General features: G+C 34.9%; 2 protein-coding genes across 4 annotated transcripts in view; one reads left to right on the plus strand and one right to left on the minus strand.

The window, feature by feature from the left end:
• The first annotated feature begins 23,560 nt into the window (after nucleotides 1-23,560).
• LOC138713411 (kelch-like protein 12) lies at nucleotides 23,561-77,096 on the plus strand. 3 transcript variants are annotated; one of them, XM_069845495.1, is made up of 12 exons: nucleotides 23,561-23,893; nucleotides 24,620-24,742; nucleotides 27,216-27,517; nucleotides 31,920-32,091; nucleotides 33,905-34,102; nucleotides 42,918-43,030; nucleotides 43,274-43,428; nucleotides 49,476-49,652; nucleotides 52,580-52,726; nucleotides 52,824-52,931; nucleotides 56,254-56,414; nucleotides 76,915-77,096. In XM_069845495.1, exons 1-12 carry the CDS (start codon nucleotides 23,708-23,710, stop codon nucleotides 76,948-76,950), a joined length of 1,878 nt encoding a protein of 625 aa, XP_069701596.1. In that variant the 5' UTR covers nucleotides 23,561-23,707; the 3' UTR covers nucleotides 76,951-77,096. The 3 variants fall into 3 exon arrangements, with proteins under 3 accessions (XP_069701596.1, XP_069701595.1, XP_069701597.1); XM_069845494.1 differs by lacking the exon at nucleotides 76,915-77,096 and adding an exon at nucleotides 65,637-65,837; XM_069845496.1 differs by lacking the exon at nucleotides 76,915-77,096 and having other exon boundaries at nucleotides 56,254-56,581.
• A 27,073-nt stretch (nucleotides 77,097-104,169) lies between these two features.
• LOC138713410 (U3 small nucleolar RNA-associated protein 6 homolog) overlaps nucleotides 104,170-144,179 on the minus strand; it is a 51,636-nt gene continuing 11,626 nt past the window's right edge. The window contains exons 3-11 of the mRNA XM_069845492.1: nucleotides 142,337-142,474; nucleotides 132,272-132,454; nucleotides 125,946-126,125; nucleotides 123,762-123,898; nucleotides 120,014-120,184; nucleotides 115,829-116,024; nucleotides 112,143-112,485; nucleotides 110,214-110,384; nucleotides 104,170-104,547 (exon numbers count right to left, since the gene is read on the minus strand). Coding sequence (XP_069701593.1) covers nucleotides 104,378-104,547; nucleotides 110,214-110,384; nucleotides 112,143-112,485; nucleotides 115,829-116,024; nucleotides 120,014-120,184; nucleotides 123,762-123,898; nucleotides 125,946-126,125; nucleotides 132,272-132,454; nucleotides 142,337-142,474 — 1,689 coding nt within the window. The 3' untranslated portion in view covers nucleotides 104,170-104,377. The remainder of the gene's footprint in view (nucleotides 104,548-110,213; nucleotides 110,385-112,142; nucleotides 112,486-115,828; nucleotides 116,025-120,013; nucleotides 120,185-123,761; nucleotides 123,899-125,945; nucleotides 126,126-132,271; nucleotides 132,455-142,336; nucleotides 142,475-144,179) is intronic.

The raw sequence follows: 144,179 nt of genomic DNA on the forward strand, positions 1-144,179 counted from the left end.
TACGGACATCATGATTTTCCCAGCCGATTGGACAGTTTTTGCTTTTAGACAAATCAAACGAAACAATATGTCGCCGTGCTAAACGCTGTGGATTCCGCAAGAAAGAGGTCCTCACAGTTTCAATGTGCTCTGGTATACGGATATCTTATGCGGGATATCTTATGCGAAGTTTTATCGTTAGATGGCAGGAGCATTCCATGCGGCATAGGGCTCTATTATGTCATATGCTATAGTTCATTACGTTCTACCGCTTGTTGGTTTTCTGTGCGTGTCAAAATTATATTTATAATTATTTTATATAACCTAGTGTAATTTAATATAATTCAGTATTTTCTTACCTCATAATCTAATTTAATTTACAATAAATAATAGCGTAAACTTGTATAATACTGTGCTATTCCCCTTAAGAGATGAATGTCGAAATCTTCAGTATGCAGATTATAGATACGAGTAAATTCATGAACCTAAATGGGAAGTTGGAGAACGAGGTGCATGAATAAAAAAGAAAGATCTTTGTCGAAGTTGAATATTGCCTCTTTAACCATCCTAAGTATTGTAAGTAGGTACCGTACGCGATAAACGGGATATGCAGCCACCAATGTTTTTTTTTATGCTCGACCATGCCGAAATGTAGTAATTATACACCTGGTAGTAGCCCTTTAATGCACCTCATTAAAGTACACCTATTCATTATAGTTCAGTTGTTCAGCCAATGAGAAATCACCATTGTAGCATTATAAAAGCGCAAGTACCGATTATTCTCGGATATGCAATCGAAAGACAACTAGCGAAATGTCACGGAGGCTGGAAATCCAATACTGTCGCAGAAGGTTATGTTCTGTTAGTATAATAATTAGCGTTAATTGTAAACAATATTCAAATAAATTCAATTTGCCATCTCGTTTTTCAATTCTAAATCAATTTCCAGGTTATATCAAGATCAATGTTCATGTTATTCTCTAGATTATATCAAGGTCAATGACATTCGTTCCTCGGAAAAAAATCAATACTTTCGCGTCTGCGCACATCTCACAATTTAGAAGATCACTTCCGCTCCTCATTTACGTAACCATAACATGAATACTTATGAATAATTTCAAGTTAGAAATATGATCGAGCATAAAAAGTCGTATGAAACATTATGCAACGAGCCTATAATGGTAGTAATTAAGACGCTCGTATGAAAATCATGAAACCCGCTTGCGCTCGTTTCATAAACAAACATACTCGCGTCTTAATTACTGCCATTATAGGCTGATTGCATAATGTACTATTATAGGGAAGGGACTATGAGGCTTGAATTCCTCGTACATTTTTTCTGTAATTGCAGAAAGAACACACGCAATTTTTAATAGGATGATACAATATGATCATAGTAGTATCACTATTATGCGTGCGTTTTGTAGGTTAAGAAAATGCAGTTTTGAATACTATGTAGCCTATGATGATTTTGAAAATTTGAAGTTAAAACATGGTTTCAATAAGTTACATAGTCTATTATTTATAGGCCTATATATTTTTTTTCGCTACGGATCGTTCTAGATAATAAACATCCCAGTTCATCGAGAGTTTACTGTAGGCCAAGTATCTTCCATTGTAAAATGCAGTTGTAAACTTCGGGGACTCCTAGAAGTACCTCATACAATCTAAGCTAACATAGCTTACTGTCGAGGTTGCATACATATGTTATTATTTTTTCCCCCTCTTCCAAAATGAAACTGTAGCCAGCAATTCCTTACGTGAAGTAGTTATTTTTGTTTAATGGGCGTAATTTAATTAGTTATACTTTTTAAGGTTGAAAGAATATATTCAGAATCATTCGGGACCTGATTGAAGGCAAAAAGCTTTCCCTGGTTTTTACATATAGGAACACAACAAAAATTTGGCATTTTGAGTTGTTTTTAAGAGTATTTAATATACTAATAGACTACGTAAATCCTCAATGTTTATATATGGGAAAACAAATGCACACGCAAAGCGTATCCCTCAAAGTACACGCGCGCTATCTGTTGGTGCTAGTTCAGGATATCTCTATTCGGACAGTTTTCTTAGTCTTAGATGCTGCTTGCTCAGTGCTGAACCTGTTGTTTCGCATTTCTCAACCCAAGTGCGTATAGCGTGTGTATGACGACGTAATAAATTGAAACTTACGCCGAAACTTTCGTCTTGAGCTTCTGCACAATCATTGTTTTGGTAAAATTATTTTACTGGCTAACCATTGAACTCTAGCGGCAGGGGCTGAAGCAGACAAGGAAGGAAATACTTTAGCATCGTCGTCTTTGTCTGTAGCATGTCGTCCTATGGAGTTTGTCTGTGTTGTCTTGTACGAACTTAAATTTACATTCTTCGACTTATATTTTCCGCTAAATGAAGCTCAACTACTTAAAATTGAAAAATGGTGACTTCGTGCATAGAATTTTGTTGCAACAACAATTCCACATGCAAGTATACACTTGTAACTAAAACTTATTTTTTTACTAATGGCGGGTACTTGACTGTTCGTCATTCACTCAGTAACTAAACTCATTGACGAGTTCATTCTGATACTCAACATCTATCGGCCTTCACATTATTTGTAACATCAAATTCAATATTTCAGAACTTTGTTGTGACGTTATGTGTAAAATGAATCACTAATTGCATAGCAAAATATACACAACCTTATTTTGATTCCGGAAAATATTTATTAGGCTAGTACTACTGCATAGCATTTTTATTGGATATTTTAAGTGACTATAAGTTTATATTATATATTATCAAATATCAACGAAGCCATGGGCATAGCTTAGGCGGTGACGTGTTTGCCTGCTGATCCAGAATTGAGTCAGTCGACATATACTTTTCGAAATGAATGCAAGTAATAAGAAAATTATAACTTCTACTCACCACTGGAAGAGGAAATGTCATGGATGAGCTGTATTGAACCATTGTGCTGAATATTATGTGTAACATTAATGCAAAAATATAGAATGTATAGCAAATTATATCATCGTTGAGAAATTCTTCTTAGCATTCAGAAGTAGATGTTTTAGTATTCCGCCATATGCTGGAACTTAACATTTCCGTTTCAAACTACATACAGGTTCCTTCAACAAAACGGCCCAGGTTCGATCTCCGACTAGGTCATGATGGAATTTGTGGTGGATAAAGCAGACGTTGTAGAGAATTTTCTCAAGGTACTCCCGTTTCCCCACTACCAACAACTTCACCTTCTCCCTCATTTCATCGATTATCCGCAATAGTAAAAATAGGCTGGGGTGAAGACTTGGGGGTAACACGGGTTTCTGATACTGATATAGGAAGGGCTTGGGGCTCTGGGCCCCTGGGGCTAATCAGGCTACTTATCCCCGAAGCGAGACCTGCCTCTATCAGGGGCTGAGACAGGATGGACCATCTGTCAGCGTCGGATTCACAAATGCCACCCGGGTCACCTGTCGAACTTGAACATTCGTCGTATGTAATAGCGCACAAATGGCCAAACCGTGCTGAAGAGTGCGAACCAGTCCAGTCCTCATAAAGCCAAGTCCCTGGACATCGGACATCTACCTGTGGAATCGTCTGAATTCATTAGTGTACACTGCAGTACATTGATGGTATGATAAGTATCCACTCACTTTAGGGACACTACTACTGTATTATCACAGTCTTATACATACAGTCGCGCAACTTCAACACTTTTTTTGCCAACATTCGCGACACTAGCGCCCAAGCGGCAGGCAAGGCACTGGTCATAGGGTTGATACAGCCAGCACGTGCTTTAAAGGGATGCGAGATGTTATAATAACGTTTTGATCATGCGTCGGAATAAAGGCAATGTGTGCAATGGCGAAAATTGCAGTAACAACAAGTTTAAATCTCCGAATTTGTCGTTCTTCAGATTCCCTAAAGACCAAGAGAAAATCATAACTCAGTCATAACCAATAATCCACGTTGTAGATAGCCTACGTATTGTGTTCTATAAAACATTTATTAGTTATCGGTTACCTATTTGTATGTCAGGAAGGACAGTTTAAATAAAAACAAAGTAAATACCTGTTACAGTATATTATTTTTTTGCAGAGATCATATGTGTAAATGTGTAACCATTCCGATTTTGGATAATATATCTACAGTTTTTAATGCAAGTAATTCCATAATTTTTGTATTCGTGTTTTTTTTCTTTATATTTTTAAAAAGTTGAATGTTATATAGCATTCAAGTGGGTATCATGGTGTTAATTTTGCAAGAATTCATGGAGTATAGTAATCCTTTTGCAAAATATTCACTTCTTGAATAAATCCAGACTGTGTCGATAAATTTCTGATGTGCTGGTGTAGATTCATGTGGCAGACGTATTAAGTTCTCAAGAAATAAAAGAGCCTTTTTAAATTTAATATAAAAAGCAATCTTTTCTGTAATAATTTGCATGACTGTTATTGGTGTTGATTTTACATTCCCAGTGATTATTTGAGCCGTTCAGTGCAGAAGTGGTGTAAGTCAAAAGCAGGTAATGAGGTTTAAAGTAAGAATTCTGTAAAATACAGCGCAAAGTAGCAATTAATATATCCTTCGTTCTATTCATCGACTATTAATAGTTTAAATACATTCAATATTAACTGCCACTTTGAGCTGTATTTTACAGAATGTTTACTTTAACCCCACATTACCCATTTTTGACTTACATCACTTCTGCTCTGAAAATAAAATTAGGCCTACATTTTCTGAGTTAATTGAAGTTACAATTTTTTTTAACAAAATTGTGTGTTCATTTATTTGTTCTCACCTACGTCATATTAACAGTAAGTGCATGTAAATTACGTATTATATAGGTAGGATAAGTTAAACTTAGGCATTATGTGTGAAAACTGGAAATGTAATGTAAAATGCGGTAAACTTGCCATAAAAATTTAAACCATAACATCAGCACTATTTGTGACTCAAAATAATAAAGGAAATACAGGTTCTTAAGAAATGGAAAAATAATGAACTTCATATTAATGTTTAAATCCTCCCCTTTTCTTTATTTTCAAGTTTACCTCAGCGGCCGAGTTTACCCCAATTTGTGGTATGCAAAATCGTTAATTTCTCAGGAAATAGGGAGAGGAGTTCACCACGCGATGTACCCTACGAGATATGCCCTACAATTCTGAAGCTACTAATTTTTACTCTTCTCACAGGAAATACAAAGTTCCAATGATTCATAAATATATTTAGGAATGAATGAATTAACCGACAACGCACGAACAATTATATTATTTGAAACCATGATACGTGATCAGAGCCATGATTCAGTTGTAAGGAGCAGAAAGAATTACGTTTATTCCCAGCTTCTGAAACTTGTAGATTAGCTGCGTGTGAAATTCTTCCAGGATTCTGAAGTAGAATTAATAAGAACCATATACACTTATTGTATAGCATAAAAATATAAAATAAGCTACGCAAAACCCGTTTTCTAATGTGTTATCATAAGTCGTGTGCACACTTTTAACTTGCCTGCCGCTAGAGGGCTACTGTCGCGCCAGCTGTCAAATGTTGACATATTTTATACGTATGAGTTGCGTGACTGTATCTATTAGACTGTGGTATTATGATTATGTTTAATGCTAAGAGTGATATTATTAATATTGCAAGTTAATAAGTGTGTCTCATCCTCATATTTTGTACAAGACAGCAAACTAGCCTACCGTGGCAGGTTGAATCATGAGTGTGTGTGAGTGTGTGTGAGTGTGTGTGTGTGTGTTGATAGGCCCTAATAGAAGCAATTCTTAAGGATTATCGGTCAGAGTGCTAAGCCAGTCAATATGCTTGGCGTGGCTTCCAGCAGCTATCATGAGCGTCTTTCTTTAGTTATATTCCAAAGATCACGATGGCATCGGACGCTGCAATGAGCATTACTCCTTAGATTCCAAAGGTTACGATAGCATCGCTTGTGCAAGGACATAAAATGGCGCTGTGACTAACGAGAAAAAGACACTACCATTAGTTCAGGTTCCACGACTAGTTGACCTCGTGGTTAAGATTCATCTTCATCTCATCACTGTGTATCATCAACTTGTAACTTCAGATAGATTAATGTCTGACAACCCTTGGTTGTTTAAAGGACTTAGGTATTTTACTTACTCACCTACAACGCACTATAAGAGAAGTTACTCCAACAAACTTCAACACAATGTATAAACAAAATTCTACCTACTATAACTCCTCCCCAGTGTACCCTTCCATAATAAGCAGTAAACAATAGTAATATACGTTACAAGAGCGATATGTTGACGTTTTCATGGTCGAGGAAAAGATTGAAAAAGCGAAACGTAGTTGAGCTTTTTTAATTTCCGAGAACATGAAAACAAACATACCGCTCGTGTATCGTACATTATTTTGTGCGAAGATCGTTTATTACATACCTGAAAGACGAATTTCTAATTAGTTGCAATGAAATCTCCATGTTGGTTTCTGTTTAATGACGGCAACTTCGGAAAACCAAAATATCTTTCTTCAACATTGTTGCTATAAAATGTTTTCTGTGTTTACTATACTCCAGCAGGCCGTGATATACGTCTGTCTTTTTTTCCCCCAGTCTATAAATGCGAACTTAAAACAAACTGTAAGGTTATGTAATTATTTATTTTTCATTTTAATATTTTAACAATATTAGTTATATAACATATTGCAGTAATAACATCGGCATCTGGAATCTCGTTGATTTTTTCACGGCTTCCTTAATGTTACTTGTATCAGGAATGCAATAAGTTTCGTGGAGTAGTAGACTTTACTTAATTTTCGCAAATATTTAAAAACAATAATTAACAGTGCAATTTAGGTGAAATTGCAGTGGTAAGTTCCCAATTTATAATTATTACTATGTTAAACGTCTCTAAAAATAATATGTTACAAGCCAACAAGTTGCTGCTGCTTCATATGCCATATACTGTAGAGGAATTTATGTCTTTAGACCTTGCATGAAAGTACTAATGTGTAATTGTGAAGGCATATAGGTCGTTATTGCTATTAAGAACATTATTATTATTATTATTATTATTATTATTATTATTATTATTATTATTATAGTACTAGGCCTATCTTAGTACAATCCTTCTTAAATCGTGTCAGCAGACGTCCTGCAATATAAGTATCCTACAAGCAAAACTCAGCTCTGACTCCTCGCGGCACGCATGCTATACCCCCTCTAACCCCTCTGCAGTAGGAGTGAGAGCATGTTAGAAACGGAAGCATACGTCATCTGCGCGAAACAGTCACGCCCGCTGGTTTTTGCGCACTGAGTTTTCCTTGTCGGATGCCTATAACAATGTTACAAATTCATAAATATGTCTAGAGTATAATCAAAAAATAAATTAAGACGTAGAAATAAGATTGACGTAGCCATGATTTGTAAAAGTCTTTATGGTGAATAAACTACTGCTAGTGGCAGTTGCAATCTGTGTTTACATCAATGCACTTGAGTATACGACGAGACGATAAATGTCACCCTCCGCTCTCTTATACCTGCCTACGCGTTATCGGTGAAGATGTTTGACTGCAAAAGCGATGCTGGCCTGCGTTGTAAGCCTAAAAATTCACCTCATGTTGGGTCCATCTTGATCTAGGCCTACATAATAGTTTATAGTTTATGCATGTCTAGCTGTTGATAGATCCTACTTTATACTTTCGACAGATTTCATAATTATTATTCCGGCTTGTGTTATCCAAGCAAACGTTATGTCCAAAGCTCGGAACTTGGGGACTTGTGTCGTGTGCATGAGTAAGGTTACAGGTACAGCGTACACAAAGCTCACGCTGCAAGTGCTCAGGGACAGTCGTGTGTACTAAGAAAGTGGCCACAACTAATGACAGGAAGACGGACGAAGAAACAGTTATGTCGAAGCCAATGACATTCAGAGAATTAAAGGTAAACGGTCTGATTGAGGAAATAGAAATTACGTGTTATTTCGAATGGGTATTAAAGAAGTTTGAAAATACATTTTGTTTTAAATTTAAGATACAGGATTTCGTGGAGAATTCGGAGGAGATACATTATTTTTTTCGAATGGAGAGTTCATATTGTGTAAGTTGTGCCACACACAAACTAGAGGCTGGAAACGAAATTCATTGAAAGGCATTGCAGTCCCTCAAATTGTAGAAAAGTCTGTCCATAGCCATGGATCGAAACGTAGAGGGGCTTGTCCTAGTAGTGAGACACAAATTGAAAACTATTTTCGAGAAAAATTTAGGATATACTTATCTTTCTCAGATACGAGATCAGCTAGCAACTGCTGAAAATCGAACAGAAAACAGTAACAGTGAAAACATTCAGTATTTTAAGTCTGCTACCGAAAAATCTTCGAATATAGATAGTCACACACTGTAATAAACTGTACACAGCAGAACAGTAAATTTGATATATTTCTCATGTTTATTTTTATTATATATATGCTATGAAATTACGTGTTTCAACCTACCATAATATTATCAATATGTTGTTGCAGCCAGAAACCACTTTTGTAGCAGACCTGACAGTACCTCCGTGCTGGAAGCGGGAGTTTGTTGACATTGAGGTCCGGTCGCTTAGTCACGTGCAAAGACACAAGTCCCCAAGTTCCGAGCTTTGGTTATGCCCATACGAGTATGTTGTATTGCAGAATCATCGCATGTAAGTCAATGTACCGGTACTTGCAGTAACGGTTAATTTTTGGTAATATTTATACTAAGCTTGGCTTGTTCGATATTCTAGCTGTAAAGCGACTTATGAATATCGTGGAATGCAAATACATATCCCCAAATATAGCTAAAGACACATTACTGTAGTTGTTATTTTACAAGAAGTTTGAATTACATTTATGTTGATAAAAATACTGTATACCTAAGTAATGGGGAGAGTAGTAAGAAAAGGTATTAATCCTGTAGACGAGTGGTGGTGGTGGTGGTGGTGGTGGTGGTGGTACAGTATTATTTTTTGGTCTTGCAGACTAATGTACAGTTACCCTGAAAAAGAATGAGACGATTCTTGGTCGTCTGAAGTTAAAGTTCTACAGCGCGGTTCACTCGATATCGACGTAACGATACATAACATGACAAATAGTACAAGAATTGTTACAAGGACCACAACAAGGACAAGGACCAGAATAAGGATCACGAAGAAGACTGCCATTTAAGGCCAGGATTTCACAACATAGCTCGAGTCACAAAATATCATTGCTTCACTGTACCGAATGGCAAATGCCTGCTAAGGGATTTACATTCTGGACTGCTGCTGTCACTGTCTTGTCTCGTTAGCTCATATAGTAGCATGTCGGTTCCACTATATAACCGAAACGTCTCGTGTTCGATCCCGGGTAAAACTTTTTTTTATTGAGGTGTAATTAATTTGTTCAGAATTCCTCGACTGTCTAATTTATCGAAAAATATGGAATAATTTATGCCCAATTTCTGGGTCTTACAAGTGGGCTGAACTTCGTCAAAAAAAAAATAAATCTTACTTGGAAGTTAAAAGTATTCTTCCTCAAACAAAAATCATAAAAAACTAAAAGAGACATGTTAACTTAAAATCTTGTCCACATGCCATCAGCTTCTATTACAGCTCTAAGTCGATCCGGCATGGATGTCACGAGAGTGTGGAATAAGTTCTGATCCCCGGCGAGATCTTCCCAGGTGTCAACAACTTGATCCCACAATTCGTCTCGATTTCGAGGGCGTCGGTGGGCATAGGTGGCTATCCTTCTCTTTTGCAATTCCGGCCATAAATTTTCGATGACATTCAAATCAGGTGACTTCGGAGGCCAATTAATGATTTCGATCTCGGGTCTCCTTTGAAACCTACTTTGAATGCTTGCAGCATAGTGCACGGGATGGTTATCCTGCTGGAACAGCAATGTTCCTTCGGGAAAACGTTCTCGGGCGGAGGGAAGGAATATATTTTCCAGAGTGTGCTCGTAAGTTCCCGCATTAAACCGGCCACCGATGCGTTCTATAACGCCAGGTCCATCGTAAGACATCCACCCCTAACACGATGTGCTAAAGCGCCCCGATCTTTCACGCGGTGCACATAGCGCTGGTCATGTCGGAGACCATCCTCACGATAGACACGGACAGGACCTTCGTAATCACTCGAGATGGTTGTTTCGTCGGAGAAAATTACATTTCTCCAATCGAAATCCACTCGATTGATAGCGAAGGCAAGATGGTCGACAGCTTGTGCTTCCCCCAATATTTCCATTTGCGCAGCCCTCCGGCTCCTAATACCGCGGTTCCTCAACCTACTGATCACAGTCTGTGAAGAGCCGGGAAAGTTAGATGCTGCTCTTATTTCGTTAGCAGTCAGAAAGGGGTCCTGTCGAACTGTCTCGAATAAGAGAGCATCCTCTTACAATGAAGAAATCCGCGAACGCCCAGGAATAGAACGATTTTCGACTTCCACTAAATTTTGGTCACGATGAACCCACCTCGCGGCTGTACTTCCAGGAACACCGACCAAACGGCCAGCAGATCTAGCCCCATATCCAGCCTCAACTAGAGCTATAACTCGCTGTCTCATGTCACGTCGGTTCGCCATTACGATGAGAAATGAGGAATGACGATAATACTTTAGTGTAGACAATGACTATTTAACGTGATATAGAATTATTGAAATAAGAGGCATCTTGCATAATAAGAGTTAATAAATCAACCCTAAATTAAATAACTAAATAATAGGAAGTCCAATTGTTGCGAAAATAATCAAATTAAATCTAATTACATTAAGTAAACAAACCCCAAATTATGACACCACATTGCTACAGCTAAATTGTAGGTTATTAACATAAGCATTGAATAGGTCCGTGGTTGTGCGTTGGACGACAAAACCATCACCGGAAGTTCGAATCTTGCGGAGGAATGTAACTTCTTGCTTTTTATAATGCAAATCAGACTTCTAACTACAATCATTCATATTTCTTAGATTATTTATTAATATTTATAGCCAACATTGAATTTGTAAAGAAAAGACTTTAGAAATCTCATATGGAATTTGTGATCTGTAGTGACATAAACATAGATTATCTCTCGGAACTTTTCCGTAAAAGTAAATTAAATTCACTCCTTGAAACTGGAAACCTTAGTCGTAGACTCATTTTCCCACAGCATACAAGCTGAAGTAGCACAGTCATTGATAAATGTTTTGTACACAGAATTAGACTGAATTCCTATTCGACAGAACCTATAATCAATGGTTTGTCTGAACATGATAAACAAATCCTAAGTGTTTCCAATGTTACTGAACAATTTCAAAATATTAATTTAAAAACTAAGAAAGGATCGTAAACGCTGTATCTAGTGATTATTTACATTTATGTCTACAAAATGAATCTTGGAAAAACATCTATGATATTGGTACTACTGATATTAAGAGTAAATGTATTGCATTTTTCACTTAATTTCATAATCACTTCAATGGATGTTCTCCACTCAAAGTTGTGAAAAAATTCAAAAGTAAAAACATGTAGATAACGCAGGGACTTCAAAATCTCATGTATTAAAAAGAAGAATCTATATGTAATGAGTTGCAATGTAATGATCCTCATGTTCTTAAATACTGCAAGAAGTACAGTGTAATTTATCAAAAATTATGAAAGAGGGAAATAGAATATATTTGAATAGAAAAGTACAAAATTCAGATAATACAATTAAACCTATTCGGAATATTATTACATTTAAACTTGTATATATCCTAAGAAAGAAAATATTTTTTCATTAAAACCAATGATTATAAAATAGAGGATCCCAAATCTATTGCAAATTCTTTTAACGCATTATAGTATATGGTATAGAAATATTATTGACAACTTAAGCATTAAAGATTTTGCAAAAGATACTGCAATTGGTTACTTAACAGATGCATTTAATAATTAGTATTAATATATGTAATTAGTCAATAACTGCAACAGTGCTTTTTCATTCAATCATAACATGAATAAAATTGAATGCACATTAAATTAAACACTACTGCAAACACGTAGATAAAATAGTTAAAATTAACTGAAGGGGTGAGAATGAAATAATCCAAAGCCATACTTTTAACAAAAATTGTTTTGTGCGAGTGCATTTCTTACACATATGGGAAAGCTATTAATAAAATATTGTAATAATTACTCAACAAATGACTTAGCCTAAGGACTCTAAACCTTTGTAAAAGTTTGTCTATTATTACATATATTTTTTAATTTCATTTTAATTGTTACTTTTTAATATATATGCATTTACATTGTATATGTGTGTATAAATGCATTCATTAGATTAAAGTTTATAATATTATAACTTGTAATTTTGTACTGTTTGCGATCATTAACACTTAATCTCAGGACTTTGTAAATCTCTATTTCAACGTTACTTAGCTATTTCAACGTTATTTAGACAAAAAAATCGTTGTGTAGACTAAGAATCGAACTCGCACTCTTCTACACAACACGCACAAGTCTTAAGGCTGGTTCATAATAAACCGGGAATGGAAACGACAACAAGAACGAGAACGAAAATATTGTTAAAATAAATGCATTTAAATGTGAGCATTCACAATAGTTAATTGTGAATGCTCACATTTAAATACATTTATTTTAACAATATTTACGTTCTCGTTCTCGTTGTCGTTTCCGTTCCCGGTTTATTGTGAACCAGCCTTTACCGTCTGAGCTATTGAAACGACATGAAAGCGTTCCTTTCTGTGCGGAGTGTCGATCTAGTCATGAAGGTCCATTGTTGATTTAACTACAGGATTTATGTATATATTTATCTTTTATTTACGTAATATTATAATTTTTTTTGCAGTTTTTGAAGTGAATTTCGGAACGATGCTAGTAACAAACCAAATAGCCTGAATTTAAGTAACTCAATATTCGTTATCTTGTGTATCGGTGCTCTGGTCTCCGATCATGCGCAGTGTCTTACATCTGAGACTTAGGAATATTCAATCGTCTCATCCTTTTCCAGAGAAACTGTACATCAATATAGGACAAGTCAACTTATTTTATAGTGTACGTAACATAATATTAATACATATGAACAAATGATACAAGAATAATAAATATAAATCTATAAGTTTGTGTCCCTAGAAACCATAATAGTCGCCCTGGGTGGCAGAGTTGATATAGCTCTGGCCTTCTGTGCCTGAGGTTGAGGGTTCGATCCCGGCCCAGGTCGATGGCATTTAAGTGTGCTTAAATGCGACAGGCTCATGTCATTAGATTTAATGGCATGTAAAAGAACTCCTGTGGGCAAAATTCCGGCACACCGGCGATGCTGATATAATCTCTGCAGTTGCGAGCGTCGTTAAATAAACCATAATTTAAAAACTATAAAAATAATAATATATCAGAAATACAGTAGTATTTACCACATTATAAAAAAAAATACATTCATAATATTGTATTGCAATAAGAAATAGGCCTACACATTTTGTGCTCACTTATAAAAATAAAAATCGTCATCCATTAATTCTTTTATTAAATAGTATCCATCTATTATCAGAGGGATTTTAGTATTAAAGATTTTGTTTTGTGTAAGTTTATCCGTCTGAAATTTTGTTAAATAATTTACTTCCTGCCAAAAATTGTTTGGAATTGTAAAGTGCAAGATTTGATGTTTACTGTGAAAGTCACGTCTTATTCTGGAATGTGTGTATGAATTTCTTAATTAGAGATATTATTAGTATTATGTATCTTAATACACTTGATCATTTCTATTATATACAAGGAATGTAAATTCCGTTGCCTATCTTTAAGGGCAGACTCCACTGAAAATCATGAACATTTTCAAAACAAAAAAATATGTATTGACTATTTCACGTTTATAGAATGTATATTTTCATATTCCAAATTAATTTAGTTCAATTCTGATTACAAATATATTTTTAAATATTTTTAAGTTAAGGCTGTAAGGAGGCGTGGCATTTAAACAGCTGTCAAATTATTTTTTTCATCAAAGAATTATTTTTTACAAATTTCGGATTACAAATCTAGTAACTTTTTGTTCTGAAGTTGGCTCTGATACAGTAACATTCTAAAGGTACGGTCAAAGACGTTTTAGTTAAAATTGTAGGCTACATCAAAGATTGTTGTAATATAGGTCATGTCAGAAGAGTAACTTAGTATCAGTAACATTTTAGGTTAAAAGTGTACAGCAAAGGCTTTGTTTATTCTTTTGTAATACACAACACAGCCCCGTCCCAGATGCGGGAGTAGTCTTACATCGTACATCACAGGCGCCACTATCCTTAGTCAAGTCATTTGTTTCATTGCACAATTCCGTTGCCTATCTTACCGGTTACCGGTTACTCAACTTCAAAGAGAAGTGGCTGATGCGAGCCTTGTCCAGCAACCTGTAATATTCATGTGAAGAGATTCCGATCTCTAGCACTAACCAAGTTTATAAGGGAGGCACTGTAACAGGCATCCATCCATCTATGAAAAATAGGAATGGATGTGCAAGTTAAAGAAGGAAATGGTGAACAATATGCCATATTTAAACCAACAAATAATAAAAGAATTTGCTGCAGCAAAAGATAATTAAGCCGGAATTAATATATAATTATAAGAAATTAAGAACCAGCTAGGCTAAGTATTTTTTAACGACATTGTTAAAATTTCAATGTTGTATGTCCATCCCTTTTAATTGATTAGTTAACCTTATAGGGCTATTTCATTATTTTAGCCTATGCTACAGAAGTGGCTACACAAGCCATGTCTACACAAACTAAGACTGAAATCAGATCTCCGTTGTATGCAGCACTCAAACAAAGATAGATTAGTTTTTAGTTGGTTATTTAACGACGCTATATCAACTACTAGGTTATTTAGCGTCGATGAGATTGGTGATATCGAGATAGTATTTGGCGAGATGAGGCCGAGGATTCGCCATAGATTACCTGGCATTCACTTTACGGTTGGGAAAGATCTCGGGAAAAACCCAATCAGGTAATTAGCCCAAGCGGTGATCGAACTCGCGCCCGAGCGCAACTTCAGACCGGCAGGCAAGCGCCTTAATCTACTGAGTCACGCTGACAGTTAATTAGTTGTGGAATTAAATAGTGTAATAAAAAACCCTGTTAGCATTGCACTGATGCTTGAAACCGTCATTTTCTACTGGTAGTAATATAACTGTTTTCAACGCAGACTTTAAAAATAAGCAGTATTTTGTGAATACATCACTAAAATTTGCGAAAAATGTGAAATAACTGAGATGCTGATAGGTGTGCTTAGACGAGTAAATTACCTGATAAACCTCAGGGCCTGGCGCACCAAGCCCTTCATCAGTATCAGGAACCCGTAGGCCCTACTACCACCCAGACCATTCCAGTCTATTTATAATTACTGCAGATTATAGTTAAAATGAGGAGAAGGTTGAGTGTGTTGATTGAGTGACAGAGCGAAAAACCCTCTGCAACATCTGCTTTTCCCACCACAAATTTCATCACGCTCTGGTTGGATAAATAACTCAGGTAACACTAAATCCACTTTAAATATTAAGTACCGGTGATGAATGTTTGGCAACGCTGTCGTCGAAATGTAGACGAGTGGATATTTCATTACCTAAGTGAACAATATAGTATGATATTTAATAGTAACACCATTACTGTGCATAAATAATGTAAGTACTCACTTATTGTAGTCTAGAAGACCCAAGTTGTGAATTTTCTGGATCGTTTTAATGCAGTGTCTTCTTTTGGTTTGAATTCCGTTTTCCCGTAATCTGGATACGTGTCAGATAATAAGTCGTTTAGAAAATGTGGACATCATGTCCATTAAGTAATCAGAACATATTATATGCTAAAGTTAGGCTTTTGTGTAATACTCTGAAACTCTGTGTTATTATAATGGAGCGTTCGGATCTACAATTTTCACAACATAAACAAACCGGAAAACTCTTATTTGCGGTTTTAGTTAGCCACTTCACTGTTTCAACGCTTCCACACTCTACACAGTTTTGTTTCTGTCTTCTGAACAATATATTAAATAAGAAAGCAAAACTCCGATACGTTAGTAACGTTTTCGCTAAGTCAAACAGGTTACATTCCATCTCACCGACTGCGTGCTGTATTGAAGTATACATCATTAGACCTACTAGCACAGTCTAGTATATACAGTCATGAAGCTCAATATATAGGGAATATGCATCTATAGATAGTTGCTAACCACTAGGATCGCTACTATCTCCTCATCACACACAATGTGAAACAGTAGCGGCACAGTCTACTGTTCCTAGTATCCTCATCAACTCAAGCTTCGTGACTGTATATACTAGACTGTGCTACTAGGTTGAAACATTGCTGCCGCCACCTATTGCATAATTTTGATACTTAAATAACATATTCTAGCGGCATCTATTAACGACACGGCGGTATAGTGGCTAGAACGCTGAATTATAATCCTGTGGACCCGGGTTCGCTCCCCGGTGTGTCACCGATTTATAACGTGTTGGGCAAGCCCGTGGTCCAGATAACATAGGAGTTTTTTTCGGGAGCTCCGATTCCCCAGGTGGCGTAGATCCTATGGCTCACCCTAGGCGATGATTCTTTCTGGAAATTGGAATACAGAACTGGCTTCATATGGGTGAAGGACGGACAGTCAAGCACCCGCCATTAGTAAAAAAAAAAAAATAAACTAAATAACATGGTAATTCTTACATCCCTTCGCTTTCCAACCTGATCCGATAGCTCAGATAACAAAAGTATGTGCACAAGCATCAATGGAATTCGGATCGAATCCACCTAAAGATACAGGTAAGTAGACTAAATTTAAAATGAAAATATAGTATTAGAAAATGTAGAATAGAAAATAAAAAGATAGAAATAAAAGGAACAGAAGCTTTTAATTTTATTTCGTCATTCGTTACGCCTTCCGCCCCACCAAAAATTGACGTCAGAGAGACTGTCTAGTGAATTACGAATAGTTCAAATGAGGAGAAGGTGTTAGTAGAATAAAGGGGATATTCCGAGAAAACTTCTGCAATGTCTGCTTTGTCCACCACAAATTCCATCACGATCTGGCTGGATAAATCCACGTGAAATATTAAGTAATGATCAATAGATGTTACCAAAATGTACGCGTGCCTGAGTATGGCGGGACGTAAAGCGCTTTGGAGAGTGGAGCCTCATGCAGACAGAGCTTCTTTACATCTTTTCCTATCACTGCTGCGAAGAAGAGGTGTTCCCGTGCGTTGGCAAGTGCTACTCAACTTTCTGCGATGTTTCAATTATTTCTAAACACAAAATCGATTTCCCACTGTATACAATGTAAATCAAGAGAAATAGCACGCGTAAATAATTTAGTGGGTGGTAGTATGTAGGCCTACTATTTTGAGTAAAATATTTCATACAGGGTGTTTCAAAAGTGTTGGTCAATAATTTACAGATGAAAAGTACAAACTAACACAAGTAAAAAAGCTCCAATACACATTGGTCAGCAAATTAACCGTTGACGAGAAAATAAACATTTTCTGTTAAGATTCATCGCTAATTAAGAGCAGACGTGCAAGCATCCCTAACTGAATTCTACAGAGAAGGTGTTCAGAATGCTGTCCATGCATCTGAACACAACATTGTGTTCTCTGTAATGAGCTGTGAATCCTCTCGGGCAGTTCTGGATCATTCCTTATTTGCTGAAAGGCACGTTCAATCCAAAACTGCAATTCCTGAAGTGTGTGGACCTCAAAAGTGTAAATCAGGCTTTTTAAATGATCCCAAACACAGAAATATAACGAATTTAAATCCGGTGATCTAGGAGGTCACGATACAGGCTCTCTTCTGTCTAACAGTTAATTTGCAGACCAATGTTTATTGGAGCTTTTTTGCTTGTTTCAGCTTGTACTTTTCATCTGTAAACGTTTTAAACACCCTGTATAAACACGTGTCCAAATTTCATTGGGTGTGGAGATACAAATGTTTGAATGCTATGCATAACAAGCCTTACAAGTGGTATGAAGGAACGACAAATGACTACCTACAGTACTACTGACTACATACAAAGAAATAGTATGTGTCGCTCTTTTGAAATCATTTGAGGGTAGCACTGTTCATAATGCTCGTAAAGAAACAGTTTGGTGGCAAGGATGGACATGTTCTTCCAGCATGGCGGAGCACCTGTATATGCGACACATCATCTAAATTTCACACTCGGCTGTGGTGTCACATGCATTGAACACCAAGGATCTCAGAGTTTACTCCTGTCGATTTCTATGACACTGATGAAAGGCGAAGTGTATAAAAACAAAGTAAACACAAGGTATGAATTGGTCACTTGTATCGTGAATAAAAGAACAAGACAACCTCAAAAGAGAAACACTTACTATTGTCAACAGAGCGAAAAGGGGGCAGGACTGGATACATGAGTTATCGAGATGTATATTATGTAGGATTACTTACACTGATGTAATATTCAACTGCTATATACTTAGCTTTAAATCTTTATTCATTTTTACTTTTTGTCACTTATGTTCATGTCACATTAAGGTTACCAGATTTTTTCACAATTTTCGGCGACAGATATATGAAAAAACTGCTTTTAACATTTCTGTTAATTTGTCATTCACTTACATTGTTTTTACATAGTACCTTAAAGAATTAAAATACGAGTTTTATTTACACATTAAAAATATTAATTCTGCTTAACTGCTGGTATTTTTCACAAGCGTGAATTTTTTTAAGCAGATCTTCTCTGGATCCCCAAATTTTGCAATTTTTAGGATTTCCACATCATGCTCACTGAAGAAAAAATTCTCTTCACTGAAGCATTACCTTCCAGGAAGAAACGCAGATATTTCAATCAACTTCTGGAACTGTGCATAGATTATCATTTTCTCAAGACAATTTAAAAATTTCGCTCCATATTGAGTAAAGATCAGCATTTTCTTCATTCCACTTTGTTATTTTCTCTAGAGTCACATATTTCTTCAAGCAAGAAATTTCATAAATTAAATTATTTTATCCAGCTCAAGTCCATCTACTTTGGAAGAAAGATAATGGGCTGTCTTCAAATTTTTCTCTTTCTAGGAGACATCTTAGCAATATACATCTCACAAATTACTTATGTTGTGAATGAATACCTCAGGCACTGAGATATTCGACAGAATTTTCATAAAATTATTATAATAATTGAATCAATCATTTAAGAAAGAGCTCAATGACAAAAAAGTAAAATTTTCAATAGAGTGAAAAAACATTTTTTTCTCTTATAACGTATTACTTTCAATTAATTTTTTTAGTCTAAATTGTTGTACTAGAAGGGTTTGATATTTCTGATGCTAACCTTTTGTTGTCGTTAATTAAATACCGGAAGTTTTAAGGTGGAAGTCATGGAGTTGACCCCTTTCAAAACTGACTGTACTGAAATTTAACATGATGGATATGGTTAAGTTTATTACAGAATTTTTTGTAGCTGTTGCAATGTTATTAAATAAAAAGATATCAAAATCAATTCAAAATATTCAACAAATAATTTGTATCATTGAATTAACACTTCCGAAGTAGACACATTTAAATGAGTTCACACATGAACATCTGCACTGCATATAGACCAAGCTAAAATTTCTTCATAGAAGCCTTTGTGCTCTTCTGGAATATAACACATGTCTCTTTAAATCTGCAATCTTTTCAAAATATATAGTCACTTTGCTGTCATAAGCCTTTACGTGTTGGAATTTGAACCACTCTTGATGAAGCTGGCAACCTTAGATCAAATGTATACTGTTCAAGACCAGCAATGTATCTTGAAGCAATTACCTGTCCAGGGTGTTCAGAAGAATATTCAAACTGATTGAACAAAGTAGGCTGAAACATGATTCTTTGATCACGTTGTTGTTTTTTGTTTCAGTTGCCTGCAGTCTTTCTGTAAAATTTAGTCCACCAACATCCAAAAGATCATCACTTTTCATCAAGGTCACTACAAACTTATTATTTTTAGCAGCTGCTACTATAAGTGAAACTTATTCTTTAACGGATTATATCCTATCTTCCCTACGAAATGATCTTTTAATCAAACCAAAGTCCCCATCACAAGCATTAAATGAGTGTTCTCTAAGGGGGAAAAAATGAGTTATTTTGTTAAACTTTTGAGTTTTAACAAATGCAGCACACGTTCTAACCATAGCAAGGTTCTTATTTTGGCCAACACATCTGTCCAAGTACAAATTAAGTTCAGTAACACTTCTCAGCACGTGATTTTTAATATAGTCCAAAATAAATGAACACACATCATTTTCTCCTTTCTTCGCTAAACCTTCATGATAAACATACATGACACAGTGACCAGTTGCAATATTGTGAATGTTGAATACATTAACACAAAGTTGTCTAAGGTAAAATACATCTTGCACAGGGATGCGTGGAAGAGTCAAATTTTGTATGAAATCAAAGCACAGTGATAAGACACTGTTACTTTACAAGCACCTTTCTTTTCTCTGTTTCATGCATGTGAAGAACTTGTGGGCTCTACGTTTATGAATCATGAGCTCTGCTAATGCCATGGTCATTTAAAGAAGGGCTTATAATTTTAACGAGAAGCTCTTCACAAGTTATACAAGTGTCAATTTATGGCCTGCTAAAAGCCAGGTTCAAATTGCCATCAAAATAATTTAGATAGTACTTGTATTTAACAATAGTATCGGGATATTTCTCCTTATACATCTCATACATTTTCCTGAGATTGAGTTGAGGGTCGTTTTTTGCCTGAAGAAACACACACTTCTCTAACTGAATCCATTTTGCATTGCATTGCATTGCTTGAACATAATCTCTATTTATTACATACATTACTGTCAGATAAAATAAGTTCCTGAATGCTGCCACAAACTGTTAGATGAATTCAGTTTAGAAAGGAATTGAGCCATTTCTAAAATGAACAATATACGAGACAGCTTGATTCTCCAGTACTATATTGCGGAATTGAGACCATATCATACTGAATAGGAGGGTGGACCCAAAAGTAACCGGAACTGAACTGTTGTACGTGCATGCTTTGTAGTTACGAGTTGTGCTGTTAGGTAGTGTTAGTTTGGGGTCTCCCACGACCGTTAGTGAGCTGGCGTCAGTCTGAGTTAAGTGGTTTGTTTGTGGTGCTGTGTTGTTTGCGTTCCTGTTTCAACCGTTTGGCGATTAGTGAGATGGCCGACCACAAAGAACAAAGAGTGTGTGTGAAATTTTGTTTTCTGTTAGGGAAAACTGCAGCCAAGACCGTTAATGATGATGCTTTGGGGAAATCACAGATCTACGAGTGGTTTTCCCATTTCAAATCTGGCAACATGTTAACTGAAGACATGCCACGTCCCGGGCATCCTTTGACAGGAAGGAATGACGAAAACATTGCCAAAATCAAACGTGCAATTGATGAAGATGGTTGAAAGACCATTGACGAAGTTTCTGAGCAAACGAACCTGTTATGGAGCATGGTCCAGCGAATTTTAACTGAAGATATGCACATGAGACGGGTGTCTGCAAAATTTATTCCTCAGTTGCTCACAGATGACCAAAGAGAAAACTGTGTGAGAGTTTGCCACGACTTGAAGAGTGAAGTGCAGAACGACCCTAATTTTCTTAAAAGAATTGTGACTGGGGATGAGTCTTGGTGCTATGGGTACGATCCAGAATCAAAGCAAGCATCAAGCCAGTGGAAAACTCCAAATTCACCACGACCCAAGAAAGCACATCAAGTGCAATCCAATATGAAAACAATGTTGATTTGTTTTTTTTATGTGAATGGCATTGTCCACAAAGAGTTTGTTCCGCCAGGACAAACAGTGAACCAACACTTCTATTTGGATGTGTTACAAAGATTATAAGAGAGTGTGCGATGAAAACGGCCTGAAATGTGGAGAAATGGGAACTGATTGCTTCACCACGACAATGCTCCAGCCTACACAGCTCTGACGTTCCAACAGTTTTTGACAGACAACAACATGGTGCTTGTGCCTCATCCACCCTACTCACCCAATCTGGCTCCATCGGACCTTTTTTTGTTTCCACGGATGAAGAAATGTCTGAAAGGAAAGTGATTCAGTGATGTAGATGACGTCAAAGAAAACAGCTAACGGCTTTGATATTATCCTGCCTCAAGAGTTCCAGCACTGTTTTCAGCAGTGGCAAAAGCGTTGGGACAAGTGCATTAATGCACATGGACAATACATTGAAGGGGACTAAAGTACTGTGAATGTAGAGTTCAATAAAAATGCAAAAAAAAAAAATCCACTTTTTTTGGGTCCTCCCTCGTAGATGGGCCTACCACCTAGGAACATATAGACGTAGAAAGCTCAAATGTGGAAAACATGGAACTGAGCCCTTTCTTAAATGACTGATTCAATTAACACTTAAAATCTGGGAATATCTGGGAACAAATTATTAACTTCGGGGACATTCGGGGGGGAGGGGCGAATTTTGTTCGGGGACAAAAGCAAAATTCGGAGACTGTCCCTGGGAAATAGGATGTTTGGTAACCTTATATTACATTCGAAGTCGATTGCTGCCGAGCAACGTAACTATAATAAGAAATTATATTTCTGCTATAACTGATTAACTGTTACAGTTAAGTACGTTTGGACAATATTTAAAAAAATATCGCCGGGATGATAGGACTTCTTTGCCCCAGTATTCAAACGAGCGCAGGGGAAACAACCCCTGCTCCCCCCTCCCCAGGAATCGACGCAGAACGGTAAGTTTTTAATATCTTAATGGCGGAATTATATATTTTATATTCCGAAGTGATATATATATAGTGTTAAAAGTTGTGTAATCAAGATAGATATATAGTCCACACCTGTGGAGTAACGGTCAGCGCGTCTGGCCGCGAAACCAGGTGGCCTGGGTTCGAATCCTGGTCGGGGCAAGTTACCTGGTGGAGGTTTTTTCCGGGGTTTTCCCTCAACCCAATACGAGCAAATGCTGGGTAATTTTCGGTGCTGGACCCCGGACTCATTTCACCGGCATTATCACCTTCATTTCATTCAGACGCTAAATAACCTAGATGTTGATACAGCGTCGTAAAATAACCCAATAAAAAAAAAGATAGCTATATAACCTTAAGGGCATATCGGAGGGGAAAGGAACTGGCCACCCTATTCCATTATCTTCTGGCTTAGTTGCCTCATGAGTAATGCCTTATTGGTGTCACTTATGAGGTTAAAAACCTGTCATTGGGCAGTTGACTAAACAACAATGGCATATCGTTTGTTGGATGAATAAGTTACAAAACGATAATTTCGTACGACTTGATATGATATCAAACGGAAAGAACAAGCGGCTTCATCTATTAAAAGTAGAAGTTGGAGGATATTAATTTAAAAACGGAACCTAATTAATGGAATAATATCAAAATGTAATACGGCAATAGGAGCATATTTATCTATTAAACCACGGCCGTGATTATCGTTAATGTTTTCAGTATTGAACGTAGATGGCACTGTCATGTTGCTTGCTAGTGCTGCCATCTCATCCGAACGTAATCAAATAGCGGTTTCTATAACTACTACTTTTAATTGTAATTTACCGTTTTTAAAGATATGTAAATTGAATATTAGCTTATATTTTATTTACATATAGATATGGGCAAGTGTGTAGAGGAACATGATCTCTACCTAACATCGGTGCAACCACCCATACAAGAACTGGGTCGGGTTTAACCTTGTACTGACATAATGTGGGAAGACAAGAAATAGAGAATAGTTTTGGCATAACAGCCTAATTCCATACATATGAAGTAACATACGCTTTTACCGAATAATAATAATGTTATTAGCACCTATAGGTCAGTCAATTTTAGGAGGTGATAATAGTGTACCAACAAACCGGTTGCCATACAACAGTAGGCAACGCAAACCAAGTATTGACAGTGATTCAAGTTCAGCGGCTGACAGTCCTGATGGACCTGCTGCTGATGAGTATAAGTTTGTTGAAACATCGCATTCTCAAGAGGTAGACTAGCTATATACACATATCATGACTAGTAGTTATAAGTCGCATGTAAAAAATATTGTCACAATCTAATGTGAAAATAAAATATCTTTTAATACAATACAAAAAAACATTAGAAAAACGTATTAGGCTAAACTAGCGCTGAGGTGGTTCCCTTCGTACTCCGCTTATACACCTTGCATATATGATCAACTGCATCACCACAAAAAAAATCACTTATAAATTCAACGATTTTCACTTCCGAAATCACCTGAACTACCTCAACGATAGTATCATTGTGTCAAAATATGACATGATAATTAAGGAGTCCCCCAATTTATGAGTGTGTGACACAACAATTTCATTGCCGGTAGGAGTAACTCTTAAGTCAAATGGCCCAATCCTCAAAAGTCAGATACCGGTAATAGATGTATGATGAATTACAATTAGTTTAAACCAGTGGTGATATTCAAGAAGTTTAACAACCAGTTCTCTCATGTGTACCTACTTTAAACATATACGGTATATGTACATGGTAATTGCAAATATTACCCGTGATGGGAATATATTCCCACCACGATATTACCTAGAAATAATTTAACAACTGGTGCGAACTGGCCGAATATCACCACTGGTTTATATCATTATAATCTTACAGGAATTAAATAATCTAGATAGCTAAGTAGGTCAACAGCTTATTAGTTAATTTTTATGTAGGTAAATAATCTATGTTTTAATTGTTCACAGGTATTGTTGGGTTTAAATGAATTAAGAAAGGAAGGTCATTTCTGTGATGTGACATTATCTGTAGATGGAGTAAAATTTCCTGCACATAGAAATGTTTTAGCGTCGTTTAGTCCATATTTTAAGGTAAGAATTTTATGTGTATTCTTATACTACATTAATATCTAGGCTTGAATGTGGAATTTTGCATTCCTAGAAAAATAATGTAGCCTAATTATTATGATACACAGGTACTATTAAAATCGGGATCTAATAAGGAACAATGGTTTCATATCAGTTGCCTCGAGCAGTGCAGGTAATTTTGTCTCATTCTTTACCCTCTGCAGTCGAATCCAATACCGTAGTTAGCAAATGTAGAATAAAAAAAGGAGGAAATTTTCGGTTAAGGTAGGGATTCCAGATTTTAAATCCCAAAAAGCGGGACACTTCAAAAAAAAAATTAAATCAATTATGGGATAGGCGGCCTACTGACCCTTTAAATGACATTTCCAGCTGTACCACTGCTAGAAGACAAGAATGCTGCCTCTCCTGGATCCTGCGAACTATATTTTTCAGATCCATATGTCTGAGTCAAAACCATACGATTTTTCGAAAGGGAAGTCAAAAAAAATCCCCACACTTATAGTCACTGAAATGATGTTTTTCTGTAATTACAGCTTGAAACACCCGAAAAAAATACACTTTTCTCTTCGGTGACATCTCACTATCTCTAAAGAAAGAACCTAACGGCAAGTATTTACTTGCCTTCCTTCAATCATATACTGTTTAACAGTTAAAATTTTATTTGAGAAGTGCAGGTAGCTGGTGATATGACAGTCACGTGATCAAGAGGCAGACTCATTGTTGTGAATAAGTAGTAGTTTAAAAACAAAGTAGGAAATTTATTTAAATATAATATATTTTTATAGCTATGTACTGTAGCTTATATTACAAGTATATAAATATAATATTCAAATATTTTGTACGAACACCTATTTGATTTCCATTGTTTTTACATATTTTATTAAGTTCCCTGCCTACTTCCTGTTCGTGGACACATCGTTAAACTGATGTGATATAATGCAACAATAATTAAAAAAAGGCTACAAAAATGACCTGGGATTCAAGTCAGTTCATGAAATCATAAAGCAAAATGAGATATAGAAAAGCAATATCAAAAAGCAGTGCAAATATAGGTCCCATGAGACATCTAGGCGGGACATGGTACAAAGATTTCAAAATCAGGATGTCTGTGATCCCTAGGTTAAAGTGTTGAATCCGTGACAGTAACATGTGCCATTCTTATAGTTCCAAATCGTATTGTGTACAGTATGAATTCACTTACACAACACAATACTCGCTATTGGTCACGGACACATAATATATTCGTCACTGTACTTATCGCACACACAATGTTACTGGTACAGATCATTTGTAAAGTTGAATAGGAATAATTAGTTCGCAAGGCTGACAAGATTCTTGTGCATGTGCCAACTAAGGAAAAAAGAGGTAGTGGTACCATGGTTCCAAAAGAGAGCCTATCTAATAAACTACGTTTTGTTTTGTAGCATAATTTTCAACAATATATTACCCCTGGATTGATCCTGTAGGCCTACAATTGGCAAAACTCCGTTGTAGGAGATTACTAAATCTTACTGCTGTGCTGGAGGTGGAGTCTGGAGTTCCCTTCCATTAATCTGAACCATTGTCACTACAGATTGACAAGTCATCTGACGCATCACTGTTATCAGTATGCGCTACTATTGGCTGAGTTAGGAAAGAGGAGGTGAATAATATATTGTGTCACTCTTTAAGATTGACGCATGCGCAGACCAACGGAGTTTTGTAAGTTGTTCCCCTATAATAATATTGTACTGTATTAGATGTGTTATACTCATTTGTCTCTTTAGTGTAATCCTAATTTCATAAGTTGGCACATTCTAACATTTCTTGATATTTCAGATGTAAAGAATGAGGTGTCTGTTTTGTCGAAGGGTCATAACATAATAATGTAAAAAAAAAATACGAAAAGGATAGATGGTATGTGAGGCAGCTTAATGAGGCAATGTGTACAACAATATGAAACTATTACATTTATAATAAGAGCCGACATTATACAACAATATGAAATATTATTAAATTTATAATAATAGCGGTATACTGTATGTCACTGTCACAGATTCAACACTTTTACCACAAAACAATAATAATAAAAAAGGACTTTTCATCCCTCCTCTGGCAAACTAGCGAAACTGACAAATAAGTGACCCTGCACATAAGGTCTATATTGTGCTATTAAATAGTACAATGTAGACCTTAAGTGCAGGGTCGCTAATTTGTCACTTTCGCTAGTTTGCCAGAGGAGGGACGATACATAAATTACAGAAAGAACATAATCAAAATTATGTTTGTAGGAAAAATTACAATGTTTAGTAATTGTAAGAGGAAAGGTCATTATACATAGTTACATTTTAAAATACTGTTATCATGTTCCAACTTGAATTTTGTGAATCATTTTTGGGAATAAAGTAAGTGTAGAAAAAAGCTCAAATAAAATTTCATTATGATGTAATCTCTTTACTAATGAAAATATGGTATATAGGTATTTATTGTTTTACAGGCTATGTTTACAAACAAGCTTGCAGAGTCTCGGCAGACAGTTGTAGCGGTGAATGGTGTGGAAGCAACTATGATGGCATTGTTGCTAGAATATGCATATACTAGCACAGTAGTGATCACTAGAAACAATGTCCAGTCGCTCCTGTCAGCTGCCAACCTCTTGCAGGTGTTGCCTGTCAGGGATGCAGCATGTCTGTTCTTGGAGCGACACATGGACACAAGCAACTGTGTTGGTATCCACTGCTTTGCTGAGACACATGCCTGTACTGATCTCCAGATTAAAGCAAGACATTTCACACTCAAGTACGTGACACTAACTTTAGTCAAATTTAAAATGACAGAATCTCTTATGATAAATCAGTTGATTTATTGCAAAAAAAAACTTATAAAACATACACAGGAAACTTGAATTGCACAGAGTTGCACAGATTTTCGGGAAATAGATAAATCCAAAGGATAGATATCAAAATTGTTTAATCTCATTGTAACCTGGCTTTTTCAGCACTCACTATATCAGTGGTGGTAACTTTTACTCCTTACACTGTCCCACGATATAAAAATAATGTCTGACTCGGAATTATCAACAATCACAAGTTATTAAAACTTAATACCTCTAATATAGAACAACAGATTACCGCTTATTCTGTAAAGGGTGGTCTTAAGACATTGAAAGCTACCTAATTGTGTTTACGAGGAAATCTCCAAATCCTGCGAACAGTTAATAGTGCATTATGCAACGAGCTATAATGGTAGTAATTAAGACGCGAGTATGTTTATGAAACAAGCGCAAGCGAGTTTCATAATTTTCATACGAGCGTCTTAATTACCATTATAGGCAAGTTTCATACGACTTTTTATGCTCGACCATATTTCTAACTTGAAATTATTTATAAGTATTCATGTTATTCTTATCTGACTGGGGAGCAGAACTGACCTTGTGCAATATCTCGTAAATTGTGAGATGTGCGCAGACGCGAAAGTATTTATTTTTTCCGAGAAACAAATGTCATTGACCTTGATATAATCTAGAGAGTAAAATAAACATTAATCTTGATATAACCTTGAAATTGATTTAGACATTGAAAAACGAGATGACAAATTGAATTTATTTGAATATTATTTACAATTAACGCTAATTATTATAGTAACAGAACATAACCTTCTGCGACAGTATTCGATTTCCAGCCTCTGTGACATTTTGCTAGTTGTCTTTCGATTGCATATCCGAGAATAATCGATACTTGCGCTTTCATATTGCTACAGTGGTGTTTTCTGATTGGTGGAACACCTGAACTTTAATGAATAGGTGTACTTTAATGAGGTCCATTAAAGGGCTGCTACCAGGTGTATAATTACTACATTTCGGCATGGTCGAGCATAAAAATTTAAATTCCATAGGTTGCAGGACACCTGCCTGGTTAATAATTTGTAACAGTAATAATATTAATTCTTTTCATTAAGTACAATAAATATCCTCTGATTGAGATTCTGGCTGATATGTACTAGTACATCTATTATCAGGCAGTACATCTCACTTTACAATATGTGTCAGAGGAAGAACAATTGTTTGTATGCATCTAAAGTGTGACTAATGCAATGTGTAGCTAGTCGGCAATGTATGCAATGGAGGGGGAAAGGAACTGGCCACTCTACCCCATTATCTCCTGGCCTAGTTGCCTCATAAGTTGTGTCTTCTTGATATTACTTGTGAGGTTCAGACCTGTCTTCAGACAGTTGATTAAACAACAACAAGTATAATAATAATAATAATAATAATAATCGTAATCGTAATATGTATTCTTTGCAATGTAATTTTATCTGAATTTCGTAATATGGACGGGTATTATAATTTGTAATGGTTTCAAACACTTCCATTAAAGATTAATTTTGTGGATATTGCATATTATCATATGTATAACGAGAATGATATCTGTTGAGCCAGAAATATTTGAAACAAAAACCTTTTAAGTTTATTTTATTTTTCTAAGATACTGAAATTCTTTCTTAAATTTATTACACATGTGGCATCCAATTCTTGAGATATACCGGTGTGTAACAGTTATAATGTGATTTATTTATTTGTAATATTTATATATACAGTAGTGTGTAAATTAATCCGAGCAACGTAATTACTTATGCAAAAACACTCAAACGGGATAAAAAAAAAAAGGATCTAAGACATACCTCAGTTATCTATGTGGCCTCCCTTGTTCCTAATAACAGCTCTGAGACGATTTGGCATGGATTCCACTAATTTCCCACAAATATTCTTCATTTCTTCATCGCAAAACCATACACCAATGAGGGCAGAAATCATCTTCTCCTTTGTAGAACAATCCATTTTTTGCATTCTTCTTTTGCAAATTGACCACAAGTTCTCAATGGGGTTGATGTCGGGTGAGTTGCCTGGCCAGGGGAGTACCTGAATATTCTTCTTGTTGAAGAATTCTGTAGTTTTTCGAGACGTATGGCATGGTGCCAGGTCTTGTTGGAACACACCTCTGCCATCCGGAAATGATTTTTGCAGCTGGGGTACGATTCTGGTTTCCAATAAGTGAATATATTTGTCAGAATTCATCATTCCCTTGATAGGTATTAATGCTCCAGGCCCTTCGTGTGTAAAACAACCCCAAAACATTACTTTAGGGGGGTATTTGGGTGCTTGTTGGAGATGAGCTGCTGTTACTTTTTCGGATCCTTTCCGTACGTAAGAAACACGGTGGCCATGGACCTCGAAATGAGACTCATCGGAAAAAAGTACATTCTTCCAGTCATTCACTGTCCAGTGTTGATGTAATTTTGCCCACATTAAGCGTTTTTTGCACATAATAGGGGTTAGCAGTTGCTTCTTAATAGGCTTACGAGCCCTTCATCCAGCTTCCAAAAGCCTACGCCGCACTGTTGTGACGTGAATATTCGTCCCATTGGTAGCCATTAACTCGCGGGTTAAGTCGACAGCAGTTAGTCTAGGATTTAATTTACTTTTCCTGACAATTAAACGATCATCTGCAGGTGAAGTCTTCCTTTTCTGGCCACAGTTTCCTTTTTTCTGGGGTGTGATGGATCCAGTCTCCCTGTATCGTTTTATGATCGAATTAACAGTAGCCAAACCGATGTGACATTCTGCAGCAATTTGCCTCTGTGTCATAGAATAATGCTCTGCTAATATTATTATTTTAGACCGTTTTCGTGGAGTTGTATCCATTTGTGAAGACGACAGAATGTACACAGGATTGCAGTATAAAGTCTTCAACACAACTGAAATGCTTATAAGTACAAAACGACAGGCAAAATGTCACATATTATAAAAAAAATAGTAACGACAGACCTTCAAAATGGAATTACATGTACTACAGATGTCAATTAAAGCGGTATGAGCAGCTGTGAGGCCAACAATGACAGAAAATGTAAAAATATGTCATATTCGGATTAATTTGCACGCTTGTCTACTGTCAAATAGAAACAGCTTAGTTACAAATATCATGCATATGTTCATTTCGAGGAAGAAATAAAAAAGAAATATGTACGAATAGCTTAGTTATAAATGTCATGAATATGTTCATTTCGAGGAAGAAATGAAAAAGAAATATGTACGAATACAAGAGTTAACACTGTTAAAAATAGGTTAGATGCAAACTTTCTGTCTCTTAATATTAATAAAACAGCCGTTATATATTGAAAATAATTTCAAAATAAGGTGATTAGCCTATGTAGTAAGCAACGGCCAGGACGCCATCTCCCCCGCAACAGAGTTCCAGGGTAATACTTTACCATTAGAGTTTAAACAGGCTGACAGTAATCATATCAGTCATAAAAAAAAGTTGAAAATTTAATTAAAATATATGTATACATTTCGATACTTGCCCCCACAACTAGAGACATGAGTCTAGATGAAGTAATTTGGTAATGTATGCACCCTTAACCTCTCTTATGGGAAGATGATCTGGCCGATGCTTACTACATAATTACCCAAAATAACTTTACATATGGATATTGTTCAAATAATAATCCTTGCTTATGTCCGACAAATTCTTACATGTGAACAGGTAAAATATTTAGGCATTATAATGGCCTTATCTGTGGTGAGAAAAACATATAGATTATCTTTGCTTTAAATTAAAAAAACATATATAAATTTTACCAGCTACATTTCCTTCTATAGTAGTGTAATGCGGTCTGTTTATTAGCTTTAATCCAGTTGGTACTTCAGTAGGGAGCATTTTGATTGTTCAATATATTACCACACAATCAAGTACTTGTTACATTATCATGCTTATTCTACAAAACATGCTATTTCTCTTCCACTGATTGAACCTAAATATAGTACCGAATCTAGTCTAAGGGCATAGCTTTATTTTGGCCTAAGATTATACAAATGTTATTAATAATTATCCATACCTAATATTAATAAATAATTTTGATGTAGTCGTAAGAATATTGCCTTCATTTATATTATAATAAAATCTTATTTCATTTTGTACCGTGTTTATATTTTTATATTATCTTAATGTATATTTCTACTTTTGCCTTTTCAAGAACACTCTAGAGCATAAGCTTTGGCTTTATCAGGAGTGAGCTAATTATAAATTGTATTATTTTAAATGTTTGTAAGTTAAAACAGCTTAATAATAATAAAATAAATGTTATGATGACAATTGCCTATCTCTTATTCATATACTGTGTTTTGTAATGAACTCATATGCAGGAATTTCTGGGATGTTGGTCACGGAGAGGAGTTCCTAAGCTTAACACCGACAAAATTAGTGGAATTCATAAGCAGTGACGACCTGCAAGTAGAACGTGAGGAGACTGTATTTCAGGCAGTTATTCGATGGTTCAATCACAACCCAGAGCAGCGTCGAGCAGACTTTCATAAGGTTTGTAGATCACATGGATGTCTTAAACAGCACAAAGTAATAAAATTAAAGCATAAAATCAGAAGTTTAGTTAAGTATACGTCTTCATTAAGTTCGTTCTTATATTTAACGTCTTCCCTTACTATTTATTTTACGAGTTTTGTGAAAAAAAGTGTCATATTTTTTTATTTTCGTAAAGAGGTCATTTAATATTGCAGAATCACTGTACATCACTAATTTTCTTACATACTTAAAAAATCACTATGACGTAGACAATGGGACTCAAACGAGTTAACTTGGGTTAATAAATTTTGACACATGTTAGCAACCCGAGTTAACTCGGGATAATAAGGGAAGTGGTTAATTAAATTTTAAAGAATTAACATATTCAGTACAGCCACACTCGGTGATCTAGTGGCTACTATTGTTGGTTACTCAGGAGAAGACAAGTGGAAGGAATGTAGCCTTCATGACTATGGGTGCTGACTGTAACAACCACTCAAATATGAATTCCAGCAGCCAGGGTATTATTCATGCCGAAAACATTAGTTACAATAAGCATATGAAAATTAATGGATACTAATTATTTTAATGAAATAAGTATTAATAATTCCTTAATCTAGTATGAATTATAATAAAATAGTTCTCTTCCTAAGCACAAGAGCAATGATCAGCAACTGATAAAGTTGCCATATTTGTTAATGAATAGATTGCTATTTCATCACATAATGTAAGCATTCATATCACTAACTTACTTTCACCTGCCATTTCATCTGTACTCTTCATCTCCTGAGTAACAGACTATATCGTCGTTGTTCTTGCAATAACTCCTATGTGCAAAATATAACATTTTTCAGTAGGAAGAAAAAACATTTGTTCCTTCTATGGCAGTAGTGCATAGAAGATTGTGAATTCTTACATTTTCGAAAGAAAGAAATATAATTACATATAATAATAATAATCCGTGGCGCTACAGCCCGTGAAGGGCCTAGACCGACCAGCTGGCTGCTGGCCTCACGCCCACATGCCGAAGCAGAGGTGGACGATCATCCAACCTGAATGAGGTATCGTGTGGTTAGCACGATGATCCCCCCAGCCATTATAGCTGGCATTCGCAACCGGATTTTGCTACCTATCATAGCTCACCAAGTGCATCATGATGCTGGGTGGGCACCGGTCCGAAATTTCATGAGAAAATTTCTTCCCCCATGAGGTCTCGCACCAGTACACATTCAGTAACACAAGTCCTAGGCAGGATACCTTAGACCACAACGCCGGGATAATTACAAATAGGAGATTTTATTATTTGTTGTATCACTATTTAAGTTATTTAATAGAGCAAAAAACTTAAAATCGATAAATATGTCACGTAGGAATTATTGCAGGAACAACGATGATATGCTTCATGCTTGCCTCTGGACTCAAGGTACTGATATGTAGTTAAATCTCAACAGAGGACAATGGACTTCTAACAGAAAAAAATCTTAAGTGCAACTTTCATCATCTAAGATATATTCTGGCATTTATTTCTCTTTATCTGGACAACTTCTAGCCCCATTTGGTCAATGGGGCTTTACTACACTTTTACTCGTTTGCATATACTGTACTCTAGAAAAAGCAGAACATTTTTATGCATGCCACTCAATGAGTCAAGTGCTTGGTAACTGAAAATTGTATTTATGTAAATTAATATTGTTTTTTAAACTGTTACATGCATCACTTAGCATGATGCATGTTCATATTCATAAAAGAAAGTTGTAAAAAGTGCGATTACATATAACTGAGCATAGTGTATTGCTTTTATTAGTAGACACTTAATGTAATATGCTTTCAGGTTCTTGAACATGTTCGTTTGCCACTTCTGAGTCCCTACTTCCTGCATGATTGTGTAGAAAGTCAAGCTGTAATACGCCAATCTCCCGAATGCAGACATCTGGTAGAAGAAGCCAAAATGTTCCACCTGCTTCCTGACAGGCGTGCAGAACTGCAGACTCCACGCACTAAGCATCGAAATAGTGCTGGTACTATACAGGTGATTGTCTTACACAGTAAAATAAAGGTAGATTTCTCTGAAAGTAAGTATAAGCAAGGGTTCATTATGTATGTCCATACATTTATGAAAGATTGAAAATAATAGTGAATGAAATATAAGCTGATAGTAGTGAACTAGAACTACATCAACTGTGATTTTCTCCAAAATTAAGAATCACGTTTGTTTATTTTTTGACGAGTATGGGGGGGTCTCTAGTTTGTGAGTAGAAAACAACCTAAGACTAATAACAAGAGGTAAAGTTTTGGAACGTACGTAATTTCTAATGTGATATGTGTACACAAAGAGCCAATCTGGATAATATCAAACTGCCACAATCACTGGCTGAATGAGGAAATGCTGCCACAATGAATTGGGCAGAAGGTGATGTCATGCCGTGAGGAGAAATACAGTGTGACATTTGGAAAATGGGACTGGTGTTACGAGGCATGAACTGGTGCTGCTGTGAGAAGTAAATATGAATCCAAAGAGAATTGTTTCTAGAGTGCTACACAAGATCACCATACATGGAGGGGCCACCCTGCCAGTAGTATGAAGTCTCTAAATATCAAAGATTGTTTGTAGTCTTCTTATGAAGGAGTTCATCCTGTTTGCTTTGCCTGTGAAGCTTCTTCCTCTGAAGATGTGCGTCCACTCTCCGTCCATTTTTAGGATGCCTTCCTTTCTTCCCATCTAAGGGTATAGGCACCGTGCATGGGTCTCAAAATCGTACTGGTGGCGCCGCGCAGTGTCTCAATTCCTAATTAACTACAGGCTCGCAGTCATTCACTAGTCATGTGTGATATAGAAATTAAATGCGGCTTTCTACCGATAAAAAGTTGTAATATCAGTAAGAATGGGTTCATTGATTCATAGTGTTCTGCCCAAGGGCGATCTTTCACTGCAAACCCAGCATTCTCCAGTCTTTAATTATTTTATAGACTCAGTGGAAAGTTCAGTACTGCTAGAGGAGTGTAAAAATGTAACTACAAAGTTCCTGAAATATCAGTGAAGTTGTTTGGCATTTAAATCAGATTTCAGACCATTGAATGAGGGTGAACAGTCATATTACGGCACATTGATATACTTACATTTGATGTCATGACGTGTGTAATATTTATATGTGTATAGTGTCTCTATAAATTACATATTTTAATGTGATTTAATTCTAAAAGTAGTCTTAATTACACTTCCTGAATAATGGGCGATTGCAAATTCTCTAAAACACAACACATAACGAACAATATCAACATACCATCTCTGATTGAGGTTCTGGTTGAGATGTACATCTGTTATCAGGCTGTACATCTCACTTGACGATATGTGTCAGAGGAAGAGCAATATTGTTTGTATGCATATGAAGTCTGACTAGTGTAATTTGTAGCTAGTCGGCGATATATGCAATGGAAGGGAAAAGGAACTGACCACTCTACCCCATGATATTCTGGCCTAGTTGCCTCATAAATGGTGTCTTGTTGGTATCACTTATGAGGTTCAGACTTCTCTTTGGACAGTTGAATAAACAACAAGATCAACATGTGGAAGCAGTTCAATTGATATAGTAGTGTGTAAAATGTTATACTGTATATTTTAATTCGCTGAATGCACCTTTCAACATGAATTCGAACACTGGCAACGCTGTAAGTAGTTTCGACTTCTTCAGCTGTTAATTTATCATCATGCAGATACGGTGGAGTAACAACAATGATCCCTTTATCGGAGAGGTTTGTTATTATTCCGGGAAAACCTGACTTCATCACTATCTTCTAATAAAGTCAATAATCCGCAATCAGTTGTTATGAATGTGTCACTCGATCTGCCTCGGTAGCATTTAGATTTGAAGGCCACCATCTGATCCACATTGGGTGGCTGTTCCACTTCTTAACAATTAATTATTGTCACTCTACATTTTTCAATATTGCAGACATTGTTTCCTGAATACTTTCTCTGCTAGGCCAAAACCCAAAATTACAGTAACCATTGTGGATATCAACAACATTAAAGTGGCGGTAAAAATAAATTATAATTATAATTGTACGATTAACTCCGAACATCACCCTCATAGGAGACTACGACAATCCAGTTTTCATTTTAATTGGAAAATATGAGTAGACGATTTTCTTTACTAATCTTACTCTTGCACAGAATTTTTCGAAAGCTTTCGATGTGAAATTCACTAATAAAAATGGCAAAAATAATAGGCTTAGTATGGTCTACATCTTGTGGCGTTTCGATTATCTATGATAGCTATTTTTGGGTTAAATGATAGAATTGGAAATATTTCTTATTATGATTCTACGATTATGATTGTTTCAATTGGCAGCAATTTTAACAATATATTCGAAACCACAAATGTCACTCCCTTTAAGTCTGGTAGTTCTGTCTCATATTTTATTGTAGAATAATTTCGGAAACCTTGCATTTCATTAAACATATCATCTGTTCCTGAACGCTTGTCAAAAAATTTCATATGTGACTTCAGTTCGGCATGTAATGGAATAGACACTTGAGTAGACAATTCACACAATTCAATTGTGAAAGAAAAAACAAAATCACTAAGAATGGTTTCATTTACTTCTGCCTGTATGGCTACTTCATTTTCCGAAATAACAGTCAGATTGCGTGTACTTGTGCTTACAGGAATAATCGTAATATTGAAGGTAATCAAGATCATCAGTGTACGTCTTGTGCATTCTTACAATTGGAATTGTGTAAAGTTTCCGCTGAATTGAAGACTGCGTGGGAAATTATACGGATTCTCCAAGAAAATGCAAACCAAATAGCTACCAACCAAGCCCACACAATGGCGCCTAGGCATAATGTTTCCACTGTTGAAACTTGGTCTCAACCTGATCGAAAAAGAGGTAGAAATATTCGCACCAGCCTTGTGGAAAATATACCTACAAGTAATAGATTTACTCCTCTACAATACGAAGAACGGCATCAGATGAGTGAAGAAGGGAAAAAAGTTGATGGAGAAGGAAGTAGGCCAATAGCAGCGAAAGCAGTGAAGCAAACCAGTTCCAGTAGGCCTAATTTTAGCACACGTAAAAAACATAAAATACTGGTAATAGGTGATAGTCATGCCAGAGGGTGTGCATCTGAGCTAAGGTTACATGTGAATGAATATACGGAAGTGAGTGCTTTAGTAAAGCCTGGTATGTGCCTGGACGTTATAACAACTTCTGCAAAAGAAGAGATGAAGAAAATGACCAAAAAAGACACGGTAGTGATCTGGGGAGGTTCCAATGATATAGCCAGGAACAACACAGACAATGGACTACGTCATCTACAACAATTTGTGGAAAGAAATGACCAAACCAATATCATAGTAATGAACGCTCTACATAGACATGACCTTCCTACAACATCATGTGTCAACAGTGAGGTTGTAAATTTCAAACAGGAAACTGAAAAAGAGACTAAAAGTGTACAATCATGTAAAGGTAAATGAAATAGACTTAAATAGAGACAATTTCACTAGACATGGCTTACATTTGAATGGTAAAGGAAAGGAGGCAGCAGTGAGAAAAATAGCAGCGATATTACATAGCAAGTTAATACTCCCGAGTACCCCCATTGCTCTTCAGTGGAATGACGATCAGTCCCAGGGATTGGATCGGCCAAATGATGAGACCTGCACGAGAGCTTCTTCGCGATCTAGTAAAGCACCTGCTCATCTTCAGGATTCTTTATGTCCAAGTTTATCCCGGAAGAAGAGACAAAGGAGTCTGTCAGAGGAGAAGCTGTCGTCACCTGGACTGGATTTGAATTTGGGGGAATTGGAACTACCTCTTCAATGGAAGTCCGACTCGATGGTAGATAATGAAGAAAATCGATGCCTCCAAGAAAGTCTTCAGAGCCCGGAAGCGGCAACTAGATCCTCGGCTCGACTTGTGAAGACGCCTGCCCATCTACGTGATTTTTTATACCAGGGCCACTCACGGAGATTGGAACCACAGACCTAAATAGTGCATGTAAACTTAGCTCTTTCTCATTTGCTGATAAAAAGACTTCTTATAATGCTAACAAAATGGCCTCTGTCACATTAATGCATCAAAATTTTCAGTGCATTAGAAATAAGCTGTATCAATTAGAAATAATCATAAACCATGATTTAAAGAAGTTAGATATCTTATGCTGTACAGAGCACTGGCTAAACACAAAGGAAATAACATACTGTCATATTCCAGATTTCAACCTTTCAAGTTACTTCTGTCGAGACACTTACAAAAATGGAGGAACAGCTATTTTTGTGAGACAACATTTATCACATATAGAAAAAAAGAATACGTATTATCTAAACCAAGACAAAGTATTCGAACATGCTGTGACTGAAATTAGCGGTCAGGATTATAATTTAACTGTAGTGTGTGTCTATAGGTCCCCAGATGGCTGTATAAAAACCTTTTTAGAAAAGTTGGAACTTCTTTTAAATCACCTAAAAAGCAAAAAGAAACAATTAATTTTGTGCGGTGACTTCAACATAGATTTTTTAAATAGTGATGCTACCATAACAGAATTCAGATCGCTAATTCGATCATATAATCTGATAGAAACAATAGACACTCCAACTAGAATAGCCTCTAATTCTAAAACATGCCTAGACCAAATAATTATTGACCATGATTCTTATCCATTCTCAGTAGGAAATATTGATATGGGTATCGCAGACCACAATGCTATATTCTTAAATATTTATGCATTTGAAAACCCTAAACCAAATAGCATTAAGCCAATTAGGTATAAAAGATCTTTTAATGATGAAAACGTTGAATATTTTAAACGTTTGCTAAGCAAAGAAAATTGGATTGAAGTAACCAACTTAACAGATGTGGATGCGAAAACAAACGAATTTATAAACTCAATAACTCATTATTTTGATGTTGCTTTTCCACTAAAAAAATGTACACTTACAAATAAGCAGTTCAACAATTCAAAAAATTGGATAACGAAGGGGATTGTAACTTCTTGTAGGAGGAAAAAGGAGTTATATAAATTGTGCCAAATTACAAATAGCCTAGATCTTAAATTACATTATAAACGATATACCAGCATATTAAAGAAAGTTATACATGCAGCTAAACTGAAATTCAATGGAGAATTCATTATGAAAGCACAGAACAGAGGTAAAGCTATATGGGAAGTTGTAAAGAAAGAAACTTGTAAAAATACCAAAGTCTCAAATCAAGACTTTTCAATAATACATAATGGTCAAACAATTCAAAATTCCTTCGAAATAGCTGAAATTTTTAATAAATTTTTTGCAAATGTAGCAGACAATCCTAATAACCAGGTAACAGGTAGTCAGGAAACAACCTTACATGGAACAGGAAATGTAAACACCATATTTCTATCTCCCGTGACTGCAGATGAAATTCTCGATATAATAAAAAAACTAAAAAATAATCTTTCCTGTGGACCTGATGACATTCCGGATGGTATTGTAAAGAAATGTGCTGTACTACTAGTAGCTCCACTAGTAAACATCTGCAATTCATCTTTAATTAGTGGTAAATTTCCCGAACAATTCAAACTCGCAAAAGTATGTCCTATATTTAAGAAGGGAGATAAACAAAATATTAACAACTATAGGCCGATATCTCTATTATCTACATTCTCCAAAATCCTTGAAAAAGTTATGTATAATAGATTAGTTCGGTTTTTAGATTGTAATGGTGCACTATCAAATGCTCAATTTGGATTTCAAAAAGGCAAAGGAATTAATAACGCCATATTCACTTTCACGGAATTTATTCTAAATTCAAAAGACAACAAGAATCAAACAGTTGGGCTATTCCTGGACCTGAGCAAAGCATTTGACACAGTTGACCACATGATACTGATCCAGAAACTACAATGGTTTGGCATAAAGGGGTTAGCTAAAAGTTGGTTTGTTTCTTACCTAAGTGCAAGGCAACAATTTGTTGAAATAGGCTCAATGAAATCATATCCCACTATCATGAAAAGCGGGGTGCCCCAGGGTTCCATACTTGGCCCAATTCTATTTCTCCTGTATATAAACGACCTTCCCTCAAGGATAACACAAGCTAAAACCGTTCTCTTTGCAGATGACACCAATATTGTTTTCAATGCTCTTGATAAAAATAATTTACAGGAGAAAATAAATGAAACCTCAAGACAACTAGAACAGTGGTTAGCTAGCAATAGACTAAAACTTAATGTCAGTAAAACCGTTTGTATGTATTTCAGTCAGAAACAACTACATGACTCCATTGAAATACTACTTAATAATACTGGAATAAAGGACGTCGATTGTACAAAATTTTTAGGGATATGGATTGATTCCAACCTCACGTGGGAAAGTCATATTCAATTCTTAACTGATAAACTAAGTCGTTTGTGTTATGCTTTCCGTGTCCTAACCAATATAACTCCCAAGGAACTACTTAGAGCGGTTTACTTTGGCTATGTTCACTCTGTATTATCATATGGGATAATTATCTGGGGGTCGTCATCAAAACTTGCACAAGTGTTTAGACTGCAAAAGAGAATATTGAAAATTATAAAGAAAGTACCTATTCGCTCGGATAGTAAAAAAATATTCAAAGAGTTTGATATTTTGCCCCTACCTTGTATTTACTTTCTTGAAACAGTCTGTTTCATCCACCAAAATTATGATAGTTTTAAAATAAACTCTGATTATCACAGCTACAGCACAAGAACATGCACTAATTTACATTTTAATCATCATAGGTTATCCAAGAGTCTCAATAGCTTATCACATACAGGGATAAGACTTTACAACAAACTCCCTGTTGAAACTAAAGCCCTTAGCTATGCTAGATTTAAAAAGTCAGTGAAACATATTTTACTTTTCCACATGCCTTTTACTGTCAATGAGTATCTTAGTTTAGCACTCCAAATTTAGCTTACAGTAGTTAGTATCTCCTTTTGTGTTTACTGCTCTTCTTTTCTATCTGATTCATGTCTGGGGTGAGACTGCCCATGAAGATAAGGAAACCAAGAACCTTGTACAAGTAATGGTCTGAAGAAAACTGTGGAGAATTGACTTCATTACTGAATGTGTTGATTGTATATTATTTGTATATTATTGTAGACATCTTGTATGTCGGAATAACATGTATGTAACCGCATATTTATTATGTATTCACTCTGACGATGCCATGAAATCATTGTATTTCCTAAGGCTAATAAATATCTATCTATCTATTGTTGAGCATTCGCCTTCCATAGAACTTAAATTTTCATCTTTTCTTCTTCTTTATGCGTCTCTTTCGTATCTTTGCGGAGCTAGTTGAGATGAGGCAGTCTTTTTCTTGTAATCTCTTAGAAAAATACTGGGAACGGTATGCTAGCTTTGGGGGTGTTCTGATCTCATTCCCAATAAAATGAATGCCGCAAATTCTTGTTGCGGGTGTTGGTTTCCAAGGTGAACCATCAGCACTTGAAATCAAGAATTAAATATCGATATGAATACATTTAAAAATAAGTATATTATTATTTATTGTTACTAATATTATACATAATGTATATGTAAAGAACTCAGTAATTACGTACCTTTTCAAATTTAAATTATAAATTCCTGTCGTTGATAACTTAATGGTTATTTATAAACATAATACTATATACATTCTATTTTTATATTAGGCCTAGTATATAATAATACTATGATTACAAGCAATGTAGCCTTATTTACTTTCGTCTGCGTACTGGATGGATCCACAATTAGCATCGTTGCGCTTCAGTTTTCTGTTTTGGGAATGAATAAAAACAATATCGGTTGGTGTGTTCCTATAAGCATTACTACACTCAAGAACACAGCAATTTGCATTACCTTTCCGCTTTTTAGGATCATCCACATTTCTAATCATTTAACCTGAGATGTTAAGTATATTCATACGCTCCAAGCACAACTCTATCGCTGCTCTCCCGCAGTTAGTAACAACAGTCGCCACCAGAGGAGCCTGCACGGTGCCTATAGTATCTTCCTTGATTCTTCTCACCTGAACTGCCACCATTCTACTATCTACAATGCATACATTTTATCTTTCCACACTTTCAACATGTAGTGTTTGAAAAGGCAAGCATTGTTTGATACTGTTACAATTTAAAATTGTAAAAAAAAAAAAAAAAAAAAAAAACTGTCCAGTCTACTGTTTATCTCAGTGCTTTTGTCTCATAACTAGGGCCAGGATTCGTATACAAATGCGTATTTTTAGTGGTCAGTTGAAAGTCGTGCAAAAGCATTTTTATAGACTTTTGAACGTGTTTGATGACGAATATGCAAAGTTAATCATGCATATTTTGCACATTTCAGGCATTCCTGCATATACACTATTTACCAAAAAGTAATTGGGCACCCAGGATTTTACGTGCTAGATGCCATGTTTCGGCGGCTACTATGCAGTGGTATGTAGACAATAATGTTCACCGGTTGGACTGGCCTGCACAGAGTCCTGATCTCAATCACACTGAGCATCTTTGAGACGAATTGGACCGGCGATTGAGGTTTCGGGAAATTCGGCCAACTTCCATTGTCCAACTGAGTACCATATTGCAAGAGGAATGGCGACGCATTCCAGTGGATATTCTACACAAACTAGTGGAGAACATGTCTGACAGGGTGGCTGCTGTTATAGCAACAAGAGGTGATATCACGAGGTTCTAAAGGGGCAAAAACAGTGCCCAATTACTTTTTGGTAGATAGTGTACATCACATATTCATTTATATGAGGTCTCGCCACCCTATTGTGCATATAATGTAACATTTTTTCACGATTTTGTTGCATAAATCTAAATTTAAAAATAAAAAAATGTGCTTTATATTTAACAGGTCATTGTTGCAGTAGGAGGAGAAGACGACAAGGTGGTGCTAAGATCTGTTGAATGTTATGATCCTGTATCGCATCAATGGCATACACTCGCTTGTCTGCCATTTGCTGTCAGGTGCTGCTACTGAGTTATTTATAAATTATTTTTAAAAAATCTGCAATTATATACAGTGCACTAAACAATATCATTTAGCAAATTGATATTAAATACAAGAGATATTTTAAGCTATAGGCCTAATCAAAATAAACACAAATCACTTAAATTATAAATATTTTAAGTTATATTTACGTATTCCAGTCTTTCAAACTAAGTAATAACTTATACATTCAATAAACTGAGTATATTTCTCTTATTCAGCAAACATGGATTGGTAGCCTCTGGGAAGAACACACTGTACCTAGCAGGTGGTGAATTCCCAGATGGCAGTGCTTCTCGTTCTATGTGGCGGTATGATCCAGTATTGGATGTATGGCAGGAGATGGCACCAATGTTGGTACCACGCTCTGAATTAGGTATGTATAATGAAAAGCCTTCTTTTTAAGGGTTTAATTAATGGTTAAACACTATTTAACCACTTTTAATTACAAACGTAATTCAGAATTGGTGAGATGTTAATATTGTAATGAAGGAGTAATTTTTATTTAAGAAACTGAAGTACTGAAAAACCTGCATTACAATTACAAATGTCGCAGTGTCTGCTGAGGAATAAACCCCAAATTACTAACTTAATAACATTTGTATACATTTCAACTCCCCCTCCCTAAAATACTCTTAAGGTTAAAGTAATGTAGAATGAGTCTAAACTACCTAAAATACTGTAGTCATTGGTAGTGTCCCCTAATAATAGAATCAATGTGTATGTTTCTACATCTGTGATAGTCACCGGTGTAGTTCGCTCTGCAAAAGATTGGATTCTTTGTAAGGCGAATGTCAGATAATGCAGGGGAATTCTTGGACTCATCTTATCAAATATCATCTCACTGTCACCAATTTCATTGATACTAGGTATCGTATTTTCTTGCGTAATTTCCTCCCTTCTCTCTCTCAAAATATTTGGAGGCGAATTTGAGTAGTTATGGGTTTTCTTTGTGCTGCCGTGTGTCATTTCTAATCTTGATAGCGTAACTTTAACTAACCTCAGATTGTTGTTGTTGTTCAGTCAACTGTCTGACAGATCTGAACCTTACAAGGCCAGGAGATAATGCTAGTTTCTTTCTTCCTCCATTGCATATATCACCGATTAGCTACATGTTACACTAATCAGGCTTCAGATGCATACAAACTATAATTGTTCTTCCACTGACACATATCGTCAAGTGAGATGTACTGCCTGATAATAGATGTACCTATACATATCAGCCAGAACCTCAACCAGAGGCAAACCTCAGATTATGGTATTAAATTTCGCACATAAAACATATGCATCAAAATTAACTTCTTTACTACATTAAGAAAATAAGTTATAAGTTAATTTTGTGATAATCACCAGTGTAGTCATTAACTTATTTACTACATTAAGAAAAGTTTAAAAGAGAGGGGCTATGATTGGGAAAAAATTCAGGAGGAGGAATTGTGGCAAGACAGAACTTTGTGGAGGAGGCTATGTTCTGAGACTACTCACAACTGAGTGGAAACGTCCATTGATGACTAGATTAAGAAAACATGTATTTTACTCTCTACTACCTTTATCTGACAAAAAATGCAGATCATCATCTGTATTGTGAAAGGAGTCCTCTGTTTTCCAGTATAAGTACCCATGTACAAGGGTGATTCCAGAAGTAATGCACAAACTTACTTCGTTGGCATGCATTTTATTTTTTCAACCCACTTACATCAATATCATTCAAAATAGTCCCCTTGAAGTGTTATGACTGCTTTCCAACATTGTGGCAGCTTTTGGATGCCGCTTAATTCTCCTTTGAAGTTTAGGTCTCGGATGCATTGGCTCACAGCTGTATTTAGATCATTTAACATTGCTAAATGTTGACCCCGAAGTGGATTTTTCTTTTTTGGGAAAAGATCGTAGTCAGGTGGATTCATGTCCAAACTGTAGGCTAGCTGAGAGAGTGTTTTCCACTTGTAATTGGTCATACAGAATTCACTGACTCGGCAATTTGCGGTCTTGCATTATCATAGAGAAGCAGCACACCAGACTCCAATAACTGTAGCGGGTTCTGGCGAATTTTTGGACGCAGTTTCCTATGGGCTATGTCTGCATATGTCATCCGTCTATCTACTTCCAAAACATTGGCAACAATTACCTCCATAGTGATGTTCGATGGTGATTCCAATCTTCCAGTGCATTGGTTGTCTTCTGTAGCAATATGACCTTTGCAGAAACATAGAGACCATCGGGAAATGGTACTACCGTTGCTTACGAGATTATACAAGCTGGCGCATAGAGCTTGAAAAACGAGTCTGAAGTGGTTCCCTCGTAATGCCAATTCCGCCGCTCGGAGCGCTGTTCTGCCCTATATATTCATAGCAGAACACTTAAAAGACATTGACATTTGGGACATTTAAAGGACTCATCATTGCTTATTAAATGCTTCGTACAATATTTAATGGACAATAGACGTAATTTGCAAACTTCTACTCCTCAATTATATTACAATAAAAGGCTGTCATTCTTGATATTAAAACATATTACATATAAACTGAGGGACTGTCTGCTCTGTACTTCAGTTCATACACCAAACATTTCCGGAAATAAATTAACTTGACATCTTACATATACGCACTATAGCCTACCCTTTTCACCTAATATTATTAATATTGTTATTGAATAAGATATTGCAACTAATTAAGGTACTGCATTATCTTTAATTTCCTTGAATTCATAATTACGCATTTGCAAGAAGGCCTAACTTTTCCCTCTCTTTTTAAAAAAATACGGACGTCACAATAACTGAGAAGTATAATTATTGCGCGATTTTTTCTTGCAGTGGTGAAAACATTTCTATAGGCCTACTGATTAATCTATTGAGCATAGTAATAATAAACGCTGTAGTATTTTAGTGAGTGTACGCCTACTTAGCTCTTGTAAAACGAAATTTTCACTTTCACTTTCAACGGAACACTCACTTATATTCAGTTCTTGTATCTTGCAGTATTATTATCCATTTGTGATCATCTTTCCAATATAACCTCCCATTGAAACGACCACTTAAAATCATGAGCTAGAATTTATTATTTTAAAAACATTTCCACGTACATACTGTTATAATTGTTATGAACCACAATACAAAAGACAACACTGTGAAATTGAATTAATTTACCAAGATCAACATCAATACCGGTAGTATAAAATCACATATAGGCCTAGGCTATATTATTTCATTACTTTATGGTATTAATTAGAAGAATTAATTTTGAAGAATTTACAAATATGCTGAAATAATTTATGACACCTCTTATAGAAATGTAAAAATATTATGTACATTTTGAAACAATGGGTATAGCACCACTTGAAAATGTTGAGCATTTTAACAGTAACTTGTAAATTGTTCCATCACGTTGTCTATAGTGTTCATTTATTGTAGCACTTTTAGAACGAACGTGGTTCACATACATAAGAAGAAATGACGATGGAATGAGTCGAACACATACAGTTTTCTTTAATTTTTAGCAAATGATGAAGTTGAATATATACTGTTACTTCATATCCTAACATAAGTAGAGTTGCCACCATAGATGTAACACCTGAAATGAATATAAAATAAATTAATGTATTGGTAATGATACAATAAAAAGAAATTAGGCTAGACATAACCTCACAAAATTACAAACACATGCTAAAACAAAACAAAAAAAAACTTTACGTATCCGTATATAATAAAACTAGATATTCCAGATATAATTTATTTCACACGATAACCACCTCAGCCTATTTCGGCAGCAGCCATTATTAGTTACAGTTTGAGGTGCATTACCTAATCTCATACTAACCTTGTTAAGTTCTCTAACCTAATTCACTGATAATTACGTAACAATACACAGGTCTAAAATACAGACAAATACACATTAATTACCTAATAAGTACAGCATGAAGATATTTCATTACTTTTGTCGGTATTTTCTAAAAGAGAAAGGGAAAACAGTAACAACATTATCTTCAATGTTTACATCACGTCGTTCACATTTTCATTAGGCCTATATCAGTAATGCTTGGTAAGTGAAACAATGCATGAAATTATTTTACATTTCGGGTCACATCATTCGAGAGTCGGAAAATGCAATTCGCCACTTTTAACATAGCATTGCTTGTTATATGAGAGAACTTTGAGATTTACCTTAACCTATAAAGATAAGACCTGTTGGTACCGAGTTCTTCACAAAGCAAAACACAGACAATTTTCGAATATAACTTAGCTGAACAAACTTCAAATAACACTGTAATATGCTTGGCATATTTATAATATTCGTACTCAATCAGTAATGCACAATTAATCGAACTATTTTCACGATGCACAATGCTTTGTAATGGTACTATTCATCATTTCATAGGGCAGAGAGGCGAACCTAGCGGCAGAAATTGTCATGACTCACAGAGACCTACTCTCGATCGTGCTATGCGCCAGCTTGTATAATCCCGTAAGCAACGGGTACTACAGTCTACTATAGTCAATTCAATCGCTTATAGACAAAAAAAAGTTTTTAAGCAATTTAATTGAACTTGCACAGAATCGTTTGAAGTAACTCTCACTGTTAACGCAATAAATAACAACCACACATATCCATGGATGGCCCTCATATATATTCACCATATAGGCCTACCTAGGTTTAAGTTCTTATTTATTATTGTGACTTAATCTGTGTTCAGCTGTCCATCAACACATATACCTGAATTCATAGACAGTAATAAATAATCTAATTCAATCTGATAACTACCACCAGTGGCGTAGCCAGCGGGTGAGCCAGGTGGGCCCAGGCCTACCCAAAAAATATGCGAATTTTTGGGTTTTTTATGGAAAATACTCAATATTAAAACTAAACCATGGATCCAGAGCAATAGCTACAGTCGATAGCATTAAGGTAAGAAGCCAAAATGCGTTCATTTCTTCAAGAGCCAATTTAACTGTGTTGGATTTGGCCTAAAAAATTGTCTGGCAGCAATAAAAAGAAGCCGTGGAGGCTACTGAATTGTTACATCAGCTAGAAAAATTTGACACCTTATTTTATTTATATGTTTAGATGATATTCTTGCTCTTGCAAATTCATTATTGGAAGCACCTCAGTCTCCAAAAATGGATATTAGTAAATGTTCGTCCTTCATTAAGGCAATGATATAAAACCTTTCAAAGCTCTGAAACGAAGAAAAATTCGACAATCATGTCAAGCACAGGGCTTTGTAATCTAGCAATTCTATCCATTGAGAGGAAGAAAAGTTGGAATTTGTTGAAGGACCCATCATCAGAGATCAACAGATTCGTTGCTAGGAAATCTCGACAGCTCCATTTCACCTTATGAAGCGTTTGTATAGGTATGCCTTGCATGATTGTTTATCATACTTTTGCATGTTATTAAATAAGACTTCCGAGAATGAGTTTCAAGAGAGTTGATGGCAGTGGCATTGTCAGGAGATGGGTCAGATACTTTCTAAACCCTTGCATATCTGGTCCACCCAAAATAATTAGTCTGGTTACGCCACTGACTACCACTGATGCAATGTAACAGTAGTGATAAAAAATGTTGTTGTTGTTTTCTAATGCCAGGCGTTTGACAATAAAGTCATTTGACCTCTTGCACTCCAATATTTTTCAAAGATATTATCATGCCCAGCCACTAAAGCACAGAATGAGGTATTAAATGGCAAGTTGTAGCCGATTTAAGTGAACATCATATTTTAACATCTTGGTGGCTACTTCATTCACACACAACCCCCAGAATGTCTGGAGGACCACACCTGCTGTTGGTCGACGGGTCCATTGGACCTAGCTGGGAGATCTTGTTGATCACCAGCTTTCCCTCCTTAAGCCACTGGAGGACGATTTTAGTGCCATAGCAGGTCAGCACTAGGAACAGAAAAATAGAAAAAGGAGGAAGGAAAGGGAAATGAACCCCTAGGCCTCGAATGCTCTAATGCCGTCGGGGTCGAAGAAAGTAAGAGTTCAGTCAGAGGACTGGATAGGAAAGGGTAAAGAGGGAATTAGGTATTGGATAGAGGAAAATTATACCAAATTCAGTCATTAACTCATCAAGCTGAGCAGTGCTAATGGATGAGTAGCCCCTCCCTTTAGTTCAGCTCGTAAAATTATGCTTACTAACAGCTGCACCATGGGAAGGTAGGGATGGGACATTGGGTATTTATCCAGGTTGGTTCCTTAAAGGATTAATGGCTCTCCCCCCTGTATTCGACAGATATCCTTTTGCAGCCAGTGATAAAAAATAACATAGTTCTTAACCTGACCTTTAAGTGTACATCTCTCACTCATGATAAGTTTTGAGAACACTGCAAGTCAATCAGTCTTCATTGTAACGTGCCTGAAAGAGAATCAAGTTAGTTATTTCTTTCATGTATTTCAGCTTGTATCACGTAGATATTTATTTGCTGCTTCAGGTTTGGCGATGTTGGATGGCAGTGTTTATGCTGTTGGAGGCTGGGAAGGCTCATTTCGTCTTGATTCAGTGGAGCGGTATGACCCAGAAACCAACTCTTGGCACATCATTGCACCAATGAAGATGGCTGTTACTAGTCCAGCTGTTGTAGCCCATGATGGAATGCTTTATGTTACTGGTATGAAATGTCTTCATTTGATACTTTTATCTAGTAAGACTTCCTTCAACCTGTACTTGCAGTCTTAATTTCATAAAGTATAGAATTCCAACGAAATGTAATTAGTATAAATCTCTACAATATTCATTCATTGACACACATTAAACGTTCAGTCTCTTACTTTCTCGTTATATAAAATTGTCTAAGGAACATAGTATTTTTCATTTAATTCTCAATGCAGAAACATACTACATGACATGCAAGTATTATTATGTATTATTTATGTATAGAAAAACATTCTACATGGTATGAACGCATAATCTGTTTTCAGAATGGAAAGATTAAAGTTTTAAAATCTTACTGGTTTGAAATCTTTACAATACTGCTGTTTTTCTCAACTTCACACAAAACTTTTGTCATTAATAACGAGTAACATCACATCTTCCATTCAGTACTGCTCGACACCACCTTGGCATTCAAGATATGAGATGAAAGGTTTTATCTTGACCAATGTCCTGCCAGTGAATTTGAAGACGTGCGAACATGACTGATTGAGAGTCTCAATGTTTTCAGTGTCCTCTAGAACTCTTTTTCAAAGATTATCCCAGAAATTCTCAATTAGATTGAGATCCGGGGACTGAGCAGGCCACCCTAGAACTTGAATATTGTGTTGTTGTTCTGGCAACATGTGCAGTGGCATTGTCGTGCATTAGAAGGAATTCTGGACCAATTTCTTCAGCGATAGGAAAGACTATAGGTTGCAATATCTCTTGAATGTAACGATTTGTTCTTAGTATTCCTTCAACTAAAACAAGGTCAGTCTTCCTGTGTGCCATTATTCCTCCCCATATCATGATAGAACCTCCTTGGAATTTATGAACCTCTTGTATATATCTTAGTCTTTTTGCTTGACTGGTTGTCTCCATATGCGTATTCTTCTGGAATCTAGATGTAGACCGAAGTGTGATTCATCAATAAAGAGAACGTGACCCCATTGATCATCTATCCAATCTTCATGTTGCTGACACCACAAAGCACGAGGTTCTCGATTTCCACGTCGAATAGCTGGACACCTCAATGGGCGACGGACATTAAGACCTCTCTCGTGCAATCTGTTCCTATTGGTCTGGGTTGATACAACCACATTCCCAACATTCTGCAAAGCACTTCTTAACATGCTTGTAGGCTCTTAGCCACAGAAATCTGTCTTATGCGGCAGTTGTAACTCTCGGTTTACCTGGATGTTGTTCTTCTGGACTACCAAATTCACGATATTGACTCCACATTCTGGATATTGCGCCTCTTCCAGTATTCAGAGCCCTCGCTGCATCAGCTTGTGTTCCACCGTTTTCAATTATACCAATTGCTCTAAACATGTCATCACGGCTTAAATGACGACATTGAGCATTCATTTCTACTATTTTTTAATGTTTTACACTGTTGAAGTTACCCGAATTCTCCATTACAAATGAACTAATCACCCTATATGACGCACTAAAATAAGAAATTCCAATGTAATAATGTAAATAAAACAAAACACTGGTTGCTATGGTTTCTGGTGCATAAATAAATGAATAACTTGCTTATGTGTACCCAATGCTTAGTACTTATTCGGGTCTGGAAAGAATTTTATTAATAAAATCATCTGTTCCTTAGACAATTTTGATGTGTGTATAAAGAGAAGGTATTAATAACACTGCAAAAAATCAATAGAGATTTTCGCGGAAATGCTGTATATGTTTTTAGCATCCCAGATATTAGCACACTGTCTGTCAACTGAAAATTCTTTTGAATAATTAATTTGATGGATTTTGTCCAATCAGTTTATCCAGGTAATGCATATAAATACAAGAACTTTACTAGAAAATGAACGAGTCTTTATTTGAAATGAGCAACACACACTGATAATTTATGTCAAATCAGACCAGATAATAATTTTCTTTGTGACAATTTGTATTATATAGAATGCTGCAAATGAAATGGTGCAGTTCATATCAAAAGAAGAATTATTTTTTTTTAGAGAAATGAAGTACCAAAGTACCAATATCTAAAGGATTATTTCTACTCTTGGTTGTGATTTCGCGTCGAAAGTTCTAATGGCTCTGGCATACAAGAATCATCACAAAAGACCATGTGACAGCCAGGTTCCAAAAAGAGTACAGGCGGAAGTGCAAGAAGCCAACGAAACCCCAGGTTTATTGCAAAGTGTCATGAACAATTTTCGTGTAAGATTACAACAGGTCATAAGATACCAAGGGGATCACTTGAAATGTGTAATTTAAAAAAAATGTAGACATTCCAATAAATTGCATTATTCAAGCTATATTCTGTGTTATTTTTTTAATTTTTAAACCTTATAGTCACTTTACAACAGCATGTTGAAACTCGTCAGAACCAAATGCTGGACCCTGTATAATGGTAGCATATGATTTGCAACAAAGAAGTAAGACATGCAGATGTGCTAAATATATGCCCCCTATGAATGACATACAAGCATTTAGACTGTGAAGTTTATAAAAAGAGTCAGATAGTTTATTAATTTGTAGTGATTTAATTTATGTATATGTCTTTTGAATGATAGTTCAAGAACACAGTGGTTCTCAAGCTTTTTTAGCCTATTACCCAGTTCTGAGAAATGCATGTTGGCTACCATTCCCCAAACCCATTAATTTTTGACAAAAATTATTGTTTCATTTGCATCATTCCTGGAAAAACTGATTTATGGATGTTGTAAATAGACAAAATCCGACCAGTAGTTTCGGAGAAATTGCTGCACATATCACAACCAAAAACCACTTTTTCGTTATCAGGAATATGGAAAAAGTGTTTTATCGCGAAAATCTCGGTATCAATTTTTTTTACAGCATGACAATATTTTCTCGTTAATGCTTCTAATAATGGGATAGAAATATTTGCAACCTTAACTGAGATTGTGATGCTGCCATTAGGTGGTGCAGTTCTAGAGGACGGGGATGGAATTGAGCTAGTCCAGAGGTATGATCCCCGCACCAATTCTTGGACAGAACTGGCACCAATGTTGATTCCCCGCAGTGGTTCAGCAGCTTGTGTTCTGGACGGCCATATTTATGTAGTTGGTAAGGTCCTTCTCTATAATAATGCTGGGAAACACTTGATTATAGTAACTCTCAGAATTGACGTACATTTTACATGTGAGATTTACTTATTGAATAGGAGGATGGCATGCATCAACAGAAAACACAAATAAGGTTGAACGCTATGATGTCCAGTCAAACACTTGGGAATTCAAAGCATCAATGTGTGAAAGGAGGTATAGGCCAGGTATGTACATTTTTCTTTTCTCAGAGATGTAAAATAACTAAATCTGAAGTAATTATGCAAATGTTATATTATGATAACTTTTAGAGCAATGTTTCTCTTCAATTGCTATGTTGTTAAGTTTTCTGGGATAAACATACGTGAAGTTAGGTGCAGTCCTGATATTTGTATTAAATATACAAGTTACTAACTACTTTATTGTTGCCATAAGACTTGGCATGTTTAAGATTTTTGTTAAAAAACAAAATAAATGAGAAGAATAGCATCAATGAGGAGAAAACAGTGCTAGCATACCATAGACTTACCTTCAGACATGTGTGATCAAAATCAGAATAAAGAGTAAAAGTGGGAAGAAAAAATAAAAATATGTGTGATCTATCATTATTCCAGAAGGTCTCAGAGTTGTGGGAAATTTTACATGAGCTCCAGTCATGTTGGCAAATTATCTCTCTCTGGAGAACACTGTTCCACTGAAACAACAAAATATATTTTAGACTACATTCTTGACATTCCCAAATTTGTAATTATTAAATGCAAGATATGTATTAGAAGAATAATTTAATTAATGTCTTACACTTATAAAAATTAACCACCAGATGAAGGATTTCTTTTAGTTGTGGTTGACAAGTAAACATTCTAATATCATCTGTCGAAATTACTCTTGAAATTCGTATGTGGATAGGTATTGAAAAGGAAGGATCAAATGCAAAATATTAGCTTCAAATGTGACCCGTAAGCTAAAGAAAACAGCTTCTAAAAATTATTTAAAATCTGTACCAGTATAGGGTGATTCACAATAAACCGGGAACGGAAACGATAACGAGAACAGAAATAATGTTAAAATAAATGTATTTAAATGTGAGCATTCACAATAGTTAATTGTGAATGCTCACATTTAAATACATTTTCTTCTTCTTCTTCATCATCTTCATGGTAGGCCATTGGCCCGTTCTGCTCTCAGAATTCATCTTCCCATCATCTTCTAGGACGACCCACATCTCTGTGACCTTGTGGCTGGTATAATAATATATATTATTTTAATGTACCGAAGTACATATGATATTTCCATGCAGATATTCTGCGTCATCATACGATGAAAGAATAATGGAACGGAGAAAAATTCTCTCTGGCGCCAGGATTTGAACCACTCTACGTGTTGATGCTTTATCCACTAAGCCACAACGGATACCACCCCGGCATCGGACAGAATCGTCTCAGATTAAGCTCCAACTCTTGGATTCCCTCTAGTGGCCGCCCTCTGCACTACGTCATAGATGTCTATGAACGTAGGACCGAAGTCCACACATGTGCTGAGGTGCACGGAATAAGTGCCGTCTTAAATCACGAAGTGATTTACGCATATCATATATATTATTTTAATGTACCGAAGTACATATGATATTTCCATGCAGATATTCTGCGTCATCATACCCAATCAGTGCAGAGGGCGGCCACTAGAGGGAACCCAAGAGTTGGAGCTTAATCTGAGACGATTCTGTCCGACGCCTGGGTGGTATCCGGTGTGGCTTAGTGGATAAAGCATCAGCACGTAGAGCTGAAAACCCGGGTTAAAATCCCGGCACCGGAGAGAATTTTTCTCCGTTCCATTACTCTTTCATCGTATGGTATAATAATGCTTGTTTAGTTAGGTTAGAAGGATCCATTCTTAAAATATGTTCATACCATTTTTGTTTGTAACTTTGTATTTTTTCATTTAAATTTAAAATTTTGAGTTCTTGTCTTATTGTTTCACTAGGAATATGGTCTTTTAGAGAACATCCTGCAACATACCTGAGGAACTTCATCTCTGACGTTTCTAATAATCTTCTGTCTGATCTATTCATGGCCCAATTTTCTGACCCATATGTCACAATGGGAACTGCCATTACTTTATAAAACTTTAGTTTTGTTTCTTTTGTTGTTTTTGTTTGTAATGTTCTTTTAATCGTCCCACACATGCTTCGAAATTTGTAATTTTTTTCTTTTATATCGTTTTCCCAATTATAAGATATGTGACATCCTAAATATTTAAAACTCTGTACTTGTTCGATAATTTCATCGTTTAAAACTATTTTAGATCGAATACATTTATTTAACAATATTTCCGTTCTTGTTCTCATCATTTCCATTCCCAGCTTTTTGTGAACCAGCCTTATTTCATAAGTTTTTTTAGTTAGACCATTGAAACACAGATGCTTCACGTGGCTCTTCGTGATCCTTCACTTTTTCTCATCAGACCAAAGATAAACATTCCGTTTTTAACCTTCTTTATTATAGTGGAGCATTTTCAGTTAAAATTATATTTTGGTAGCTTATAGGATTCATAGGAGTTTTCTAAACTCCAAGTACTGTATAATAAAAGTCAGATATAAATATTAATCTACAAATTGCAATAAGAAATCAAGTAGCTTCCAAATAAACGTCACTAACAAAGCGTTCAGTAATTTTCTAGGGGAGAGGGGGAGAGAAATATAATTTTAAATATATAATATGTCATATTTTGATATATGAGTGCACATTGTCATTTTTTCAATGCATCTGCATAACTGCATAGAATTTTGCATATGGCCATTTAGGCATAACTGCATACATATTTTGTTAGTTTCTATTACATAAAAATCCAGAGTCTTATTGTATCATTTCATTTTTCTTCTTCATGAACATCCAGAGATGTTTTCATTACTGCGGGTCATCTCCAAAGTTGAAGAAAAGAGAAAAAAAAAAACAGTCATGCACTCACATTTCCATTGCCATGTTGCAAAGACAATCTTTTCCAAGTTTTCTACATTCTTATATTTCTTCTTCTGAGCACACCATTAGCCAAATGGCTAGGACATAAGACTTTCCACACTGGTAACCCGAGTTTGAATCCTGGTCGGTTCAAGTGGAATTTGTGATGGACAGAAATGGTGCTTGGTGATAGATTTTTACAGTGTTCTCCCGTTTCTCCTACTGGCATTTTACCATTCCTCCATTCATCATCATCTGGTGCAATGTTGCTATGTACATCACTTCCCATAATGTAAAAAGCTATATGTACACTTATGGCATGTCACTCCTAGAATGATACACTTGGGTGAATGACGCAAGTCAAGTACCCACCACTGGAGAAAAAATATTACCTCTTCTTATCCCCATCCGTCATCAGCAACATGCAAAGACGTTATTAAATCCACTGTTGCATGTTATCTCCATTTCCTCCACACCAAAAGAGAATTATTCACTTTTTCTCTCTTGTTTTTTTTATTTACATTCCAGTTTCTTCTTCTACTGTGTATGTAGTAGCTTAAGTTATTTACGTGACGAAATTAAAATTTTGTTCCAGGAGTTGCAGTGATAGACCGTCGCATATTCGTACTAGGAGGCGAAGAAGGTTGGGATCGTTACCATGACACTATCGAATGTTATTCAGCTGATACTGATAGCTGGCAGCTTACAGGAGATATGCCAACTTCCAGGTCGTGGCTTAGCTGTGTGCCACTTCAAGTAAGAAAGCCACTGTCCCATTGCTAGCCATGTGGTGTCTGCCTGCCAACCTGCAAGACTGATATATAATAACATAATATAACTTCAGATAACATATTTAGAAGATGCCATTCCTAACTGAAACATATTGATTCCTTTGCAAAATCGATAGAAATGATTCCCAGTGTTATTTTAACAACACACATTCGTTTAAAAATCGCAATGCAGTTAATATTGTAAAGTTACTTCTAAAAGACATTGAAAACTGGATGAACATAGTAACATGGCCTTATTTCAGCTGGGATATTTTCAAAATTCCTGATTCTAAATTTATGAGAGAACATTAAAATGCTTTAAATGGTGAAACATAGTGACATTATGCAGTTGAATTTGCCATGAGTATATTACAGTTACTGATGTAACAGGTTTATATACAGTTCAAGGTATTATGTGATAATCATTTTCTGTTACATTTATTTATGTTTATAGTTAATATAATTTCAGTATTTTAATTTAGTTATCACATCCAGTTTAAAATATTCATGCCAGTATTTATTATTGTTTTCTTATTTTTTGTCCAATTGACAACCTGAAAAATGTATTTTTTTTTTTCTTTTTGTACGTTTGTATATGTAATTTGTTTTCTTCTTCTTTGTAAGACTTCACTGCAGCCATTCTTCCATCAACAACAACATAGAATTGTAGATTAATTAAAATTAAAATTTATATTGTTCAATTTTATGTACAGGACTATTAAGTATGAAACAAATCGTGAAGACTAAATATAAATGTAGAATTTGTGTGTGTTCATATACCGGTGACATATATAACATTGAGCAGTAGATATTTTTTATTTATATTCCCATATGTAGAGGTCTTCATAAACATTCTTTACTTTTCACAACTTGAATCCGTGCCAGGACAAGTCACACATTGCAATTCACCTAATAGTCATTTGATATACTACGATTTGTATATTTCTATATGATATAAAGAAAACTTACGCAATACACATTTCTCCTACTCTGATCTCACATATGGCACAATTTACCTCTTTTATTGAACATGATGTACAAGCAGTTTGTTACACAGATATTTTAACATACTGTTATTTTAACATAACTTATAATAGATAGTTTTTGGTGTACCATTTTTGACATACAGTATTTGTACGTTATGCATATCTGTGTGTAGTATATGTTCATTAATTTTTGCAGGACAATAATTTATAGAGTTAAATTATGTCCGCATGTTCTAAGATATACATTTTCACCTTCTTCTTTGTACAGTACTCTTGGTACCTCTGAATATTTGAATATTTTTTGCTAACACAAGCTTCTAATCAGATGCATAACTAGGTCTATGTTCTGTATGTTTAATTGTAACTGGTGGCTGACTTTCGATTATAGCTCTGTCCTCACATGCTTCCTTTTCTACGCACAGCCAATAACTTCTGCCATTATTTGCATTTAAACAGCTCTATCACTGCCTGAACGTTCTTCAAGACCAATAGCAACATTTTAAAGATCTTCACTAAAGTATGCTATTGTCTTAATCCAGGTTACCCAACACGTACAGTACCTAGTTATTGCTTCTTATTGTGACAAATGAAAACCACCAGTGTAGTTTGTATTAATTCACCTTCCATGACTACAAGTTTAACAGGAACCAAACTCATGTCACATAACATCAAAATATTGTATTACTTAAGTAACAACATCAACAATTTCGAAGTAAAAAGAATTGAGTAAATTAAAATTTATTCTAATTTTTAGTAAGTTAAATGAACATGTGTGAAAGTATAGTATATGTAACTGAATGGCATTGTTTTGTAAACTCATGTACAAAAATTAGAAAACTGAAACAGCTATTATATCAAATTTAGAAATAATCTTTCTGTATTAATAATACATTAACAGTATTTGTGTCCATACTGTATGTCACTGGTATCCTTTAATTCAGTGGTATTCAATCTATTGTATGCATACTCCTAGAGGTACAAGAGGTTGTCACAAGGGTTACGAATCCCACTGATAAGATATGTAAAAATGCTGCCATATTTATTTTATTATACTTGATGATAATTTTGCAGTTTATATATAAACTGGCGGACAAAAAATTTGGGACACTTGAATTTTACTTTGTATTTAATATGTCACCAATATGTTTTAAATGGTGATTAATTTAATTATATGATTATAAACGCAACATACACTGAAAACGAAAATGATTATGACTTCACACCACCAACAATTACTAACAATAACATCACAATCTAGATTTGAACAAAATTTTGCTTATGCAGAGTGTGACAACAATGGACATTATTGTTGGTAATTGTTGGTGTTATGAAGCCATGTTCATTTTCTTTTTGGTATAGTAAAATTATAATCTTATTAAACACTATTTAAAACATATTGGTGACCTATTAAATACATTTACAAAGTAAAATTCAAATGTCCCAAATTTTTTGTCCACCAGTGTATTTTCTTTTACAACATCAACACTTGTTTTTCCTTGCTTCACTAACATTTTTTGCACGATCGTATTTTTTGTTGTATTTACAGCTATTGTTGTTAGGCCTTGAAAGTTAGAATTCCCACACAAAAACTTGTTGCTAGGGAAACCATTCTTCATAGCATTAAACTATACTGAAATGATCCCAGTACAGTGCACTTATTGTTAATTAGTTACCATTACAATATAGTTTTTCGAAGACTTTGGAGCAATATTGCTCTAAATTTTCAATGCAAAATATATTGTATTTGCAATTTTAAAAGTATGATCGTGCAAAAAATGTTCTACAATACATGTACCGTATTCCCTCTGCTTGTTTTTCAAACTTTTCCTCTATTTTGTAAAAAAGCACTTCCCAACCTTGTATCATAATATACTATTACATAATACATTACTATTATTGTTATTGCATCAATAAGTATGGTACTGTATAATAATAATAATAATAATAATAATAATAATAATAATAATAATAATAGGCGTAATAGATCGACTATTGATCAGATTTTTTGTATTCGACAGATATTGGAGAACAAATGGGAGTATAAGGGTACACAATATCAGTTATTCATAGAGTTCAAAAAGCCATATGACTCGGTTAAGAGAGAAGTTTTATATAATAATCTTATTGAATTTGGTATTCCCAAGAAACTAGTTCAATTATTAATTAAAATGTGTCTCAGTGAAACGTACACCAGAGTTCGTATAGGCCAGTTTCTGTCAGATGCTTTTCCAATTCACTGTGGACTAAAGCAAGGAGATGCATTATCACCTTTACTTTTTAACTTCGCTCTAGAATATGTCATTAGGAAAGTCTAGGATAACACAGAGGGTTTGGAATTGAATGGGTTACATCAGCTCCTTGTTTATGCGGATGATGTGACTATATTAGGAGAAAATCCACAAACTATTAGGGAAAACACGGGAATTTTACTTGAAGCAAGTAAAGAGATGGGTTTGGAAGTAAATCCCGAAAAGACAAAGTATATGATTATGTCTCGTGACCACAATATTGTACGAAATGGAAATATAAAAATTGGAAATTTATCCATTGAAGAGGTGGAAAAATTCAAATATCTTGAAGCAACAGTAACAAATTTAAATGATACTCAGGAGGAAATTAAACACAGAATAAATATGGGAAATGCCTGTTATTATTCGGTTGAGAAGCTTTTATCATCCAGCCTGCTCTCAAAATAGCTGAAGGTTAGAATTTATAAAATAATATTATATTACCGATTCTATATGGTTGTGTGGTTATGAAACTTGGACTCTCACTTTGAGAGAGGAACAGAGGTTAAGGGTGTTTGAGAATAAAGTACTTAGGAAAATATTTGGGGCTAAGAAGGATTAAATTACAGGAGAATGGAGAAAGTTACACAACGCAGAACTGGACACATTGTATTCTTCACCTGACATAATTAGGAACATTAAATCCAGATGTTTGAGATGGACAGGGCATGTAGCACGTATGGGAGAATCCGGAAATGCATATAGAGTGTTAGTTGGGAGGCTGTAGGGAATAAGACCTTTGGGGAGGCCGAGACATAGATGGAGGATAGTATTGCAATGGACTTGAGGGAGGTGGGATATGATGGTAGAGATTGGATTAATCTTGCTCAGGATAGGGACCAATGGCGAGCTTATGTAATGGCGACAATGAACCTCCAGATTCTTTAAAAGCCATAAGTAATAATAATTTATTTTGCATACAACATCAACCATAATCTTTTGTTATATCTTACATAATTACAATGTAGTTTGGGGGTATGAAGATTAAAAAAATGCAAAAAAAGATTGAATACCACTGCTCTAATTTATCTGTTTATTTATTGAACAATTTTTAAAAATTAAATTATTAAAGGTTATGATTATGATTATTATTGCAAACAAAATTAGTGCTAAGCAGTCATAATGTAACGCTTTCTGTGTGATAATGTAAAGAGAAAAATCAGAGACAGGCCGGGGATTTTTTTCCAAACACAGTCATACACATGCATACAATATATTCCTGCCTGTACTTGTATGGTGGAAGTGTCTGCTGCCATGGCAATAATTTTTTTTTTCTTTGCTAATGGCGGGTACTTGACTGTTTGTCATTCACCCATATGAAGCCAATTGTGTAGGCCAGTTTACTGACAGTCATTGCCTAGGTTGCGCCATAGGAGGCTGGTCTATGCTACACCTGTGATGAGATGAGAATAGATGATGATGGAAGGAAATTTGTTATAATGCCATAGGGGAACTGGAGTTCCCAGAGAAAATCTCTGTGTTACATGGGCCACAGGCTTGTGCAACACAAATTATAAATTGGGGTATGTCGGGGATCGAACTTGGTTCTACAGGATTATAAGTTCAGCACTAGCCACTAGACTACTGTGACGGCTATAAAATAAAAATATTAGGCAAGTAATTTACGATCGCAGGAGATATTTCAACATATACCTCACATTGTTGCATTAAATTCTGAAAAATATGCTATAGTTTGTCAAGAGTGCTTCATGTGATAATTACATAAATGTTCTAAGTGTTTTCTAATTGTTGCAGTGTGTGAGGATTGTTCCAATAGACGTTTGCTTAAGATTTCCCCCAAAGGTAAAAATCACAAGAACTAAACTCCAGAGAGCCATAAATCACGATTTATCATTATTATTGAACGCATTTTCCAGTATTCTCATCGAAATCTAGACAGCGTGAATTCTCCATTCTGCTAAAAATAAATATAAGAACATTTTTTTTATTTTTAGATTTTAAAAAATCCAGAGATAAGATCTCATCAGTGTGCACTGCACCTTGAGTTCCAGAACTCCAATGTTAACTATTCTGTGAATTTACATATTCACTAAGGTGAAACCACGTGAAAAGTGTCAGTTGAGGGTCAACAGTGCCATCATGAATAGACTGCAGTACTAAATTACAAAAATTAACTCGTGGTGCATAATCCACTTCACAGAATCTGGTTACTATTCTTGTTCAGCATGGTTCAAAGCGTTCATTGCTCTCCACACAGTTGTCTTCAAGATACCAGATTGTTGTGAAAATTGTCTTAAAGGTTTTGAAGGAAATCGTTTTAACCATGGGCCAAGCTTGTTAGAGTAATATTCTTTTCTTTGTGGTTTCGAAATAAACTTTTCACAAATGTAACAAAAATTATTTAGATGATTCACACATTTACAACATACCCTTATTAACCAAAAACTAGAAAAACGTAATATTTAAATCGTACGAACACTGGATAAGAAACTCACTAGCAATTTGTTGCTAACAGAGTGCAGTGACTACTGTCAATCAGCGACCTTATAATTCAGTAAAACTTTATTTATACATTTCTCACTTATGCATTTTTTTTTCTGAAGTCCCGGCAAAATTCCTATACTTTCCATGTTAATTTATTTCAGTTACACCACAGTCTAGTATATACAGTCACGAAGCTCAAAACATAGTAAATATGCATCCACTAGGATCATTAATATCGCCTCATTATAGACAATGCAAAATAGTACCGGCACAGTCTATTGTGCCTAGCACCCTCACAACTCAAGCTTCGTGACTGTATATACTAGACTGTGGTTATACGTTTTTCTCACTTATACCATTGTATTTTAAACCCCAAGAGATACAAAACTTCATTTATATGTTCTAATTAAATTTTGTTCAAAATGAGGTTTGCCGTGAAAATGTAAGAACACAATAATACCATATTTACGCCATCGAATATAATATGCACACCAATTCTTTTCATTCTAAAAACTCGCGCATATAATATGCACCTGTGCTAAAAACCTCTCTAGATTAAAATTATATTAACAAGACAGGTTATAAAGGCATTCCCCTACATCTAGCTATAAATCACATTCATCTTCAGACTATTACTAACACCATTTTACTCTTTCGTCAGAAATTACTGATAAATTCGTTTGGTTTAATTAAAGACGCGTAATTGTTGAGAGTTGTATTCATAAAGTCTGACAGTAAAAGAAAAAAATATTGTTATTAAGAGTAATTCTAGTAGTTAAAAATATTATTCTTATTAGTGATTGTTGTTAAAAATAGACAAGGAATTACGATTGAAAAGTGCGCAAAAAGACGAGAAAACGTGAACTCGCAGTGGCTGTTTCTGTTTCCCACTATATCTCGTAACTTAAGTAGAGTGTTGTATTGTATTGTATTTATTAACATTCCATGGTATTCGTACATTGTTTCACAACTAGAATATGGAACACTATAAAGTCTTAATTTATAATCACAGTCTTGTTGAAATATATACAGAAGAGGTTTACAATATAGTCTGCTAGTACAACACAAAGTTTTAGTATCAATTATTTCATGAAGCGTTAATTTTAATTTATCTGAGTCTGAGTGTTTGAGTGCGAATATAATACACACTCCAGTTTTCAAGACAACATTTAGACAAAAAAAAAAAAAAAAGGTGCGTAGCCTATTGTAATCATGTAAATACGGTACAATATATGTACATTGTTAAGATGAGGCTGGCTTTGAAATTCCTGGAAATTCGAAAGTGCCCATTTATGTCTCCGCACTGCTAGCTTCAGTAAATTGGTTATGCGTCAGTGCACAGTATAATTCTTCTTATACTATGGTCAGTGGGAGAATCAATTCAGAGAGGTGAGAGAAGTATGTGCAGTGGGAAGAAATGGGACATTTTAAACACTGAAAATCCAGGTCCAAAGCTGTGACTGCGCTAAATACAACTGTCTTAACATCCCTCCAACTGAAAATATTTTGACAATAGACTCAATCTGATATGACGAGAGGGTTACTGATTGGTTTTTCAATTTCAATGAGTGGAAGAAAGAGAAAGTGTGTTTGTAACCGACTTTTTTTTTATTTTTTTTTTTATTTTTTTTTTTTTATTTTTTTTATTTTTTTTTTTTTTTTTGTGTAAAATAACCACGTTTTGTTAATTTTTAATGCTGTGCTATTTCAGATGCAATTAAATGTCATTTCAGTTATACGTTTTTTTTTTTTCTTCAGACCCCCATAAAAACGTATAAATGAAGTTTTACTTTATTTCCTTTGTTAAAAGCCTGTGCATAGGCCTACAAGCATGTTTGACTTCCAAGGAAACGTGAGTTTTACCAACTGACAGTTTTTTCTTGATCAGTATTAGCTATTGTTGTTCCATGACATACAGGTTTTATTTTATTTTTTTTTATTAATTTCAATGTTTAAATTTGATTTATCTCAAAAACCATGTCCTACAGAGACTTTTTTTTTTAATTAGCACACCAATGTCAAGTAAAAAAGCTTAGTTTCGTTTCTTACATAAAATGACTGTTGACTACTTTACACTATTGATGATCCTTATTTTGCACTTCGATAAATTGCATTACCATTTATCAACAACCTTCTGAGATGCTTTAAATGTTCGGTCATTTAGATGAATTTGACAAGGAAAAATCATCATCATCATCATCATCATCAAATAATAGACCTTTGTGGATCTGTTCAGCCTACAGTCTCAAGCCAAATTTCCGCATCCTCTTGAAACATAAGACAGAATTTGTTTTTGACAAGTAAAAATACATTTCCAAATAAAAATAAATCAAGTATTGTTTCTGTCCTTATGAATTATGGAATAGCCTACATTTCTACAAAACATGATATTTCACTCGTTTTCCTAATCCATTTATAAATACATACATATATTTAAATCCTGCTGACTGGCTATGTTTGGAAAATCTCTCGTGAATGGTGGAGGCACTCATATTTTGGCACTGGAAGTGTGGCTTTAGAACATAACTGCTCTTCCATATGCTTCTGGGACTGAATCATCAAACTGTTTTAGTACCGTATTTTATTTTCCTGTTTCACTCTCTAGCTCATGTAGCTGATCAGATACGAAGCACTTAATATGTATCAAAAGATATGTTACAGTACTGGCTGGCAAGATTTGGAGTCTCTTTTGAGGATGATAGAGGTGAGAGTGCCCCGAGAAAACTAGTCTCAACACTTTGTGTCCACCACTAATTCCACATGAATTCGTGGATTTGAACATGACACTGTAGCAACTATAGTTATTTTTACAACTTCTAATCACTAGATTTTGCACCAATATACCTGGGTTAAATCCCAAATCTCTCCACAGTGCATATGAAGAGAAGGCATATGTCACTGTTGATAGTGATTCGTCCATCGGATGGGGACGTTAAGTCTGGCGGCCCCCTTGGTGCTATTCGACAGGAGTAGGCTATGTGCTGGCACCAGGTTTCCCCTTCTCCCTTCCTCGTCTTCATCATCATCACCCATTCCCTACACTACACTTACACATACACTCACCCCTGTACATGACATAACTCTCCACAGATACACATCATGTACAGTGTGACCCACCAAAGTGGTGTACAACTAGAAAATGGGTCACAGTTCTGCCATCTATCCGCAGTATGCGGAACCCGATTCATGCAAGTGAAGTGCACACATTATTAAGAAACAAAAATGGCCACATTTGGAATGGTTAATGCTTCATCCTCAAAATTTGAACAGCATCATTAATATAGAGCCATTGAATAAGATGTTCGGGATGTCATATTTAAATAACCAACAAAATAAATTATTTGTCTTTTAAAATGCTTAGTTTTGTTGCATACTGTGAGCACTGCTCATAGCTCTGTAGACATCAAGGCTATCCTCAATTTCCCTTCGAGTACCCTGACTCGTATTAAGTCTGATGATTGCTATCACATCAGTGATCCTCTCTTTCAGGTGATGCAGATTAAGGATTCTCTCCGAGTAAACAATGCTTATTTACATATCCTCACATGAAGAAATCCAATTATGAGAGATCAGAGCTTCTTTCAGGGGCCTGAGAAGGAGTGTGATTGTACACGAAACAAGATTCAATTGAAACATTGAATGAAAGCTGAAGACGATTGTCCCAGATGTGTTAGATTTGCAAATCATGTCCTAAATTAAATTAGTAATAACGAAGATTCTTTAAAAAAACATTTAATTTTCGTGGACGTAGTTACATTCCACATCAATGACTATGTTAATCTGTTAATCACATTAATTGCAAGAATATGTGGAACCCAAAGAAGCCAAAAAAGATTCATGGTGCAGGCTACTGATGATTGATCCTGCATTGGGCCACCATGAATTCATATGCAAAAAAAAAATCATAACCTGCATCACCAACGCCATAGCATCTATCATACCTGACACAATTCAGTATTTTAAGGGAAATCGAAGTCTCTGTGATACCTGCAAAGCTACAAATACACTCTTATTAAAACTTGTTACATTAGGATGAATGTTTCCACACATTTAAAAGAGAAATCACTAATTTTTCTCCATTATTTTACTGTTTATTTTTTTCTTCTAATCATAGAAGTCCCACTATAATGCCCACTTACTATCTAGTTCCATTTTCATGTGTATTTCTAATTTAGCTGGACTACACAAACATCTTTCCTAAAATTGGGTAAGGAAAGAAAGTTTAGAACTAGATTCTCTTGAAGGAAGCCCATGGACCGAATAAATGTTTAAATTTATTTTTATGATTTTTTCCAGAGAAGTTTAACTTGCATTTCATCATATAAAAATATTTAATCAACTATTACAATTTCTGACCCAGTGAGTGTTGCTTATAATCCGTGATAATTTTTTAATTCCTCCTATGTGCATTTTCAGTGATATATTTGAGTTCTGTATAACAAGAGAAAGGAAAGAGATGAAGTATATGAAGTGTAAGATTTATCTTATTTTGACCACGCTAATATGGAATGGCACACCTTCGTAATATGTTTCTGGTTTGATATATTTTTGTTTAAATGTATTATTTTACTTGTTCTCTCATTGTTTCGTACACCATGAACAACATTCGTAAGACTGAATTATTTTTCACAGATCCTTTACAATCAATGGTTATTATGTATTAGAAAGTTTGTCTAGAAGTTTTGAGACAAAGATTGAAGACATTGGTAAATTTATGCAATATAATTTATTATTAGTTTTAAAGGTACCCTGCATTTCGATTAAACACTTGTTTGCACATGCTTGTAATTTTTTAACACCTCCAGAGAAAAATATTTTTTGAATAATGTTGAGTTCTCTTATAACAATTTTCTGAATCTCTTTTACTGTTTGGAGATCCTGACTTTTAACCCAGATTTTAGTTTTGAGAACAGTCAGCAGGAGTGAGGCCTGAAGAATGTGTATTCACATGTGCAATATTATGGCATGCTGCACAGAATCCACTAGTTGTTAGATTGATGCGCCAATTCGTTTTATTTTAGAAGCCATCCAAAAATATTTCTTCATAATTTTGCATTAACTTCAAACACTTAATTAAAAAAATTAACGTATATCTTGTTTTCAGTTATCAGTGAGATTATTTGTTCATGAGCCATTTTCACGCTAGTTGCTAACTGGAACTACACTGTCATTTGCTGCCAAATGGTGTTAGGCGAGGCCTGTTATAAGAGTGACATATCCATGCATATGAAAGTTTTCTATTACACAGATGTTCAAAATGATCTTCGATACACACTCGTTGCCTTCAAGTGACCACAAAATCCTACGACAAAAATTTAATCTGTAGAAATGAGCTGATGTATTGAGATTGTTTCATATGGTTTTAATTTCAGCAATTTTGTGGAATTTCGTGCTAACGATTTAGACACTCCAGTCTCTTGAGCAACACGTTCAAGTGATTCTAATTGTTCACCTATCTCGTCTAGTTTCTGCTCTGTTAAAACCTGACATTTCATGTTTCACCTCTTTTCAATAATGTTCCCTACTCAAATTTTTCACAAGCCTTCGAACAGTTTCTTTACCCTGAATATTAGTGTCAGGAAAATCACCTCGAAGCAATCTTAATGTCCAACCAACTGACACAGTTTTAACAAATATATCGTGCAGAGGTTGTACTCATTGCAAATCGAACCTTCAGGTATAACTCCCTGTAAAGTTGATTTGAATAATTTCGAGGAAAAATTGTTCTGGGGCTGGGCATCGAACCCGGGACCTTTGGTTAAACGTACCAATACTCTACCAACTTAGCTACCAGGGAACTCTACCAGACACTGATCCAATTTTTCCCTCTATATCCACAGACCTCAAAGTGGCTGACAATCATCAAGCAAGCAACATTGAGTGCACACTAACTCTGTGTGACTTAAATTGTGGTTTTCTGTTAACAAACAGTGACATGTATTATGCAAATCAAGCTCGGAGGTATAACTCCCTGTAAAGTTGATTTGAATAATTTCGAGTAAAAATTGTTCCAGGGCAGGGCATTGTACTCACTGTTGTAAAGAATATTTTGTACACGGCATTCTGATGTCCACAAAGGCTCTATACCTAATGTATATATGCTACTGAATTCTTCACACTATAAAGAGACATTACTTATCATCTTATGAAGGCAGAAACACTAAAATCATGCAACTGCAAGCTTACTCACTGATTGCAGAACTGATTGAATACTGCTGAACAGGCAAGGCACTCGAATGACTGTAGCTTGATCTTCCTGGCTAGCCTGTTAACGATACAGTCACACCTGATAACATCTTACTGTATATATGTACATGAGCATAAACAATAGCGACAGTCTCTCATAGATCAAGATTGTGTATAAACACATACTATACACAGAGGAGGATTTATCAATAAGTTAAGTAGGCTACAGCGTAAAGCACTAAATTTTAAGAGCAGAAATTTTAAAGAGCATTTTTACGTTTGTTATAACAGCTTAGTTTGCACAGAGGACGAATGATTGTCTCAATGATTATACAGTCCAAACACCGATGGAATACCTGTAAAAGGAGAAATCTAGCCCCTCATTATTGCCTGACACTTGAATTGAGGAATAATTGCTGTGATGAGCATAGCTTTTTTTTGTTTACGGTGAGTTAAGAACTACGTACTTACATAAAAAAATAAGTAAGGACAGATTTAATGCTCTAGCTATTCTTAATATCTAGGCAGAAGTGTTGAGATCATTCCTAATCAAAAGTCAAGACTTCAAAAGGTGATAATTTAGATCTTTTGGTCCAAGGTAATATTGCAGTGCTGGTGCACATATACATCTATTATGGTGGTACTGTAGTTTATTTTGGGAGTTCCTAGTCTGATCGGGTCAAAAATCGTGATAGAACTATGTTTAACCCTTGTGGTGAATTTCAGTGAAGTCCAGAGGGCCTAATTAAGTCCACTTTACTCATCTCCACGCTGGGGCTCCCTGAGATCTTTTTAAGATGCAAAAGAGAAAGTAGTGTGCAGAAAGCAATGGGAAGTTACCGAATTTACCTTTCCCAAGAAAAACTGCAAATAGAAGCATTTGAAATGTGGATATGGAGAAGAATGGAACGTGTGAAGTGGACAGATAGAATAAGAAATGAAGCTGTGTTGGAAAGAGTGGGTGAAGAAAGAATGATGCTGAAATTGATCAGGAAGAGAAAAAGGTTGAGTCACTGGCTGAGAAGAAACTGCTTACTGAAGAATGCACTGGAAAGAATAGTGAACTGACGAAGAGTTCGGGACAGAGGAAGATATCAGATGATAGACGACATTAAGATATATGGATCATTTGTGGAGACAAAGAGGAAAGCAGAAAATAGGAAACATTGGAGAAAGATGGGTTTGCAGTGAAGGACTGCCTTTGGATAGAACACTATGAATGAATGAATGTAGTTTATCAATTATGTACTGCAGTATATGCTTATCTGCATAATGATTAAACATATAAATAAAACAGCTTTAAAGTTCTTACTGAAATAAAAAGGACCAAATTCTTTAATTTTTTCATACTTTACCAGTGACACCAAACAACCTTAAAAACAAGTTTATGTGTTCATTTATTGTTAAATCCACACATTAATGTAGTAAACATTGTTATAAATTAATAATTTTTAAATTGCCTTACCTCTCAACAAAATTTTCAATCTAGAATATAATTCGAAATTTTCTCGGGCTTCCAGCCAGGTCATAAGTTGGTGATCCACCGACGTTTCGAGGATGTTCATCTTCCTCATCTTCAGGGTTAAATGATATCTGGGGGTACCCATCTCCTTAATTTATAGTGCCAGAAGGAGGAGTCAGCCGAGGAGCTGTGCGCCGATTGGCGTTCTCGCCACGGTCCGCACTAATAACAGCCAATCGGCGCACAACTCCTCGGCTGACTCCTCCCTCTGGCACTATAAATTAAGGAGATGGGTACCCCCAGATATCATTTAACCCTGAAGATGAGGAAGATGAACATCCTCGAAACGTTGGTGGATCACCAACTTATGACCTGGCTGGAAGCCCGAGAAAATTTCGAATTATCACGTCGCCAGGAAAGCTTCAATAGTTAATCTAGAATATGATTGCTTCACAAAAAGGGTAACACACATTTTGTAGACTAGAGCAGCCAAAGCTTCAAATCCGTCTCTGACTAGACATGCTAATTATTATTTTACTTATAATGAAACTGTTAATCTTTACAGTAGATAAACAAATATAAAAATTAGGTGTCCAAGCTAACTGCATGATTACGAAATAAAAGCTATAGTAAAAGAATATCGAAAAATGCAGTAGGGTCCGACTTTGAGTAATATAATGCTTACTCAGATGGTACAGTGCAGTGAGTGTGCTCAACTTTGCATTCCTCATAGCACGGTAGAGTTTCACAGAGAATGGCAATTGTACTACTCTCTCCAAATATGTGCCGCTGTTTCTTGGTGCAACATTCCAAGTAAGTTTTTACATTCTTACAATTTATAGAGGATTTCACGTTAAGAAAAAAGAATTGAGCATATGGGGCTGTTCTATCAAATGATCAGTTGCCATAGAAACGCCTATCTACCACATAGCTTCTACAATGTACTAGGCAAGGCCCATAAAACCAATGCTTTTTTCTTAACGTGGAATACTCTATAGTGTGGGCAGCTAATTTTTTTTTTATAATTGTCTATCTGCTAAGGTCTAAACATTGTTAGTTTATTAACGTCGAAACAATAATGAAATGGTCTCCCCTTAGCAAAGCATGATACATACATAAGGCAATAAATAATAATAATAATAATAATAATAATAATAATAATAATAATAATAACAATAATAATAATAATATGCCTAAAAATATAAGTGCAAAGTATTACCATAAAAATTATCCTATGGTGTACAACAAAGTAAACCATTATTATTATTATTATTATTATTTAGTTCTCTCTGCAATTTCTCTGAAAAAATAGTCTGAGATCATCACTAACCATCACTCTCTGCTCCTGTATATTGTCAGAAACAACATAGGCCTGCAAAATATCCACATACAGAACAACTTTGAATTCATAAGCCATGGAAAACACAGTCTTTGAACTCCACAAGTTGGTACATGGAATGTCTCGACTAGGGAGATGATTTGACTACCATTGTCAGCTCAATTAATGAGGCATTAACTTCCAGGATCCACTGGAGTCTTCTAGTGGTTAGCAAGGGAGGTTTGCTCTCCAAGGCTGAACTCAGTTGTGGATTCAAATCCCACTTGGACTCATTATGTGATTGGTTTCTTCAGAGATTTCCCCTAAGTGTAATGTAAATGTCAAGTAATCATGGATAAATCCCCGGACTTCTCATTAAACACCATTTTACTGCCACCAATTCTATTGATACTATATGAACACATAGTTGATGCAGCATCGTAAAATAACCGATTAAAATTTTTCCTAATGTGTGTTCTTGTTTTACTGTGAATTTTCTGCGCATTCCTAAAAAACCACGTATCTATCAAACTAGAAAGAAATGTAAACATTTGCTAGCAGCCAAATTACTTAATATAGTCAGTCGATTTCCTCAGCCAAGAAATTCTGCATAACAGTGTTGACACTGATGACACCAACATTTTAAATTCGAGTGGTCAACCCTGCTTTCTTAGGCCTCATTTCATTGAAACTCTTTCGAGGATAAATTGTTACTGGTCATGTCAAATCTTCCTAATATTAAATATTAGTACCGGCACTGACTAGCATAAGATTCATTTTTTATTTGCACTTTATCTAGAAGCAAAAACAAATTAAAACATGAATATTGACTATTGTCAATTTATGCATAGAAATAAGAGATGTTTTAAAATAATCGCCAAGGCGAGAGTTGTTGCTAAATAGAGGAATAATTAAAATAATGAATAAGACTGGAAATGTTTTAAAGTAATTTAACTGTATTTCAATCTTTGTGTTGACTTGTACTAGGGGAAAGGAGATAGCTAGGTCAACTTTTGGCAAGCATTAGTCTATCAAAGCTCCTCTGATGTACAATGGTTATGACATCAACTGATGAATATTGTTGACCTTATTCCTGCAGAAATTTGTCTCAAAACTTCTTAGACGAATGTAGTTGACAATTAAAATTGTGTTATATGATATTACTATCTTTACATTCTATGTGCTATGTGATTGTGTGTAAGTCATCCACATTTATTAAATTCTTTTTACATTCCCTTCCATTAATGTCCCTGATACAAGTACTCAGTATTTTTTTCAGCTTCTTAAATTTTCCGCTCATACATATTCACATGCCAGGTCAAAATTATTATAGCTTTCACGGCAATAACTTAAGTCTATTTATTATTCTCAGACGAGAAAAATTTTTGTACCGAGATTACTAGTAAAATGTTTCCTGTCGGTATTGTGTGTAGATTCTTATTCTGGTACATGTTCATTATTGTACATGTTCTTCCCTTTCTCCATTACTCTAAACTTGAGAAGCTGGAAAGAAAATTTCTTTTTGTATGAAATCGTCTATAGTGGCATGCAAAAAGAAATGTTTTAAATAATTATGAACAATGAACATCATAATGAATATTGATATGTGTAGTGAAATATTGTAACTAAGAATGTGTAAATAAATATTTATTAATTTTAATCGTATGAAATATTTACTATTTTCAGAAGTGAAATGTTCATAATTTAACCTTCTTCCCTGTTTAAAGAAACAGAACTGTGTTTATGTGGTCATTAGACAATGAATATTCGGGCACTAAAAGTTACGGATGTATCCAGTGTTTTGGAGTGGATGTGGTGTCCATTGTAGAGCTTTTTAGGTCTGGTTCACAAAACTCCAAAACCTGGTACTGTACCAGAGAAATGAGTTCGATGGACTGGAGAATGCATCTAGTAAACTGCATGCTGACATGTAAGTGGGAGTTACGATTGTTAACAGTATCGAAACAAAGTACTAACAATATTGTGTTAATGTTCTTAACTGCTACTTACACGTCAGCTCGAGGTTTACTTAACGCATGCTCCAGTCCAAATGATTGTTAGATTTCGGAGTCTCGTGAACCAGGCCTGAACATCCTTCTAATACACATGGTGCCATTCTTCATTATTAGAGCCGATGTCTAGTGATCATCTTTAAATGTATTTCCCCTTACCAATAACTTTCGGATCAGCCAGATAATTATTACGTAATTGTGTACAGAGAGCATGCTAGTGAAAGCCATCTCGCAATTTATAATCTAGCACTTTTCATTATCTCCTACATGATAGACCTTGCGTTATTAGGTAGAAACGAAGACAGGCAGGTAAATATATGATTTTGAGAGAGAAGATCTTAAACATGTCATATTTATCAGGAGTAATTATAAAGGCAACTTTCTCAATTAAGAAAGCACATTATCTTTTCGCTGAAAGTTGTTCAATGATAGGGAAAGGGAGGTATGTAATTGAATATTAAATCTCACTTCTAAATATTGCTATTGAGATACCCTTTATTACTTTAATATATTAATTAGTCATATACGAGGTTCATCGAGGAAGTAAGTTCCAATTGCAGTAGTTGGACGGGAATGCGCATGTGGAGCAGTAGAGAGGGGATATGTGGGAATAATGCAGTGCAGTTTCAAAATGGCTGTACTGATATTGTATCCCTCAAACTGCGAGATTCGTGCAGTTATCCGATTTCTGCAGGCTCAGAAGTAATCTCCAGCAGAGATCCACCGCCAATTGTGCAACGTCTATGGACCCGACATTATGAGCGACAGTATGGTCAGACGATGGTGCAGGCAGTTCACTGAAGGCTGAACCAATGTGCACGATGAAGACCATAGTGACCAACCGTCCCTGGTGATACCAGAACTGGTGGAAAGTGTACGGCAAGCAGGTTTGCAGAACTGGCACTTCACAATTTCGGAACTCTCTGGTCAATTCCCCCAGATGTCTCAGTCACTGCTTCATGAAATCGTTTCCCGGTGGCTTGGTTTTCGGAAAGTGTGTGCAAGATGAGTGCCAAAGCAGCTGACAGATGAACACAAAAGAAATGTCTGTCTGCAGCATTGACATTCCTCCAGCAGTATACAGAGAAAGGTGACGAGTTTCTCGACAATGTTGTCACTGGGGATGAAACATGGGTGTCACATGCCACACCAGAAACAAAAAAACAATCCATGCATTGACAGCATAGAGGTTCACCTGCGAGGACCAATTTCAAGCAGACAATATGTAAAAAAAAAATCATGTGCATTGTCTTCTGGGATTGACGTGGTGTCCTCATGTGCGAGTTTTTACAGCGAGGAGAGACCGTTAATGCTGAACGGTATCATCAGACATTCCAAAATCTGAGGAGGGCGATCCAGTACAAGAGACGTGAAATGCTGACAAGAGGCATTATGCTTTTGCACGACAATACACGACCTCATACAGCCAACACCACATGGAATCTGTTGCTTCAGTTTGGATGGCAGATCTTCGACCATCCACCCTACAGCCCCGACCTCACACCAAGTGACTTTCATCTCTTCCATCTCATGAAGCGTTTTCTGGCAGGAAAACGTTTCCACAATTACGCTGAAGTACAGACGGCAGTGACTACATGGCACCAGATGTTGACGACAGACTCCTAAGACACGGGTATACAAATGTTGGTGCACTGGTACGATAAATGCCTCAATAACAGTGATGACTGTTGAGAAGTAGCCAGTGAATCTCTGTAAATAGTGTAATAAATATTTCTTTCTTATTAATGTTTTTGTTTTGTTTATCGGCCATTGGAACTTACTTCCTGGATGAACCTCGTAAATATTCAGAAAACAAAAATGATGAATTCACCATTATTAAGGAAAAGAAGACAAATTACGGGTACGAGTATGTACAATTACTTAAAATAGGCCTAAAAGTCAGTTATAAAGCAGTAGCTGTTATACTGTCTTTGTATTCTGATCATTGCCTGCTGGATCTCATCCTATGGCTGCTGACACTGCCTGCTTAATCAGCGCTTATGCGTGAGTAGCTCCTAGGTGGCAGGCAGTGACTTAATGCACACCACTATTAATGTTATCAGTAATAGCGGTGTACACTATCTGCCACCTAGCAGCAAAATAACTTTGATCCAGCAGGCAGTGATTATGACATAGCTTCAGTTATCAACTATGCCACTTCTGCAAGAAATTAAAAAATGATGTAGCAACTTTTAATTTTTCTCTTTGTTGAAGTTTACTTTTAAATTATTCTGCTTTTGGAACGTACTGTAAATCTTCAAGGAAAAATTTTGGACCAGTCATCTAGTATCCTAGAAGCCATTAAGTGACGATCTTTTATGAAAATTATTTTCCGAAAAATGAAATATGTGATATGATATAAAAGGGTATTCTGCTGTCCTCTCGAATAATCAGTACTGATCTATAAGTATGAAACAATAAAATTATTTATTTTAGAACATGGAAGCATACACGACAACATGGATTTCCCAGCTAACTCTATCGAAGTAATAAATATTTCTTAACAGTTTTGTAACAAACCATTTCAATGTGATTCTTTGCTATGACAGCTTCTTCCACTCATTATACTATATTTGTTATATTGCAAATCAATTACTCTTCATTATTATATGTTTAGCCTGATGAAAGCAGAAGAATGAAAGAAAAGATAAAATATAATCTCATTCCTTTATTAAAATCAATACTTGCAAAAGTACTAATTAATACAACTGATAGAATTTTGCTTTTTGCTTGCTATGTGTTCGCCAGTCATATCTTAAACCACACGAAACCATGTTTAAGCAAAACTGCTCCTAACAAAAGCAGCTTTTCTATATCGATCTGCACCCAACCTTACAGAAAGAACCTCCTCACCATCCAATTTGGTACCCATCTGATAAGAGGCTGATTGAGTCCGAAATCTAGTCTAACAAAGAGAAGAATCTTTCGATTGAGTGGGATTGAATCCATACTCTCTTAGATTATCTAATTACTCTATCCAGTAAGCTAAGCTGTCTGCCAGTTATAAACATTTTTTAAAGAAAAATAATCTTCATTCCTAAACTTTGAACACTATTTAAAGATAGAAGCTTCATGTTGTATTGTTCTATTGTAAAACGCTTTATATGAAATTATACTTCTGTCACATACTTTCATGAAAATCAGATGATGACATACATACAGTAAGTTAAAAAAAATCATGTACCAAAAATAATATTAGATTATGAATCAAAAGACAAAATAAATATTGGCAGACCAAGAGAACGATTGGAGAGAATAATTTTAATTCAAATTCATGAGACCAGAACAAGCCTTGATGACTTAATCTTTGAAAGATAATGAAGAAAAGGAGGGGGAGGACGAAGATGACATAAATTCAGAATACAATTTCACTCCAATCATTATTTCAGTTTTTTTTCCCTTTCATAGCTGACACAACGAAGCAGACAGGCCTATTTACATAATGCACAATGAATTTTTATGCCATTACATTTTCCCTTTCTTATTTTTATTTTTGTGATCAAACGAATCATTTTAGTATAATATTAGAAGAAACCTTTGGCTATTTTACAATATTCAATTGAAATTTCTTCGGATAATGAAACAGCAGCAAAAGTTCACATTCAATAAAGCCAGTTACCAAGGTACATATAACATCAAATCTTCTACATAAATTCTGAGATCAGAATACAGATATGGGAGGTATAAAGAGAAACTGATGCAAACAGTGTGTCAACAAAATGTGTCTTTATGCTTTGTTCTAATATATATGCAATGTGTAAATAATGCCAGTAATTGTGTGTTCATTAGGTGAGAAAGAATCCAATAAAAGACAACGAGTCTTGACAGAAATGGTTGGAGAAACTTCCACAACTACAGCAGGAGCAGCAGCCACAGCAACCACCACAGCCAATGAGAAATAATCCATGTCTCCTTCGTCTTTTGTGGACACTCGTATAAAGGTGGCAACAATTTGGTCCAATATCTGTACCTGCTACTGCCGCTGGGAAAAAGAAGAAGAAGAGGAAGCTAGTATTGGTGTGTATGACAAATATGAGAAATCTCATTCACTGCCAAAGTACAGTAATGGAGTCTTTGCCATTATAGTACTGTAGTTGAAAGTAAATCTGTTTACAATACAACCACAGTTATCAAAATCTTGCTCAATCTAACAGTAGTTAATGCTTTATAAGCACAAAGTAGAATAATTTGTTTGTATCATTTCCGCCTGTCTCTCAGCAAGTACGGTAAATAATGAAATGTTCTCTACCATTCCATCTTGGATTTTATCCTTTCGTGTCAAAACATTTAACTAAGTAGAAACCTTCAAATAGAAGAAAAACCATTTAAATATTACTTATAAGTTATAGCATAATAATATGAAGATTTAAGAGAAAATGTTTCATAAATAAGATGTAAAAAATGAAGTTTGTTCGAAGATGATACACCTCATGCCAAAATGGAATTTCCTATGTAAATTATATAGTGTTAGTGTCCAATCAATGTAAGATATACGGATATATAATTTAACTTTTGCATGTAAAGATGAAAGGACTAAACTTGGCTTGCTTATTGGCCAATGTTCGGCATATTCAGGCCTTTCTATTTTTTCTGGTCTAAATTATTGTAATTAGTCTGTTTTTATACAGAGGGAATGTGCCCACCAATAGTAAGATTTCGGGTTTCCAAATTCTTGGAATTAGGACCTCATTTCCATATTAACCATATATTCCACCAGTGCATCACAATGTTTATAAAAACTTAAAGTCAAACTCTTCAAAAGATAGTGCATCCACTGTAGAAGATGTTGAAGACATTTAATGTGTTGCAATACTTGTCAAATTAAGAATTTTAAATTTACATACAAAACTAAAATATTGTAATTTTGCATAATAAGTTACACAACGCAGAACTGCACGCATTGTATTCTTTACCCAACATAATTAGGAACAGTAAATCCAGACGTTTGAGATGGGCAGGGCATGTGGCACATATGGGCGAATCCAGAAATGCATATAGAGTGTTAGTTGGAAAGCCGAAGGGAATAAGACCTTTGGGTAGGCCGAGACGTAGATGGGAGGATAATATTAAAATGGATTTGAGGGAGGTGAGATATGATGGTAGGGACTGGATTAATCTTGCTCAGGATAAGGACCTATGACGGGCTTATGTGAGGGCAGCAATGAACCTCTGGGTTCCTTAAAAGCCATAAGTAAGTAAGTAAGTATCAATCATTTCATGTTTCTGAAAACTTGCTAATGTTAATATTCGAATAACTGGAGGATATCTTTAATTCATAGGCAAATTAAAGTAATATTTGTTCTTCCACCTCCTATATTTATACATAGTTGAAGTTTGTTAGTGATTCTGACCTCAATGGACTCCTTTAAATTTTTTAATAAATCTTTTCTTAGATTTATAAGTTTATTATGATGTGTTTTAAAAAATAAAATTGTTACCTTAATCATTAAAATATTCCTGATACGGCTCTTTTCATATAAGTCTTATTGTTTGCCTTTATGGCTGATGTGGCATAGTTCCCTTTTGCAGTGGACTCCTCAAAGGATTACAGAATGGAGAAGAAAATTTTAATTGTTTAAAATTCGAGTACAGGAAGATGTCTTTACATTTAAAACCTGTATGCTATGCTATGCTATGCTATGATTGAAGATGATCATATAGTGTTAATGTAAGCTTGCATTAGGTGTTTAATATCTATAGTATCTTTGTTTTCTTATTTTCATATCATCACCACCACCACCACCACCACCACCACCACCACCACCACCACCACCACCACCACCACCACCATTATTATTGAATCTCTTAGTACAGTAACAGCATACATTGAAATGTGGACTGATTTAGTAACGGAACACTTCATAAGTCATAAATTAAGATACTAAGTTAAAATAAAGAGTACCTGTAGTTAGTTTTTCAACATTCTATTTGTCTTGAGATAGAGAGGGATTGGCGATTTAAAAAACAGTGGAAACATTCCCTCTGTAAAAAAACAAACTGTAACTTAATAACCTTTTGTTCAGTTTATAAATATGTATCTGCCTACTACAGTATATATAACCTTTCTATCAGTTTCGCATTAAAAAATTCACTCTGATACAAGGGAGAAATAGAGGCACTTTAATTTTAATTATTTGTGCCCTCTAGTTTTTACTCTCTACATTTTAGCCTATGCATTAAAGAAAAACAACAATTTTATTTTAATCCAGAAGCATTCATTTGTTCCTAAAACGTTTATCAGTTATTTAAAATGTGCATTCAATTAAAGTGATAGTTACACATTTACTATCAGAAACATAATCCAGTCTATATGTATTTTTGCAAGACTGTCTAGTCTATAATCTATTTGTGCTAAAATAGTAAAGTTTTAATTATAACTTTATATTTTAATGTCTTCACCATCAGGGTAGGAAAGCGCTTTATAATTTAAATTTCACATTTTGTTGAATGTCTAAAATATTTTAATAACTACACCCTATCAAGAAGGAAAGTTTTCAAAGAGATGTGTTCTGAAATACAGTTCTCTCATTCAAAAAAAAAAAAAAAAAAGACTGCGGTTCTCTGGAGTCTCTCCACTACTGTTTGAATGCGATAGGAATAAGACTTAGGTAGTTAGTAATGGAATATTCTTTGTATTCTAGTGTAGCTAGATAGTGACTGTATAAACGTACATAGGTTAGAAAGAAAAATTTGTATCTACAATATTGTTGAACATATACACTTATTTTAGAGAGAATTCCTGTAGCTTATTAAACTACATCGGGTTAAGATTGTGCCTTTTTAACTTTTTTCAGCTGATCAGGAATCTATACTGTTAATTTTTAAACAAAGGAATAGTCACTAGGATTGGCACGTTTTTACATAAACAAAATTATTTAAATGTGTCATTTTGTTTCATGGTAAAAAGTATAGAGCATTCAGCTTGCTTCCAGCTGGGAACACGCACATCAGACATATTACTTGCATGGCCAGTGTAAATTGCGCCATTATCAATCCATAACCTCTCGCGTATTTTTATTCATAATTTTGATTAATGATATGCAATTAAGTTATATTTTTATTTCATAATGAGTACTAACCTGTGTTATAGGAGTTGTTCAAAATGATGTCCATCTGCAGTCACATATTGCTGACATCTTTTGATGAAATTTTTTTCACACACAGACGTTCTATTTATGTAATATTTGCAATTTATCTCCTTACATTGCCGCTAAGTTCCTCTACAATGTGAGATTATTCCTGTATACTCTTTTTTTATGGATGTGAATAACAATGTTGGAAATGTGTGAATGCAGAGGGACATCACTCTGAACAACTCCTATGAGTATAACTAGACCGAGAAATTACATGAAAATAAAATGTTTTTAATGATGCCATATTTAAGATATACTCATATTATCTTTGTGTATCAAATGAAAAATAATCGAATAAGACCAAAAATTTACTTTACATATTGTGCATATTTCAACAGTTCTGATGGTAAATGCATATTTTAGTTTAATATTGCACATAATTTCCCACTTTGTCATTTTTTCACGTTTTTCATACATTTTTATGGTGAAACTTTAAAATATTCATTGAAATATGATGGTTGATTGTCACAACCATATTCAAGGAATTCATGACTCATGCGCATGTCCAAACATTCCAGTCAAGTTACATTGTCAGTCAAGTTACAGCGAGCTCAGAATATGTGCGTCAGATACATGTGCAACATCCGATGATATGATCAAATATCACCGTCCTTCACAAGTCTTTTGTGGCTCTGACTTAAAGAACGCAGAATTTTACACTCTTTGTCTTTACTCTATCGAATTCTGCACACCTCAACACCAAATTACCTTTCGTCTCGTTTCTCCTATCTATCTGTATATATATATATATATATACTCTAACCACGATGTAAATACCAGATCACTTATCTGTGGCACGCTAAGTATACCTCTTCATAGAACATCTTGTTATTCATCATCTTTTACAGTATCCACCTCGCGTCAATGGAATTCCTTGCCACAAAGTATTAGAGGCTGCAAGACTATAAACACCTTCAAAAACAGCTTAAAAGATAACCTTATTAGCATTTCACTCCAATCTTACTGATTTAAACTATCACTAGCTACATTGTTACTTCATTCTTTAGACATCATCCTGATAGAGCTGTATTTTCAAAATTGTCTCATAATAATCTCTTTCTATTATCTAATATTATTTGAAATATATTAACATTCTATGTATTTTAGCTTAATTCTGCTACACAGTTTATTTCAGTGTCTAATTAATAGTTCATAGTATTTTGTTGTTTAATTCGTATATAACTCTTGTATACATGTAACTCTCACTTAATCAAATTGTTGAATTCTTTGTAAGTTCATGCATATGTATATACACTTTTTGCTGGTTGAGTGGAAGAGAAGGCCTTATGGCCTTAACTCTGCCAGCTAAAATAAATCATTATTATTATTATTATTATTATTATTATTATTATTATTATTATTATTATTATTATACTGTATGTTTGGTTGTTATGCACTTGGTTTGAGCCAGAACCCAAGAAAAAGTTAAGAAACAGCTTATTCGCAATTCAGAAAAAGATGACTATGAATAGCTGGCTTTTAAGTTCCAGTAAATAACTATAGAGGGCAGGGCACTGATTCACTTTGTCTGCAGGAGAGCTTGGAATTCCTAGTAGCTCATTACTCGTTTCTGCCTAAGACCATTGAAAAACTGGAGACCAGGGGTCTACCTCTCCTTGACTCCTTGGTGGTAGTTGAAGATGCAGAAGACAGACTGAAAGGAACATGAAGAAATTCTCTAAAAAATTTACAGTTTTCCATAAAAATAGTGGTCTAAGTCATTTGCAGAAAGTAGCATCTGTGTTGGAGTAGATGAACTCTGGACTAACAAGTGAAGTATCAACCAATGCATGAGGGAACTGTCTTGAAATTTGTCTCACAGAAACGATGTGATACAAGAAGGCCATATCCAAAAACATTTCCTGCCAATTTTAAATGCAAAGCACTAAAATTGAGCGCCAAATGACGCATTTAAAATACAGGGAAATAATATTACTGCTTACTGGCTGGATTAGACAGCCCTGACAATATAAGGAGACTCTACAAGCTCGCGTGGAAAGTTGGGTGAGAGGGCCATGAGAACATAGACTACATATATGCTCCTTATTGACTTGTACTGATTTCCTGCATAAAATAAAGAAGACTGTGATGCTGTGAGCGATGTTAAGAAATAAAGGAAACAGTCACAATGTGTTCCCCTGAGTGAGAGATTCTAAATCCAATTAATATCGTTGAGTTTGTGTCGAATTATTTCCATGAAAGAGATTTTTCTTCTATCAGGAATATAAACACGAAAGAGAAGGAAATGGGTCGGTATATTACAGAACTTATAGGAACTAATTATATGGGTGTTGAGCATTATGAGGAGAGTTTTTGAGGTAACTTACATACAAGTGAGTCACCTTGCAAATCCTCTGGTTCGAGTTACGTTCTTAGTCCTGTTAAAAACATTGTCAACATAAGCAATGCTTATAAGAGAAAAGCTGTTAATTTCTGCCTGAATGAAGGTGGCAAGAAGCAAAGTTCTTTTCACATGTCCATAAAAATTTTCGTTTGTTGTTAATGGAACAACACTTTATTTATGGAGGAAACAATTGCCTGTTGTGCCACTAAATCAGCTGGAACATAGGAAAATGTTGTACGAGAAACTTTTATTCTCGTTTTGAGGAAGATAGAAGAGCTAAGCAAAATGTGATGAAGACTTGCCATTATGGGCCTTGGAAATTGCTCGAGGTCTGAATATATAAAATAAAGATTTCTCAGCGTCTCATGCTTGGATCTTCAAGAAAACGCACAAAATTCAGAGCAGGAAAATAACTAAATTCGTATCCTGCTCCCATGTATATGACGACAAAATTAATAAGGCTGTGGAGGAATTTCTTCAAACTGGCAGGGAGATATTTATCAGTTACAGGAACTTTTCGACCCACAGTCACTAAGAAGTTGTTTAAAGCTAACAACATTGTCGTCACTGCAACAAAATCAGGGAAAATGGCAAAAAGAGAGCTCAAGTAATGGTTTGCGGAAGCGTTCTTCCCATACTCTGAAGACAACTATGCCCTACTTTTCGATTCCTGGAAGTCATACAGTGACACGACTTGTCTTGAAAATATTCCTTCAGGCAAGACCATAGAATTATTTTAAATTCCTCCTGGCACTACCAAACAAATCCAACCACTCGACAAGTTCTTTTTTCGGCAGTGGAAAGCTCTGTATCACTGCTAACGAAAGTAATTATATCAGATAACATTCACGAAGGGGCTTTGCATAGAGACAGCATTCTGAAATTACAATCTTTCATACACTTTCAATTTTCATCTCCAAGATTCCGAAAAATGATAAAATATTCTTAGTTTGCAAGCAGATACACGACGGACCGACCTCCTGAGTTCGCAGTGCCTTTAAAATATTGTACGGAAACCAATAAAAAACAGTGTGAAAATAAGGTGCCTATACATTGTGCATGGTGTAAGAAGAATTTGTGTTTTCACCATTCAATTAACATTAGTCATTCTGTTATTCTTTTATCACTGACTGAAAGCTAGTGGTGGTAGTGAGATATGTGCCATGTCTCCATGTGCAGTGCATTCATACTCCACACCTCGCTCCACTCCATTCAAGCAGAGATGTCCAACTGCTCTGCACACTAGGTTGCCATCGCAGTTAAAACTGGCAAGTAATTTTATTGTATATGACTTCCTTACATCAGACCACTTCTGTGAGGAAATTTCAAGGTAGATGTCGACCTGTAAGGGTTGATACTTTCCTTGTAAGTATTGGGAATCTTAAAGGGTCCCTTTTTTAGTTTGCCCCAGTTACATCCTATCACGTTGAATGTTCATTTTCAACGTAACTTACAAGCTTGTATTAACTTACGTGTTTCTTCACCTTCTTATTTGTTATCAGAATTTTTAAAAGTAAAAGTATAGTTACAATCTATCTCAATCTCTCATTAAAAGTGTACTGAAGTGTTCCATAGCTTATTTTAAAAATTTTAGTGCATATAAATCCTCAGTCTATTTATAATATAGGTTAGTACTCATTATGAAATAAAAATATAATTGTGTGCATGATATTATTAATTAAAGTTGTCAATAAAAATACGCGAGAGGTTATAGATCAATAATGACACTGATCACTTGATTCACGTCTTCACAGCCAGGAGCCAAGCTGAATGCTATGTAATAGTTAACATTTCATTCTGTTTTAGAAATTTAACTTTTCCTAAAGAAAGAATACTCTCTAACACTGATTATTTTTAAATTGCATCAAAAAATATTTCGAACTATAAAGATTAACGTTTCATGATGTTAATCAATGTCTGTAACAGTATTTTAATACATTTTTCCCCTTAATCATGAAAATCATCCAATAGAAATTGTGAAAATAATTTCACAATCAGAAGTAGGATTTCACTAGGATCTGACAATAATTTATCTTGATAAGAACCCACCTAATAATAAGTATTGTCACGATATGATGATACTTGAGATGAAAGAAGACTGAAAGTTTGCTCCAGAATCAGTTATCATTAATGACCTCTATTTTGGGCAGAAGGCCCATCATTCCCTTCTTTCTCCCTCTTTCTATTCATCTGTAACATATGTATCATCTGAATCAAATTAATCATGTGACATGCTTGCTATAGCTAAACAAAGCAAGAAACAGTTTTGTCAAGTGATTAATAAAACCAAGACCAACATACTTTTTATAAACTCCCAAACTGGTAATATAAGATGTTTGAAATTTGAGACAAGTTTGAAGTCGTATGTGTAAAATAGCAATCTGTAGTTGGAATAAATACGCACTGCTTTATAACTCAATTCTCATGTCATAACATCACCATATTTTCGGAAGAAAAACAGAAACTTTACAGATCATTCGAGGTAAAATTTGTTCATATTTTGTAAAAAAAAGAAAAAAAGAAAAGAAAAAAAAAAAAAAAAAAAATGTGGGTACACACAGATCTGTGTCTTAAGGAAATCATTTCTTACTAGTAATGTTAAAGACGACACAAAATACGTTTGAAATAATACGAACTAACTATTTATTCATTTAATTTAAGCTGTGAGATATGAATCATTGTTATCACGTTATTATGGATTTGGATAACTGAGGTTGTAATGTATTAACAGAATTAATATTAATCATGAGATTTTGTATGAAGAAAAATTTATGTTAGAATGTAAGCAGTATAATACTTAATTGTAATTCATACTGTTAATTGTCTGGATGAGTTATTTCATAATGAGAAGGATATAGTTATTGATGTGCAATATTAGACAGGGTATTGATGAATGTTAATCAGCATACACAAATGATGTTATATGTATATGATAAAAATAACAGTATGTCTTACAATAATTGTATAAGTGATAAACATGGTGCTTGAGGTGTGAAAAAGGAAACAATTATTATTTGAGTTTTGCAACAAATCAGTAAGTTATATAGTTTTCAAGCGGCATTAATCCCAATTTGGGCATACATTATATATTTTACATTTGAAAATTATGCTGCATAAAACTTTGGGATGTTAAAGTGTGTTAAATGAGTATTGCTATCTTATGTAGCATGTTCTGGACAAGATGTTTGAAATACCACCAGTGATAGCTGTGATAATGAACTCCAGTACACACATTATTTCGTTAAATAAAATGACAATTCTTCTTCTCATTCAAAAAGCGTAATTTTACTTCTTTTATTTTATTTAGCCTACCGAAATGTGGAATACGATTTTTACTGCTGTGACTTAATCATATATTTGGCAGTTACTAATGTGATAGACTTAGGAAGTGCCAGTGAAATGGTCACATGTGTTGTGCTCATAAGCGAGTTGTAGGTGGTGTTGATTCGCCAGTTATTAATGTATAGGCTACGAAAATACTAGCACGGTGTGACTTCAGTAATTGTTAAAATATTAGGACTGTATAATTTGTAATATTTATTTCCGTATTGGTCCCATACCAACAAATTTAAAGACTGTAAATTATTGCTTGCATCACAGCTGTACTTTGTATTTCGTGACTGAATTAAAAATGTAATATTTATCTTAAGTAAAATATTTCACTACAAATATTATCTTCAGTTAGACCACGTGTACTTTAATGTTGTTGCAATCAGAAGTCAAAAAATGAAACAACTACTATTTTTCCTTATCTTACTTTAATATTAAAATTAATCCCAGAGGAATCTGATGATGTCAGGCAGAACTAAAGAAACAAATACGTCACTAATCTTCACCTCAAGCACCGGTATAACATGTTTATACATACAGGAACATGTGTGACATGTTGTGTTGTCTGCCTGTTATGATATATACAATTGTGATGAATACTATGAAGTGCGCAGAGTTTTCTGTGAAAACGTTTGTATATTGTAGGCAATGATGTTAATTGGACATTGTCTACTATTATCTTGAAAATATTATTCTTTATCATTCCATTTATTTTCTGTTTTTACTTCTGTTAGTGTTTAATTCTACAAAGGCATTTAAAAACCAACAAAATGTCATTTCACTTTTTGACTGTGAAATCTGGAATATGATTAAAACATTTAGTACCTTTGCGATTTCATCCTTTTATGGTGATTGTGTTCAGAAGCAGACTTTTGAGTATTCCACCATTTGCTGAAACTCAACTCTCCTAAGTTTTTAAACTACATACCTTTTCCATCTTCAGGGCAATATATTACGGCTAGAAGGGTCACCTTTACATTTTACGAATTTACACGGTCTGACCGGCAGGAAAGTTTATATCTTAAAATAGGCACTAAGTAGTACCATTTTCCATTTGTATTGAGTGCGCAGATTATATATGAAATGTGAGCACAGCATGGTGTTCATGGGCCATTGAACATATGCTCTCAGGTGGTCAACAACAAGATTTCATGGTTAAACTCATGGCACTAGATTGACTAGCTAACAAAATACAGTAAACTCCCTCGTATCCGGAACTCAAATAACCGGCAATACCAAAACAATGGCAATTTTTGGTAGGCCAAAAAAAGAGTCATTCATGCGAAAGGGAAGTCGGAGAAAGATGTAAGTGGTTTTCGTGGATCACACATACTCTTTACATTGTTCACATGTGAAAACATAGAGAGAAAACTCCGTTATGTCCTTGGAGTAGAGTGGGTAGGATCGGGCCTCTCAAACAATGTGCAGGACAAAATCTTTAAATTTACCACTTGAACTCGCCTGTTTCAAAGGGGTGTTGAACGAGTCTAAATAGGAAAGTGTGAAATTCTCTGCTCTTACAGCGCGTAAAATTTTCATTCGAGTGATAGATTGTATATATAAACAAGCAGACATTAAAGGTATGTTAAAGAAGTTCAAATCATTGAGCGGTACTTCGTCTTCATAGTTGCAATGTTGGCTATACTGCTCTTCACATCATATGGTCGCTATTTAAAATTGTCATAAGGCTACGAAAACGTTTAGTATTTTTTATGCTATTATCTATTACAATAATGATGAACTGATAAATGTACATTACCGTATTCAATACTAAAAATAAACATTGTACATATTTCAAAACTTTATTTTTAAATATCTATGTGAAAATTACTAAATTCCAACATGGAAAAAAATGTTTGTGCAGTACAGTATGTCTTTACATAACCTATAAATGTATTTTCCAATTATCCGGCAAAATCAGTTATCTGGCACTGGCTTTGTCCCAGTTGCCGGATATGATGAATTCTACTGTACTACCGATACTTATTTTTATTTTTAGAAATTTATGTACTCACCCATGTCATCCAAGGAGATGCTGGAACTGTCTACCTTCATTTTCATTTTCCACACATTTCTTGCATAGTAACATAGACAAATGGCAACAAGATTAGTCCAAAAACAAAATGAGATTAGGATCAATTTCCCATCATGCACTTTACTCAAAATACATTCACAAAATCTACTCAAAATACTAGATCACTCAGTTTAAGTTCATGCATGACAGTAATTTATATAGTACAGAAGTGTAGGAAATTATCATTTGCTGAGAAAGATGCCAAAGAGATGTTTTTATGCGAATTTTGCAATATCCAATGCCATCATGAGTTTCTTCTGTGAGCACTGTACATACCGTAGTCTTTTTCGTTTCTTATATTCAACACTTGGGAATTTCTCTTGATATAATCTCCTGATAGCACGGGCAGATTTAGTACGAACAAATTAATCACAAATGAACACTCGAGGAATAGACCAATAAACTTAGGCCTATTATTTTCCATTTCGTCTTTCTTTTCCTAGATAACTGTATACAATCACCAACAAACAGGTACATTTCGTATTTAGTCTCTTAAGAAACTGCTACAGTACATCACCGCTCTATATATCCTGTTAGGCAGGGCTCTTCTCCACCCAAAATGTCGGCCAAGGTCATACTAACCTTCTGCTGGAGTTCTGCCGTGCTCACATTTCACAGAATTTGCTCATCCAGTATGAAGTGAAAGTAAAAATATAATGTTCAAATACTCTTCATTGGAGACAAATACAGTTAGGTTGTTTAAAGTGTTACCGAGTATTCGGCATTTATTCTAACAGCAGCCTTCATCCACTCTATCTGGTTTAAGTCCCACCTAACAGATTAAAAACAACACTGCAGTTTACTTTCAGAAGTTGTACTGTGTAGAGTTGCTGTTTGCATTCAGATTTACTGTCTCACTCATTTATCTGTGACTGGTGGCAAATCAAAAATACGGTACTGAACAAATACTATTTGTATATTAAAACAGAATCGGTATGACAGGTCACAAGTTTGTTTTCCACTTAGTGCCAGTGTTCGAGTTCCACGCAGATATGCTATGAAAGCTGATAATAAAATATGCAAACCCAGTAGAGAAAGACATGTTCTCAGTGAAAAGAAATTGCTACCGTAAGATTGATGCTAGACTAGAAAATTCGACTAAAGAGCATAACAGATGAATTAGACGCAATATAAGGGCATAAATTGTAAAGATTTTTATACAGAAGCTTCAGAGGGTGAATAATTTCTTAACATGATGCCAAGAATGTCTAAGTGTGAATGTAATAAAGATTAGTCCCTATATTAAAATAATTTAAGTTCCATGCCTTTTATTAGTGCTAATTGATTTCAACATTAGGATTATTTACTGCAGCATGTGTTAGCAGGCAAAAGTGGGTTGACTCAAGATCAAATACCAAACCTTCACTGACAGCACTTTTAAGTAAGCTCACTGTGTAAATAAAGACCCATCTGGAAAGAAAAGTTTCTAAAAAATTGTCTGTAAATGTTCAAAATGTATAACATTCTTATTTCCTTTACATCAAATCCCTTAAAAATTTCTCATAAAAGAAGATGGATTCTTAATTTTGCTATTGTAATTTGATATCATGTCACGTCTTTTTAACTTCAAGAAAAATTCCTAAATTCAAAATTTGTTAAGTAGCTCAATAGTTTGGTATTCTTTAAGTGGAAGGTTCAAAATTAATAAGTATGAAGGGAAAGGTATTACAATTTTTTTGCTATTCACATTTTAAGACAATATGTAAGCTGTTCATTCCAATGCAGTATATCATCAAATGCTTAACCACACATCCATAATAATATTATGAGTATAAATGTAACAATGTAAACGTTTGAGAATACTGTATTTCATAAAGTTGCCAAACAAAAGATCTTAGTTTCTAATTGAGATACAGGACTGTTATCGTCCTAATAGTTCAAGGAACAAGAATATTATCTTGGTCTTAAATATCAGGCTTTATAATTATTTGTAATAGACCTAGCTATTTTTAACATAGGCCTATTATACTACTGCTTCCTTTCATAAGTTAAGAACACGGGCAATATTTCCTGCTTGATTTGGATTCCACAATTATTTTTATGTATCAAATAAAAAGTCCACGAAATGTAAACAAATCATCCAAAAGCACATACTAGTCATATTTATATAGTAAACACAAGCAAAATAATTAGGCTAATTATTATTTGAAGACACAGTTCTAACAAAGGGAAAAATAAAATAAATGCATTATAAGAACAATTCAATTTACATGACAAAAGAATAATTTCTTAGGAAACAGATATTACATGCCAATAACAATAAAAAAAAAGTAATAATTATAAAATGAACTCATTATCTTTGTATAACAATCATGAAGTAACAAAAAACTACCGGTATCTATTTTGTAAGAGCATTTCATCATGCTGTTAAATAACTTTAAGAACAAGAATGATTGGACATCCCTCCTACCAGTATGTATCTATGAAGGCTTTACCTAAAGCCATATTTTGACTTTTCTAACCTGATGCTAAAAAAAACATGAATGGGTATTTTTCTTACAAGAGTTTGTCATTTGTGACTCATCTAAATGTAAGAAAGTAATATTTTACTTACTGTGATGAGTCATTGAATTAAAACATTATTCTCAGATTGAAAACTTTCCAAACCTTATCATTTAACTATGACAAAAATATGTCAGTGCATTTATACGCTGATAAAAATTAATATAACATGTTCATGTATACATAACTATAGTTTTCTGTCTCTGCCCACTTCTGTTTAACTGTATACATCATATTGTCTACCATGAAGGCTGACTGGAGTAATGTGTGTTCCAAATATTATTATAGCAGTTCATCCTCTTCATAACTCTGAAACTTTAAAAGAAAAAAGAAAAACTTCTCTAAATGTAATTCAATTCACGTTACTGCATGCTCTCAATATTTATGGAGATTCAACAATGGGTTGAAGTTATCTTATATATTGTTATTCTCCTAGTGTTGGCATAGTTTGAAAATGTGAAAATGTTTTATATCAACGTTCTAGATATTCACTTTCTTTACCCTTTGAAATATAGTGAGCTTTCTACTATAAAAAAGAAAGATCCACTTATAATATAACCACAAAATACGTTCATGCATACAATTTTCTAGTCTAAAATTCATATTTTTAAACTCCATTCTTTCACATAATTTAATCAAAATGCATTCAAAAATTAAAATCTCTTAGCTTTATTATTCATATACACTACGAAATCTTGCATACATATGGAAATTACGACCTTTTATATTATGTAACATTTGGACCACATATGCAATTAATTGACTTCATTGGACAGTGTTATTAATTACAAAATATTCTGAGTAATGCAATATTTCTCAACCTTTTCTGTAAACATACACCCATAGTAAATAATAAGCCAATCATTGTAATGTGTAACAACCATTATGAGAGTTAATATTATAAAATCATTAACGTAGGGCTACCAGTACTTAACATTATTTTTGTAGTCATGAAGGAATCAATGCAATGAATACCAATATGAAATGTGAAACCAAGTTATTTTATTTCTTAAAAGTACAGAAAAAGCACTTAAGTAATAATTATTACTACACAAAATTAAGTTTAGAGCCTTGCTAAAACATTGCACATTGCTACAAATTCAGGTATTGGAAGAATGTAAGAGTGGTTACTGTATTAAAAAAGTTACTTAATGGAAAATTTGAACCTGTTTTCGTGAAATAATGTGACTTCCTTCGTGTTGGCTTAGCTGTGCTTATAGCTACAGTTAAATCATTTTCTGGGTTTAAACAGTTTCGTACCTTACTTTTAATTTCAGTTCCATGTGAAAAACTGGACTCGGATACCGATATATAAAAGCAAAGTGAAGAAGCTCAATCAAAGCAATGAATGCACTGGCAACACAAAGTCTTATTCCTTAATGAGGTGTATATTACCAATATCATGTGGAAAATAAATAAATTAATGTACTCTTTCAGTCCCCTCCAAGTACCCCAAATGATATGCATACCACTGGTTGAGAAACACTGCTGACAGTTCTTTCATACAGAGGAAGACTTCATGCTGTTAAGTTTAAACATTAGGACAAACCTTGCCAATCAGTAACAAGAGATGTAAGGGGTTTGCTACTTACTACTGCCTACCTGTTTGACAGAATGTTCCTACAACACGTTAATGTTCTTTGTTACCCTCCATCAGTCTAGGTCTGCTTGTAACCTAGTTAAGTTCAGTTTTTACATACATCATTTACAATATTATTTTTCATTTGGGATAATGAATATTGTGACAATATTGTGGTTGGTATACGTGGTAATTACTTTTTATTTGTGATATTTACTATTGGCAGTCGTGTATGATGATTTATATGTTTTTTAAGTAGGTTATTTTACAATGCTTTATCAACATCTTAGGTTATTTAGCATGTGAATAAGATGAAGGTGATAATGCCGGTGAAATGAGTCTGGGGTCCAGCACCAAAAGTTACCCAGCATTTGCTCATATTGGGTTGAGGGAAAACCCCGGAAATAAACCTCAACCAGGTAACTTGCCCTGACCGGGAATCGAACCCGGGCCACTTGGTTTCGCGGCCAGACACGGTAACCATTACTCCACAGGCGTGGACTATATATTTCCAGAACAAATATGACAATGCTTGAAAAGGAAGACAATTTTCGTTAGTCATTGGAGAGAACACTTAAAATTGCAGTATATAGTTGCATAAAAAAACGTAATCACGACTCTCCTATTACAACATTGGACACATTTTAATCAGGAAGCTTTAAGACGGCCAATACTTGCTTTCTATAAAGAAAGCTTTATACACAATTTAGATAACATTTTGGCAGAAGCTCACGAAATACTGAAGACTACAAATCGAAATTTCACGTTCCTCATTGCGGAAGGTACTCAAAGCTATTGGATTCCAGTACAGCAGGAACAAGGACACAAATTTTTAAGAACAATGAGAAAAATGAGGGAATTAGGCAGACCTATAATATTTTTTACATGTAATTATTTTTAGTGTAGTTCTGTATTTTACGTTCATATATTCCTTTAGTTGAATTTGTTTTTGTTAACTTAATTCTGAAACGTCCTAATATAGTAGCACTACCTCGAAGTGGAGGTAGTCAGACCATTTAAAATTTCAGCAGCAGAAAGTTTCTCTCTGTATGAAAAAACAGAGAATAATGGTTCTGATATTCCGTATATCTACAGAACGTGATACAGTGGATGGTGTTAAATGTCAATTCGAAGTTTCATGTTATAATCATATATAGTCTAACAATAAGTCAGTTATAAAATTAGAAAATGCAGCCTGTTCACTATCCTTTTGACACAAAATAACCATAACATTGTAGTTTAAGAAATAATTTTTTAGTATTTCTTCCTAATAAGTCCTTGTCATGGAAGCAATTAAACAAACGCCATTTTAGAATTATTAAAGACTAAGGGCCGTATTCATAGACATTCTTAGCACGGGCTTCCAGTGGATGATCAGCGAACGAACGTTTTTTGTATTCATAAACCAGTGTTAGCGATATGATATGATATGAATCCTGTAGAAGTAACCTGTCAATAGGCGGGGCTAGTTTAGCGCGCTCATAGGGCGGGCTAGCGAAATGTCTATGAATGGCACCCAAAAAGTTTTAAGATATTTATAGAGCAATCTAGAACATACTCGAATATTTATAATATAATTATAATAATAATAATGATGATTTATTTAACCTGGCAGAGTTAAGGCCATATGGCCTTCTTTAACACTCAACCAGGAGTAAAACTGTGTTACAAAAAACACTACTAATGAATATGTATTTTCATGCCACCATGGCAGTTCAATGGCCAGAGTGCTGGACTCATAATCCTGTGGATCCAGGTTCGATCCCCGGCATACACCTGATTTATGACTTGTACGAGTATTAAACAAGGACAGGGTCCTGTGGCATCCCAACAAATTTCTATCATCTCATATCGCAGGTGTGGCAAAGATCAGCCTTCTATGGCACATCCTGGACGATGACTCCTCTCAGTAAATTGATCCATACAATTGGCTTCATATGACTGAATGACAGTCAAGTACCCTTCATTAGTATAAAAAAATTCACACTCTTTGAAGTGTCACATTCTCTGAAATTAGTAAGCATTTCAAATGTTGAATAAATAATAAATGTAATATTATAGGTCTAAAACAGTAAGTAACACTTACCTAGAGTGACAATTCTTACTCCTTGAAGAAAGCATACAATGTCTTGATTTTGAAAACTTCCTTCCTTTCTCTAGGGAGTGGTTTCTAAAAATAAATGTCAGCTCCATTCTCACGTCCTCCATAAGTTGTATTCTTTGGCCTGCTATTTTATCAATTCCCTGTTTTCTTTCTAAGCATCATTTTACTTTATTCTTATATTTCAGAGTCGGGCCATTATCGTAATAAAACATCACAAAAAACAGTAAAACTATTACCTAATAACCACATAATTATAGCGCCAACATCCGAATTTTAAGATTAGACTTTTACTTTTTGCTTTGAAATGGAACATTTAATATTGTACCACTCTGTTACAGTCATAACACTATAACCTTTATGAAATTATTTCTACAGCTTGTTTCAAAGATCCAAATAATAACACGCATTTCCCATATTTATTCTGTGTTTAATTTCCTCCCGAGTATCATTTATATTTGTTACTGTTGCTCCAAGATATTTGAATTTTTCCACCTCTTCAAAGGATAAATCTCCAATTTTTATATTTCCATTTCATGCAATATTCTGGTCACGAGACATAATTATACACTTTGTCTTTTCATGATTTACTTTCAAACCTATCTCTTTACTTGCTTCAAGTAAAATTCCTGTATTTTTCACCTGACATAATTAGGAACATTAAATCCAGACGCTTGAGATGGGCAGGGCATGTTGCACGTATGGGCAAATCCAGAAATTCATATAGAGTGTTAGTTGGGAGGCCAGAGGGAAAAAGACCTTTGGGGAGGCCGAGACGTAGGTGGGAAGATAATATTAAAATGGATTTGAGGGAGGTGGGATATGATGGTAGAGACTGGATTAATCTTGCTCAGGATAGGGACCAATGGCGGGCTTATGTGAGGGCGGCAATGAACCTCCGGGCTCCATAAAAAGTCAGTAAGTAAGTAGTTGTCAAATCCACTCCAATATGTACAATGGAACTAACAGTTCATCAGTCGTATTGAATATGAATTAGAAAAGGATACTATTATTCAGTACGAAAAATTGATCCAACTTCCATTTAGCAATTGGCAGCTATGAAACTTCGTACTTCAATTTAAATCTCAGGAAAGCTTCCTCTCTAAAGTACATGAAATTTAGAAAAAGATAAATCTTGCAACAAGTAAAGAAAATCTAATTCATAAAACTAACACTACACAAGCAATATTAATAGAATATTATCTGGACCTGGTTGAAGATACTAAAAAGAGTTATACTTCAAAAGATGTGCTAAAATTGAAAACTATTCATAGTAGATTTCCTAAGAAAGAATGGCTCATTGATGGATCCCACTGCCCAACCAAAATGGAGCAAGTGCTGGTGCTACATGTCCACTTTTCTAGTTTTATAAATCCTTAGCTTATGCAGCTACAAATTTTGATAGAGAAGTTGAAGTCATCTATTCAACACTTCAAAATCTGCTGTACCAGATCTCTTATTTTCAACAAACTGTTATATTCAGTGTTTCTACTGCTCTAACAACCATTCTGTCAAGTAAAAATAAAAAAATAACAGATTGTTGGAAAATTATACACCATCTGAGGAAGCTTAACAAAAGGTTGGTTTTGCAATGGATATCAACACACTGTGGATTATCTGGTAATGAAGCTGCTGACCATCTTGCCAAGAAAGAAAGTAAGATGTTATAAACCTCATGTCAACTTTATCATTTTCAACAGATAATTAATAAATTAATCAATTCAAAATATCAAAATACAATATCATACCATGTCCACGAAATTTCAAATAATAAAAGATGGGAGTGTCTCAAGGTGCAACAAAATATAATTCCTGAATATCAAGAAAAAGTTCAGTTGTAGCCTTTTGATTACTCACACGGCATGACTGTTAAAACACATGAACAAAACTGAAATTATTTCTTCACTGCTTTGTCCATTGTGCAGTCTTCAGGAAGAAATATTTTTAGCAATATCCAGCTCTTTCTTCTAACAACCAAACATTCTGATAGGAGCAGATAAAAAAGCTATTTTTTTTCTTCCACCATGTTAATAATGTCAAAATAAGTACTTATACAAATTTTGGCCACTCGACCACAATTATGAGGCTGTCCAGAAAGTGATTTTCTCTAGGGCCATTTACAGAAATAAAAGCACGATTGCATGGAAAGATACAGAAATTGTCAACATATCCCACCCCCCACTGGAATTGAGACATTTGTCATATCGTTGGATCAATTTTTGTAACCTTGTGCCATAGAAGTCAGCCACCTGGTATCGGAACCAGCATTTGACAGCCATCTGCACCTCTCTGGTGATCCCATGATATAACAAATGTCTCAATGCCGGTGGGGAATACATTTAAAAATAGTTCAACAATTGCTGTGTCTGTTCCAATAAATGTTTCAAATGAAATTGTGTTTTCTTTCTGTTAACAGTCCCTGGTGAACTTATTTTTTATGACCCTCATAATTGCGGTTGAATGGCCAAAATTTGTATAAGCACTACTTTTGACATTATTATTACCATGGTGAAAGAAAAAAATTTAACTTTTTTATCTGCTCCCATCAGAAAGTTTGCTTGTACGCCCACTGTGTGTGAGAAATATTGGAGAGCAAGAGAGTTAATGGCTTTATTACCAAAAACTCAGCATTAGTTAATAACAACATTTGTAGTTATCCTAATAAATTCCCCCTACCAACCTCCCTTTTTCATTTTATGACTATCAAATCTAACCTTTGACATATTTTCTTCATAAACCATATAATTAAAAACATCTAATTTAAACCTCTTCTCCTCAATAAGCTACATTTTTTTTTTTTTCAATGATGAGTACTTGACTTTTTGTGTCATTCACCCCAGTTCCCACGAACACATCATATTTGCAAGACTCTTTGCTGCAAAGCGTTGCTGTTGGTACACCAGGGGAGATAGTCTCCTGAACACCAGTGTGATGACTGTGATGATTAATGGAGCAATGGTGGAATGTTGATAGGTGAAATGGGTGTACCCCGTGAAAATCTAACACCTAACACTGTTTTTGTCCACCACGAATTCCACATAAACCCATGGGGATTCAAACCCAGGTTACCAGCATGGTAACTCTCTTAGCTGCTATGCTAACAGTGCGCCTATAAGCTACAATTAATTCCTTCTCTTTTCAAATCAGTATAACTTTAAGTTTGGCAACTAATCATGGTCCACAAAGATTGCATAAATTCTTTGATACCAGTAAAGCTGTTTCTAAATTCAGGTATCTCATATGTGAGAAAATGTATGATTTATTGTAAAAACCGGTGAAAGCCTTGTATAAAATTCAACATCCATACTATTCAGGTTCTTGTGAGCAGTCAAATCAGCTAAACATACAGAAGTTGCTGGTTTAGTATTTAAGAAGACTCAAATTCTACACTGCTGGCCCTTCAAAGTCCTCCATGATGTTTCTGCATATCTCGGTAAATGTTAAAATATAAACGCACACAGAGATTATACGACTACAGTATGTGTAATTGAATGACCCCTCACCTGACGTACCATTTAGTCATATAAATGTTCAGTACTTACCAAATAATTGAATCCTATGTAACTTTAATGCATATACTTTATACTTCAGTTAGTAAGCACAATAAAAGCGTATGTACACATGTTCGTAATGAAATGATGTGGATCTCAGAACCATTTGGAACTAGAGAGGAAAGATGCATATGTTAAAAACTGAAATAAAAACAATGGATCCGTTAATATTATGTCCCATATGAAATCAATTTTTTTAGAGAATCTAACCAAGACCAAGAGTAGAATTGGATACATTCCAAATATTAAGCTGTAAAAAAACATCCAACTTAAATGTTACATGAAATACAAATGATATGTTTCTACTAATGAATGTATATTGTGGTTGCAGAAGTGCTATTACTTCTCCATATGAACACCAAGCTCCATACCATTACTAAATGATTGTAATCTTCACCCTTTAAAACATTCAAGTTTCAATATCCATGAAACATTTGTATGTATTAGTTTTCTTCCTATTTTTTTTAAGATATATGTCAATATTTGTTGTTGTATAGATAACTTAATTATATGTATTTTGTAAAATGATCTCTAATATATGTAAAAAAAAAGAAAAAACAACTTCCTTATAAATAAATGTGTTGTATATTCATGTAATTCATATATACATCCCACTTGATAATGAATCACATATAAAAGATGAGTTATTGATAGTTCTAATATTACGATAGTACAGTTGATACCAAATCATACATAAAAATGAGCTATTCATAGTTCTAATATTACAACAGTTCAGTATTCTGACAGTTTTATATAATAATCCGAGGCACGACAGCCCATGAAGGACCATGACCAACCAGCCGGCTGCTGGCCTCACGTTCACATGCTGAAGGAGAAGTGGACGATCATCCAATCAAAATGGAGGTATGGTGTGGTTAGCACAATGATTCCCACAGCTGTTATGGCTGGCTTTCGTAACCGGATCTCGCTACCTATGTTGGTTTTATATACACTGTGGAAATTAAAGTACCTAGATACTGGACATAATTATTCAACATGGAAAATCATTCTCAAATACTCTCTTCCCTCTTCATTTTAGGAAAACATATTTAACTAAGAATTTAAAAAATGACTCAAAATATAATAACAAATTAATTTCTTATCTGCTATTAGAAAAAATAGCAATGTTACTACTTTTATTAATTTTTATATCAGTAATAAATTGGTTCATTGCTGTATTGCTCCACGAGACATGATCAAGGGCCCCGCAAGTTACTCCAGGGAATAATGGAGAAAGAAAGTAAGAAACCCAGTTTAATAATTCGAAAAAATATGATACATTATCTGCTCTAAACTAGTGCACAGAATTACGAAGGTTGATCCCTATGCTGTAGTCCTGACCCACTTATACAGTGAGGTTAGTTGGGGACGCTCGGGTTTTCTTCCAGAGCCGACTATCAATGTGTTGGTTACCATGAGGAACACACGCACATCTCCAGCACTTTTAGGCCTATAATCCTACTGTTCCAATGCTTAAAACTTACAGTACTTACCAAGCTCACATTCGTTGCTCAAAATGTCCTCCATTTATTGCAACACACATTTGCCATCTTTTTATGAAATTAGCAGTCACTCTGTGGGCCTTATTTAAGTAATTTTGTCGCTACATGAATGGAATCTTATTCCAGTCTCCTGTGCTAAACATCTGAGGGATTTTTGAGGGGCATGTTCCAATCTTTCACCAATCTCGTCTAATTTCTCTTCAGACAGAACACAGCATTCTCTTTTCTTTTTCATTTACTAAACCTGTCTGCAAGAACTTTTTATAAAGTCTTCTTATTGTATTGGCAGCTCGAACAGATCTCTCTGAAAACTTTTCCCGAAATTTGCATCTTATCACCACACAAGATTTTCGTTTCTGTATGTATTGTATAGATAAATATGTTCACGTAATGAATAAGTCATTACAACAGTAGTCTACATGGAGCACTCATTGCTTGTGCTCAACGAGAATGTGGACACACTATTCCCAGTGATGATGCCAACTCTTGGCAGAGAATGGCTCCTGCAAAACCCAAGCATCCCCAACTAACCTCACTGTAGTTGAAAAAAAAATTAATCTTACCTCATTTTTCCACACAGTCCTCTAGCAGATTGATGCACTTCTCCCAGTGACGCGCTAACATTTCCACAGCTTCCTGGAAGAAGGGCTGTCCAACCTCTGCAAACCACTGGTTTACAGACTGCAACACTTCATTATTGGATGAAAATTTCTTCCCATTGCAGATGTTCTTTGAGTTTTGGAAATAGCCAGAAGTCGCTAGGTGCCAGATCTTGTGAATAGGGTGGATGGTCCAGCAATTCAAATTCTGCTGTTGAAATTGCAGCCATTGCAACTAAGAACTTGACTTAGAGCAATCTTGATAGAAAGAACCTTTTGCCTCAACTTGCCACAATATTCTCCTTGATAGCATTCTGCAATTTTTCATTTTAATTTTCATAATAATGGCCTGTTATTGTAGTTCCTTTCTGCAAATAGTCTGTCAAAATAACACCTGGGTATCCCAAAAAAACAGACAGCAAAACCTTGCCTGCTGATGGCTGCACCTTGAATTTTTAAGGATTGGTGAATCCTTATGTTTCCACTCCATACTTTGAATTTTGGTTTCAGAGTCATTGGTGAACCATGTCTCATTCATAGTCACATATGATTTAAAAAGTTTTTTTTTTTTTTTTTTGCTCTAAAATTAGTTAAATGCTGCTTGCAGAGCAATGTTCAGTCATTTTTGCAATGGCATTAACATTCGAGGCACCCACCTTGCAGTTATTATTTTCATGCCCAATTCGTTTACCAAAATATTGTGTACACTTTGATAATATGAGAAGTCTGTTTCCTCTACTATATCTCTGACGGTCGATCTTGCAGCATTAAATCATGCACTTTATTTATGTTTTCTGGTGTTCTGACAGTTTCCGCAGGGCCGCCATCATGTTCATCTTTAAATGATGTTCTTCCACACTTAAACATTTGATACCACCTTTTCACTATATCGTAAGATACATTAGATTCTCCCATGTACCGTTATATCTTGGTGAATTTGAGATGGAGACATTCCTTTCTTTTGCAGGTATTTAATCACAGCTCTTTGCTCGACAGTCTAATTTCTCTAATGACACAGCACTTTCGGCCAATCGAACGCCTGCTATGAGCCAACATCGACATATACAAGCTTGCAACTTGGCATGCAGCCATAACACATTTCAATCATTTGTGTGCCACAAAATAGAAATTTTATTTCAACTAGAAATAGATCAGGGCTACAGAATTGGGATCAATTCTCGTACTTTGCCACATCTCCAGATTAAAAATATCAAGTTAAAGTGTTGAAGTAGACAAGCAGGTATATTTGGAAGCTAATCTCCACATCGCCCACATGTTCAAATTAATCCCGAGTCAAAACATTGTATAAACACGAAATAACAAAATATAACAAATGAATAATTATTACCTTATCTCTGTACAAATAAAAAACTTTCTTTCAAAAATAAAAGGAGAAGCAATGCTTTCACCACATTCATGGATGTTATACCCCTGATACATACATACATAAAATGAAGAGCACTGAACTTTCGACTCTCTAAGATTCTCTGTGATGACACAGGAAGCATCCACTGTATTTTGCTCTCCCACACAGAAGTCAGATGGTTGTTCCATGGCAAGGATCAGTTCGACTATTCAAACTGAGGGCCAAAGCAAGTGCTTTCTTTGCAGATCACTGATTTTATTTGCAAGATTCTATGAATGACAAACTTCATGTCCAAACTCGTGACTGACAATGAGACTTGTTCCAACACGTCACAGACAGGATCCAGAAGGCTTCATGTCCAAACTTGTGACTTGTAAAATCACCCTATATCGAATATAATCAGAATGTTTATATATTCAAAAGACATAATACTTAATAGTTTTCTGTGCACTCCTAATGTTGTTTGCTTCCTACTACTTCCCTGTCGTTCAAACTCTGTATGAGAATACAGTAAGAATTTGTAATATCTCTTTGTAATTGCTACCAATCAAGCAAGGTGGCTCAGTAGTAAAACACAGGACTGAGCGATCCCAGGGCCAACCAATCTGATAAACAGAGAGGACAGGGAAGAGGGAGGGAAAGGAATTAGATATGGTCCAAGAAGAAAAAATTCATCATGGCTTACAAGAAATGCACACGATAAAATTTCAAATCTTTTTCTTCTGTCTACACTTCATGGTATAGGCAAATTGCCTGTTCCATCACCTACAACTGGACAGATCTAAAATTTCAAATAAATAAGTTTAATTAATAAAAAGGTTTACTTACGTCACATGCATACATGTTCAATTATAGAAAAGTATACATTGTAATATACACATTTCATCCCGCACACAAATAAAAATTAGGCAACTGGAAAGATAGGAATATTTTGCATTAGTTGTTCGAGATTATTTAGGGTTGGAAATTTATTCAAGAAAACTGAAAATTAGAATTTATAAAAGAGTTATATTACCAGTTGTTCTGTATGGTTGTTTTGAATCTCACTTTGAGAGAGGAACAAAGGTTACGGGTGTTTGAGAATAAAGTGCTTAGAAAAATATTTGGGGCTAAGAGGGATGAAGTTACAGGAGAATGGAGAAAGTTACACAACACAGAACTGCACATGTCTTCTTCACCCGACAAAATTAGGGACATTATATCCAGACATTTGAGATTGGCAGGACATGTAGCACATATGGGTGAATCCAAAAATGTGTACTGAGTGTCAGCTGGGATACATGAGGGAAAAAGACCTTCGGGAAGACTGAGACATTGATGGGAGGATAATGTTACAATGAATTTCAGGGAGTTGGGATATGACGGTAGAGACTGGATTAATCTTGCTCAGGATAGGGACCGATGACGGGTTTATGTGACAATGGTAATGAACATCCTTGTTCTCTAAAAGCCATTTGTCAGTAGGTTATTCAAAAGAAGAGGAATTAAATATTATACAATCAACATATCATTATACTTTATTACACAAATGTTCAAATACATTTTAAATACTGTATATAGAGATGAGTATTCACTTTGGAATTTTATTCATAATAGACAATTATCAATGAAGTCATATGTGCACATTAAAAGCAAATATCAGTGCATTTTCTGCTTAGTTTACGAAAACAGAAGAAAATACCCTTACAAATACGACATAAAAATAATATAGATTATTATAATTAACAGTCAAAATGAATATAATTGAGGCGTTCTCTGGAACAAGAACTTAACTACGAAAACTTTAATTGAAGATACAAAGCATCAAACATTTTAGATCTGGTATAACAACGAAGTGCAGACTGACTTCAAATGTTTCTGGAGAGTACCTGTGTTTGTTGAAGGGAAATAATATTTTGTCTGGAGGGAGATGTATTATTAACAGGTGTCTATCGAAAATGTGAAAGAAATATTGGTTACTTTTTTAATTACCACATCCACGCTTCTTTCTTGAGTTCTCTCATCTTTAGTTCAATGGACTTAACTCTTCAGCTTTTTCTTCCAATAATAGTTGTTGCAACTACAGCTGTTTCAGCTCCCACCTTAGCCAAGATTAAATAAGTGGAACAGAACAATATGCGTAATTTTATTACCCACAATCATTTGAGTCTTAAAATTCGTTATTTTCGTTACCAATTGCTTAAATTGGTTACTTTCATTGCTTTTGTTACCAGTAGACATCCTGATTGAGGATTCAATATATGCTGGAAATTTATTTCAGGGAATGCCTCAATTTCTAAACAAATTGAGCAATCAAGATAAACCAAGCGGCTATGTATATGTGAAAAAGAGGATTTAGTTATTCCATGCCAAAACAAATCCTAAGATGCAACAATTGAACTTTGAAAAATAAACATAATTCCATTTGGCTTGTTTATTACACACATTCCCCAAGTTTGAGAAAATGCTTTCAAATCTTAAACAAGAATTGGGTTGATGCAATATTGTTATGAATGAGGTAGAAACTTCACAGCCAGATTAAGGTGATTTCGTACAAAAAGCATCTGAGACATCATCCTTGTACCTTTTTCCTTATTGTGCGTTAATTAAGAAGTCTGAAGGAACATGATGAATTGAAATTGGTAAGACCAAGAATTAATAATATTCAGATTGTAGAAGGTTTTCATGAAAGCCAAAACCTAACTAGAGAAAACCCATTATTAGTCAGCAGTGCTAGTGTGTAACACTTGTAAATGCCATGCAGCACTCTTTGGAAAATTTTACGCAAACTTCTGAAAATGTATCTTTATAAAATGCAAATAATGTTTGGATTGAAGAAAGCTGATTATGGAAATAGATGCAACTTCTCATTACGTGTATTAGCTCATACACAAATTAAACAGAAATGGTTATGTCGAATACTGTGGGCAGATGAGACCCATTTTACTCTCAATGGTGGTCAAATATAGACAATAACAATCCACGTGCACAGACTAAATCCCATTCTTAGCACATTCTAAATAGCCGCTTAGTTCGTCCTGATTGTTTAGTTTGTTTGGCAGCTACATTAATTTCAGCTATGTTAGTTACTTTATGATATAGTTACTTTATAATAATCTTGTACATACCATCTAAGAAAATATGTTTTATTATAGATTCTCGAAGAGAAAACTTGGTTATCTCGCAGATCATTTATGGCTGCTCTTGTAGCATTGTCATGCCAGTCTTCACCAAGCTAAATTCACTTATGAAAGTGTCGGTGAATTCAGGATCCAAATTTTTCACTGCTCGCATGTATATGTCAGTTACTTTCTGTGCATCACCTTTCTTTTGTTCAAATTTGACATATTCCATCCAAACTTCTGCAAAAAAAAAAAAATATAATAAACAAAAAAAAATAAGAACAAAAAATATAATAAAATAATCATGAAATTAAGCAATAAAGGGATGGCTGAAAAACAGGGCTCCAGAGTTGCACACAAACTTCTGACTCTGACACCGATTATTCTTTCACAAGTTCAATATGTATAGAAAGAATGAAGAATACAAGTAACAAAACTCCTCCAGCATTAGTGACCATATACAGTACAGCAAGTCCTACAGTCTATACAAAACTAGAAAGGTATTGACAGTTCACCAGTTTCAAAGCGTCACCATGGTAACTGCTCAAACTAGCCAATCACAGACCATGACAACAGGCCGACGTTGCCGACTGTTTCACAGCGAGCATGTGGTAGCCAGTTGCTTTGTTCGGAAATGTTGAATCTTTGTTAGTGCGTTACAGCAAGTATTGGTGTTCTGTCGTGGCTACTGTTTTCGTAGATATTTTGTTGTTGATGAAGGCAGAATTAGTTTGAGTTTAATTTTAAATTTAATTTAGTTGTGAGTGTATTTGAATGGGTTATTTATGAAAGGGCCTAAGTCGCTAATTTTGTGAAAATGAGTTTGTAATGTAATAACTGCTCTTTGGGTGTAGATACATCGATTTAGATATGAAGAGGGCTAAGTTTCACACTCAAATGCTTAGTAGAATTTGTGATACAATTTTTATTTCAGCCTTAATATCAAAATTTCGGCTTGTAAGCAGTTTTTCTTAAATACCTAACAATTTAGTATTCAAGACTTAGGCCCTTTCATAAATAACCCATTCATTTGTAACGCGATTTTTAGTATTATGTGTTTCACTTACACAATGTCTTTGTCTCAGCTGCTTAGTTCCGACATGGCAGACAGGCGGCACAAAGAGCCACACTGCACTACCACACAACTTCACGTCGCTCCCTTCCCGCGTGTACAAGAGTGAACTGTCAATACCTTTCTAGTTTTGTATAGATTGTAGTGGCCATAATGCAATTGTGTGCAAGAGATAGCTATTTCCTCACCAACCCTCTAACAGTGCCAATGAACTCAGCCTATCTTTCACTAGCTTCAGGGCTGTCACAAAACCTGGCATTCTTGTCACTGAATCTTTCGTGCTTCTTCAGTGGCGAAGCTCTTAAGAGGCTTTTGAGGCTTAGCCTATCCAAAAAATTTGAGTTATTATATCTACAATGTGTTCCATAATGTCTGACAAGCAAAGTAAACATTGGCAGCAGAGGAAGGGAGAAAGATAATTGCTACTCAACCAATGGCAGAGGTCACATCCCTCTTCAAGTTGGGTGGCATGAAGTGTTCTATCTCTCCCCAAATTCAAGATAAATCTTAAATGTAACCTCTGCCATTGGTAGAGTAGCAATTATCTTTCTCCCTTCCTGCTGTCAATGTTTACTTTACTTGTCAAACATTATGGAATGCAGTATAGTAACAGCACAGTCTAGTGTATAGTCACGAAGCTCAATATGTATTAAATATGCATCCATAGATAGCTGCTAACCACTAGGATTGCTAATATCGCCTCATTACAGACAATGCTAAATAGTACCGGCACTGTCTATTGTTCCTAGCACCCTCACAACTCAAGCTTAGTGACTGTATATACTATGGTATCAGTATAAGTCCATAATAACGATGTATTATAACACTTGGTTCCACTCCAATTCTTCAATCTATTAAACTCACTGTTGGCAGTCATTCCAGGATGCAAAGTTCAGTGCGAGAAACTTGTGGCAGAAGCCTCTTAGCGACATTCTTATAGTGATCAAATGAAATTCGATCTCCCAACTGTTCCCACTCATCACTATCTTCATACTCATCAACATCACAATCACATGCTGTATTTTCATCTTTTTTACATTTTCATGGCAAATCTAGTTTCGGCCAAAATTGATTTAGAATGTATAAATGACATTTTGTATGTATCTCATGGGGGTTTAAAATATGACTGTGTAAGTGTAAAAAATAAACGAAAAATGTACATCCGAAATAAATTATTGGAAAGTATAGGAATTTTACCAGGATCTCAGAAAAACCGAATATGTGAAAAACGCGTAAGTGCAAAATATATACTATAGGCCTATTTTATTAAATGTACAATGTTATACCAAGAGTGTAGATAAATTTAATACAAACTAACTGTAAGCTATGTACCATACTCCATTCGAAAAACTATATTGTTTAAGACAAAATCTAGGCTATATATTGTAAGCCTTTTAATATACAGTGTGATTCTCTCGTTAGGAACCCAAACATTTCGCAAGAGCTATTTAATTTTTATATGGTTCCCCATATGCAAGAAGCTTTGTCTATCAAAGCAGGAACATCAGAGCCCTCAATGAGGTGGACAGTACCTGTGGCCTCAAGATGAAACCACCAGGTGAGCAGATCACAGCCCTCAATGAAATGGACAGTACCTATGACATCAAGACGAAACTGGCATTTGACTCAGTGTAGAGTGATAGCATGTACCACAAACATGTACTCAGTTGAACAGGATGTTTGATCATACAGTGCAGGATGTGAAGGATCGATTATTGGCATCTCCAAGAAAATCCTCAAGATTTCTGCAAGAAACTGGTATTCCTTACTCCACATGTCAGAGAGTTGGGGGGGGGGGGGGAAAGGAAAATGCACCCATATCGTGTGTCCATAGACCAAGAAGTGTTTCCAATGGATTGGAAAACGTGTACAATAATATAATTCTAACTTTTAGTTGGGGAACATCCAGGGATTTTGCACATTACATGGTTTATGGATGAAACCTTGTTTCATCTGAGTGATTACATAAACTCGCAAAACGCGTGTTTATGGATAGAAAATCTCCATGAAAGCCATACGAAGCCTTTCCATTCAGAGAAAATTGAGGTGTAGTATGCCATATCCTGCAGACAAATTATCGGACCCATATTCTTCAATCAAAATGTTACCATGGAGGTATAGTTGAACATATTCAATGACTTTATGAATCAGTTAACGCATGCCGAATTAAGAGAAGGTTACTTTCAACAAGACAGTGCAACGTGTCACACTTTTAATGCAACCATGAGGATAACTGAAAGCTCTGATCACACACATCAGATTGGCCATAAGTCTTGATCACATATATCAGATTGATCATTCCCATTTCTTTTGCAGTCACTAGATGGCAACATAGTGAAACTGATAAAAGTTGCTGCCTTGAAAGTCCATTAGGCTGATCAATCTGTTATATATGATCAGGGTTGGAAGTTAGTTCGGTGACATTAATTTCAAAATATCTATGGCTGCCAAGATCATCAGACTTGATGCCACCTGATTTCTTCTTGTGGGGTTCATTGAAAAGACGTGTATATAGCAACAAATTGCAAGTAATAAACGCCCTCACATATGTAATACGATGTAATGTTACGTCATTATTGATGTTTCATTAGCATGTGTCTTTGCAAATTTTCAGACTTTCATACAAAAGTGGTTGATCTTGAAGGGGGCTATTTTCAGCACACACTCTAGGCAGATCTTATTTTGCAATATAGAACATAAATACATGTCAATTTTCATACAGATCCATACAAAACTTAAAAAGTTACTGCAGATTGTTTGGGTTTCCTAACAAGAGAATCGCCCTGTACAAATAAAATCTGCATCTTTTTGGCTTGTCTCTTCTTTTAATACAGGTAGATTTATTTTCCACTTATGGCCCATAGTCTGTGCAGTATGCATTTATTTGTCTCTTCTTGACTCTGCTCAGCATATTATTGAAAGTTACCTGTAATCTGCAGGACAGCCTTATGTGTTACCGATGGTATAATGGTAATGATAGCATAAAATATTTCATCAATGAGTTGATCGTCAGGAGCCTTAATGTATTGTTGGGTAAGTCTAGTGATGGTTGTTGTAGGATAGAGTGGAAATCTGTTCTTAAAGTACTGGAGACAAAGTTAAAGAACATTATTCTCAAAACATGTGGCTCAATGCATCACTGAATCTCTTCGCAAGCACTGTTATTGGCAAAATTACTATTAACAAAGGCGTTCATTAAAAAAATTATATCCAGATTGGGAGTGGAGTCTTTATTCTTTTACTAACTCCAAATTCAAACCACCCAAAACTGCTTCCAACACAAGACTTCACAGTCTTACTGAAAAAGATTGTTTTTAAAACTAGGTAGGATGAAAAAGCACTGTTGCAGTTATTGATTAATTATATATATATTAATACTAATTATTAAATGTATCTGTTAAATAACGAATTGCAGTATCTTTTGCAAAATCTTGAATGTTTAAGTTGTCAATAATATTTCTGTACTATATACTATAAGACGTTAAAAGAATTTGCAATAGATTTGGGATCCTGTACTTTATAACCTAATCGATACTTCTCTATAATATCGAAATTTAAATGATACAAGAATCAGATGAAAAAATAACAGAAAGTGCAGAATTTAATTATGGAAAACATATAGCTTTATACATAGGTCGTTCGAAAATCTGTGCCAACTCTTCTAGTATTCAGCTTCCCTAGCGGTGACTAATGTAAGCTGGTAGTATGAGATGGTGTGGTGCTTGATATGTTATTTGTAAGTTATAAGGTAATAGTCTCATTTGTGCTCTATATGCAGTGATTTAATAATACTTTAATAATACTTCAAGACCAAAAAATATAGTCAAGAGTAGAACCCACTCAAAGTTATGTTTATGATTATGAAGGTGTATTAATCACTCATTCTGTTCAAATTGGAATGCTTGCGCATGATGTATGTTACAGTCACTTTTTGCAACACCATTTATAATCAGCAATGCATTGGAAGCTCCGAAATCTCTTCAATACCCATCCCATTGTGTTACACAATGGTGCTTGTTGCCCTTTAACTCCTACCCTGTTCAACATCTACTTGGAGAATTCAGTGAAGTACTGTTTTCAGAACTTGGGAGAGGTGATAGTAGGAGGAAGAAGAATAAAGTACATAAGATTTGCTGGTATGGCGATGTTAGCAGAAGAGGAGATGATACTAAGGTATATGCTAATAGAGCTAAATGATAGCTATGAGCTATGGGATAACAATGGCAAAAGAAGCTTTTAATAGGAAAAGGACCATTTTCTGTGGACTTCTGGAAAATGAACTAAGGAACAGACTTGTGAGATTCTTGTGTGGAGTGTGACATTGTATGGGGCAGAAACATAGACATAACAATGAAGTAAAACACTGGCTAAGAAGAAACTGCATACTGAAGCATGCATTGGAAGGAATGGTGAAGAAGATATCAGATGCTAGACAGCATTAAGATATATGGAATATGTGGAGACAAAGAGGAAGGAGAAAAAAAGGGTTTGCAGTGAAGGACCTGCCCTTGGGCAGAAAACTATGAATGAATTAATGAATGTAGTAAGGAATGAAGAAATAATTTCGAGCATACAAAAAGAAATATATATATATATATATATATATATATATATATATCTCAAGAGAAGACAGAATTCATAAATCAGGGACATAATGGGTTAATGTAACCAACAAGAATAATAGGAAAATAATGAACATTCCATTTCGAAGAAATTTGAGCTACACTAAAAGGATACAGCATTTGATCCTAAAATACTTTTGGGAATGGGAACTAATAAGTAGAACCAGTCACAACCAACTGATATAAGCAGCAAGGTGATAAGCTGCACTTACCAGTATTAGTTTTCCCAAACTGGTCACAAGCCATTTCATGACATTTACGAACATACTTCAGCATGACATCTGGCTGAATACTTTCCAAAGAAGCCATCTTGGTATGCAATCCCAGGCATAATGGAGGCTGAATACTCAATTGGTCATACACTTTTCGTGCTGCAGCTATTCCTGTAACAAAAAATGACAGGGGATTCATCAAAACATTGCGTGAAATGTTTATGTTGTGTGTGATGATTGTTATTGTAATTATGGTTGGAACTGTAAAGATCCAGATTTGTATAATGTATAATACACGTCACTGTTTAACAGAAAAGGAATATGAAGCGATAGGTTGGGATCCATACAGACAAAACTAGATCGATTCAATAGAAAAGATCCAACGCAAGGCTGCAAAATATGTCAAAATGGGAAAGAGACATGGTGAAGAGATAGTAAAAGACTTAGGGTGGGAATTTCTCAAATCAAGGCGACGAAAAACCAGACTGACCCCATTGTTCAAGGCACAAATGGGTCACAAAGCATGGACCGACATCAATGCTAGAATAGTGACACCATCATACTTAGACAGGGCTGATCATATTAGGAAGTTTAACTGCAGAAAGTAAAAAAATGTTTTAAATTAAACATTGAATAGCATATCTTCAGTCAATTTAATACAGCAGTGAATTCTGATGATAAACAACTGAACGAATTTTAGGTTTATCTCATAAATTTGCTTAACTTTAATTCGAAAAAATGTAAATTTTCGTTTCTCAGAGCAATTTTAAATTGCAGAGAACCATGACAATGCTGTAAAAGGTTACTGCCTGGAGTCAACAAATACATACTGCTCACTGTACATTAGAGATATGGGGGGAAAGAACAAGAATTGTAATCATAAACTACTGTATTTAAAGACAACTCTGGAAATTTACTTTCTCTTTTGTAAGGTTACTGGTTAACTACTTTAAAAATTGAAGTAGGAGGCAAATATTTCTAATTGATTGAAGCAAAATACTGCTTGCAGCTTCACTCCACACTTTTAAACAGCAAAATTAAACAGCACACCATCTGTATTTATTTCTTAGGATCTTAAAAACAATCTACTGTGCATTGGATCACTGATTACAACATTGCATGATGGATCAATTCACGTGTTTAAAATTGCACACCTTTTTGGAAAACTATCCAAAACACAGCAAAATAGTATTTGATTTTTTTTTTTGTTGTTCTTTACTATGAAAATCTCCACCAAAATTGATGACATGATATATAGTTCACCTGGAATATTTATTCTTAATAAGAGAATGGAAGAAATTCAACAAACTGTGGCTTTATGTGGAAATTTATGTGTGCAAGACATTTTGTTGATGCAAGTGCTTGCAGAAGAAAAAGAATTAGCCCAATATTGTCGGTAATACTAAATCTCAAACGAGAAGCCATCATTTCACCATTATGTTAAGGTTTGCATTATCATCTGCTTATGAACAGCTGCTCTGCTTATTACAATAGCATATGGATCTCAATAATTCTGATTGGTTCTGCAATTAATTACACCAAAATAGCGTTAACAAATTACAAAGGGTGGAGTGCAAAAACTCTCTCTTTATTGTTATTTTATATTAATGTTATTAAGCCAAGTGAAGAATAATAAATTTTATGTATTACGTAATTCATTAACTTAACGAAAATAAAAAATAAAATTATCACATTGCATAATAAATTACGTCATTTCCAGTATGACTGACCTGTATACTATATCATATAGTTCTGGGGAAATCCTTACAGACAGATGGATGTATGAACAAACGGATAGAAGGCATATCGAAAATCACTTTTGAAATACACTTTTTGTACTTTGTATGAAGAAATGAAAAACAACTGATGACAAGAAAAACCTATACGTATGAAATTAAACTCAATGTGAGAAGAATTTTAGGAACGTACCTTTTGCCAAAGCCAACCACTCTATGTACATTGGCTTAAGTGGCATGGATATTTCAGGGCCTTGTACAATGCCATCCTTGAATAATTGCTCCACTTTATGTATATCTTTAGTTTGATAATAGTGAAGCATCATCTTCCACAGGTGCAAAGCTGCCTTCTCACTGTTGCCCAGTTTGGTGGTAGCATCCTTGAACACATCAAGAGCTTTCTTCTCATTATCTTTGGACAGATAGAAACACAATCGCACCTGCCAGAGTTCCACACTAGAAGGTATCCTTGCAGTAGCAGTTCGAAGCACACCTTGCAATTTTTTCAGTTTGCCCTGTGATTTCAACATTTCCACCTGAAACAAAATTATTAATATCGACAAATTGTTTTCTGAATCCGTAGAAAAAGATATTTGTAAAGAATAATGTAATGTACTGTGTGGTCAGAGGATGAGAGCCTTATCAGAAGCATTTCTTGCAATCAGTTTGTCATCAAATTACAGACGTACTAACTTCCATGCATCATCAAAAAAGATATCCCCTAATAAATTCCCATCTTCCGCATCGTAGATTTGGCTAATATGTTACATGCACTCTGTAATTGTCAAGGATGACATACGACAAGTTTAGTTCAGTATTTTGCCAATGCCGATGTTCATAGTATGACTCAATAATCACAATTTAATAACAATACAATATCACATCAGGAATAAAGCAATCAAATTCTGTAAAAAGATTTCATATTTCTCTTTTCTAGTCACTATGTAAATGTTCGTCTTTGTTAATGGTGGGTACCTGATAATACAAAGTCATGTATTCTTTTTTGTAGGGGGTAACTTATTGAAGCTGCAAATCACTTATCTGTTTTAATTAAATACTGTATTGTCTTAAAGATGAGATCAATATTGCATGAATATGATTTTGAAGATTAATGAAGAAATCGTAAAATGAGACCAGCACTCCCACAAAAATCTAATCCAAACATAAACTCACAACATTTTAAAATACGAGGGTAATCCAGGAAGTAACGACCATTTGACTTTAATTCAAAAAAATATTTTATTAACCAAAAACATGTCACAAATATGAATCTTACTTCATTTCTCCACATAATCACCTCTTGTTATTTAAGCATTTGTCATATCTGTCCACTAGCTTTAGAATTCCCGTGTTGTAGTCATCTGTCACCAGTCCTTTAAGCCAGTTGTTCACTGCATTCTTCAAGTCATCACTTCCAAAATGTTTCCTGCCCAGAAACTCTTTGAGCTTCATGAAAAGGTGAAAATCACTAGGAGCAAGATCTGGACTATAGAGTGGGTGATCAAAAAGTTCCCATCGAATTTGCTTCAGTAAACCTCTGGTTGCAACAGCAGTGTGAGGGCGGGCATTGTCGTGAAGAAGCACAATACTGTGGGAAAGCATTCCACTACTACAGCGAGCAATCCAAAATCGTAGGCGTGGAATGCTTTCCCACAGTACTGTGCTTCTTCATGACAGTGCACGCCTTCACACTGCTGCTGCAACCAGAGTTTTGCTGGAACAATTTCGATGAGAACTTTCTGATTACCCATCCTTTAGTCTGGACCTTGCTCCTAGTGATTTTCACATTTTCACAAAGCTCAAAGGGTTTCTGGGCGGGAAACGTTTTGCAAGTGATTACGAGTTGAAGAATGCAGTGAACAACTGGCTTAAAGCAGACCATTCCAAGTGGGCAGCCACCGAGATGCCCCGTGGCTGCCCTGGGTTTACATGAGCCGTGCCGAGCCCTGGAGAGAGACAGTGAATGAGTGGGAAAGAGATGGAATACTGATCGCTGAGAGAGAGGCTAGACCGCCTGGAATATTGTAATATCTATCTTTCAAAATTGTGTGACATTGAAGTCTTATCAGTTCTCTTTGGAATCTGACTGGAGCCTGCTCAAAATTTACAGAAAAGGGCGTCATAAAAATGTTCACCAAGTTCCTGCACGCGGCAAGAGATTGTTTTGTGGAGAGAAACCAATTTACTTGAATAACGTCACCAGGGAAGGACATATATCTCTGAAGTTGAAATCATGCACTCACTCCTTAACAAACATTCCAGCCATAAAAGGCCGGCTACTTTTGGCGATATTTAGGGCAACAATATAGCTTACATGGACAGCTCTTTCGGAACTTGGCTCACTCATTGTGCTGCGAAAGAAAGGCAAAAATGAATTTTTAATGATATTGTCACTATGCAAAAAATACATAGGCTACATAGTTAAACGGACAGAAAATCCTTTAACAGTTAAATGTTTTTATAATAATTCTCATACATTGGTGACAACTGTTCAAAATAAACTTACTATAACCATTAATTTAATTATATTGCCTTTAGAATACTTAGTTGAAATGATATTTACCTCGTTGTAAGAAGATTTCATTTCGGCCTTTATATTCGTTATTATTGCCTTACCCTCTTCGCCAATAATATGAGCATGGGTATTAGAATGTTTAACTTCAAAGTGACCCTTATGTTGTACGTTTTTGTCCGTACATTGATATGGAATATTAAACAATGAACATTGTTGCCATCAGATTAGACAAGATACAAGCCCTCCCAAGAGCGGTTAAATCCTGAACCGACTGTCGATGTACTGCTCTTAATTCTTATTCAAAACAGTTAAGCACAAACAATAGTAAACCATATGAACGAATGAAAGATGAAACGCATAATCCAGCAATACCTCAAGAATATAATCGAGCAGACGAGGGGAAGAGTATATGATCGCATGCATTCATACTCCACCACAGCCTCAGGGACAGAGAGGAGTGGGGGTCTGCCCTGGACAGACACAGGGCAGTGTCCGGGCAACCTAGCTCTCAAACACTGTGTTGGAATGGTCTGGCCTAAAGACCTGGCGGCAGGTGACTATAACACGGGAATTCTAAAGCTCATGGACAGGTATGACAAATGTTTAAATAATGGAGGTGATTATATGGAGAAATAAAGTAAGCCTCAAATTTGTAAATGTTGTTAATATAATATATATATTTTTTTAATTTATTAAAGCCAAATGGTTGTTACTTCCTGGATTACCCTCGTAGATAAGGTGCCTAGTATGAAAATGTTGTGCTCTAATCAATGTCAGGAGATGGCTTTGCAAAAGTTCTGATAGATTTAAGATGACTAATTCTACCCTTAAGGCTCCATGTCTATAAAGATTTATGCACTATCACACATTGTTGAACATGGTAATACAAACAATCCATTAATGTAAAATGTAAAGGCCACGTGACATCATAGACATGTATTCTTTGAACTTTCAGTATGCTGTTCATTAAAATATTTCGTTTCCCCATTGGTAACATCCTCTTGTAAGCTACTTCTTACTAATGAATAACTGTACTAGGTCAATAGCATTACATACCAGGTTCAAATCCAGGTGCATTCAAAGCAAATTCTTTAATGTACAAAGAGGGGCAATAAGAATATTTTTTCAGAGTATTTTCACATCCTTTTATCATCACTCCATTCTTCCATAATGAGCAACATTCATATCACCAATGCAAAAAGCAACAGAAAATACTACCACTAACTTCATAATTGCAGAAAAACAAATTCTGAGCTTAAGTGAAATAAATCTCTGAAATTGATCCTACCATCTACAATCGAGGAAGGCACTAGCTGTAATGTAATCCAGAAATGTTAACTGTTTGGTTTTTGGTTTTCACTCACCCAAAGGAGATAGTACTTCTCCTGCATGCAACCAGCTGCATGAGCAGTTTCAAATGCTACTCGAAGCAACTTCTGTTTAAAAACTGGCAATGAAGACTGGTCTTGATTCAGCTCTAGCAGAAACTCCAAATACAGTGACCACATTTTCTCTGTAGGCAGCTGCTTTGCCACAGCTACGTACACACCAACGCACATCCTGAATCATATTATATATACGTAACTATAAAGTAACAACACAGACACAATGTAGCAGATAGTCATATCTTTCTGGTGTCACAGTCAAAAAAGCAGGTAGTCTACCTTCCTGCAACCTACAGTGAAATACCGACATAAGGAATTCAAGGGGGTACACCTAAACTGAAACTGATTAAATTTGTCTGCAAGTTACAATCTCATGCGTCCAGTATTCATGCATAACAAATACCTACACCATACATAGATATATAGCAATCTCAATAAGAAATTATAATATTAATAATGCATATTGGATAACAGAATTACTCCTGGATATTGTACTGCTATCAAAATGAAACAAACAACGAAGTGAATAGTTTTAATTATGGTAACTGTTAGTTTACATCACTATATGTGCCACCATGCAAATTAGCCAATAACAAATGAAAAATTATGAAGTCATACTGCCACATTTAGCAACTAATTTACAACAGAATACAGACAAATGTTTTATTTTTGTTCACTGATACAACCAGAGTACCTAATATATCAACAAACTGTGTAGCATAATGTAGCGTAACAATGGTCTGCCCTCAAAAAAGAAAGAAAAAAAAATCCCTTCCTGACCAAATTTATGGCAATCTGTGTAGATTTAGGTATGTTGAGTTCGAATCTGTTAGCAAAATTTTTCCATCACCCATCAATTTAAGGGTTTAAAGTAATTTGGGCGTTCTCGTGCTTTAAAGACAAACTATATTTTCATAGTGAATATGGAACTTCTAAAATATGAAAACGTGGTTCCATATGAAACTTATCAATTACAAAATATGATCTTAAGCCTACTTTGTCGTCCTCTGTCTCTTGTATTGCTTAGATGATGTCTCTCACACCAGTGTCCAGCAGAAATCAGCCAAAAAAAAAAAAAAAAAATGATTTCATTTGCCACTGTATCTCTTCTCAGTTCATGAAATACCTTGATGTAATCTTTCTCCATGTTCGTCAGAGACAGCACCCATATTATCAGGAAAGAAATCCAAATTACTGTGCAGGAAATACTACTTTGAACACATATACTGCACCCCATGGCATGATATGAAAAAACTAACTCCTAACTACAATCTTCCTGTACTTTTATGATTTTGTGTAACCAAGAAAGTTCCTGCAAGTGTTTTCAAAGCAATCTCAGACTCCTTTTCCACTACACTGAATTTGAATCTAAACTTAGGATCTAGAAATGAGGATCATCAAATATGTCTTCTTTACCTTGACTTCACTGATGCATGGGAATTTTTGCTTGAGATAGGCAAATCCTTCACTATCTTTTCTCACTGCTTTCACGAATGGCTTTATTAAGAATAATTTTATATGAAATGGAGGCAAGAAGACTTTTGTGCGGTCAATTAAGTTGGGTTTGCCACTTCTCCACTGGAACTACTTGAGCTTGGAATGGCCATTCTTTTACATGATAGTATGTATCTCTCACATGGCTATCCCATTCACAAAGAAGACAATATTTTGCGTAACTTCCTTGCATCCAAGAACCACTCCCACTACTTTCAGATCAGCACATTAAGTTCCACTGATGTTTTTCATATTTTATTTTACTAAGCAATCTTTCAATGTTTTGATATATTTCTTTCATCTGTGCTGCTTAAGCAAGGGGCAGTGGATGATGTTTGTTTTCATTATACAGTAAAACTGCCTTGAGACTAACTTTCAGTGAGTCAATGAAGAGCCTGCTCTCTTCAGGAGTATAGTCAATCTGAATTTTCTCCATCAGGCTATGGATATCACTGCAGTAAATTAAATCCCCATTCACTGAAACATATTTAGCAATGCAAGACTATCCCTTCCTATGCCCAGTAGACTCCACTGTTGAAATCCCGATCCAAGTAACAGTGTCTTTGTTTTCGGAAGATTTTTTTATTTTGTTTGGTTATTTAACGACGCTGTATCAACTACTAGGTTATTTAGCGTTGATGAGATTGGTGATAGCGAGATGAGGCCGAGGATTCGCCATAGATTACCTTGCATTCACATTACGGTTGGGGAAAACCTCGGAAAAAACCCAACCAGGTAATCAGCCCAAGCGGGGATCGAACCCGCGCCCGAACGCAACTTCAGACCGGCAGGCAAGCGCCTTAACCGACTGAGCCACGCCGGTGGCTTTTTCGGAAGATCCAAGTCTCAAATTAAGTTATTTATCTCAGATTCAGTTATTAAATCTCTGATACCAGGCATTGAAAAATCTTCATCTTTTTAAGATGAACTTGATCCAGCTTCTGGTGAAATTTCTCGAGATTCTGGTCCTGATTGGATATCGTATTCTTGTGATGGTTCTGGCACAGGCATTGAGTCATCATGAGGGCAGATATCTGTGCAGAATGTAGATAAACTATTCTATGTTTTGATTTTCCAGAGAAACCACACTGATTTTCGTTAAACCAAAGTAGCAGTCAGTCACATATCACCATACCATAAGGATATCAAAAAGCATTGCTTTATGTGTAGCTTTCAACCAGCCAACAGTGTTCTCGAACACAAACTGCAAAAACATTATGGGGATCACACTTTATTTTGAATACCAACCTTACTCTGGAAGTAAAAATGGTATACTCTTCTTACTAGTTGTGATAGAGGCTTTCTTTGTACTTTTTAAGTCAGATCTCCACTGACAGCCCATAGAAGTCACTTTGTGGTAAAAGAAAAAGGCTTTCAAATTAATTTACACCTCACTGCAGACCTGTTAGGCGTTTCCAACAATAATTCTTGTCCGCACCCATATTTAAAAATATTATTTAAATATGAAAATAGCTTTACTAAGGAACATAAAAAATAAATATAACCTTCTAATGATGTTTCATAATAAGAAGTGTATAGTACACTGATCTAAACATTTACCTTAAATGTAACTCAAGTAAAAGTGTATATATTATATCGATTCAAATGTATTTTAAATATGAAGATAAAATATTCTCTCTCTCAAAAACTGTAGGTGATATGAGAATTTTATCATCATATCCGTACTTAGCATAGTTGAATTTATAACAAATTTTTTAAATTTTCAGCAGGAGAAAATTGATGCTGACCAGTGTAATCTTATTGCATACACAGAAATGTTGTTATATTGATAACTAATGTCATTCATAGCGAGATGATTTTTTTATTACACTACATTAAAATTTTCGTTAAACTTATAGTGGTATTCGTTAAACTGAAATAAACATAAAATATGTTCAGTTGGCAGGGAGCAGAAAATAATTTCGTTAAACAAGAAATTTCATTACTTCGGCATTTGTTACATATCATTGTATATATCTTCATAACAATAGGGACAGTCTTTGCCTTTATCACTAATTTAAATAGTCTCTGTATTGTACACTTCTGGAAACAAGAAGAGACTGATCCTGATGGTTAAATGTCTGGACCGGAAGTATAGAAAGACAAAACGAAGTTCCTTAAATATGTAGCTGGCTACTCTCACTTAGATTAAGAAAAAGAATGACGATATAAGAATGTAATTAAACATTGAAAATACTGTACATATCACAAAACAATGACAAAAGAATTGGAAGGATTATGTTCACAGAATGCCAGCTACACATGTCGGAAGAGCAGTTATGAATTATAATCCATAACAGAGATGGTCAGTCAGAAGGCCAATAAAAAGATGGCAAGATAAATTTTAGAGGGGGCAGAACAGACCAAATGCATAAGCCCTGAAGATATGCTGATAATGAAGAAATAGAAAGATAAGCCCTTTTTGTCATAATTTGTAGAAAAAAGCTTCAAACGAAAATAAAATGCCACAATAAAGAAACCATGGAGGTGACAAAATTTTGACAATAAATAAGTACGTCTTTGGAGTTGACAGCAAGCAACAGGGGAAAAATATTAAAAGAATATATAGCTTCGGCATTTGTTATGATACTGATTCACTTTTAACTGCATAATATTCTACAACACAACTTTCACAAGACTACCAAAAATTAAAAACTTAAATAGTCTCACCTGATTCTTTCTTTTAAGGTGATGGCCTTTTCCTCACCACTACCCAAACTAGCAGCACCTACACCATTCTCTCCTGATGCATCAAGATCTGCATAGGATAGTCCCTCCAATTCACGACGAGCCATTGTATCCCACGTCATTTCATCATTTGAGTAGGTGGTTAGCAGGTAACTGTAGAAAGAGACGATTTAGAAATGTACACTTGTGTAGATATAAGACTGCATGTGCTAGAGATCAATATAACAAAAGGAACGTACATAACAGAAAGGTAATGTTCTTCAAACAAGTCCTACATTATAAATAAGTAGGATTGAGTGATGCAGGATGATCAGTCTGTTTTGGAACATTTCAAAATGCAAATGGAGGAGAACACAACGGAAAAAGAAGAGAGGAAATTACTTGAATAAGTACTGTGTCTGGTCTTTGACCCTTTGTTCTTCTTTCTTACTTACTGCCTTTTAAGGAACCCGGAGGTTCATTGCCGCCCTCAGACAAGCCCGCCATTGGTCCCTTTCCTGAGCAAGATTAATCCAGTCCCTACCATCATATCCCACCTCCCTCAAGTCCATTTTAATATTATCTTCCCATCTACGTCTCGGCCTCCCCAAAGATCTTTTCCCCTCTGGCCTCCCAACTAACACTCTATATGCATTTCTGGATTCGCCCATATGTGCTACATGTCCTGCCCATCTCAAACGTCTGTTTGTTCTTCTACAGAACAAATTATTTCTTAAGAATTTACTTTGTTAAATTTGCTTACAAACCTTGCAGGAAGGGATAAAACAGGTTCAGGATCAATTCATAACTCTTCTTTGCTAGTGAATCCGCAATTTCCCTGTCTCTTTATCCTTTATGATCTAGTACTCTCACCAAATTAATTTTATTATCAAATGCTAAATTACTTAAAGTTTGCAAAAAGAACTCTAACTATTCTGGATCTCAAACCTGATGTAACTTGGCAACCAATTACTGCAATGTGTAAACCCATGGAGCAACACAGCAGTGAGACTCGTTGAATTTGTGTACTGTATAAGTGTTGCATTGTTGCATCCACAAAGACAGTGAGAAAATCAGTGGATCTGCATCAAGTTTTGGTTGCAACTTGGATATTCGTCTACAGAGTGTATTCAAATAATTAAGAAAACATCTTGTACAGATGATTTTTTCACCTTCCCAAAACATTGCATTTCCCAAGTCTTGCAGCCTTCATACTGCCCAGACGGAGATGAGTCAATGAGTGAAGTCTAGATCAAATTAAGGAAAACGCAATGAGGCAGCTTGAAGACAACCCTGAAGACTTCACAAATTGTTTTAAAATTTGAAAGGGGAGCTGGGATAAGTGTGAACCCCAAAGGGGAATACTTTCAAGGAGACTAAAGTGCCAGCACTCTAGGCTTGACACTTTCTAGAATGATCTAGTACACATAAACACATTCTATTCGAACTTTTATGTACCGTGTAACATTTTACTCATATCTAACTCGCTCAATGCACATTGCCACTATGAATCAGAACAGAATGACTTTGCAAGTTATGTCTTCAGAGGACGACAAATATTTGAACTGGGATGGAAGAAATATAAGTCTATACTGACTCTTACTCACCTCTGATTGAGGTTCTGGCTGATATGTACCTCTATTATCAGGCAGTACATCTCGCTTGACGATATGTGTCAGAGGAAGAACAATTGTTTGTATACATCTGAAGTCTGATTAGCATAATATGTAGCTAGTCAGCAATTTATGCAATGGAGGGGGAAAGAAATTGGCCACCCTACCCAATTATCTCCTGGGGCCTGTTTCACAATGTTTACTATCTTTGTAAAATATAAACTTCTGTTTCACAATCTTTATTTGTAATGTTGAACTTTACAAAGGAAATCAAATTTTTCAAATTAATTTTTGCGCACTTTACAAGTATTTTGTTTCACAATGAAGTGTAATTTTACAAACTTGTAAACTTTACAACTTTACATGTAAATTTAGCACATTTTCTACAATAGCTCTGAGATGTGTAAAGTTTGATATTGTAACAAATTGTGAATAAATACAATAAAGGTATATTTATTAAATTAATTTTTGAGTAACTGGATAATATTAAGAATTAAACTAAAGCAGTTTTGATGTTATTAAGTAGTTCTAATGACTCAGACAAAGATATTGAATTTAGGCCTAATCAAACAAAGACATATACATAACATTTTCGGGCCATGAATTAATAACACGTTCGTATCATTGTATGAATTTAATGAAAGGTTTCAAATGAATGAATACTTCAGAATACTGCGTAAGTATTTATATAGGAAGACTGTATTTAATAAATACTTGCAATTAAAAAAGAAGTTCCCTGCACCAAAAATAAATAATTCAATAATGCAATAACGACACTACTTACATGGTATTCTGAAGTTGTTTCAAGTCCCGTTTCGCTGGAATCTCTCCTACAAGATATGGGACATCACATCCAAATGGAAAAGTGGTACCCTAATCTCAAAACGAGAACTGTATTGTTTTGCATTGGTTGTATACTAGCTGTCAGTTCCGTGCGTTAGCAGATCAGCACGGAATTTCTAAGATATCAGTGTGCAAAAGTGCTCACAGGGTAGTTGATGTTACTGTAGCACAGAATTTTTATGCTGCTGCTGGGATCACTAATGTTTGTGAGGTTATGGATGAAACATGAATAAATACTGATTAACACAAAAAATGAACCTGATTTTGTGGTTAGATATCGTAATTATTTTATCAATTGGATATTTGTACATGGACCAAATCTGTTATTTACTTATTTGACTGAATATGGCACTAACTTTGGTAATTTAAGTAATAGACGTATTGGTATACTCGACCAATCACATCACACGAAACTCCATTGTCGCCAATATATAAAAATCTAAATACTTTTAATTTTTTAACAATACTTTATATTTTCTGTTGGTGAAATATGAATCAGCGAGCTTAGAATAATCTATTTTAGTACAATATATAAACATATGTATTGATAGTAGTAAAAATATAGCGACTTTAACTCTGCTCCTTAGCGATTTTTGTGAACTATCGTTGGTGATATCGTATAACCAATAATGCTTATTTATAAATTTCTTTAGCTGATTTTGTAAAGTTCGTCAAACTTTACAAATTAATAAGATAGCATTGTGAAACGCAGTTTACAAGCATTTGTAATCTTTTACTTGTTATTTGTAAATTGTTAATTTGTAATTTGTTAGCATTGTGAAACGGACCCCTGGCCTAGTTGCCTCATGAGTGAAAACTTGTTGGTGTCACTTGTGGGGTCCAGATCTGTCTTTGGACAGCTGACTAAACAACAACTATTTCTTTCTGCATTACCTGCACTTCAGCCTACAAGTTATTGTCTTAATGAAGACATTTTACAGTCTCACCTACAAACAACTGACAAACTATGACAAAAGCTCCAATTATTAATCAAAACTTATTACCATATTAGTGTGACATATGGAATCAAAGCTGCTAAGCAGTCACATAACTCAAGTAGAGTATCGACTCTAACCTTCAGTGATATTAGAGTTCTTCATCCTTCGTTTATTTTAAAGCTCTCTTTCAATCATTGTGTCCCTTTAAGTCATGTCCTTCTTTGAAGCAAAACTGTTTAATGGCCTTTGAAAACTTCGCCCCTTCCATCTTAATTCACAACCAGATCACTACAATTTTTTCAAATTCATAAAAGCAGAAAACTTTTCAGATATATCTACAACTTAGCTTATACTTACTTCACCATTTTTGTCTGAAGTCTGTGTGTGAAGTTGTACTGCTTAGCAATTGAGAGTAAACTGATCAGGAAATTGGCATCATTAATCTTCTTCATTGCTGATTCATAGATCACTTCAGCTAGGCGGCAGTCCAACACCTAAGAAAATATTATGTAATATAAAATATAAAAGCAACCATCACAGTCATAATTTCTTATTCCTTTTAATTCTCTACTCTCCAGTAACAGGAATCTTTTCTTTTCAGTAATATCTTCCTTCCAGATATTCCTAATTTTTCCTCACTGAATTTCGATGCTGAATAGCCTATGCAAATGAAAGTGTCATTAAATAAAACACCACCACTACTATCTCTGTCTTCATCAATGTCCAGCATTATCAAGCAAGCATTATCACAGAACTGCATCTCTCATCTGGGAAACCGAGGCTAGACGCAAAAGACCATAGAGCTGATGGATGGATGGATGGATGAATCTTAGAACTGTCTGTATTAAAGATTAAAAAAATGTAAACCTTTGGAAGTCTGCAAATATTCTACTACTACTATTTACGACAATTAACAAGGCTTTTCCATTTTCTCCTCTCCCCCATCTTCTCCAACATTTTCCCGCTGTGACCCAAGGTTTCTTAATTCTCACACCTTCTGTGTATCAGAAGAAACAATAGGATACACAAAAGGTGTGAGAATTAAGAAACCTTGGGTCACAGAAAAAATGTTGGAGAAGATGGAGGAAAGGAGAAAATGGAAAAACATCAACACAGAAGAAGGTAGAAAAACATCAACACAGAAGAAGGTAGAAAAAACTACAGGAAATTAAACAACGAACTAAGAGAAACTGATAAAGCAACTAGATGAAAGATAAATTTGAAGAAATAGAGGATCTAGAGAGAAAAGAAAATATGATTTAATATACTGTGAAGTAAAATGTTTGGACTTCGCAAATAAGAACAGGATATCCATGTGGTTGACAGAGAACGACATCGGCAATGAAATAACAGACAAACAAGGAATACTAAACAGATGGACGAAATATGTAGGAGAATGACATGAGACAAGGAATATCCAGATGACTTAGCTATAGAAGACGAAGAAGCCGGATCAAAAGACGAAAAAGGATTTTCTATTTTAAGGGAAATGAGGAATGGGAAAGCAATGGAATCCCCATTGAATTACTGAAATGCTTGGGTGAAGACAAGAAGCAAATTCTATCATTATGCAACAAAATATATGAGAAAGGCGAATGGCCTAAAGATTTTACAGAGACAGTGTTGCTTCCAACATCGAAGAAAAATAATGCCAAGAAATATAAAGAGTTCAGGACTATCAGCCTAATATCGCGAAGATTCTCTTGGGAATACTGAATCAACGTTTATAATCAAAGATGGAAGAAATGTTGGAAGAAGAGCAGTTTGGCTTCAGGAAGGGAAAAGGTATGAGAGATGCAATTGGACTGCTACGAACAATCAGCAAAAGTTATCTAGAGAAGAATAAAGAAGTGTATGTAGTATATGTAGACTTAGAAAAGGCTTTTGACAGAGTGGATTGGAATAAACTGATGGGGATCCTAAAGAAAATTGGCGTGGATTGGAAAGAAAGAAAGAAAGAAAAAAAGAATTTGTCAATCATTTGGTAATGCCAATATTTCTGTATTTTCTGTATGGATATTATGTACACTAACTTTTACTATCTCTATGGCTAGAGAAAAAAAAATCAAGGGTATGTTATGCACTGGAGGCTATATTCTGATGCAAAGAGGATTTGGGAAGACTAGCAGTAGACCACAGCGATTTTGATGCAAATTGTTTGCAGACAGTGTGGTTCCCTACATCTAATGTGGACAGTGAAAGGGGCTTTTCTGCATACACAAAAATACTCACTGACTGTCGAACAAATCTTCATGCACACAATATTTTGGTGATGCTGATATGTGATATGTGTAAGCAAAAAAGAAGAAAAGGTAACAAAAAGTTTTATATCAAACATAACATAATACATTTTTTGACGATTTATTTCACGAAATACCCACAGAAATAGTGGCAGATATAACACCGAAATCACTCATTTTATTTCAATAAAAAATACTGTTGCTAATGATGGGTAAAAGGGGTTATAATCTGGTACAGTTATTTCTAGTTAGCCATTTTACACATTAGAGATGCTATAACAAACATTAACAGAAAAGGTACCTTATCTTGGATATCATTTCCTGTTTGTTGTTGGGTGTCAGATTGTCCCGATGTTCCCTGGGCATCTATGTCCATACCAGTATTATTATCTTCACCAGTTGCATTCTCATCTCCTCCCTCCACTTTCTTATTATGCTGTTTCCTCTTCCTGGCAGCATACTGCAGTTCCAAACGGAATGCCTGAAAGTAGCGTTTAGTACAATACCTAAAATAAGACTAAGAGGGAAGTGAAACATTTTCGACATTTGAATACCTGATGGCAAAAACACTTCAACATACAAATTATAAATCTTGCAAGAGAAGGAAAAATTGAGTTCTTGCTATTTTTTTTTCAAATGTTTTCTATTTTTTTTTCCTTTGCATTCCATTGTACATGACAATAATATGTTGAACTGAAAAAAAAAAAAACATGAAAAAGTGTTTCATTTCCTAAAATGAACAAAACAAAGTGTTTCACATGCAAAAAGGTTGTATTAATTTCCTCACAATGTAAGTTACAACATTCTGTTTTATGAAGCATTTCTTTGTACACAGTACTCCAAAGGAACCAATACAAAATATTACTATAAATTTCAAAATTAATTAATTACTTTTGAACACTAAAAATGATGTATTTTGTTATTTTATGCATTTCAGCACAGCAACGATCATCTAACATTTTTTCAACTTTTCAACTTTTGGTTCTTTTCCAGGAATATACTTCCTATCATACAGACAAGGCAGATTGTTCAAACTTTCCTACCACTACCACTACTAATACTGCTGCTGTTGTAGCAACAGTGCCAGTGCCACTTAAAAAAAAAAAAAAAAAAAAAAAAAAAGGAACATCAATAAATTAATTCCAGGACTGTCTCAATGGTAATATATTGTCATCCTGGACAATGTCCCACAAGATAATAAAATGTGCAATAAGCCACCCATCATGCAATCCACCATACCAAAAATTCAGCAATTCCTACCAACCAACAACCATATTGCATTCAAAGAAAATATGAGAAAAACTAAATTGCTTGAACTCGTTCAACTCAGCATAGGGAGACATCCGCAAAAGACAAATTATTGCTTAAAGCATGGAGTAACCCCTGTAAAACTCCCATCCCATCACTCAGATTTGAATCTCAAAGTTGATATGTAGAGACACCTGATCCTGATTTTAGCAAATGATGTTTTTCACAAATTTCTGCTCAATAAGTCACAGAGTTAAAATTTTTAAATGTATGAACAAGACTCATTTTGTAGACATGTTTTACGATAGTAATTTGTCACAAATTTTTCCTTTTTTTCTTTTTGTGAATTCGACAATCTTTTTGAGTTAAATATCACGGAGTTAAAAATATCACTGAATCGTACATTCATCAGTCAAGAAATTTCATTATTTTATTTTCGACAATGAAACATTCCAAATAAGTAAGAAATTAATGGGTCTGTCTTTAATGCTTTATTATGTGGAAAAAAACGAAAATCTGTGTTATGCATGCATAATGCACCCTTAACCTCTGTTCCTCTCTCAAAGTGAGAGTCCAAGTTTCACGACCATACAGAACAACCAGTAATACAACTGTTTTATGAATTCTAATCTCAGTTTTTTTTTTTAAACAGACTAGTGCCCGTGTGCACCATTCTCGATTAAAATTTGACCATGGTTAAGTCGGCACTTGACCATCTTCAACGCCAATTTGAGGAGTATCAAATCTCGATCAAAGTTAAACAAGCGAGTTGATGATGATCGAATTTGATCACGGGTGTGGGACCGATTATCTTGAATTGAACATGGTCAAGTCGAGAAAACCAAAATGGCGGCACGATTTGACATGCTTGATGGAATCCTAGATCATATATGTAACAGATAACTCCTCGCTACTTTAAAATCGGCAACACTTTGAAGAGAACAACCGCCAGGATCGCCGTCCGCCATAAACGAACACAAGATGGCAGCACAGTCGCTAATGCAATTCAAATGGGTATTATGACGTGCCTCCTTATGTAACAACTAGATGGCAGCGTAGTAAACCTGACAAAAGTTGTTAACCTCAAAGCCTATAACCCCGACATATCTGTTACATATATGATCTAGGATGGAATTGAAGATGAAATTATGTATCTTGAACACGCAAATCACTGCGGAAATAACAGAATTGGTGTTATTGTAGAATGATTAAGTTTGTAGATGGATAATAAAAATGTTTTTTTTTTCTCAGAATGGACTAATGTTTTATATATGTTTCTGCTTTGGAAGATCGGGACTTTACTTGAAGACAAAATATTATTTAAGCTTAATTGTCCAATTTTGTTAACATAATAATAATAAAGTAGTTATTCTATGCCGGTAATAATATGGCAAAACTAAATTACCATTTTGTAGAATGCGAGATTATCACTTATTAGCTATAGATTTGCTGTTTGAAACTATTAGGACCTACAGGACGTTTTGGACAATTAGGCTATTTACGCTTGAATTAAGAGACATTACACGGATACCTTCCTTTCCCTCTTACTCCAAAATTCCAACCTTGTGAACACAAAATAAATGGATAAATTTCAGAACAAGGATACTTTCCTTTGCCTCTTACTCCAAAATTCCAACCTTATGCACACAAAATAAATTGGCACTAAAAACTTCCTTTTCGTATGCATGATGATGTGTATTCGACATACACAGACGAATTGCTTTTTTTATTTTAAAGTAATTGTTAGCGAGGTATCCGTATACTGAAATTTTCCCAAATAAATTATTGGCACTGAAATGTGTCTTTTCATAAGCAAGGTGATGAGCATTCGACAAACACATACAAATCTGCTCTTTTTAGTAACCTATTTCAAGATAATTGTCAGTGAGGTATCCGTATACTGAAATTTTCCAAATTATCAATAATATGAAATAACCACTGTATAAATTACGTCACAAATTATGTGGAATTATGTAAACACGTATAACTCATGTGAATTGTGAGGTTAAATCCAACCAGGTAGCCTGCTTTTCTCTTAGAGAACTTCCGTCAGTACTTTTATTCTGTAATATGGATGCATAATTGCTGACGAGTTCTAAAGGAATTCCCACTTCGAACTGTGAGCAGTTCGGTGCTCTTTTCTTTTTTTCTTCCATGATTATTGACACTTGTTATTTGAAAACTGCGAGGATGTTTCAAAGCAGTCCGACAAACAAAAACGAAGTGATAATTGACAGAGTCCGTTCGTTCGCTGTTTTATACGTGGTAACCTAGCGCTCAGATGATTCTTCTCAAGTGAGCGCACAGTCAGCTAACGGTACTGAGTTGATCGAGGGAAAATGTCGGTGCACCACATCTGTAATTTGATCATTGTCAAGAATTAACCATGTTTCCATGATTGCTGATAAACGGGCTAGATGATCGAGAATGGTGCACACGGTCATAGAAGACAGAAGCTTCTCAACCGAATAATACCAGATATTTCCCACATTTATTCTGCATATTTCCTCTTCAGTGTCATTTATATTTGTTACTGTTGCTCCAACATATTTGTATTTTTTTACCTCTTCAAAGGATAAATTTCTAATTTTTATATTTCCATTTCCTACTATGTTCTGGTCACAAGACATAGTCATATACTTTGTCATTTCAGAATATATTTCCGAACCTATCTCCTTACTTGCTTCAAGTAGAATTTTCGTGTTTCCCCTAATAGTTCGTGAATTTTCTCCTAAAATATTCACATCATCGGCATAAACAAGCAGCTGATGTAACCCATTCAATTCCAAACCCTCTCTGTTTTCCTGGACTGTCCTAATAATATATTCTAAAGCAAACTTAAAAAGTAAAGGTAATAGTGCATATTCTTGCTTTAGCCCACAGTGAATGGACTCTGTCATGTGTTTCACTGAGACACATTTTAACTAATCAAACTAGCTTCTTGGGCATACCGAATTCAATGAGAATATTATATAAAACTTCTCTCTTAACAGAGTCATATGTCTTTTTGAAATCTATAAATAATTGATGTACTGTGCCCTTATACTTTCATTTTTTCTCCAATATTTGTTGAATACAAACAATCTGATCAATAGTCGATTTATTACGCCTAATACCACATTGATGATCCCTAATAATTTCATCTACATATGGAGTTTGTCTTCTCCAAAGAATATTCGACAAAATTTTGTACATCAATAAAAGTGATATATTCCTCAAAAGTTACTACAGTTAGTCTTTTCTCCCTTCTTAAAGACAGGTTACAATTATGGACTCCTTCCATTGTTCTGTTATAATTTCCTTTTCCCAAATAGCAAATAAAAGCTTATAAATTTAAGTAGATAATGCATTTCCACCTTATTGTATTAATTCTGCTGGAATTTTATTGATACATGGAAATTTGTACTTTTTCAGCTTTTCTATTGCAATTTCAACTTAGGAAAGTGTGAGTTCGGGTATAAATGGATCAGCAGTATGTATTTGAATATAGTCCCAATCATTTCTATGGGACTATGTACAGACCCAGAAACAAAATCGGGCCAGCTGAATTTTCCAAGTTCCAGTTATAACATACTATGTGCTTACTGAGCATGAGCAGTATGTTAAAACTGGAACTTGGAAAATTCAGGTGGCCCAAGTTTTGTTTCTGGGTCTGTACATTTAGTAGTTGCCAAAACAGTTTTTCCATGGAATTAAAAGTCTGCAAGCAAGTCACCAATCTCATTCTTGATCACATTTACCCCTGCCTGATACCCTTTCTTAAATTCCTTTATGTCCTTATATAAATCTCTAATGTTTGTATTCTTACTTTTTGTTTCTACCCCATTCAGCATTTCCTTCAAGTAATCTCTCTTTTTGTTCCAAAGTGTACGACTTGCTTCCCATCTTTCATTAAAATAATTATCTCTATTCGCCTGGACTGGATCCTGTAAGAATTTAAATTTTGCCTGTTTCCTTCCTTCTCCTACCATGGAGCAATCTTCAGCAAACCACAGTTTTATGATACTCATATCATAAATAACTATTACATAACGACTTTTTTCATCAATTACAGCAGTTTTATTTACCAACTTTGATGTATTTTATTCACCGTTTTACGATGTCCCTACTGATATGGAATTTAGTTAAGCAAAAAACTACCGAGAAAAATATGGGTACAGTTTCATTAAATGCTCTGGAAACCATGACATTAAAGGCATTCAGTTCCATCACAACAGAATACTGGAAGAACTCAACCAGACTGCAACAATTTCTGATAACTACTGGCAGAAAAATGGTTTAGTAGAGCATTGAAAAGATAATTTCTGTAGGAATGCACAATAGTGATAAATATTATTACACAGATGATGAGCCCACCCTCAGTGATAATTCAACAGACACTGCTGATGAATTGCCTTGGTTTGAGCCTTTGCTACATCAGTAAAATACATCCCTCAGGAAGAACTCAACCTTTTAATTGGGTATTAATCTTTGTTTTCGAATTAAAATTTATGTTGTATTTTCCTATTGTTTTGTTTTGTAGACTAAGATGCTATTTATCTCTTCATAATGAAGAAGAACCTCAAATATATGTATGTATTCTTATACAATGTAAGAATTCAAATCTTGCTCTTTCTACGTTTTTCGTAATCTTAATGCCTGATATATTATGTTTTATTATTGCTGGAGGCAGACATGACCACATTAATTTCATATAATTTAAATTTTATAAAAATACATTAATTTGTGCTTTAAATATGCCATTCATTCATTTATTTATTGTATATCCCAACTAACAAACCTCCCTTGTGCTTTACTAGCTTTTTCCACACTGATTGTATGCTGAACTCCTTCACTCCTGCTGCTCATCATAATGTAACAAACAGCCACTTGGTTGATTGCAGTGTCATGACCTACAAGGCTAAGTGCTAACTTTTCCATGTCAGATAGTAATATGTAGTAATATGGCATGGAATTCTCAGCTTTACTTCAATTCCAAAAAAATCATGTTAAAGATTTGTATCACATTTACCAAAATCCATCTTGCTCAGCCTGATCTCTATGTGTGAACCTCAGATTTAAAGGCCACTCAATCACTGACAATGAATTTCATTATTAGCCTACTTAATCACATTACAATTGGATCAGTCGGAGCTAAAAGGAACTAAGTCATTTTTCACAACTTTTCAGGAGAAGCAAAAAACATTCCACTAATAACACAAATGTATATATTTTTATATTATAGAAGGCAAAAGAATATTTAAAAGTCTTAGTTCCTTCTTCCACCACGTTCGATGCCCATGACATTCGTTGTTCAAATTGTTGCATACCCCAAAACTGCATATTTTGACTTAGTTCCTTTTAGCTCTGACCGATTCAATTAGTTTTACTCTGCCTTACCTCACTGTAGAGAACTTTGGACTCAGGATGAAAGCGCAGACCTCGCAGAAGGAACTGGCGAGCATTTTCAACTGAATGATTCTCTTCAAACTCCCACTTGGCAGCAAAGGACCACAAATTGGGTTTGTCACTGTGGACTTGCATCATTTGTGCCAGAGTGCGACCCACAACGCTAAAAAAGCGCTAATATAAAAAAAAAACAAAAAACACACTGCAATATTATTTCAGTAAACAGAAACACACTTTAACATGTTGAACCCTAATCATTTAACAATTGTAGAATCCCTGTTCTTTTTAAACATTTTCAAAATGTTCTCATCAGGATTGTACTTTATAAATTCAAAATACCAATGCAAATTTTGAAATATTAAGTTTCAAGGTTATTATGATACATAAAGTAAATAAAATGACTCATTACTAGGGGGCGGATGTTGATGAAAAGTCATATTATTTTTCACATTAGGACGATGCCTATTAATATAGAAATCCTTTCTACGTTAATACCAAAGTAAAAAATTAATTTCTTACATTGCATTTTTTGCATTTTTTTTACGTTTTTGAACTAATTTTTGGTCATTTTTAATAGTTTGAAGAACTTCTAGATCATTTTGAATGCCTTTTACGTCCTCCTTTACATATAGCCCTGTTAAATCTTTTTCTAAGCAAACAGATGAGTAGTAGGCCCTACTAGTAATTGCCTACTGAATAAGTGAATATAACAGTGAAGTTTGAGTTTTATAGTTTGGAACAAACTCTAAAGTGCATCCCTCATTTCACTGAAGGTTTCACCTCACAAACAGAAGTAATATAAAATGCTTGACAACAGCTTAATTTAAGTGAGGGTTTTGTTGGTACGAGGGTGTCTTTAGAATTTATGTTTGGAAAGGAGGAAACTTTCACCATTTCCTGGACAATAGGATGTTGTGTCCCCAATATGGTTTGGAAGGGATGTGCTACAGTAGACAGTATTTTTACTACAAAGATTGCAAAAATCCACGTTGCACCCACAATTTTTGTTGTCATTTACACTCCACATCTGGAAAGTCTGTTAACAAAAGTGAAGAGCAGAAGGAGACGGAGAATGAAGGCACTGACATGGACCATCCCCAACAAACTCATTGTAAACCCTCATTAAAATCTATAGTTTTCCCTTAAAACTTTCATTTTGTTGCACGCTCTTTTCCCTCATTGTAGTCAAATTCCAGGAAGTTGCATCCTCTCTCCAACATTTGCAGGGCAATTATTGAAACAAGGCGACTAATTTTTAAGAAGTTGTGGTGTGAGTATGGTGAATAATTTTTAAATGTCATTTTCTTTTAATTTGATGTCATTTTTTCATTATTTTAAGAGCATTTTATTGATAATTTTAAGTAGATTTTTAAGTCATCAACATCTGCCCACTACACATTACAAGTTTAGTCACATGTTTGCTTACAAACATGGAAATTTACAAAGAAAAAAATGTGCGAAAAATATCATCTCAGATATTTTATTAAAATATTCCTTTGCATGCAAAGTTTTGTAGCATTCTTGTAAGAAGAATGACATGACATTACAATCTGAACACCACAAACTTGCCTGTCTCCATTCCCAGTAGACTGGTTTGACTTGTCTGAATAATCTTTAAAGATTAAATATAAGAATTTACTTATTTACTTTGAAAAGTTTCAAAGCGATTGTTTTACATTGTCAGGTTAATCTTCTTTTCAGAGGCTAGTACTATTTCCTGTGCAAATATTGCATCTTTCATTGCAGGGATGTGTGACAGATGGTATATTTTTCTTTCTTTTCTTTGATGGTTATTTAATTATGCGGTTTCAACTACTAGACTCTTTAGCGTCAGTGAAAGAATGTATTTCGCGAGATGAGGCCCATGATTCGCTATGTGATTATCTGATATTTGCCTTACAGAAAAAATCAGAAAACCCCAACCAGGTATTGAACACACGCGCTCAAGCACAGCTCTAAGATAGCAGCCAAATGTACGAGTACTTACTGCCTGAGCTATGCTGGTGGTCTAGGTAGTTCTTTCCAAGTCTTTGATTCCACAAGTACATAAAGCATTCTCCTTCCAAACCAGAAACTACACAATGTTCTATTGAAACACCAATATCATCAAGAAACTAGGACATTTAGTTTTGTCTTATATTTTACATGTTTTTATGATGAAAAATGTACAAGCGAATGTACCTGTTATTTGGAGTAGATGTTTCAAAATGACTACCATCTGCTGTACTCGCAGCTCATATCTTACTGTTTCCCAAAGCAAGTTGAAATTGTTTACGTCACCTAATAAGAATGCATTACTTTTCAAATAAATTTTGTTGTTTGATGCACTAAGCTTTTCAAAACTCGCACAGGTTGTATTGAATGGCACAATAACTTTGAAGGTCAAGCTCCAAATCAAGTACAGTACCAATACAAGTTTTTCTCTTCTCAGTTTTTACCAGTCACTCAAAGTTTTGTCATTAATTGGTAACTGTTTTACCAGGGAAGGGACTCTGGAAACTTTCTCTAAAACTTCTCTCTATAAGAAAATTCTTTGTCCAAGATCTTGTGTACTTCCAACAACAGATGTATTTGGCTGCACTATAGGACAAATATAATACAATGGTCCCTTTAAATTCATTCATAAGGCATATTTAAATCTGTAACAAGCCCGCAATGCCAAAGTGTTGTGGGAAAGACATAAGGACTACTCAAAATTAAGTATTACAAATAGAAGTATTTCTTCAATAAAAGTAAAATGTTCAGTTTTCCTCGTTCATTTTTCATCAATTGACTATAGACATAAAGATATCAACCTTCTAGCTAAAGAGATGTAGGAAGGTCTGCAAGAACATGGCACAAAACATGAGGCCGGAACAAGAGAGATCTCCTATTCCTTAAAGAGTTGATAATGAAAAGTACTTCTTTCATTTGTTCTCACCTCAAGCGACTATCAGTTGGGTCATTCCATACAAAATTTTATAATTTGTAACGTCAAGTTCTGGATTTTTTCAATATTCTAGTAAATGAATGTCATAATAATAAATAGTTAAATGGCCTAATATGAACTTCATATCACCAATGCTCGAAAAGTAATGAAGGATGAAATATTCGGGGAGTTGATATGTAGACTATTGTTAAAAATATTATTAAAATGACATGCTTCATTGTATCAACGTAAAAATTGCGCCAATACAATGATGACTCTATATATTTAAACTTAATTCTGAGTTATTATGGATTTTTACTTCGAGCATGTATTAAAACTTACAGTAAAATAGAGAAATGTTAATATTTTAAAATCGAATATTTTTTTACCACGCTCTATTTTTTACGGTAAGATAAACAATTTCTTAATCTATTACAAAAATTTTATGATGGGATCTCTAATACTTTGGGAAATATTAAATAAACCAAAATTGCAAATGTTGCCATTAAGTATCAAAGTCGCGTGCAGTGTATTACGTCACGTGCTCATACCAGACATCCACATGCACGCTTACCGATCAATATGACAAATGCTAGATGTTGCTCAACTGTACGCTAATAGATTTCACGTGAGAGTTTTTTTTTTTTTTTTTTTTTTTTTTTTTTTTTTTTTTTTTTTTTTTTTTTTTTTTCCCTGTTATAATCTCAGTGCAACTTTTTCCCTTCAGTTTAGAGAGTGATTCTGTTCTGTTCTGTCATTGTAACTTTTCCCCTTCAGTTTAGACGGTGATTTTGATCTGTTCTGTCATTGTAAGTTGTAATGGTTAAATATGCGTAATTAAAGACGAAAAGTTGGCGTCATCTGTGGTGTTGGAACACTTTCGGACTTTAAAAACATTCGTCACAAGTCTGTAAAAGAAAAGTGACAAGTAGCATGTGTAAAAAGGTCCCGCATTTACTGGTAGGTGATGCTATTTGAGAACGCTTTTTCCATAAGATTTCAAAAATTGAAATAGTGAAGTTGCTGGGACTGAAAGTAAGGTCGACAAATCAACAAGCGAAAAAGAATGTTTACAAACAGAGGCGGGAAATTCAATAAGTGAAGAAGCATATGCTCCTGAACATAAGGAACTATAAATGTATCTATGAGAAATCTATCAGAAATATTGACATCATTGTTACAGAGAAATTTAGTAGAAATTTAGTACAAGGAATGGACGACAACTGACAGTGACTGTGTAAAGGTCATTAATAACTTCATTGGTTGGCTTAAAAAATTCAAGATACTGTACACAAAGTCCCAAGTAAATTATTTAAAGTAGCTGAAAAATGAAATAAAGTCCGGTGAGTTCAATATCACTGGTGGTTTTTCAGAGAATTACAGTTTCATTATTCAGGATGCTACACAAGGTCATCACTGGAGTACTTCTGAGTCATTCCACGTCAAATCGCACAAAATTATACAAAATTTGACCTTCATATTTCTGATTGCGTTTATATTTCTTTTACCAACTCTATGGGTCTCATAAACCAACAAGTGTATTTTTATTTCCTCCTAAGTCCACATGTTTTTAAAATATTACATGTTAAAATTCGTTAAAAATATCGCACAATGCAACATTTAAAGCGTCATATTTCTGACGATTTTGATGTTAAAATTTTTTTGAAAAATGCACTTAAAAGCTTAAAGTACTGTCTTTTATTAAATATTTACTAACTAATTTTAATATAATTATTTCAAATATTTTTTTATAATTCAATTTTTAAAACATATACATCAATGTGAAATAGCCCTATTAAAAATCTAAAAAAATTCCTACTAGGTGCACTGAAGTATTCTTAATAATTCCAGAAAAAATCAGAATGGGATCTCCAATAGTTTAATGGAAATTTAATTACTTATGACAGAATGTGTAGCGGTCGGCGCAGCAGCAGTGGACGGGAAGCGTTAAAGCGCGCTAAGAGGTTTATCGGCACTGGATAATTGACTGAACGTTACAACATTACACCCAGTACGAATCAAGTTACTCGAGGAAACACTGCTAATTTACTTATTATGATATCTTCAAATAATTGTACATTATGCTTTTCAAATGTTTCTTTTCATTTACATTTTAAATTTTAATTCGCCTACCTTCTTTCTTGAAAGAAAATTGTTTTACTAAATCTTCAGTTTTTGACAACGGAATGAAAGAATATAATTTTAATGTACCAGTTATTGGTTTTAGATTATGGTATCTGGCCTGCAAATTTTCAGTGTGGTTTTTGTGCTTACTGAATGGACAAAATATAAATGACACGTTAGAAATGTTTTTTGTGACTAATCAAACAGTTTTTTTTTTGTGTTGTTATAGGATCTTGTATAGGCTAACTCTCGTGGCAAGTCTTTTAACAGTATCTCCAATGCCAACACATGGACCTTTACCATGCGACATTGCAAAGAAGTGTCATTCAGCACTAATTCCACAATCGTCTTCATGTAAGCAATTATTTTTTTAATTTTTTTTTTGTGAACTTGATCCATTGGAAAAGTAGATGATTTTTTTCATATCGTTGAATTCTTGCTTTAAGAAATTGATTGCTTTGGACTGAAAAAAGTGAAAGGGATCGGTGTCATGTTTCATGGTTTCTGAGATGACATTACTTTTGTAACGAATTTCTGTATCTCCTTTGAAATATACTACGAAAGGATTTATTTATTTATTTAAATATACAGAATAAAGAATATAATTACAAATAAGAGAAATAGAAATAAAATAATACAATCAATATAAAAAAGGAGATGCAGTAGTATTAACAAAATTTGAGACCGAATGAGCAGCGCTCGTGTTCGGTCACAGTTCAGATATAATATTAATAGGCCTATAAGAGAATATAAAATAAAGTAGGAAGTAAAATTAAAATTGTACTGTATTGTGGCTTGGCATATGTTCCAATGCACACCTTGTATTGAATCTTGCATTACAAATGAATAATTTTCAGAAAAGTCTGCAATAACTATGTAATTTTCAGGTTGTACTTTCTTTGCATTCCGTCAAAAATAAAATATGGCTGACTTTTGAATGGATGATGATGCATCTTCTACATGAAAAACTTAACATGCTAGGGAGCCTTTTACTTTTGAAAATTTTCACGGGGGTATCGTTTTGTTGTATCTTTCTTTTCTTGATAGGGGATTCTATTGACATCAAACTCTTGTTTAATTCCTCAATATTACTGATTTCTAGCACTGTATCCATAGAACTGCTAGAAGAAATACTGGGATAATCACAATCTCTGTCCGCACTTTCATTTGATTCATGTTTATTAATATCACAAGAACTACCGGCTTCACATATAATTTCACCTGACCTATGTGGAGATTGATTGATTTTTACGGAACATATCACATATTTGCACACTCAAAGACTCCTTTAAATTGAGCTTTATCAATAAGTCGCGACTTACGCGTCTTAGTGTACTTTTCTTTTTAAAAGCGTGATTAGGAAGGTAAATGGATTTAAACACTTGTTATATATTACGCGTTCTTTACCATCACTCATGTTGTATAGAAGTCACGTCACTGCGCGAAATTAAAACCCAAACTGGTTATTTTTCTCTCATGCCATCTGTTTACTGCCTTACTCAGTCTTGCTATCATCAAACACTTGGCTATATTACAGTATAAACTGTGAAGGGCTTCCCCCTGAGCTGACAATAATAAAATAATTTTAGATAAGATATTTACTGTTCCTTAAGGTATTAATCATTTGATGATTAGTATGGTGACATCAGATGCAACGGGAAATTTCCACGGGCAGCCTTCTAGCCTATGGCTGCAAGCAGTTCATTAGCTGGGCATCGCGAGCGCGTGCATGCCTCCGGAAAATAAATTGTTACAAATGTATGGGTGCCGATCCCATATTTATAAATGCAGTAGTTTACAGATTATACATCAGCGAACAAGTCTATATTTTTTCAGATTTTTAACTTGGCTATTTAATATAGTAATTTTGCTTTGAAAACGAAATGATTAAAAAAATAGGCCAAATTTTTAATTTATTTGTGATAGGCCTAAAGTAATAAAAAGTGTTGTATTTCGTCTTTCAAATGCGCCAAACCGCAAATCTCAATTATATGTAGACACAAAGTTCCAAGCGAGTATATGTAACAGTGCGCGCATAATTTGCATAACTTCAAATATTCATAACTACACAAATAATTAATAATTGTGAAAATAAAAAAACACGGGTCTCCTTATTTGATGTCTGGAATTCATGAAAAAAAATTCGAACATTTCCGAGAAGGTCGTGTTTTATTGCTGTGCGATTTGACGTGGAATGACTCTTCTCAAGCAACAATACACCCATTCACAGTATATTACAGAAATTCAGTTTGTGGTAATTTAGAGAACCTTTGTTTTTCAGTAATTTTGGAATGCTTAGTTCACCATAGTGCAACAGTTCATGCATGTTTTTTAAAGGAAAATGATAGAACATCTGAAACAAACACATACCGAAATATCTAAAATATATGATTTCAGTGATGGTGCAGCTAGCGAATACAAGAACGAAAAAACTCCGTTAATCTACTCAATCATGAACACGATTTTAAAATACCTGTGGAGTGGCATTTCTTTGGAACTAGTCACGGTAAAGGGCCCAGTGACAGTGTAAGGGGTACAATCAAGCGAATCGCTGCAAAAGCCAGGAACTCTAATTTCAACTCCTAAAGGACTGTATGATTGGTCAAAATGCAATATACAGGGAATTATTGTGTCATTCACATCCATTGAAAAAACATGAAGAAGTAGTTACAAAATCTAAATCCTCAAAGATTTGCCGGCCTCAAGACTGTTCCCAGAACAAGTGTTCACTGTGTGGTTCCAGTTAATGGAAAGTTAGCAATAAAACACTGTTCTGATTCATCAAAAGTACCGAAACTAGTTGAAATCAGACATGTGATGTGCACCGATCGTCAACACAGAAACGCTTCTCGCAGTGACCAGCAACAGTGATGGCGTATGACGCAGCGGCATAGATCACCCTTTACACGGCGAGTTGTTTTAATTTATAACTTCCTTATTTTTTAAGATCCCATAATGAAAATTTGACAGCCTAATGAAAATGCTCAGTAAATTGTCATTTATTTTTTTCATGCGAATTGAAGTATTCGATTTTACGTAATGACGTTTTTTTAAATATATTTTTGAATTTCTTTAAACACAATTTTCTGAGCTGCACTGTATTATAATATCTTAATAACCCATTTTGTAAGATATCTAATGATATCTTTAAAAAAGTTTTTGTAATTATTCTTATGGTCAGAAAACAAATTTAAAATAGAGCTATGTGCTCAAATAAAAATATTTTAACTGCCCATTACATTTAAACGGTAGCTGTCGCAAACATAATTTTGTACATGATTAATATGTACGACATAAAGAGTTGAATGTACAATTTTTAACAAATTTGGAGATATGAATGTTTTTCGTCATACTGTTTTGCATGGAATTACCCAGTTATAAAACCCCTGCTGTGTGTTGGAGAATATGTTGGCTGGCTGTAGAGGTCATGCACTTTCTCGTGAATTAAGGTGCTGGTGCAGGTGTTACGTGCTGTCTCTTCTCACTTTATAGATCTCTTGGATATGGAACAACAAGTTTTGATGGTGAAATCATTGCAATAAGGGAAAGTCTCAGGAATCTTCTATGCCACATCAATAAATTTAGGAATGCAGTTATATTGTCAGACTCCAAAGCAGCTATTCTATCAATCGTCTCTAAACACACACCTTCATCTCAAACAGCAGAAATAACTAAAATGCTCTCTCAATTAATATCACTCAATAAAAGAATTATATTCCAATGGATACCATCCCATTGTGGAATCCGGGAAATGAGAATGCGGATGCTTTAGCAAAGAAGGGCAGCACTGCTACTTACAGACCTATTACTAAATCTACGTATTACTCTGTGAAAAGATTTATTAAATCTCCATACTTAGACTTCAACAAACAAAATTTAATAACACAATCCCAAGGGAAAAAATGGAACTCTCTGCATCAAAATCCACAGTTAATTCCCGATTTACCACGAAAATCGTCTGTAGCTGCATTTAGATTGGCAACAGGCCATTATTGTTTGGCCAAATACCTGCATAGAATTGGAATATATCAGTCCCCTAACTGTCCATTGTGCAACTCAAACCAAGAAATGGATTCGGAACATCTCAAAATCTGTGCTTCAGTGGCTGGTCATGATAATATCTTTGAAAAATACTGGAGTGCAAGAGGTCAAATGACTTCATTGTCAAATGCCTGGCATCAGAAAACAACAATAACTTTCTCGTGAATTGGTAAAAATGAGGTGATGGTACATAACTCATGGAATAGCCTAGTGTTAGAAGAAGTGAGAGCACTTTAGGATAACCTATACCAACACCATCTTTCTCTGAAACATTCCATTTGATCGCAATGAGATGTAAAGTCAGATACCTGGTATTGGCAGTCAAAATTCCAAACCACTGTCTAATGGGGAGCTATCACCATCATCATCGTCACCATATTTATTATTATTATTATTATTACTATTATTATTAGTATTATTAGTATTATTATTATTATCTTTATAAGCCATGAAAACTTTTTATTGCAGAAAAAACAATATTAGACTAAATTATTCAAACAAACATTTTCTCCCCATCAATTATGCTTAATCTATAGTTTAAATATCTGATACAAGGTCTTTTCTTTTCGTTGATTTATTTTACAACACTTTATCAATTGCTATGGTTATCTAGCATCTCAGTGAAATGAAGGTGATGACAGCAAAATGAGTCCAAGGTCCAGAGCCGAAAGTTACCCAGCATTTGCTCTTAATGGGTTGAGGAAAAATCCTGAAAAAAATCTCAACCAGGTAACTTAACTTGTCCAAACCAGGATTTGAACCTGGGCCCACTCGTTTCATGGTCAGACATGCTAACCATTACTCCACAACAGTGGAATACACTGTCTTCCCAGTGGTCTTCTTCCTGGCAGTTGTTCTTCTGTGACTTTCCATACAGAAATAAATTCGAAGCACAACTGGTTACAGAATTTCACCAAAATTTGCCTAAATATTGCTCTTATATAATCTCTCACCATCAACACAGCACATGTCATACAACTTACCATCTGCTTACAGAACTTAATGTACGAGATCCAAATTCGCACATCACTTGGAAATCTTTTGATGGCCTTGCTGAAGAGTCTGTTAACTCGATTTGCAATTGCAAATTCAATGTCCTTCTTGTTACCCAAACCCATGTTCTGAAAAAAAGAACATAATATGCATCAATTAATACAAAACAAGATATGTGTATCACTTAATTGGTCATATATAAACATCTGACAAGGAGACTCATCATATTATGTTCATTTCATGATATCATTAATCATAGAAATCAGAAAAAAAAAAGCCACCTCTTCCAACTCAGATGTACAAATACAACAATGTTCATACAACACTATTTTATACTTTCACTGGACGAGAAATCACTATAGTTGTGTAAGTAGAGTACTTAGGGTTGCCAGGTGTCCCGCATTTGAGACCTCAATAACTCATCCCAAATGCAACAGGATACCAAAAATCCCGTATTTACGGACATTACATCATACATGATCAACGGTTTATTTATTTATATTTTTTTCTCTTACTGTTTTTATGGCTATTGTGTTGCAAAATTATAAGAAACAGTTACTGTTTTATTAACATCAATCTCTCTAGAAACGTGACAATGAAGCAGATAAATTCAAACCTCTAGCTGCTGTGTTTCCCAAGCAATAACTGTACATGGTTATTGGTACAGTAATTTATTGTTGATGGATCATGTATCGTATGAGGGCTATTCATAAAGTAACTTCAATTTTATTGTAACAAAAATTACACTGTGATTACAAGATTTATTTACAAAGTTTGAAATTTACGAACTTTGCACACATCAGATTTATAAAACAAAATCATCTGCCCTTCAATAAGGGTGACCACAAGGATCCAGAAAACAAATACATATATAAGAGTTTACAATGAAACAGTGAAAATACATACAATTAATTTCAAAAGAAAATTAAAGTGGAACATACTACTTGAAATAGAGATGAAATTGCAAAATTTGAATTGAGTCCTTTAGAATTTCTCTAAGGATTTTCTCAACATTGTAAAATGTGAATCCCTTTGATTTTAAAAGATTATAGGTGTATTTGGAGATGGTACCACGAACTTCCTACATAGCATTGTTGCGCCTCCAAAATCCACTATGTGCATTTGAACAGATTTTTCAGGAGACAAAAAAGCATTATCACTTTTAATTCCCTTGATTCTCAAAGCTACTTTCGGTATAATTTCAATCATACATGAAAAACGATGAAATTATACCGAAAGTAGATTTGAAAATCAAGGCAATTAAAAGTGATAATGCTTTTCCTCTTGAAAAATCTATTTAAATGCACATAGTGGATTTTGGAGGTGCAGCAACAATAGTTTCTGGGCTAAATTCAGACACTTATTACAATGTTTAATGAGACTTTGAATACTGCAGTCATGAAAGTCTTCTGCCTGTGCCTGAAGCAAGCCTACAATGCTGATTGCAACTTATCATCAAAGCGATGCGTTACAAGCCACTTCTTCTTATGTATGAAAAGGTGTAATCACTAGATGCCAAATCAGAGCTATATAGTGACCATATACTTCTCAGTTGAAATTTTGCAATTCAGACACAGTAGTTATGCGGGAGAGCGTTGTCATGCAAAAAAAAAAAAAACACCCCATAGCACAACATGATGGATTTCAGCCCCTTAACAGTTTTCGCCACAAGAAATCGTATCACCGAGCATATCTCACAGCTCATAGGATTCTTAATTAGAACGTGTGTAGAACTGTAACAGCCGCATGATCCTCTCTGTACCACTGCTCAAAGAGAATTGAATCATGCAACATTCACTGCAAAGATGGCATTGCTATACGGATTACTGCATG

Source organism: Periplaneta americana, chromosome 14 (genome assembly GCF_040183065.1).
Source record: "Periplaneta americana isolate PAMFEO1 chromosome 14, P.americana_PAMFEO1_priV1, whole genome shotgun sequence".
Lineage (NCBI taxonomy): Eukaryota > Metazoa > Arthropoda > Insecta > Blattodea > Blattidae > Periplaneta > Periplaneta americana.

Bases quoted from the DNA above. Each gene is read 5' to 3' on its own strand.
- LOC138713411 (XM_069845494.1), top strand. From the start codon at position 23,708: ATGTTATTAGCACCTATAGGTCAGTCAATTTTAGGAGGTGATAATAGT. The intron at 34,103-42,917 runs GTGATTGTCTTA...TATATTTAACAG, and splicing joins ATAGTGCTGGTACTATACAG to GTCATTGTTGCAGTAGGAGG. The intron at 43,031-43,273 runs GTGCTGCTACTG...TCTCTTATTCAG, and splicing joins TGTCTGCCATTTGCTGTCAG to CAAACATGGATTGGTAGCCT.